The sequence below is a fragment of the Sprattus sprattus genome (assembly GCF_963457725.1).
Source record: "Sprattus sprattus genome assembly, chromosome: 7".
In the NCBI taxonomy this organism is placed as follows: Eukaryota; Metazoa; Chordata; class Actinopteri; order Clupeiformes; family Clupeidae; genus Sprattus; species Sprattus sprattus.
The window spans coordinates 26426958-26542576 of NC_137926.1; the positions used below are offsets into that span (position 1 = coordinate 26426958).

General features: G+C 45.0%; 2 protein-coding genes across 2 annotated transcripts in view; both read right to left on the reverse strand.

Moving 5' to 3' along the window:
• Positions 1–2340, reverse strand: part of syt12 (synaptotagmin XII) — a gene marked incomplete at both ends in the record, with an annotated part of 6138 nt that extends 3798 nt beyond the window's left edge. The window contains 3 exons of the mRNA XM_080841705.1: positions 941–1336; positions 1581–1774; positions 2295–2340. Of these exons, the coding sequence (XP_080697831.1) occupies positions 941–1336; positions 1581–1774; positions 2295–2340 (636 nt within the window). The remainder of the gene's footprint in view (positions 1–940; positions 1337–1580; positions 1775–2294) is intronic.
• A 9917-nt stretch (positions 2341–12257) lies between these two features.
• On the reverse strand, positions 12258–115110 carry peak1 (pseudopodium-enriched atypical kinase 1). The gene is made up of 7 exons (XM_080842348.1): positions 114995–115110; positions 89524–89563; positions 67404–67501; positions 33035–36483; positions 26781–27001; positions 17801–18606; positions 12258–15024 (listed from the first exon to the last, which is right to left on the reverse strand). The coding sequence occupies exons 4-7, from the start codon at positions 36346–36348 to the stop codon at positions 13669–13671; spliced, it is 5697 nt and encodes a 1898-aa protein (XP_080698474.1). The 5' UTR covers positions 36349–36483; positions 67404–67501; positions 89524–89563; positions 114995–115110; the 3' UTR covers positions 12258–13668.
• Between the last annotated feature and the right edge of the window lie 509 nt (positions 115111–115619).

The window sequence follows — 115619 nt, forward strand, 5'->3', positions numbered from 1 at the left end:
ACTGTCACAGTCATAAACGCGCTTGAACAAAGATAGATCCATACCACTGCAATCTAAATGCCATCTTAATGGAAGCTTTTGTACTTCTGGTTATAAGCTCGATTTACTCTAATTTACTGAATGATATATTGCTAGACCATGCCCTACCTCTCATATGCATGAAACACTGATTCATTTCTGTCTGGCTTAATTTCTAACCGTTCTTCCACCCTTTCATACAACATTGGACAAGGCTCTGCTCTGAGTCGTTGCCAATCAATTGCAACAGGGCACTGGAAGTGTATAATTACACTGAGTGAGGTTCGGGGGTGATGTGTGCGACTTCTAAAGTGAACAGACTGGATGGCGCGTGAAGGCGGGTGGAACAGCTCCTTCCCCTGTGGACTGTGCTGAGCTTTGGGGGTGGTGTGTGGGAGTGTGTGTGTGTGTGTGTGGGGGGCGGAGAGAGGAGGGGGTAGCTGATCTCAGCAGTTTCCCCTGCCTCCCTAGCATCCCCCGTCTTGAGGGAGAGAGAAAAGGCCTTTCCAGTAGCCCCTGCACCATTATTATACTGCTTGTACAACATTGATACAGCCCCACTTCCTGGTCATTATCATGAAGTGTGTGACAGGCGGCCTGTCTGATGTGGCATTGTGTTGAATAATGCAGTGTGGAACTGCACAGTGGGATGCAGAGAGAGAGAGAGAGAGAGAGAGAAAGAGGGAGAGAGAGAGAGAGAGAAAGAGAGAGAGTGAGAGAGAGAGAGAGAGAGAGAGGGGCCATAAATAAGGAGGCAAAGAGAGAGCATGAGGCACGCAGAGAGAATAAAATCAGTACGAAATAATGACAGAGATGATGAAAGGGAGAGGGGAAGAACTAGACCCAAGCCGAAAGAAAAGAACTGAGAAGAATCTCAAAGCTTTTTTTCCCCCCTGCGGATGGGTTGGTTGTTTCTCCTCACCTTGGAAACGCCCACGTTCAGCTCCTCGGGCAGCAGCGTGATGCGGATGAAGCAGCCGGGGAAGTTCTCCTCCTCCTTCTCCATCAGGTCCTTGCCCTGATGCAGGTAGATGTTGAGGGCGCCGGTACGCCCGTTGAACTCCAGCGTCACCTCCAGCTGGCCCACGGTGTAGTCGTGGCCGAAGTTGTTGCCGATGGAGGAGACGGAGCAGAGCGAGTCGGTGGAGATGGAGCGGTGCAGCTGCGCCGGGTCGAGGTCGCCGCGGCCCATCAACTCCAGCGTGCCCAGGTCCCGCAGGCCGTCTCGAAAGCCGTCCGGCGTGTCCCCCAGCTGCAGGCTGGGCTTGCGGCTCATTGACAGCGACGCAGATTCCCTCCTGTTGTTGGCCGCTGCCCTCTGCAAACACAACGCCGGTGCCATGCAGCAATGGCAGAAAAAAGGCAAGCACATAAACCCATACCCATACCCATACCCATACCCGCACACAAACACACACACCCACCCACACACACACACACACACACACACACACACACACACACACAGACAGACATAAACACACACACACACACACGCGCATAAGGTGCAACTTCCTTTTCATATACAAATTGGTTTGATTTCTGTTGAGATGCACTCTTACCTTTTGCCGGACCTCGGGGACGGACGTTCCATATTTCTCCTGCAGGAAGCGATAGTCAAAGTTGGGGTAGGGCGATGGGGCAGGAAAGGTGCCGGACTTCCACATCTTCCACAGGTTGAGAGCCACCACCCCCAGTAACACCAGGAAACCGGTCACATAGATGCCCACCTCCCAGCCAGGAGGGTTACGGACCACTGTAAACAAAGAGGGCCGAACAAGAGCTGGCATTAACACTCTGGAGACTAAAGCCTGTTTTAGGTAGTCTGACATGCCTTGATATTTCCCCTCACTAAAAACATTGAAGCAAAAGTGGCATGTATGATTATATTCTGAAAAACCTCAGCAATAATAACATGAGAGTAAAAGGAATGTAGTACATTTATTTTATTTAAATCAAATCTAACCATACCCTTACAAAAAACTCAATATTCCACACAGGGAATAACAGACTTGTGTGTATTTTACTGAGAACATTTCATAAATAATGCAACACATTTGCTTGTAGAGGAAGACTTGTCATCTCATCCCTCCCATCTTTGTAACATCACAGCAAGTAATAATAGAGGACTCAAATGTCATCCCACCACATTTGTTTAGTCAGTAATTATGGGAGACTGCACATAATCACTGGAAAAGGGGCTTACTGCCTTGTTAAAGCACTAAGGAATAATGTGAGGGTGCCTGGCATACAGGACAGAAGCTCTCATCACTTACCGCTTACATGGTAGTCAGATATGTCCCGGCCCTGGGCTGAGGACATGGTGCAGCCGCCTGCCTGGGAACAGAAAAGAGACATGAGATGTCACCCTAATGTTGACCTCTCACAGATGGAAATAGAGCTCTCACATTCTACCTCACGTTTAATTATCACATATCCATCTAGTTCCCCAGCAACGCATTCTTCATGCATTCTCTGTGGAATGGAAAGAAATGGCAGGTTTCCTCACCGTCTCCATGAGTCTAAATACTTACCCGTATTATATAAATGTAGGGCAAAATGCTTTTAATGTTTAATTGTTCCCTACCATGAAAAACTACAAAGAAATGTTCCAGCTGGAGAAAACAGAGGGAAATGGAACCAACACAGCCAGCCTGCGCCGGGGAAGACTTGGCAGAAGCTTTCATAACATGCTGCTTCTAAATCTGTGATGTCTCCTTCTGACTAAGAGCAGACGGATAAGCGAGAGAGAGAGAGAGAGAGAGAGAGAGGGAGAGAGGGAGAGAGGGAGAGAGGGAGAGAGTATTGAGTATGAGTCATACCCCCACCCAGTCCCCCCGCTGCTGAAGCTCCCCGCATCTTCACTGTGGTGCAGGCGCTCCAGGAGAAAACAGCAGAATTACACTAATGATATGGAGGAGGCTGGGAGAGAAACAACAACACAGTCTGTGCCGAGGAAGCGCTTGAGTAAATGCGAGGTGACCAGATTAAATCGGCTGGTGCAGTGTGGAAGGTGCATGTGACAGCAGTCGAGTGGTCATTAGTAAAGCCCTGGTGCCAAGGAGACAAGCTTACACTTGACAGCACACACCTCAAAGGAAGCTCCCGCCCCCATCCACCCACACAAACACATACCCACCTTTCCCGTGTTTCTTCTTTCCTCTCTCCCACCACACACTTTTGTCAGACAATCCCTTGATGAGGCCAAAAATACAACACCAGGAGAGAGAGCAGCCATCTTCAACCCCTGTCGCAGCCAGACCCCTCTCTCTCCTACGTCCTCTCAAAACCTCTCTTTTCTCATTGTATTTAGCAATTGTTAATGATAACCCAGAAACCCACTGCACCATGCCACTTGTTCCAGAGGGAGTTGTTTATGTGCTTGCTGTTCAAATGGCTCACAGCATATTTTAATATGGCTCGGTCAAGGGCTTTGCAAAATAATGATATTTCCAACTCTTGGCTGAGTCTGTGTTGCTGATGATCTTTGTGAGAATTCAGTTGGCTGAGGAAGATGAAAGATATTGCAGCGAAGCCTCAGAAAGCAGCGCTTCCGACTGTCCGGTAAACAGTTAAAAAGGTATTGTTAGCATGCTCTGCGATTGCTTGGCTGTGCCACTCGCTAATGATTGGCTGATACTGCAGATATTTTAGGGCACTGAGCCGTTGCATCTATAAACAACTCTTCATTATTGCATTTGACTGGAAGTGCTCTCGCCCAACCAAAGAACCCCTACACATTTAGTTATCGCTTACATCTGGATACATTCATTATAAAGTCCAGTGAGTCATTTTTATTGGGTAATTAATAGGCCATGAATAAAATAATTTAAAAATCAATCTGTCACGATGAGCCATAGAATGTGTTTTGCCTCAGCCCACATGGAGAGAAGGCACAGGCATTGAGCGCTGTCCTTAGCTGTAACAGTTATGCCATGCAAACAGAGGCTAAGTGGACCCGGCAGAGAGGTGACACCCAAGCCAAGGCAGAGGCTGCGGGGCACGCAGGAGACAGAGTGGAGAGGACAGACCTCAGCCAGTGCACACAGTGTTGGTGGAGGAGACAGACCTCAGCCAGTGCACACAGTGTTGGTGGAGGAGACAGATCTCAGCCAGTGCACACAGTGTTGGTGGAGGAGACAGATCTCAGCCAGTGCACACAGTGTTGGTGGAGGAGACAGATCTCAGCCAGTGCATACAGTGTTGGTGGAGGAGACAGATCTCAGCCAGTGCACACAGTGTTGGTGGAGGCTGGCTGTGTGCATCAGCCTGGTGAGGGGAGCGAGCCACAGTTCAACCACTGATACAACAGCTGTTCAACGGCAACAGAACGATCTCCGATTCCTCAAAGCTGATGTGGCACCATTGGAGAGGTAATATGGCTGTGGTGTATTGAGAAAGAGAGAGAGAGAGAGAGAGAGAGAGAGAGAGAGAGAGAGAGAGCGAGAGAGAGAGAAAGAGATATACTGACAGACTGAGAAACAGAGAAGGGGAGAAAGGTAGGAAAGAGAATTCAACAAGAGAAGGTAGAGGGAGGGAGAGACAGCAGGGGATCAGAAGAAATGGGAATGGCCCAGCCTCTGCCGAGAAAAAATGAAAATGTGTACTTGGCTTTATTGGTCGCTCATGCTAAAGCATCAGTGATCAATAATAATGGGCATTGCACCGCTGCGAGAGGGAAGAGAAAGCGGGAGTGCGAGGGCCAAGTGTGCACTGTCAGCTTCTCCCTGCGAAGGAGCACTGCTCAGCAAGCACTAATAAATCAACTTTGCTTTTAATCTTGAGCAATGAGTCATAATAAAATTAACTGCATCGTCGCCACACAGCGGTCCTCCGTGAAGCGCAAAGGACCGGCGGTGGCACCCTGCCGGGGGTCCATCTGTGCCAGCCGTGGCCGGTGCCAGCCGTGGCCGGTGCCAGCCCTGTTCTGACAGCTCCTTCCTGTTGGTGCTTAACTAAAGCTTGAGCGCTTTGCAGCCGCAACACCGTGGCAAGCAGGTGAGAGAGAGAGAGGAGAGCCAGATGGAGGAGAGAGGGGAGTGGAGGCACTCAGAGCACAGCCTGAGTGAGTTACAGAGGCAGGATGGAATCTTTAAGCTCGGGCCTCCCACTCCATTCTGAATCACCGGGCTGATCAATCACACAGGAAAACAACATCATCTCATCCCCAACATGGCCTCTGTTTTTTCCCCCACCTCTTTTTTCACACGGTTGCTACTTGCTATGGAACTGAAAATCAGCCTCTGGATTTGTTCTGCTGCTGATTTATCTCACTATGATTTCATAGTCGTTCAATCCATGTAAGTGCACTGTTGCCTAGGGGGATGTAACTGAGGACACCTAGTCCTGTGGCTTTCTTAGACAGAAGTACCCAGTCTTGGTGCTTGGCTCTGAGGTAGTGTGTGTGGACATGAAATGAATGGACTGAAGGGAGTATTCCTGCAGGCCAAACCAAACGACTGGCTGGAAAGGACTTTGAGACAGCTACTGTCGGGCTGGTAGCATAGTAGTGAATAGGGGAGCAGCCATATAGAAAACCAAGGAAGCTTAGTCTCTGTATTACCCTGTCCAACAGTACACTCACAGCTGACAAGACACATCTGATATGTTGCTGAATTGACTAAAGATACACATGGTTGAGATGCTGAGAAGCCCTTGGGATTAATGTTGAAACTGGAGCATCAGATTTAAACTGATATAAATATGCATCATAATCTGTTTGGTAGTTTGTAAGTAGGGAAGACAGGGAAATTCGTGATAATTATATTGGACAATGTTCTCTCCAGTGATGTGAGAAATATCCTGTGTAGCCTACATCTATGAGGTTGATAGTAATCTGACAGTGCACATCATTTTAACACCTAGTATAAGGTAAACAACAAAAAACATTTGTATGTATAGGTGTACCTCAGTCTTGACCGATGATTAAAAACTGTGGAGGTGTGTATCACAGGAGCCAACAAATATCAAGTGGTTGTCATGGCGAAGGATATTTCACTGGACATATGGTGCTATTAGAGTTTCTCTCCCCATGTCGTTTAGACAGGGTGCAACTTCTCATTTGATGAGTTAGTTACTCTGAGGGTGGTGCTTAAAAGATCGTGTTGCACGAAGCTAATTATTAAATCTAAACTGAAAAATCCAAGTCTAGGTTACAAGTGAATCTAACTTTGGCCTATTTGAAGCCTACTTTGGAAATACAACCAAAAATAAAAGAGAGTAATGAGTTGATTAATACAATGGCCCATTCTGATATGTATCTACTGCATCCATTAACTTCAACAGTTATTACTTCAAGCTCATTCTAAGAACCAGCTTCATTGCTATAGTGCTGCTCAATTTATCAGTCGATTGTTAGTGATGCGATGGGTGTAAGCACATGATATTCCATAATACAGAAAACATATATTAAAACATCTACGAAGGAATAATGCTCTATGCATAATAAATTAATCTAATTAAAGGCGAAATCATCCCAATCCACCGTATCGCCAAATACAAACACGGTGCAGGTACTGAAGGCTATACTGCCTGAATAACACGACAAACAGAGAACACTTCATAGGTCCCTAGGGTTCCTTCACTGGGGGGGGAAACACTCCATTGTTGAGAGAGAAACAGGCTGGTTAGTGGTCACTCAAAACAGGTTACTCTTACCTAAAAGGAGTTTTCTTTTGGTGCAGTGAGAAAGGGGGAAAACTCCACCAGTCTCCCGTCTTCAGATCACTCGCCGCTCTCCATGAAACAGCACAGCCACTTCTGTACGCGGGAATGATGGGCTACGCGTCCTGTGAATTCCTCTGTCAAAGAACAAAATCAATAGGGAATGCCTGTGCAGTGATCAGTTCATTTGTTGTTTCGTGCACCAGGCGTCTCAAATGTGTGTACAACCTGCTACATCCATTTGCGCTGCATGCGATGCGAAGTCCTGTTGAGACCGCTGCTAAGAGCATCTCTCTTGGAGCGCTCCTCCCGACTGCAGAAGTCCCACCCCTGCAATGCAACTTCTTGCAGTTGACCAGAATACGCCGGAGCGCTCAATACAAGGGCTTTCCTTATACCTTGTTCTCCTTATGCAATGGAAACATTATTTTCACATTTGTTGCGTGCAACTTGGCTCCTCCCTGTGAATGTCCTACAAAGAGTAAGCGGTGGTCAAAGGTTCTTAACCATAATTGCCTGTTAGCCAGGACTGTTCTCAGAATATTGCAAGTCTGGTCAGGTTTTTATGGGTATTCCAATTATTCTGGCTTTGCCAAACGCGTCTATTGGCGAATTTGTAAAATCGCTGTTTTGATGCGTTTGTTTTGTTATAACATGAATTGTGTGTGCGTTTACCTTATGCTTACCATTCGACTCAGTGGCGCCGCCACCTGTACGCAAAATATGCACAATGTGTAGTCTACCCTAGCAGTGGCACAGGGAAGGCTAGCAGTTCTGTTTTGATTAGTTTGTTGATGGCAAAAGAGAACTTGAAGCAGAACTGGCGAAAGCGAAATGTTATAATGTGAACGTTAAAATTAAGTACAAATGTTAACATTTTTTTTAAAAAGAACTCAATGTAGATTAATTTAAACTTTTTAGCGCAAAAAAAAACTTAAACTTAAAAAAAACTAAAACGTCATGGAGCCTTACTTTATTTAAAGTAACACAGTGCAACAATTATACTTCAGGATTAGGTTAGGATAAGCAGTTTCACCTTAAAATAACAGCTTGAAAAAAATTGGGGCGCTACAATAACTTTTAATATGGAGAATCGCCTCCATACTCTATGGTGGCAAAACCTTCTTCAGTGTGGTGTGCCTACCGTGGACGAGAAGGGTGTCATCTCCAAAGATAGCGTTTCATTTAAACATCCTTTAAGTCTCAGTTTTAACGTTCACTGATAGAAATCCACCCTGAGGTATCAGAGAAACAGATGTAGATGTTAAATTGTAACGTTTTATATTTCTAACCAGGTTCAATTAATAGAGCAATCAATACCTGTATCTTGATTACCATCAGTCTTCCCATACCAGAAAGTATGCACTGTTCAGAAAGTATTAATTCAGAATGTAATGTACATGACATTTAGGATCGTGCACATGCATTAAATGTAATATTTACTGTAAAGGATAGTCTTAGTGTGGGAGCAATGAAAGATGAACAAAGTGTCTAAGGATGAAATATTGTGTGTCACTAGCTGTCATAACTGATTGCTCCCGTAACACATTTTCGAGACATTATGGCCAAATGGAAAAACGTTCACGTTCTCAACCTTCTGAAATATTGATCTCTTACCAGGGCATTGCACAACATTGTTATGCAGCCATGCAGGAACTCTCATGGTTTGGTTGGAATTATGAAACCAGTTATTTCACTGGATGATGTGTCCCCCATACCTATATATGGGATATATGTATTAAGCTTGCTATTAAAAATAGTTATCATGATGACCGAAATAATTGTCTTCACCATATACATTTTCTTAAACTTGTGTTATTTATGTTATTTTATTTTGTGGTTCTACTTTGACTAGCTTGGCATATGCAGTGGCAATAGCACTAAAGGTAAAATAAATCACACAGTGGTACAGCTAAGTCAGTTTTTCTCAGAATTTACCAAATGGACTTGGACAAGAATAAATGGGCAAAATATACTCTTAATAATTAGGATGAAGTACATATCCTTTGCTTTTTGGACACAGAAGTGCTTCCTGCAATTACACAATTAAAGCAGCCTCACTTGGCAAAATTCTGCTATTAAGTCAGCAGCATTGCTCTTGACGGCTGTCAGCATCCAAATACACTAATTTACAGTCTGTCGTCAGCTCTCAACACTGTCCAACACACCAATATATTCTGTAAATGCAGTCGGAATTTAGGCCTTACCATTTGGAGCCTCCATTTCCCTGAAATCACCAGAACAGAGTGTTCTCTCTGTTGAGGGGCTGCTACACCTACTGAAACACAATGTCTCCCCCTTGTGGTGGACCCTCTGAAAAGACTATGCACAGCCACTGCTCTCCTTAGAAGAGCCTGTCTTTGTTGTGGAGGTGCTTGGGTTGTGCTGACATTTCCAAGAGTGCATTGTGTTCAGTTGACCTCAGCATGAAACTTGTGTTTTTGCATGTTCAACGTGTTCTTCTCAAACAAGCTATATTTCAGCACTTTCATCATGATCCAGGGTATTTAGTGAAAGGTCTAATTCAGAACTTTTCATGCCCGGCTGTGATGTAGTGGTGATAACGTACAAATGGGTCAAGTGGGTATTTTATTATTCAGTTATATTCAGTCATTTTAATATTCAACAAAGCTGCTTAGTTCAGTATGTATGCAAACATTATGTTTGTTAAAGGGAAGGGGGAGTGCAAACCAATGCTGCTTAAGTTTTGTTGAGAAAATATCAAATATCAAAAATACTTTTTAAATTGTGTACTGTGAAATCACTGGATAACAGTAATTTATTCTGTCCTACATTAGATAGAATAGTTGGATGGTAATTCTGAAAAAAATAGGGAAGGAAATCAGAGGGATTTAAACAAGAGATGCCAGACAAAGTCACAGAGTGTATAAAAACATAAATTCACTGTTTATTTAATGTTGGTTAACTTGATCGACAATGTTTGACCATGAGCCACGAGATATACACATATAGAAAGCCATGGAAGCTCCTTTGTATGTTCAGTGGCAATTCAAATATACTGATAAAACAGATATACCCACTGTTGGCAGCACTACGCATAAATCTTCAAATGTGTAGATGGACTTTATATAACTAAGGAAATTCCTCCCTGTTGCTCATTAAGTGGTTCAGCACACTGACAGTTAGAACCAGGAACAGAAAAATTAAAAACACAAAGCCAAAACAGCACCTTTTTAAAGGAACACGAAGGACCTCTTCCCCAAATGTGCACAATACACTTGTGGCCATTTTGTTTTACACTGTGGTCATTATTCAGCACCGCTGGCTGGGAGATGTAAAGCTTTTTTTGGAGAGGGAGAACACTACCATGCCGGTGTATATACACACAACAACGTGCGGTGGACTCTCACTGACTAGATTAAATTAGAGAACATTTTCTATGGCATTTACTAGAATAGATTTCAAATAGAGTTGATCATTCTCTCTCTGACACAAGGACAGCCTCCAGTGCAGTCCATGTGTATTCCTCAGTATATAAAATACGGTCCGCAGCACCCCGGACTGTGCGGCCAGAGCCCCTCAGAGAAAAAAACCCGGCTGTTTCGAGGATCCCACCTTCACAGTAGAACTGCATCTGAGCACTGTGTGTGTGTGAAAGAGACAGTGTGTGTGTGTGTGTGAGAGAGAGTGTGTGTGTGAGTGAGTGTGAGTGTGTTCGGGGGTGAGGATGTAATGTAGATGACATGAGAAATGGAGCTGCAGCAATCATAAAGGTAGTAATATGTATGTGCCCTTCTGTTTTTCCAAATGCTTGGTTTTCCTTTGCAGATGAATGTGGCGCTGTAAGTGGAAAGCAGTCAAGCAGATGTTAAATGGGACCATTTAGAAGAGCAGTACTACTCTATGGAGCTTATCAACAAAACCACAGAACTGAGCTATGCAGGAGTGTATATATTATTTTTATAAAATCCCAAATTACTATTAACAAAACTTAAATTTTTCATACAATGTTTTAGTTATCTGGAAACGTCCTTTTGCTCTACTCATAGAAGAAGCACGTTTCAGCAAAAATGGTACATCATTTAGATTAAATAAAAAATAGACTTCAAGGGGCAATAAAAGACTTCATTGTAAATGTATTTCTGTAAGTGTCTGCAAGGAAACTAAAACGATCCTGAATACCCGATGAAAATGCTGCAATCACATACGGGCAAAATCCTCTCTGTTTTACTGCCATTGATTCCTGGCTGCCATTACTGCGGATGAGACAGAGGGCCTTTCCCTAGGTTGGCTCATCAATCTGAGACACACACCGCAGATGCAGCATGTGTGTGTGTGTGTTTGGTGTGTGTGTGGGTGGGTGGGTGGTGCAGGACTGCAGTCTGACAGGCTGTTTACCACTGGTCTCTTGACCACATGACCGATCTCTGTGGTTATGCTTGTAAGATGCAGGGTTGGGGGGTGGGTGGTGGTGGCTAGGGAGTTGGCTAAAATGGAGCGGGTTGGTTTAAGGCAATGGTCACTCTCGATCTGTATTGATCTGGAGCTCTCTGAGTGTAGTGGTTCTGTACACACCGGTTAAAAAAGAGGAGGCTGGGCAGCTGCTCGAGTGAGGGAGGGATCCTTTCGGCTAAAAGGGCCGCCGGTCACTCCACCGCAATCGCCCGGACACACTTACATTCCATGTGCTGCTGGACTGACATTACAAAATACAGGGTCCAACTCCTTTCACTTTTCACCCTCAGACTGACACGCTTTTTCAAAACACTCATTCCCTCACTCCATCTAGGAGCGTGACAGTTTTCTACTGAATGTGCAAACTTGAATCACTCGTTATCATGATAAAAGAAAAAAAAAAACAGACAATATAGAAATAAAAGAGAAAACGTGTGCAGTCCCTGATAGAAACATCCAAAGCCCTTTCCACTTCAACACGCACACAAACACATACACACACTGCAATATATCTTATCCTGGCTTTGGAGCACACTTGACATATTACGTATGGTTCACATGAGAAAAATGAACTGTAGCAAGATGTTCTCATTGTTACTTATGTGCCAAACTGAAAAAAAACAAGAGTTATAACTTACTGTTGCATATTATGATATAAAGTACATAAAATATGTTTAAACACCGTCAGTTCCATATGTCATTTTAACAACAATTGCACAGGTATCTTTAGGTAGAGGGCCTTTTGTCCACCCAAAGCCTTGTGTAAAAAGACATCCTAGAGTTGTTCTGACCCTGGCTTTACATGAAACCCAAACCTTTGTCTTCACTCTGACTCACTTGCATCACATAGAGGTGCTGTCCTCTCCTTATCAAAAAGATCAGCTCATTTCTGACTTGAACCATGGCTGACTGACTCGGGCCCAAACAGGTGCATTGCAAAACAGAGGCATTTCATCTTCTGATTCAAATTTGTTGTGCAGTGTCGACTGTGTAAGGGCACTTGGATCTAAACAAAAAAATAAAATACTTTCAGCAACCTTGTTTCCACACCAAGCAATAACTGGATGCCATGCTTGAATGAGAAAGAGAGACTGCATCCTGTAAATCTTTGGCTAGCCTACCCAGCCCCCACACCCCCCTGTCATTGACTATTTTGCATTACATTCCCCAGTGCTAGAAAAATAGGAGATTCTGATTGGTAGCTTTGGGATAAACAGCCCTACACATCCATTTTCCACGAAACGCCATCCGCACTGACAGCAGCTAATGTTCAGCTCAAGCTTCCTTGTTATCACTCAGTGTGTGTATATGTGTATACTGTATGTGTGTGTGTGTGTGTGCGCTCATTTGTTCGCCTGTTAAAGATGAGAACAGGGTAGGCTGATCTGCGTTAAGTGCTGAAGAAGAGGACATGAGGACAGGGTCTGTGCAACCATGGCCCCTCTCTTCTCTGCTCTCCTCTCCCTTTCCCCCCTTCATCTATTAATATTCTTGCCATGCAGCCTGCCTGTGGAAGACCAAAGCCCCAGGCTTAGGACAGCTGGTCCAGTGGGCAGCCTGTGAAACATCCTCTGTGGACCAAGAGGACACGGGGCTGGGTCAGAGGGACGGTCCTGTCAGTCAGAACCGCTTGGCCCGATCCTTGGCGCCGTTTCCTTGGCACACACTGGTCCTCAGCACTGACTCCCTGACAATGACGTGTGGGACTTTCCCCCCCAAAGGTGAAACTCGGATCTAATCAACATGCTGTGAAAAACTCGGGCTCTGTCAACTGTGCTGTTGGGTGGACAGTGGGCAGCCTCCTGTGCCGAGGCCTGATTAGTAAAGCTGTACTGAGCGACGGGTGGTTTGACTGCAGCCAAAGTGAAGTAACTACTGATACCAGACCAGTGAATTCACGCGTACCTGCTATGCCAGCCACTTCTGCTTTCCTAAAGACATTCAATGCCTTTTCTCTTACCCTCTCTCTCTTTCTGGACTTGATGGTATGTTTTTCCCCCCAGTTGCTTGCTCTGACTGAGGTTGTTATGAACAAACACACTGGTACATATCCAGAAGCAGCAACATCACTCACAAAACACAGAGTATGGACTAGAGTTATATCAAAAAATACATGGATTATTAAGCTATGATATGAAATTATTATTTTTTTCCCTCTCTTGCAGCACTTCTGTCAAAGAAGTGCTTGTGTCTGCTGATAAAGTTCTGATATGCTTTGCTGTGTTTTTGATCAGTTTGTTTCTCTCCCATCAAACTGGTAATCAAACCCTCTCAAAGCCACAGAACCAGGTCTGACTGGATACCAAAAAAAAAAAACACTACAAAAAACAAGAAAACAAATTGCAAAACACTGCCATAACACGTGTAGTTAAAATGCATGTGGTTCGAGTACAGCGCACAGTAACAATCAGCTTAAGTCACAAACAAAGCTGATGGACTTCAGTTCTCCAGCAGCAGAGTCTGGTTCTAGCTGTGTGAGACAGAGGAGACCAGCTGGTCAGCCATGCCCTCTCTGGGAGGGTGTTGCCATGGTGACAAGCGGAAGCGGCAGGCGGTCCTGAGGGCCCAGGCTCAGACGTGGAGTGCCTGCAGGGCCTGCTGCTGATGCTGCAGGATGCGGATGACCCGTCCGAGCGAGTCCGGCGTGGAGAAGGCCAGGTACTGGCAGCAGAGCCAGTCCTCCAGGCTCACGCCACACACCGTGTCCAGCGAGCGCTCGGCGAACTTGATCATCATCAGCGTCCGCTTGAGGTCCAGCCAGTTCTGCAGCGTAGCCTGCCTGTGGCTGAGGCCAGGGCTGGCGCTGAGTGCCTGGAAGAGGTCCTCGCGCGGCCCCCACAGCAGGCACTGCAGGCAGGCGCGCGCCTCCGCCATCTGGATGCGCTCGGACGGGTTGGCGTTGAGCAACAGGCCGGCCAGCTGCTGCAGGCCCTGCGAGTAGAGCGAGCGGACGGGCAGCGGCGGCAGGTCGGCCGGCGTGTACTCGCGCTCCTTCAGCTCGGGCGACTCCTCGAACGGGTTGGCCTGGTGGAGCATCTCGTAGATGAGGATGCCCGTCTGGAACTCGTCGCACTTACGGTACTGCGTGGCCGTGACGATCTCGGGCGCCAGGCGCGAGTGGTCGCGGAGGGCGTCCATCGCGGCCTGCTGTGCCTGCTGTGCCAGCACCGCGCCCTTCTGCTTGGCCTGGGCGAAGTTGCTGATGATGAGGCGCGCGGGGCAGGCGTTGGTCAGTGCGCCCGCTCCGCCGCCCGCTGCAAAGGCGTTGTTGTTGTTGTTGGGCTCGCTGGGCACGTCCAGGTTCCAGGGGTTGCCCGGCTGGCAGTGCACCAGCAGCAGGTTCTCCAGGCGCAGGTCGCAGTGCGTGACGTGGAAGGGCTTCATGTGCTCCAGGCCGGAGCACAGCTGCAGCAGCAGCAGGCACACCTGCCGCTCGTACAGGTCAGAGCTGTGGGCGTGCCGCTCCTGGCCTTCACGCACAAAGTCGGCCACCGTCTGGAAGGGCACCTCGCGCGTGATGACCACCACGCGGCTTCTAAGTGTCCCAGAAGCCCCGGCGGCGCTGCTGCCCTCGCCCTCCTGCCCGTTCTGCGTCGGCACCTCAGACGCCACGGCCAAATTCTTGATTTTTCCGCTCGTGTTTCCTCCCTTCTTTTCCGCGGTCTCTCTCCTCTTCTCCCTCTCTGGACCCTTCTCCTCTTTGTCTGCATCCTTCTCTTGCGTCTCCTCCTCCTCCTCCTCTTCTCTCTCCTCTTTTTCTTCCTCATCCTCTTCCTCTTCCTCCTCCCAGGGCAGCAGGCGAGCGGGCACATCGGCAACAAAATGGCCGCAGTCCTGCTGGATGTTGAAGTGCAGTGGCAGGCTCTGCCTCACAGCCAGGCTGTGGAAGAACTGCTGCTGGGTCTCCTTCACTTTGCTCCGGCAGATCTAACGGAAAGAGATGCAGAGGTAGAACGCTCAGTATTCACTCTCACAGAAGTAACAGCACTCATGGGAATGTATCCATCTTTAAGCTCGTACTTTACTTTCACTAAATTCACTCAGTCATGAACCAATAATACTGTGGGAGTGCTGGGAGAATCCCTGTGAAGGTAATGCTTGATATGCCTGATGCTTCTCTCTTCAAAACACTTTCATTATCGTGTAAGATTAGAGGCAGTACAGATGGCACTTAAACATGGGAATATGCTGCGGTCTTTGCATAATCAACAGTGCAGCCACTGCATCAGTCACAGGTGATTTGAAAGATGGCAGCCTGTAAATCTGCTAATGGTTTCAGATGCTCATGCAACTAGATGGTGTAAATGAGATCTTGGGTGTGTTAGAGTAGACGGTTATATGAGACACTAGTTTTAGAGGTCCATCTCACAAACCATCAGGGAAAGAAAAGAAAAAAAAAAACATTTCACTTCTTAACATATCTCAATGCAGAGCATGGAAATTCAACATTGTCCAACCATGTCCACACACACACACACACACACACTCATCAATGTAACAATGTCCATTTACACACACACACACAGGCTCTGGTAGCAAGGGGCCAGAGAGACCTCCGTGATGAGGGATGTCCTCCAGTGAGACAGTAATGACAGGGGAATAATGCTTTCTCATCTCTCTCTCTCTCATTCTGTCAGATGATGCAGTGCACATTAGCGTTCTTGCTATTGATCTCACAAATAATGCCGAGTAGATGGTGGATGGTGTGGGGCCGGGGGAGCAGTGTCTCCCACAGCAGCAGGCAGCAGGCAGGCAGGGCCCCTGCAGGATTGACTGGCTCCGGCCTGGCAGGGCTCTAACTCAGGCTGACAGGCTTCCCAGCCGCCCCCACTGCAGCGCCGGCACACAGCCCAGCGCTCGCCTTTCATTCTCTCCCCCAGCGCTCCTGATCAAAGTGCTCCGGCAGCCACCTCACCTCCGGGCCTCTCCCCCTCGCTCTCTCAGCTCCTCTTCCTCCATCCCCACACTAAAAGACCAAAGGGAATCTTTCCCCGCCCCAATCACGCCACTTTCAACCTGACAGGGAGAAATTGGGGCAGGGCCTGCTAAAGGAGGATAGCACTCATGTCACTAAGAACCTGCTAACATTCTCATCACAAAACATGCTAACGGACATACAGGCTCTGCTGCACCCTGCAGCCTGACCTTTGAACTTCACACTGATGTCTACCTGACATAACATGGCCTTAGTAACTAGTAAACTAACTACATAAAAGGTATGCAATAACCTTGCAAACACCACCAACAGCCCAGCTGACACTGATAGAAGCTTTCCAACACACTAACTAGTGTCTTTTGACAGTATAGCTGCCAATGTCATGCTTGTGAAAGCTTTTCTTCTATTTTTGCAGGGTGTATCAGCACTTACTTACACAGAACTTAATAGGGCATATCCTGGATGGCTAGTGGGGAAGGCACAGGTGTTTATCTGTCCTTCACATGACCATATGCTATCAAATTAATTTGAGGATGGTACCAAAACTAGTTGCCTGTAAAACCATATCTCAAAAAGTAAAATTGTTGCATAGTGTTACTTTAACAGCTGTCCTGCTCTCCGCATCGTTTATCACATTTAACAATAATCTTCTAAAACACGTGATTATCTAATTATAAATGCCTCTCCTCATCATGACGTCATGGTGATGAAGATCGAGATAATAGGACGAGGGCTTCATTAGAGGGTAAGAAGTGGTCGGAGGCTGGCAGAGCCACCCAGCGCCCACGCCAGCGCATCTGCTCCAGTGTGTTCTGCCCGCTGCAAGGCCTCTAATGCAGAAACAGCCAGTCTAAGCCTGAGTCTAGTAATGAAGTGTAATAACACAGAGTGGAAGGAGTGGTGGAGTAGCAGCGGTAGGAGGAATGTGCAACAGCGAGAACTCTGACACCTTGTGAAAAGAAGAAGCGCCCTGTCACTTCCATGAAGAGTCGATAAAGAAATGTCACACGATTTTAGAACAGAGGAGAGAAGCAGAGACGTCTCTCCTCTAATTAGCGCTGTGTGAGAAGTGAGAGAGAGCGAGAGAGAGAGAGAGAGAGAGAGGAGTTGTTTATTTATCATAGAGAACTGGGTATAAAAAAACAAACAACTCTCTTGAGTTTAATAGAGCAGTCTTCTGACAAGTGACATTGCAGAGGTTTTTCACCATAAATAATGCAACCTCCATTTCTATTGCTCTGTCAATCATTCGTGTGCGTGCTTCTGTTCGACCCCCCCTCCCACCCCCCTAACACTAGAGCCATACTAATGAAGCTCTTGGAGCTGTCAATCAACACCAACGAGCAAACACTTAACTATGCTAAGGCCTCCTGCTGAGAATCATTAGCAGTTGGACGTGGAACAGCGGCCTCAGCGAGGACAAAGGCCTATCTAACGGCTGGATGAAGAGCTACGACCCATTTGGCTCTCTGTGTCTTTGACTTTACACCCCACCCTTCTGCAGTGAGACTTGGCATCGCGATCTGAAGACACACTACTTGCAAAGCTGGTGACCTAGAAAATATTTCACTTCTTGTTTTTTTTTCGAGCTCCGTAGTGCAGAGAGGTGTGAGAGTGATGAAAGGCAAAGCTTTTTTGGTGCGTCCCCTTAGACCTACAGTGGAAGCTTGCAGAGCCGTAACGAAATAGACTGAGATGGGGAGAGTGGGAGAGAAAGAGAAGTAGAGGCGGAGAAGGAATAAAACTGAGAGGATGTGTGGCGCTCACCTTGATCGCGTAGTTGACTAGTGGGTCTTTCGCGTAGGAGGCCGTGTAGTAGACGGCATCTCCGGCCTCGCAACAGGGCTTGCCTGTGGTCAGCCTGAAGTGGGACCAGCTGTCCGTGCCGAACCGCACATGGTCCTTCTGGCCAGCCATGAAGCGGTCCTCGCACTTGCCGGCCAGCTTGCGTAGCGTGTCCGTGTGCAGGCCGCGGATGCGACCCACCACCTCCTCCCAGCTGTCCATGCCCTTATAGAGGGCCTGCCTCTGGGGCTTTGCCCCGCTGGCTGCCCCTACGCTAGCGGCGCCCATCCTGCCCGTGGTGCGGGCCCGGCCCGCCAGGGACTCAGCGCTGCGGTAGCCCCGCCTCTCACGGCCCGCCGTGGCGCTGTTGGCCGCGGTGGTGGTCAGGCAGGACAGGCTGTTGGCGGGTCGGCCCTTGCCCACGGCAGGCCTCTCCAGTGAGTCACCCGACTCGTGGTCCAGCATGCCGCGCGCCTCGGAGCTGAGCGAGGAGCTCTGGCTGGCCGTCTCCCAGGTGGAGTCCAGGTCGTAGAGCGGGTTGGCCACGCTCAGGTTTGTGCCCCCGGGTTTGGCCTCGCGTCGTGGCCGCAGGGGCGTCACGTCCTTGCTCTGGAGGGTGGAGGAATCCATCGGCGAGGGGCGGTAGGCGGTGCCCTTCTTGGGAAGGGGAGGCGGTGTGTCCTTGACTTCTGATTCAAGGGCATCCGGGTCGACTGAAGCAAGGGTGTCGTCCGAGGCCTTGGCGTTTCTTGGTTGCTTCAGAGGGATCATGTTGGCTCTGGACTGACCTGTAGGACCAAAGAAAACACAAGATCACTCACACATCAAAATCACAGGGAAACAACACAAAAGCTCCCTCTGCAAAAAGCAGGCTCAGACAGCCCCTGCAGTGACTATGTCCGGTCTCTGGACAGATGAACTGGACAAATCTGAGGGTGATGTCCCCTTAGGAGTCAGGACCAGCAGAGGGACAGCTGGAGAGAGGGCTGTCCAACAGCCTGCGTGAGGGTGAGATAAAAACTCAAATCTAATTTCTGGCCATCACCAGTGAGGCTTAAAGAGGCAAGCGAAGGGTGATTTTATCTGACAGCTTTAGTTAATACTGCCCTAACTTTGACGACCAAGCTCAAAATCCCAGAGCTTTGTACCATGTTAGATAGAAAGATACAGAGAGGAGTCAAGAGGGAATCAAAAACAGAAAGAATAGAAGCAGTTTCCAAGTAATGAACTTCTGTGAACCTTCACAGGACAGCTTGTGCATTAGCAATGTGGGCTAAAATAATGTAAAAAAAAAAAAAACATTTCAATTTATATGCACAGATTTTCCAAGTTGCTCGGTGTCTTCTTCTAAAAGGTCCTTAAAATGAGCTGAAACTAGATATCAAAGGGGCACCTAAATAAGCTTGCGGAGAAGAATCCTGTTTCACGACCTGATAGCACTTAACATCGTCCCCTTAAGCCGCCTTCAGCCCTCTGAAGAAAGCGTAATCTCTACCCTTCTCCAGATGGGCTCCTGCCACTAAGACTCTTAGGATGCCAATGTTATTTTTCATCATGAAATCGACAGAGCTAAGTGATGCCAGATGAGGTTATTTTAGTGTCGAGGACTGTTTACCAATGAACATGTATTGGTTTAACTTTCATTCTCTCGGTTTGGTTTCCTACAACCTGTTGACGTAGGGCCACCTTAGCCGGCCTTTTTCATAATGTGGAGTGAGAGCTTTATCAAGACCTCCCCGGTCCCTCTTCATTTCTGAACATGGATTACTAATTAAAATCCACAAGGCTTCTATATGTATTTTTGCTTACATCAGGTTATGACATGTACAGTATATTTATTTTTGTTATGTTTCCATGCTAATAAATACTGCTTTGACTTAGACCAAAAGACTGCTTATTTGATCTGATTAAAAGAAAAGACATTCTGTGCTTTGATCAACATGCTTGCAAACACACCCAACTAGGTATCCATTTACTATGGAAACATTAATGGTCTCTTGTCTTAGACATAAGAAAAGACCCACATACAGTCACAGACAGACATAAGCAAGTGAACTGAAACCCTCCCCGAAAAACGAAAGCACACACTCAGACATTCACGGAAAAATGGAACTCACACACAGAAGCAAAATCATGTGCACCAAAATAAAAAACATACCGACCATATTTCTGTTTGCGCACAAATTATGGATACCCCTACAATTTTTTAAATGTCAATGTATGAGGACAAATAATAATTAACACGTGTAAATATGCCCTGCTTAACAATCCCATTAATTATTGATTGGTTACAGGCTAGGCTACACGTAGTCAGAAACCCATCGTGAGTAGAATACTGCATCTGGCTTCATTAAAACACAATGAGCCATGACATGGCAAAAACAGCAATGTTGAGGCGATGCACAAATGCACATTTTTTATAAGTAATCTATTGTTTTTTCTTAGTTTTTGTTTGAAGTCTATCTTCCATACAAACAGTTCTTCTTTGTGCACGCAACTGTTCAGGTGTGGGACGACCTGAGCCCAGTTTCTCTGACTGACTCACACAGACTTCCCTTTCCTGGCACATTGTCATGTTTACTTGGAAGGTGACACAGGATACCAGCTTCTTGGGTGAGTCTACCCCAGCCTGTGTATACACACCATACACACACACACTCAAACACACACACACACACACACACAGAGCTCTGATGACTGATGAATGTGTCACACATTTACACTTTCTCAGAGTCCCAATGTTGTCTCTGGGAACCTTCAGATGCTTGACATTGCTGTCTTATTCAAACCCACCCTTAACACACCAGGACAGTCTGATTGATGTTGCACTAGGCTAAAGAGTTAAGCCTCCCTTCTTGGGAGCACACACTGTACCCAAAGAGTCTACTTCAAAAGCCAACTCAGCTCAGATCAGGATAACCCCGGGTCAAAACGATGTCCCATTTTTGACAAAGGGTTGTCATAAATCCCAAACAAGGCTAGGGTTGGCCTGGGGCTCAGAAATAAATGTGGAGTTCCAACTGCTCTCTCCCACACACAATGTTTCTATGTTTCCATGCCTGTCCAAAACAGACAGACCAAAAATGCAAGTGAGAACACCGCCGAGAACACCGTCAAGGTGAAATAACAATATGAAAACAATATGAGGATGACTGTCTTAACTATCGCTTCCTGTTGATGACGTCCTTGTCCTTGCCCCCCCACCTCTTTCTATATATGTGTGTGTGTGTGTGTGTGTGTGTGTGTGTGTGTGTGTGTGTGTGTGTGTGTGTGTGTTTGCGCCCTGATCTGTTGGCAGTAATCTCATTGGATCTTCAATGCCATGCCTGTGCCAACTAAAGGGCCAGTGAGGGACAGCATAAGGTCAGAGTCACATGGGACAATCTCTTGGCCAAATCCCTTCAAACTCCCTTAGATGCCCGGCTAACATCCACAAGCTTGCTAAACTCCTCTCTCAACACAAAAGGTAACACAAACACAATCTCATCCACTCAGTACTGAGAAGGCAATATCTAATGAAGACAGCCCTCTCCTTTGCATAAACTTCTTTCTTTAATATGGCTGTTTAGGACTACCAATTACAAAACCATGTCATCCACTCGATGGCTTAAGAAATTACTGGTTCTAGCACTACAATGCTCCTTGTGCGACTTTCAAAGTAGGGCATACAGTATATATATATTATATATAAATGATACCTACATGACAAAGCATGACAGATCACTATTCCTTTGATCCTTCCTGATTCCCACAGGTATAGATTAGCAGCAGGAAAGTCAGCTTTGCACTCACCTCTCCTCCGAGCTCACTGCTCTCCTATCAAAGCTAACCAAGCACAGGATTAACATATGGCAAGCCCGGGAGCACACTCCACTGACCTGAGTACAGCACTTTCCACTGCTGACACGGACAGAGCAGAGGAGAACAAGCAAGACCAATTTACAGACAATGTGAGAGAGGAAGAGCGAGAGGGAAAGAAAGAGAGGGCGAGAGAGAAAGAAAGAGTGGAAGAGCAAGAGAAAGAAAGAGAGGACGAGAGGGACGGAGAGAAGACCCCCTACCTCGTTTGTTCTGTGCCTCCCACTATGGGGTATAAAGTTCAGAAAAGTGACAGCGGCAGTGGCGGCAGCATCAGCAACATCCTTTCTGCTCAGTGTGCTCAGTGCGCTGTGTTAAGATTTCCTGCTGCGCCACTCGCCAACAGGCAGGAGAGCCCTGTTCTGCCTCCGCACTCTCACAGAGAGAGAGAGAGAGAGAGAGAGAGAGAGAGAGAGATAGCCAGCCTGGCTCCCTCCTCCCCTCTGCCACTCCACAGAGAGGAGGGGTGCTAGTGTGTGTGTGTGTGTGTGTGTGTGTGTGTGTGTGGGTGTGGGTGACAGCAGCAGAGCGACAGATAAAGAAATCAATACAGTTCCTTTTTCACTATTATGAAGGAAAATGTTCTTTAACAGCACCAAACAATAAAATATTTATCAGTGCATTCAGTTTTCCAGAGTATCTGCAGTAGTGAGTTTGAGTCAGGCAAAAGTAGTGTTGACCCTTCACAGCAGCAGGCCGGCAAGGAGAACTTAGAGGCCGTTTACATGGAGCCTAGTTTATCAATCTGATACGCATAGCTAATACAGATAGCCCTATCATTTACACGAGCACTCTCTATCCGCACTCTCTTGCCGCAACAATCCAAATCGGGGGTAGAAAGTGAGTAGATTTGAATCGGTACGGGGGCTGGTGTTCGTCTGTACGGCTTCACGCAACCTGATGACGTCATTTCCCCACGTGATCAATTTGCGATCTCCAACCACTATATATATCCCTTGTTCTCCCTCAAAATCTCACTCGTGGTGGGCCTCGAATTCACTCTCATTAACCCAGCCTAGTGATTTTTGATTAGCCTCCTATCTTGATCTAATTCTTCTTATTCAGACGTAACATAACTTTCATGACCACAAATATAAATTGGCCAGCGATTTAATTGCTTTTTTATTCATAAATGTATGTAAAATGGCCGGAGCAAAGGCTCATGGGAAATGGGATGACAGACATGTCATGTTGTACTGTTCCAAACTCTTTATTATCAATAGAAAATATAATTCATTTTCGCATATCCTTTAGTCTGACCACTGATTTTATTAACCACCATAATGTAATGTTGCTAATTGGAGCTTGAATGTCTTGTGTAATGTGTTTATCCGTTTGCTGCTTCCTTTACCTTGTGCTTTTGAGTCTCTTCTTCTAGGTTTTTCAAGTTTTTTCAGTTGTGTAAATAAAGCGCTAAAGCGCCACCCACAGGCGTGGGGTATGTACTACAGCCCGTTCAACACAATCTGGTGGCTCCGTTTTTACGCAAATCTCTCGTTACCAGGCTCCGTCTTTACGAAATTAAAAGATTGGATAGGTGTGAAAAATGAACCAGATTACGGGAATCTAGACTCCGTGTAAAGGGGGCCTTAGACAGCCCCTGTGTGAAGATGCACATGCAGTCATCAGTTTGTCTGTTAATTAGAATGTTATTCAAACAGTTATTTCATTAACCTCCAGAAATTACAGACTAGCTATTTTGCACACTAGGAATCAGACACAGACACACACACACACGAGCAACAAGATCAAAGTGCCACACACTGCTCACACAGCAGGACACACACACACACACACACACATACACACACACACACAGACACACACACACTGGCTGCTCAGAAAAGTCCCACGAGGGGGCTAACACATGTCATTAGGGAGCAATGAGAAAACTCCTTTTCCAGAAGCTTCCTAGGGCATGCATGATACATCAGAGCCCTGTCATTGCCAGTCAGCCTACCCAGGCTCTGGCTGGAACATTAGTCACTCGAAAACCCAACTTCCTCCGCACATAGCTGAGGCAACGGCAAGCAGCTTGAATGCAGAGCCGAACAGAGAGAGGTCAGACGGAGAACAATGCATAATGACCGCGATCATACGGGTCAGAAGACACAGCAAGGGAAAGAAAGAAAGAAAGAGAGAGAGAGAGAAAGAGATAGAGAGAGAGAGAGAGAGAGAGAGAGAGAGAGAGAGAGAGAATGCAAGAGGGGAAAATGATGATGAGGGTGGTGTTGGGACAAGCTCCAGCTAGGTCTACAGATTATATTGCATATGCTGTAGGCTAATGTATGGCCGCTCCTCCATCATAAGCTCATTAGCAGAGAGATGTGAATTTTGAGGTTATAGGTAATAATGGCACATTTCTACCACATCATTGACCATTCTTACTTACAAAAGCCATTTTAAAACAACGATCTTCTGCATTCAATGACACAATGATGTGCAACAGGCAAAGATCAACAGACATCTGTATGCAAAACTAAGTAGTTGTCAAGAGAATGACAGCATATAGTATTTCATATGGTATGCAGATATGGTATGGCATACGGTATAAGTGGCAAGGGCAAAGTAAACAAACAAGATAAAAAGGCATCACTAAGCAGACGCTAACTGCATGAGAAATGCTGCACGCAAGAGAGATACACTTTTCCCTGAAATAGTATATCTCAACTTTCCAAGTTAATGAATTCACTTCCTTGCTAATCATTCTTCACCACAATTATCTGTCTAACTGTCTTGGGAGGGGAAAGCTGCCAAAAGAGGTCGCTGGTCGATAACTAGCATACTAAAGTCAAAGATTAAAGATTTACAGCTCCTGATTTCCATTTCATTGTAAAGAGTATTCTGAGTTTCACTATGATCTGGAAACTTGGGACATCATTAGAGAGCTATGGTGAGGACGGCCAACTAGGTTAGAGGCAGACAAATTTGTCCTAAAAAACAGGGACCTACACACTCAATCACAAAACAAGCAGGGATGGGACACATATTGTAATTGCAAAGTACAAATGCAATCTTTAGATCACTCGCAAACCTAACAGTTCTGTTGACCTAACAATTCTGTTTGCCAGTTGCTGTTCTTCATTCAGTCTGAAACCTGTACCTGTGGATCTGGGGTCTGAGATGATATGACTGGCATAGTTACAGTAAAAAAGACTTCCAAGTCTTTAGTTACGTACCTTAGCATGGGCAATATGACCTGGTTCCCATGGACATAAAAAAAAATTGAATTCATTCGTTTTCAAAGAATTTACAAGAATGTAAATGATATAGAGTAATGACATGACCTAAACAGGTTTAATCCCATAGTACAGTGGCATACTGGTTTCTCTGAGACACCAGATGTAAACCAGGGAGATGAAACGAGATGAAGCGTAACAATTGAGGGCTTGAGTCCAGGATTGAACGTCCATGAGGGAGATGTCTGTAAGCTTTTGTGTGTATCTTAAAGCCGTTGTTTTGAGTAGTGGTCATCTCGTTGTTAGATCATTAGTGGTTGTTGCTTGCTTAGTTGTGCTTTTGACTTGGTAGGTACTTCAGTGACATGGGGTTTGTTTTGAGAGCATCCTAATTAGGTAGCCATCAGGCAGTCTATGCACAGCAATGGGTTGATCTTTGAGTGGCTTTCTACTTGTTACTTGGTCATTTTGGCTTGTGGAGCTGTGATGAAATAGTATTGAGACAGTAACTTGTGGTGTGTGACCTTTTGTGCTGCACTACATTTGTTGGGTCACTTGTTGGTTGCTGCTTAGGTTTAGTCGGCCACATTTGTGTGTAGTGCATGACTACATTGTGACCCATTTTTGTGAATGGTGGTTGCAGTCCACTTTTGGTCGGGCCACTTGTTTGTTTTAATTGTAGCTAATCAGTTGTTCCCAATTTGTTTATGTGATGTGGTCATTCAGAAATCAGTGAATGTCTGTGTAGTAGGTGCTGTCTCCCACTCCACCTTGCATCCATCACAGTACCTTGGGCATGGGGCTGAAGACCACATGGTGTCCATTTTGTGTTGTATTAATGGCAGTTCACTTTTCCTGGGTCTTTGTGTTGCTGTTGCTATGGCAGCAGCTTTGTAGTTTTGTAGTATTGTGACCCTTTTGGTTAGTGGCTGTTGCACCCCACTTTGTGTTTGTCACCTCACCTGTGTTGCTGTTTTTTGTAATGGATAAATGCACTTTGTTTGGTTTTTGTGTGTGTGTGTGTGTGTGTGTGTGCTGGGGGGGGTGGGGGGGGGGGGGGGGGGTGTGTGTTGGGGGGGGTGGTCTTGCTGCCTCTCAGCTTGAGGTCTTGTGTTGCTGTTGTGTCTTGATATTGTGTCTTGGGTTGTTGTGTATATGTTTATATTAATAAATCCCATTGATTTGGTGGTTTTAAAGGTGTAACACCGTCCCCTTCTGCCCTTTCTACCTTGCTTCCCGGTCGGCTCCAAACACATGGGCCTCCCCTTATAAGCCAAGGTTCTGCTGAAGGTTTCTTTCTGTTGACAGGGAGTTTTTCCTTGCCCTTGTCGCCATTGTGTTTGCTTCAGGGGGATTCAGGCTCTGGGCTCTGCAAAGCGCCTTAAGACGATATGATTGATTTGGAACTATATAAATAAAATTGAATGGAAGTGAATTAAATATATCAGCTTGCAGGCTTTAAGAGCTTAAAGGCTCCAATGGTTTCAAAATCTACCTAAAGTCTACACCTGTTAGGAATGGAATGACTGGAAACAATCCCCAATGCAATGTGGCCAGACCCTATTCACAAAGTGAGTTTGGGTCTGGTTACTATACCAGGCTAATAGTAGCCCACCCGTGACAGCTTCTACAGGATGAACAGAAACACTCAAGTTTTGATGAGAATTCACTGGAGTCTTACTTGCCACACCTCTGTCATGATGAGAACAAAAGAAAGAGATCCACATCGTACCACTTCCTCTACAGAGACTGGGGAATAAACTCATCTAAGAAACTCAACCCGACAAAAACAAAACAGCAAGCCTTAGTTCTCTCCTCCGTCCTTTCCTTTGTGACTAAATGCTTCATGTTATTTGGAGATACTGCCAGCCTATTGTGCCAAACTGAGCCAAGCGTCCCAAGCGTTCCCCAGCGTGTGGTGTTACCTAGGTTGCTGTAGGTGGCGCTACAGGAGCTGGAAGCCGGTGAGTATGAGTGGCTGCCCTCCTCTTCCTGCTCCCCTAGACTGGCACTGCCCTCGCTGGCTGATGTAGGGATGGGCCTGGCACCCGAGGCTCCAGCCTCCGCCACAGACGACAACTCCAGCTTGGCCGGCAGGGAGGCAGCAGTGGGCATCTCGCTCTCGGCTGACTCCATCTGCGCTTGGCTGTAAGGAGGAGTAGGGAGAGAGAGAGAGAGAGAGAGAGAGAGACAGAGAGAGAGAGAGAGAGACAGACAGAAATGCAGAGAGAAGGGAAATGAGTAAAGACAATCAACACTTGGCAACATAAGCCATCATCTGTGAGACAAGGGACTATATTTGCTCCAAGTAGCACTTTCTGGGCCCACTCTATAAAACAGCTAAATAAGACCAGTATAATAACCACACGTACTTTTGCATCCTCAAAACACTATTTAAAAGAAGATTTCAACAAAGCAGTATGTCATTTTACTGCCTATCTTTAGCAGGCACAAGAGTACATTTAGCCATTGGCTAAGTTTTTGTAAGTGCTCATAAGTTGTCTCATGGTGAGCAATTCAGAGGTTTAGATTGGAAGAGCAGATGCGGAGAATCAAGGGGAAGCAAGCTGATTATGAGTGTGAGGAGGAATTAACGCGTCTTACTCTGCTGGCTATGAAGTGACTGTGTGAAGATGTGCCAGACACCAAAGTGCTATTAGCACCTGTTTCATCACACGCCTGTCTGAAAGTGTGTCAGTGTGTGTGTGTGTGTGTGTGTGTGTGTGTGTGTGTGTGTGTGTGTGTGTGTGTGCGTGCGTGCGTGTGAAAACATGGGTATACTGGATGAAAACCAAACTCTGAACCATTTGTGTGTGATTTATTTCATTCATTTTACAGAACAAATGTGCCAGAAATAAAGGATAAAATACTCCAAACAGACATCCGAGACAACAAATTCATATCACCTTTGCATTTACTGAGTATTTCATCAAAGCATAACAGGAGACTCCCCTACTGTGCTGCTGCAGCTCTGAGGCGGCATACGAAATGGTCTCTGTCCTTGACTGATGGATAATGAATGACACCTGGACCTGAAGCTCTGTATTGTCTTCAGATAGACTGCCGCGCTTTGTTCATAATGCAAACCCACTGGTTCACTCAATGATTTACACATGAATCAAAAAGGTTCTCACTGCCTATGTTCTGCGACTAGTATTTATGGAGGGATTAAATAATGCATAGAGAACACAGACAGATACTTCTACGAGAGAATCACATTACTGCACAACTGCAGCTAGAGAATTCCACCTGTCCAAACTATCAATCCATCAATCACTGTAGCCAGAGGGGGACATAATCTCCTGCAATTATAATGACTTAAATGGCTGATGTATACAGGTATGACATGGTAGAAGCCAATGTTCCTGTTTAAAGGCTATGAACAGCTCAACAGGTCAGCCTTTTCACACGACCCAAAATTACATATACGTAGTGGGAGAAGACGGCCTGGTTTGGCCGCATTCTTACTCAACCTTACCAGCACCGATGCTTGAGAGAGAATGTGTAATGACAGGTGCTAGAGTGAGAGAATGGCCTCTGGGATATAAAATAAGGCCACCTAACATGGGTTAACTAATTCTTCTCTCAACAGCAGACTTTTGACACTGAATATTAACTGGATAGCTGCTCAGAAGATGGTTAGTCAGGTTTTGACAAAATGACTAAGAATGAATTAAAATGAATGAGAAGATTGATCCTTATAACAGTTTACCTACCTATCTACCTGTATATCTGTATTCAACAGTTTGACACGCAGTTAGCTGTGTGTCAAACTGTTCAAAATGAAAATCAATCATGTTACGTCTAAACTACTGCAGCAGAGGAAGGTGTTTTCTGAAAGGTCGTTGGACACTCCTGACAAAGAAACCAATTGTATTAGATTTGTGAAGGGGCATCCACTTCTGATTGACACAAATACACTACAATGGCCCACAGCAGACAACATGTTCGGTGTCTAGACTTCGGTGGGGAGTGAGAGGGAGGAAGTGGGGTTTTGAAGAATGAAACACCCTCAGCTAGTGAGAAAGACAGAGCCACAGAGAGGAAGCGAGTGAGAAATCATGTTAAGCATAATACCCTAGTTGGGGGAGGCAACAACAGTAGCTACATTAAAAATTGTTAGCCAAAACTTAAAGTGGCCTTCAGTAGACCTCATGAGAAACCAAAATGCGTTGGTGATCACAAAGCTTCACATAAACAGCCACACAGAGAAAAACATCTCCACATACCTCATGACTTTCTAATTATAGTACTCCACCAGACCAACAGACTGCATTGTTAAGATGGTTCCACTGGTGATTTGTAACATACAACTTAAAATCGGTTGGTCTTGCAGGAAGCTTGAGGAAGTTGGAAAATATGGGGGGCGGCGGGGGGGCATTCCATCTATTTGATCTATCTGGCTCTGTTTCCATGCAGAGAAAACAAACCAAACTCTGAAATTCAAGTTCTTGTTATGATCACACTGGTGCATATTAAACCAATGATCTCAACTGCACAACTTCAAAAGATGAAAACTCCCAGACGAAAGTGGATGAAAAACCAACAGGCTACTGAAAGCCCTGTAAGCTCCAAACACCTCCCCAACAAATACCTCAGAGCCCACTGCGAGCACAACACGAGAGCATTCGATGTTAGGACTTGTTCAAGCAGTCTGAACGTGCCTTCTACTTCTTGCACTGTTACTGCGCTGTATGCATACCCAATCGTATGTGTCCACAAACAATACAGCACACATGTGCGCACACACACACACACACACACACACACACACACACACACACACACACACACACACACACACACACACACACACACACACACACACACACACACCCACACACACACACACACACACACACACACACAGAGAGGCACTCCTTGCTAAGTCAACAAAAAAGGACAGTTTAAAGGTGTACTGCCGAGCTTACCCTTTGTACTGGCTTACACAGTTCCCCATGAGAGCAATCTTTGGAGTAGCAGGTCTCGAATGGCAGACTTACAGCAGGCGCATTCTTGGAGGGTGAGGAATCCCTGGCTGCCTCAATGAGTGGGAGCTTTCCCTTTTGTGTTTGACTGGCTCTCTACGAGTTCCTTTTTACACTCTCCAGCATTCACCTGTCTGAGGTGCATGCGGCGTGGATGACACGGAGCACGCCCATAACCAATCACTTGGCTCAGTCACAAACTAAAAGCGGATTAACCCCTTCTCCACCAATGAAATCATGAAACCTTCCTGTCAACCCCTGGCTAACGGTCTGCCCATGGCACAGTTTCTGCTGGGCTACTGGAAATGCGAGTCGGACGATGAACTAAACGCCTCTGGCAACTGAAAGTAAAGGGGGCAGGACATTTGGGGCTTTCCAAACACTATTCATTTAATGAGTATGATTTTGTCACTGCATTCGGGATCAAAGGTTGTATGGTGAGCAGACTATAGCACTCCCTTACCACAGAGCACACAGGAAGTGCTTGCAACACCACAGGAAGTGGCTTCTGTAGGTGGGGGAGATTGCAAGGCTGTCTATCCATCTACAAATGCAGGTCACAGTAAAGCATGTCAACAGACCAAAGATCCTGTTGGCATGACTTGCTGGTTTTGTAATTTATGATTTGGTTGAGTGAAACAACTTGACTGGGCTGACGCCGTGTGAATCATAGCCTTGTGCTCTCAAAAAACGTACAGTTAAAGAGAGACTACATAAACTCACAATAGAGTATAGAAAAAAAAAGTAAGATCAAGCTATATATAATTTCAAGCTGAAGTTCAGACTGTGTAAAAGCATGTACTTGTGCATCTATGTTTCTGGGACATTGATTTTATAGTCCCTCATTTATCCAAACATACACCGTATCATATGAGGTTTTCATTGTTCCATTACATATGATAAAGATCATAAGGATAACTAAACAGAGGAATAATAATGATAAGCGTTTGCAAGTACAATTTAATTTACTGAAGTCTCTATCACAATACTGTACTTGTGTGTCTTCAGACAAACACCATGCCCACTAGCCTAATTCACTCCTACATCTAAGGCCAACACATAGTGGGCTCATAAACACACAATAAGCAGAACAATCAGAAGGTTGAGTATTAGGCATCAGGGCATCTTTGATAATCTAAAGCCAAGTTTACACAGAGCCTAGATTTACTGAATCGGTTTCATTTTTCACACAAATCGAATCTTTTAATTGCGTAAGACCGGAGCCTGGTAACCAGAGACCAGAGAAGGCGAACCCATCCGATTGAGAACAGCCAGTAGACAAGCTACAATTAGCAACGTTTAGCCTAACCGCATAGCCTTCATCCCAGTTCCCATGAGGTTTTGCTCTGACCATTCTACATTAATTTATGAACAAAAAAGCAAATTAAATCGCTGGCCAATTTATATTTGTGTCATTAAAGTTATGTAACGTCTGAATAAAAATAATTAAATCAAGATAGGAGGCTAAACAAAAATCAGTAGGCTGGATTAATGAGAGTGAGTTCGAGACACACCATGAGAGAGATGTAGAGAGACAACAAGTGTTATAAATATTGTTTAGAGATCGCGATGCGATCACGTGGGACAATGACGTCATCAGGTTGCGTGAATCAGTGCACACGAACACCAGCCCCCGTACCGATTCAAATCCCCTCACTTTCTACCCCCGATTCGAATTGTTGCAGATACCGTGTGCGGATAGAGAGTGTTCGTCTAAATGATAGGGCTATCTGTATTAGTTTCAGCTCGGACGCAGACAAACTCGACTCCGTGTAAACTAGGCTTAACACCACACATGAAGCAGTATCCTCCTCCTCCTCCAAAACGTGATAAAAGGAACCAAGTCAAACTATGTTTGAAATGCAAAGCAGGAAAACACATGCATTCCATTCATATACTGAATGTGTTTTGGAGGCCTTCAGTGATTTCTCTACTGTTTCTGTAATTACCAACGCTAAGCGGGGTGTAATGAACTAAGAGGCCAATAGCACCTGGCAGTAATTAAGGGCAGTGTTAATAAGAGGGAGCAGGTACCTCAAGGCATAGGGACTTGCACAGCTCACACAAAGGCACAGTTCAGCCAGTCTGGAGCTCCTGCTGCCTCTCAGCTCATAAATAAGACCTAGCATCCCTAGCAAGGCTTCAGTGTCCGTAATCACCAACAGGATACTTTGACACAGACAAATATGAGGTCCTGTGAGCGCCAGTCAGCTCAACCTCTCGAAACCCTTGCAGGGCTGTGACAAGGCAGCGGGCTGATCATTACCAGTGACCCTTGCTGACATCCGCCATCTTGATTTATGGGTCTTATTAAGTGACAGGCAGGGACATGCGATTAGCCTGGCTGCTCACTGAAGTATGGCCCCTCTGACAGGGTCTAGTTGATAGGAGAAGCATGAAGTAGACATAAAAAAGAGCTCAGCTGAGGAGTCTGAGGAGCCCAAAGCCTTTTATGCCTAAAGTCCAGTTTTTTTTTTTAAATAAGAATATTGCTTATTATGTAATTATTTGTAGTAGTATGTTATTATTTTTTTCAGACGTTATGATTGCATCTTGTTTACAGTTTGCAAGAGCAGTCAACAAGCCTTCAGTTTCAGAGCAGCACTTGCTAGAGAAAAAAACCTCATCTTAGTGATGGGCCTTAAGGCTTGAAGGTTTGGTAGATGGTGCAGGCACATCCTTGTTAGCTTTTTATAAAGAGCTGTATTCATTCCACTCCGTTGTTTGAAGTTCTCAAAATGAGAAATCATTTGTGATTCATTTGTAATGATAGTTCATTTTTTAGCAGTTCACCGAGGTGTAGATCACATTTGGATAATTAATCAGCTGCACACTGTCCTTAAGAAACCTGAGTTGTTACATTTTCCTGATTAACTACATTACTCCTGCTGGAGCACATCTAATTAGCTGAAAATGATGGATGACTGCACTAACAATTAATTAGATAAAGCTAGGGGCAAATATTGAAATGGTTGCTGTATGTTATTGAACAGAATAAAAGCACAGCACATTATATTTCCTGATCTTGGATTCCTCCTTCAATTAAATATGAAGGCAGTTCTGCAGAGTAATGACAGTATATTACACGTACTTAAAAGGTTACCTCAGAGAGCAGTGAGGATCAGAGAAGAATGAAAAGGAGAGCAATGGAATTTTAGAGCCTATGAAAAAAGTTCAGAGAGACTAATTACCTCATAACTTTGCTGATAAGGAGACTTGCTCTGCTTTTTGGTGCTGGCTGTCCTGGGGACAAGGGCCTTATGGCAGGGACCTCTCCTGAAGACAACACGGGCTCCCTGCACTCTTCAACACGCAATTCGCCCTCCCCATCACCGGTGGAACTGCTGTCTGGTTTGTATGTAAATATAATCGTGGGTTTCTGGCTGGGGTCATCTGTCTTGGCTTCTGCAAACCAGTGATGGCGTTGAGTGGGCGGCGGAGGTAGCATGGTGATTACAGTTCCGTCGAGGCCCACCAGCTTGCCTTTCTCCTTCTCCCGCTCCATTTTCTCTTTCTGCTCATCTTCGTCCTTCCGCCGGCGGAAGAAGCTCTTAAAGGATATCCAGCGCTTAGGTTTGGCACTCTCAGATGATGGACGTCTTCCCTCCCCACCCCCTGGACTTATCTCTCCATCACTGGGCCGAGCGGACCCTGCAGAGGGCTTAGTCCAGTTGCTGAAGTGCCTCTGGAGAAGGTTGGTGGCATGGTATGGAGAGGAAGTGGACCTAGGAGGAGGGAAGGGGGGGTTTGATTCTGCCTTAGGACTAGTGGGGGCCACAGTGGCAGATGCACTCTGGGACTTTGGCAACTGTTTAGCTGTAGTGTCCTTTCTAGGTTTGGACAGACATCCATCAGTGGAGGAGAAAAGGGACTTGGGTCTGCTGAGTGTCTCCCTAGTGGCATCAGGTGGGAGGGCATAGAGTTCCTCAGCACTGCAAGCTTTGCTCTGAGCAGACGGGGACTCCGGAGGCGACTGAGGTGGCTGGATGGAGGCCACTAGCTGGGACAGCACAGTGCTAGCTTTCTCCCGGTGCCCTGTGCCGGACGAGGACATAGTGTCAGTGTTGCTGTCTTTACTAGCCTCCCCACTGGGCTTTCGACTACGCCCTGGGGTGGCACAGACGGGGCTGCTTGCTGACAGACTACCAGGCAGAGGAGAGGATGCAGTAGTGGGAGGAACAGGGGATACAGGAGTGGTAGCTGGTGTGATATTAAGGTCAGTAGTGGTTCTGCAGTTCATGTTTTGGGATGTTCCAAAGCCACCTACTACATCCTCTGCAGTAAGTTTGTCTACTGCTGATTTATTTCTGGGAGTCCTCTCATCAGGGGAGGTCTGGACACTCTCAGATGAACCAATTTCCTCATAGGTGTGACTGGTGACCCTACCTCCAGCACCAGATTTGGGCTGAGGCAGCTCACCGCTGAGACCCAGGAAGCTCTTGTACACAGCCAAGTTGTCATAAGCACTGGGGTTGATAACAATGGGAACCTTTACAGCATTTTTTGAGCTGCGGGCGTAAGCAGGCTCATCACGAATGATGATTGGGAAGGGGGGCATTCCTGCATTGTTGTAACTGTTGAATTTGATCTCTGACAGATTTGGGGACTTCACAGGCACCGTGCGGGATGAAGATAGGCCTGCAATGGGGGAGGTGGGTGCAGATTTGTGGTTGCAGTGTCTAGGGGGTACAGAGGGCCCAGGGGTTCCACCAGAGACCAGCTCAACCCTGGGGATCTTCTGTCGTGGACTGGTGCTGGAAGTCCACACCTCCTGGTACCGGATATTTCCAGGCTTTTTGCGAGAAGTGCTGAGAGGAGCAGAGGAGTTTGCTGTCGATGGAGAAACCGGGGTTGTTGGGGAGTCTGGTGTCACTGGAGACAGTGGTGATGCTGGGGACATTGGGGAACCTGCTGACATCGACATACTAATTGGAGAGCCAGGGTAAGGTGGTGGGCTCAAGGGAGTTGATGGTCCCTTGGGTTTGGGAGTGCTTTCTGGGGCATAGCTTTCTGTGCTTGCCATAGACGCGGATACATCTACCACAGTGTAAGGCTTACAAATGGGAGGCTTTTCAAGGTTCACCACTCGGTAAGGTTTGGCTTGTTCCTCACTGGGACTAAAGCTAATCGTAATGGGCTGGCCAGGGAGAGCCTGAGGAAGAGCACCTCCTTCCCGTTGGATTGCTTCCTGGTCCTCCAGTCGAATGGCAAGAACAGCTTTGTGGGTTTCATTGGCTTTTGGTGAACTCAAGGCTCTGTGCTGAGGTTGTCTTTCTGCTGGACCTGCTCGAGTTAGGGCCTCCCGAGGGGCTGGTGAGTGCAGGCCATTGCGAACACCAAAAGGGACACTGCTAGTGCTGGACGAGGTGCGTGAATCATCTGGCATAGAGGAAGAAGATTCTGGGGAGGTGGTGGATTCTGAGTTTGACAAGAACCCACTGCCTTGCAAGTCATTTTGTCCATATGGGAGGAGGCCAGGCCCGCCATTAGAGTCCATAGAGGGATAACCATTGAGGATTTCATCATAACTGTCATCATAGTCCACTGCACAAATGCGCTGCAGTGAGCGATTCCGGAGTGGCACAGTGTTCCATTTCTTTCCTGCAGCAAAGGGCACTGGAGACAAAGTTGCAGCACGAAAGTTTGCGAATCGCGGTTGACCCCTCATTCGAATCTCCATGGCTAGGAGCTCCTCATCACTTTCATCCCAGCTCTCGTGTTCATCATCACCATCATCCTCATCCTCATCATCATCCTCCCCTTCGCTCGAGAACTCAGGATAGCAAAAGCGTCCGCCTTCAGTGCTTATGACCTCGGCACTGTCACTGAGAGATACCCGTTTGGCTTGGCTACTGGTGCTTCCCATGGCCAAGCACCCAGCAGCTGGCAGTCCCCTCTCCAGAGAGCGCTGGTATGAGCTGCTGATCCTGTCTAGGAAGTTGTCTCTTGAACTGGGGCTAGGCCCAGAACCCAGGCCAGCAATCTCCTTAAGCATATCTGTGAGTCCATTGTTGTTGTGATTGCCAAAGGGAGTTCTTGGGCTGCACGGACCGTAGCCTTCAATTTCATCGCCGCCATTTTCCCCCTCATTGTTGTTTGGTCCACCAGGCCTTTGGTGATTTAGTCCATTATGATTCCACACAGTGAATGCTGAGGTTTTGCCACTCCCTGGGCCATCAGCAGATCGCTGGTTTCCCTCCGGGTCCAGGCCTGTAGGGGAGCAGGGGAGCATCATGGTGGGCTTCACTGCAATTGTGGGTTTCTTGGCAACAGGTGGCCGGAACTGACCAGAGCGTGTTGTACTACCGCTCCGCTGGGAGCTGCTGGCAAGGTTGGCGTTGGGCCTACTTCCAGTTGGAGGGTGGCTCTGCTGAGTCTGGGCTCGTACAGGGGTACCCTTCCTGGGAGCACCCTCACTGAGGCGGTGCAGACTCTTGGGTTTGAAGCAGTTCTTGCACTCACCCGGTTTCCACACGTGCTCTGTGAAGGTGTTGCAGGCGGACATGGTTCTTGTCCTGGTGTGGCGCCACAGGCTCAGTGGACTGGAAAGCCCTCCATGGGCACAGAGGGGGGAGAATGGACTCTTCTATAACACTGCTGCAGACACAGGGCAAATCTCCAAGCTGTGAGAATTCTTGACCTAACAAAACAAAACATAACAAAAAGATTAACTTTTAACTAATCTCTTTGCAAAGCTTAGTAATCACTTAATGGTCACAGTATTAAATGTCTAACAAAGGTAATAAATATATCAGCAAAACACAATCTCTGCTGTTTACTTCTGAGACATCTTTGCCAATACAATATTTGCGACACATCTTCAAGTCACAGAGAAAAAGGTCTGAAGACCTCTGAAGTGTCCATAACAATGTATCTGTGACTGAAGCATCCTTTCATTGCAAATACAACAAAAACACTGCAGTAGCTGCTGCTTTCCATGGGGTGGCGCAGTGTTACTGAGCTGGGCTGATTGTGGAAAGGTTGGGGCTGCTCTCCACTGGGTGGCAGAAGGCAGCCTCATCATGAGCATGTGTGAGAGTGGAGGGCCGGGGGGTCACAAACACACAGGATCAGCCAGATATTCTCAGCTCTATTTTTGGACTGCAACTCGGTTCAGTTGCAGGTAGTAATGAGAAGGACACGAAACAGTGAGTGCCGAGGCCTTTACAGAAAACATGGAAAACTGAACATATTTACTATTAAATGTGTACACATAAGGAGAAAATGAGAATTGAAGTTTGAAGATTAGATCTCATCAGAGGACTAATGGACTCTTCACACATCTAATAACAGAGATGTAGACCGAACATAACTCATGTGTAGCAAATGAGGCAAGACAACTTAAGAATCTACAGTACATTAGGTCCAGTTGTACTGCTGAAGAACAAATTACTTGGCATGCCAACTGTCAGAAAACTATTGACTCATCTTAACACATAGCATTATGGGTACTACTCAGTTGATATTTCAGGCATGCCCCTTCTGACAGCACATCCTGTTTATGACCGAGTGAACAGTATGATCCTCTTTCCTGGCACCGCCAGGTCCCGCTTCCCACTGCCTCATGGTATAAGAACCCACATCCCACAAGATGTCTTTTATAAACTCTGTCTTCCAGTCAGCTTGCTGAAGTCAGCTGTCCCTATCTCCCTGTGGTTTCAATTATATGCTGGTAATATGTGTTTAAATACAACTATTTAAAACACAGCAATACAGAGAAAGCTATCATTTAGAAAATAGTCTAGCTCTTCTGCCTGATTCGTGATGATAGTGACGAGGCACAGTACTCCTGAAGCTTCAAAAGCCTGAAGCAGTCAGCCGCCACATTCAAATTGCCTGGTTTGATCCTGTGTTTACTGAAAAAAAAGAAAAGTGGAACATTTCCAGTCCATTTCCGCCTCACCTCAGTTGACCAGTCCACCCACTCACAGAGCCTAAACCTTTTATGCACAACTGGGAGCAAACTTGCATGTACAATTTGAATTTGAAACGGCAAGCCACTGAGGACTGCAATTATAATGAGGGTTTTATTTAATTGCATTTATAATGCCACAGTGGAATGCAAAACAGTGTTTTGACCCAAGGCACTTTTTTTTTTCGTTTTGATGATGAAAAGGCCTTTGTCCAAATTAGGAAAGATATAAAGAGACAATTCCATATCATGACAGATGCAATTATAAGTAGGAGAGCATATTTCTGAAGTTGTTTGACTAAGAGGTATTAAGCTAGGGAGATGTTTGCTCAGGATAAAACCACAGCTGTTAACTCCTTAACTGACACAGCACTGTACACAACACTCTTACAGGGACTCAATCCTTACAACACTGAGGAGACAGAGGGACTGGACGCCTGCCTTGGCTTCGGATAAGAAAGCCCTCAGTCACCTGCTGTCTCACTCCGTCACAAGCCTCGAGCCATTGCGTACCTCGGCTCTATGGAATGGTGAAGCACCTCTGACAAGCAGCCTTTCAGGGAGCAGAGTCCTGTTAATGTCCTGTCTTTGCCTACTGTCAGTTGAAGCACAATGAAGAGAACAATGCTTTTGCAAAGAAGGGACTCAAATCGGCTGTGCATTTTCTGTCATATCTTGTGCAAGGACAAAATGCTTGCATGCACAAAGTGGAATGACTTTTGAAGGGAAAAAACTAGTTGATCATTTCTTATCAAAAGCCTCTCACAACTCTACATAGATATGAACTCACTAGTTATTCATTCTTTGCATGCGTCTCGTCAGGCTGAAACAGCTATCCATGCCATCTGTATAATATCCCATACCCTTTCTGAAGAGGGAGGTTTTTATCTTTTCATCAGTCTACCCAGGAAAATCATGTATATTTTTGTTCAAAGCGCAAATCACCCAGAAGTAATACATGTTAACAGAAGTCAACTGACATTCTGTCATAATAACACAACTCTTAACTGCCCATGTTTCAGGGCAAGGGAGGAGACCAGCCACTGCCCCAACCTGGTGGGGTGAGTAATTGTACGCCTTATGACGTGAATAACACAAGGGTGGGCGTGACTGACAGGGCCATGGAGGTCAGATCCTGTACCAGGCATATTACCGTGGTAACACCTTGTACTGCAGCTGACTGACACAATGAGGCAGGAACACCCAGGCGGAGGGGTTATTCACAGCGACCCGAGCTGAGAAAGATTTATTCCGCTAAAATGTTTTTTCTGGCCCTAAGGGTAGACAATAAGGAGTGACTCAGACATTTAAAAACAAATAAATCAAAACAGAAAAAAAGATCACCACTAAACCATGACTCTTGACAATCACTGGCCTACATTTCACACTCAGAGCTTTGTAAGATTTGAGAATAGCCTGTAGGTAATTGCCCTATTTCAACTATTTAACCTGTCATATAATGTGCTTTCTATTAGAGTAACTGCTCCATGTCCTGTGGAAAATGACCTTTCCCTCTGCATCAAAGAGGAAATTGCACACATTGTAGGCAGGCATTAGTATTACAGTGACATTTCAACTTCTAAAAACAGAACCATGTAAAGGATTTAATATTAGGACCTTAACGGCATAAACAACATGGCTAGCCTGTACTTCCATCAGGCTCTCAGTCAGACTCTCGCTGTCTGACAGCGAGGAAATGAAGACAATGCTTGTTGGGGCCTCCAAGTCAGTTCATCTCTAAACTGAGAGGACCAGCCGGAGACTCATCATTCAATGTTCCAAACAAAAGCAAATTCCGCCCATTCTCCAGCCACACAATCGTGCTATTTTATAACCTGCCGTGAACTGATGACAACTCCCAAGTCCTGTGGCCTACTTTGAGTCTGCTCAACCAGAACACGCTGTCTCTCAATCATCTGTCCTCGGCTACTTATTTATTTATTTGCATGAGGCCACAGATGCGGAAGTCTCACTGCTTACATCGATGAGCATTTCGTTTTGTAAATGACCAGGGAAAAACACAGACCTGGCCTCAATTGGGAGAAAAACAATGGTTAAAAAACAATGATGTTTTCTTTTTTCAATAAATGGAAAACATCATTCTTCCCAGTTCATCCAGAGGTGAACAGACACCCCATCCCAGATGAACATACGGGCAACATCAGAAGGAATTCTTTGATATTAACTTATCCTCTTGTGCTTTAGTCATTATTTGGATTTAGTTGTTTTGGGATTTAAAATCTAATTACCATTAAACAATAAACTGATATTTCAATGTCACATTAACATGCTTTCTTCCTTTTGTTTGTTTTCAGTATTTATTTTGTGTCTTTGCTTGTTATAGTTGTTTTAAAAGACAAACACTAATACAAAAGGAAAACACAAAAAAAGACGGGGGGAATGATGCAAGACGGAGGCTAAGAGAAATGATGTTTGTGTGTGTGTGTGTGTGAGTTTGTGTGTGTGTGTGTCCTGTAGCTATCCTCAGGTGTTCAGCATGAGCAGGTATTGATCACTGGCACTGATTGGATCTAGGCACAGCTCCAGGTCTCCATCCTTCCCAGATTCAGATAAGGGAATTTTAGTACCGAGAAATTGGAGGAGAGAGGTGTGAATGGAACGTTGGACACTTCATTACATCCTAACATCCTCTTACAGCCTCCCCATAACTTAAAATAATCACGAGGGGTTGTTAATGTCACCATAAAGTTTTATTTGACAATCCTATTTAGCAAGATATACTGTCATTGTATCAGGTAATTAATGCAGTGTGACAAGGCAACAGTGTGGTACAGAACTATGAGCCAGGGTTTTTCCTGGGTCAAAATGGCTCTTCGGTGCTCCCCCCCAAAAATTGCGCGCTACGCGCGCACAGTCTGTGTTACCTATCAGCAGAAATCACTGTTTTTTTTTATCATTTTGCTTCCACTTTAAATTAAAATAGATAGGCTAATATATTGACAATAGTCCAAGCCCCATGGTGCTATCATGTATGGTTCAAAGATTCAAGATCAAGGTTTACCTCGTATATGCAAACTACTGAAATCTATATCAATAGAATCTAGAACTAACCAGTGGTCAGAAATGGAACACGCGAATTATGAAAGTCAAGTTTATCTATTATTACTATTCATGTTTATTATACAAACCTACGTATACCATTATTTTCACCGATGGACGCTGCGTTGGAAATCAATAATCAAACTTTTGACAGTATTTTGAGTGGAAATTTAATGTGCATTTGTACAGGTGTATTCGTGTACGTCGGGCTGGCCCTCGCAGTGGAACGACAGTTTTCAACCGCACCGGTTTATCAATAATAATATTAATATTATTATATTCGAGATGCAACACAAACGAGTTGAGCTTTCATTGATAAACCAATGCTGTTGTCTGCCTTCCCGAGGCCCCACGTTCTACTGGTACTCGTTTAAACGCGTAGACAAATCAAGTAATAGCCTACACCTGTGTAAGTTCTCAACATAGCAGATATTTTAATAAATTGAAAGCCATGAATATTGAAACGGCGGACTGATGAAGTCAGGATGCATCCGCAGGTTGAGTAATTAAGTGATTGGCTCTGTCCATTCGCGCACCTCACAGTTGCGTATAGATCAGACTTATCAACTTGATTACTATTGATCAAAACAGAACGAGAGTTCGGCTGTAGCCTACTTGAAACATACTATTCAGAACATATTCGCTGACGTGCATTGCATACGTGATGAATTGCTCACAAATCTGCTTAAAACTAGTGAAGGTGTTTTAGAATAATATTTATGCCATATACAATAAGTGACTTTATGTAAACACCACTTATTAATGTTAGCTGCCTAATTATTTAGCGCAATGCTAATATTTAATATTAGGACCTTAACGGCATAAACAACATGGGTAATTCGATTTTTAACCAAGGTAGCCTATTGAGCCTGTTGACCTGTTTACAAATCTGGTTAAAAAGATTTACAAATCTGTTGACCTGTTTACAAATCTGGTTAAAAAGATAAAGGTGAGCTGTTATTTATAGATACTAAATATTTCCCAGGCATCTAATGGCTTACAGCTACCTGTAAAGCATCTAAACGTACAGAGTACGGTAGGTTGACTGCTAAATCGGCAGTCATCAGTCTTTGGATAGCTCTCATAAATCAGTTATTACAGTGCATGAAATGCCCTGTATTGTTATTCCTAGGCTTCTTCTTCTTCTTCTTATTCTTGTTACCTTTTTCTGCGATTAATTCAGCCCGAACCGCTTAACGTAGAAACTTCATTCAAACTTTGTCGCGTAGGTCTTGTAAAGGACACTTATGCTATGTATTTTTCACTTTTCTAAACTTTATACTTTTTAAGATATTAAATAAAAACGAATCTAAATGTTCCCATTGACTTACATTGGGCCATTATGACATCATAATAGGGTCTTTAAACTGGCTTGCACCTGTGCTTCACTGACAGCTGCGCCAAATCAAAGGAACCTCTTCTCTGTCCCTCTCAATTTAACTGTAACTAGGAACATTAAGACACCTTCCATTCTCTACTTTTTTTTCTCTCCATCTCTCCATCTTTCTCTCTATCCCTCTCAGTCTACTTTCTCTCACACTCAATCTCTCTTCACTCCATTTTTATCTCCTTTTTTCAATATTTTCACTCTTTTTCTCTTCCTCTCTTCTTTCCTTCTTCCACTCTTCTTTCCTTCTTCCACTCTTCTTTCCTTCTTTCACTTTTCTTTCCTTCTTTCACTCTTCTTTCTTCTTTCCTTCTTTCACTCTTCTTTCCTTTCTTCTTTCCTTCTTCAACTATTATTTCCTTCTTTCACTCTTCTTTCCTTTCTTCACTCTTCTTTCTTTTCTTCTTCCACTCTTCTTTCCTTTCTTCACTCTTCTTTCTTTTCTTCTTTCCTTCTTTCACTCTTCTTTCCTTCATCCTCTCTTCTCTCCTTTCTTCACTCTTCTTTCCTTTCTTCTTTCCTTCTTCCACTCTTCTTTCTTTTCTTCTTCCTTTCCTAACTTTTGCATTCCATGCACTGGTATTTCCTTCAGGAAATGCATTTTCTAGTTGTATATATGGCATCAATATTAGTCTTACCATCACACATAGGATATATAGGTTCACGCACACACTGCTTAAATAAAACTTAAAGCCTACTATCAAAGTATTGTTTTTTTTTAAGATAATGTAGGCAACTGCTTGCTAGCTGCTTTAAATCAAAATCAAATTAAAGTGACTAACGTCTGGCAAACTTGGAGAAGCCTCTGTTCAATGATTGGCTGAGGGGGTAGGAGGCGGGATCTGCTGCTGCTGCTGCTGCTGCTGCTTGAATTCAACGTGAGCGCTAAAACACCATTAAACTGAATTGGATGACAGTTTTTTTTTTAATCGCAGACTTTTTTTTTTTGCCTTTTGCGCCTACATTTTCTCTATGCAGGAAAAACCCTGTGAGCAGTCGCTACAGTCCTGGGGCCGTATTCACAAAGAATCTTAGGGCTAAAAGTAGCCCATAAGTGGCGAATTTAGGAGAAACTCCTAAAAATAATGGGCGTGTCAGTCTTAAATGTAGGACTCCTAATTTTTTTTACTAAGAGCAATTCACAAAATATTTTATCCCTAAAAGTAGCAAGTCTAGGACAGCTTAAAACTCCTCATGAGGACTCCTAAATCACTAAGACCTATTCACAAAAAATCGTAAGATGGCTGCAGCCGACTTGGAATTGATAAAAGACATTGCTTAAACCGTGAAGGTATTAATATTGTCGTAGAATTAGCGCGGGATGCAATGACGCCTTTAAACAACGATGTGTCCCGAAGTGAAATGTTTGGAAACATAAAGATAGCCTATTTGGCTTTGCTGAAAACGCAAATGACGACACTGGAAATCATCAGTCAGCCGTTTAATTCATCAAACTATCAACGCACTGTAGACCCCACATCATCCAACAGTTTATCCAGTTGCTTTTGGACAATCGCCAAATTACACAATATCAAAGTAAATTCCATGGCGATCGCAGGAATGTCCAGTGACAGGACACACATTACAATAATTCGTCCACCGTGGCCTGGATGTACCGATGACTCGTGCATTTCAACGGAGAGCGGTCGCAGGTTTTTGAGAATTTACCAGCTGGATGCCGCTGGGGTGACAGTGGCTATTGGTCCTGGGACCAGTAGGCTTTCGCCTAGGCTACGGTTCACGCTCGTTTCGCTTTGATCAATTAAGATTGGAGGGCTTGAAGGGCCGTATGTGCTAATATTTGAAGTGGTCAAGGGCTGGAAATATAATAGCCTAACAGTTTGCTGGGTGCTTTAATTATTACTGCCTTGATTACATGCAATTGCCATATTATATATTGATCGCTTTCTATGTATCTTATCGTGCAAAGTGTCATTCCCGTTGGATGCACAAACTTGTCATCATGCGTGTGCATTCTGCTAACTGCACTGTCCATAACTATTTAATATGACTTAATTTGAAGCCTAGGTTATTCTCTTATTTTCAGTTGATATAGTGGGATTGTTAGAGGGACGTCACAAATGAGTTTTTAATGAGAGAGCCTGTCAACAACCAATCACCGTCCTCACCCCTTCTAAACTCGTGCATGAGAATCGTCGTCATCCATAGCAACGGAGTTTTTATCTTAAGCTTAGGAGTTGGTATTATCCTTAGTATGAGTAGGTCTCAGAGCCGTTGTGAATCACTTTTAAGAAATTACTCCTACGTAAAAGGTTTTAGCGCGAGTTAGGAGCACTCCTAGTGGTAAGATAAAAGGCTTTGTGAATACGGCCCCTGATGTTTTCTGTCGGAGTAAGACTGATTCTTGAAATGTTGATAGACCTGATAGACCAAGACATTCCTATGGAACTAATCTGCACAAGATGCAACTGTAAAAAGACCCTTTATCCTTCAAATGTCATCTCTGACAACACGATTACAATCAGGCAGCGCTTGCCAGGATAAACAGCACAGTCAAGAGCCAATTCGGTTGATTGCAGCCCTGCTAATTAAAACTGATACAAGATTTATCCGGTGCTCCATATATAAATACATCACTATCAGAGAGGCAGATATGTTTGCATGCTCTGACAGAATCACAGTAAAAGACTGAAAAAAATCTTCTATAACTACCATAAACTCTGGAACAAGAATGAAGGGGAATGTTTCAAGAAACAAAAACAGCCTCTCCAAAGTCGAGCAACCTAGCCAGAGCCTTGCATATTCTATAAACCAGGAGAATGGGACACACGGCTAGCAGTGAAAGATCCTGCTGTCGGGCCTGTTGTATCTAGACATCCTGAGGTGGGGCTAACGTCTTTCTCATTCCAAATTACGTTTCTAAAGGAGGCGATGAATCCCAGGAGTGAAAGGCAGAGGCAGAGCTAAAGAGCTGTGAATGAGGTGGGATTAAGCGCCTCTGAGGAGCCACGCTGAGTCACTGCCATCCATCACAGGGGCACTGAGAAACGCAGCCATCCCTCACTCGGCTGGCTCGGAGCAAATGTTTACCTTTCGCCTAAGGCTAATGAATGGCCCAGGGCATGCGTCATTAATAGACCGTGGAGAAGAATTATAGAGTCTGTTGATAGACATAACTCAAATGCTTTTTTTTAGCAGGGCTTGATATGCTAAATACACATGTATTTAATCTACAGAGCTAGTTAACAGTATGCTGCGTAAGAGCGTGGTGACAATCAAAGAGGACCTGGGAAAGGACATGCTTCGCTGCTCTGGGTTCATAAACACGCAGCACAAAACATCTTGGGACAAAGACTATCCTGGAGGTCTGACCTGGGTATTGTGTAAGCATGAGTGATATTAGCCGGGGTCCTGGCGGGTACGTTATCAGCCGCCACAGCCGGAAGCCCAGTCACTGAGAGGGCACTGTGCAGGGAAGGAAGGGGGCCTCGTCGGTGACTGGGGTGGCCCGGGCTCTCACACACACGGCTAGCAGCCTCTGAAAGGGCACATCCAGGTGACGAATGCGCCCCTGAGCACTGGCTGCTCATCACTCGCTCTGACTCTCCGGGGGAACTGACAGGCACAGCCAGGGCTGGAGTCACGCGTGAGCAATACAAATGACTGCTGCCGGATTCTGCTGTCTCACACTGCTAGCCCTGTCCTCACACACACACTCTCACTCACACACACTCTCACTTGCATACACACACACGCTCACACACACACACACAGACACAGACACACCTTAGCAGACACTATAAATAAATGGTGAATAAAGACCAAATACTGTGTTAACAGGGCCAACACAGGCTTTGGTGTTGGGCTGGCATAGGACGAAAATGGTTTATTCAGTGTTTCTTCTGGCAGGCTGACAGATGTTTAATGTTGATCTGGAGCATCACCACAGTAATTTCAGTTGGATGGTTGAGAACCAAAACATCTCAAGAATCTGGTTGAAACGTTAGAACCCTGCAAGTATGCCTCTTGACATTTCTCTGTATCTGCAGTGAGTGAATGCCTATGTGAGTGGCAGTAGTCACTGTATTTGAGGGCATATCAAAACACAGACTTTACGTCTGAGATGATTGCACGGGGACTGATTACATGTGCACAGGCATCAGTTCAAACACTCCACATGTGAGAGTAGGCAATGTGCCTTTATATACCCACTTTGAGTGTATGATTTAATGTGAGGTGAAACCCTGATTTATGGGCAGTCCCTGAGGAGAGACGTTGGAATGCTGTGGTAAGGTGTTGACTCCAGCCAGCCACAGTGACACAGTGTGTGAGAGAGAGAGAGTGTGTGTGTGTGGGAGTGGGTTTGTGTGCGGAGGTCTGTGTAAGCACCACACCATCTCAAATGATGTTCGGGTGTACACTAAACCCACTTCTAAAACTAACACCTTCTTCAGTCAGGGCATACACACATTTTTCAACACAACAACAAAAAAAGGACATGGGGAAGAAGCCTTACCCTTATCCTCAACCTCATTTAAATGAATATTAATTTAGGGGCCCTTGGGAGGCAACCCACACTTTACAATTAGAATGAGGAATACTAAAATGGATAGCTATGGATAGCTATATGCTGTATTAGCTTGGTGAAATTAAACCAATTTTCTGTCTCTCTCTCTCTCTCTCTCTCTCTCTCTCTCTCTCTCACACACACACACACACACACACACACACACACACACACACACACACACACACACACACACACACACACACACACACACACACACACACACACACACACACACGCACATATCCATCCATCCATTTCAAACTCTTGTCCTTCTTTGTCTGTTCAAATGAAGTGCTTCATAGGCTGAGTTTAGCAAACATATATAAATTACACGGGCAATTCAGTGTCTGGCTACTCTGAATGCGCTCAAGCAGTGAAGCAATATCTATGGAAAGCCAAAAATGACATAATTAAAAATAAATACATATGTAAAAATGTGAGTCATAAATAAATAAAATGACTAAAAATGCACCAAAGAAAAGCATTAGAAAAAATATATCATGCAGTTATGTGAATGGAAATGGAAAATGAGTCCTTTTTATTTACTGTTACATTTATTTACGCTTACATTTATTCCCAAATACATTTCTTCCTCCTTTCATTTTTCTATTTATTTACACATTTTTTACCGTACTATTTCCCGTACCGTATTTATTTCTTCTCGCGCCTTTTTACATTTCTTTCTCCTACATTTACATTTCTGGCTGCATTTATTTCTGGCTGCATTTATTTCCGTATTCATTCTTGTCTCAGTATGCAAATGAGGTGGGCTATCATTGGCCAGCGCACCGTCTCTCTCATTGGTCGAGCTGCTTACCCCACTCTCCCCTAGCTCTGTATTCTTATAACCAAAGCTATGCAAGCTAACCAGCTAACTCACGTTAGTCACCTTCACACACACATATCACCTTCACACACACTGATCATACCCAAGCTGTCAACCTTAACGTATGAGGTTTATCGTTTTGCTTGCCATGGTTCAGTTTGTTTAGCTAACGGAAGCTAAGCAGTGCACAGTTAGTTTAGCTAACGGAAGCTAACCAAGTTAAACAGTGCACCGTTAGTTTAGCTAACAGAAGCTAAGCAAGTTAACCACAACCAGTGCACATCAGCAGTTGAGATCCTTGTCCGCTCTCGTCAGCTCGGTTACAACCGAGGACGTGATAGCTTTTGCAGAGCTTTGTCAACACAATATTCCCCCTTATGACAAGTGAGAAAAAAATCGCTGGATTTGTCACCCAAACCCATGAAATCAGGCCACACATAACGTGAGGATTGTAATAACTCTAATGCAATGTGTGCAGCTCTTTAACTTTCTCAAAAAGTTGATAGATAGTCTCTTTATTGATCCCTCGTGGAAATGAACTGTCGTGCATCTACAATGAAAGAACTATACACCAAAGCTATAAAATGAGACGTTTACGTCCCCTATTTTGTTGCTACATCCCACTGCACAACAGGTAGCGGGCATCTTCGTTTGAGTATGGCGTATTGTAGCGAGCGAGCGAGCAGGGTAAGAAATCTGGAGTCAAGGTCTCAGCCACATAGACATCCTATTACGCTCAGCCATCTCTGCGAAGCCTCGAAGCTCCCTCGCCACCATACTCCAAGTGATCGGTGGATTCATTAAAAAAAAATTGTGATTCAAATAGCATCAAAATAGCTTTCAATCTCTTCCGATCTCTCCATACAGCTTCTCAGTTCTCACCAATACTTAGGCCAGAGGCCTAGCGAGACCAATGAGCGACACGGTGCGCTGGCCAATGATAGCCCACCTCATTTGCATACTGAGACAAGAATGAATACGGAAATAAATGCAGCCAGAAATAAATGCAGCCAGAAATGTAAATGTAGGAGAAAGAAATGTAAAAAGGCGCGAGAAGAAATAAATACGGTACGGGAAATAGTACGGTAAAAAATGTGTAAATAAATAGAAAAATAAAAGGAGGAAGAAATGTATTTGGGAATAAATGTAAGCGTAAATAAATGTAACAGTAAATAAAAAGGACTCATTTTCCATTTCCATTCACATAACTGCATGATATATTTTTTCTAATGCTTTTATTTGGTGCATTTTAAGTCATTTTATTTATTTATGACTCACATTTTTACATATGTATTTATTTTTAATTATGTCATTTTTGGCTTTCCATAAATATCCACCTGGCCCTGGTGTTAATTAATGAAGGCTCTGTGTTTGTGTGAGTCTGTGCACTTTAGGACACCTGCAAGCCCTTCATACCTAGCCAACACAGTCGCAGAGCAGAGCAGAGCCTGAGCAGGACAACTACACAGCCATCGCTTCATTCTGCCGACCAATGGCCTGAGCAGGAACAAGCCCTATACAGAGGACAGTGTATAATTATAAAACCACACTGGTAAGTAGGGAGTGAGAGGATAATTGCAGCGAGTTGGTGTTAATATTCTGCTATTATTGTCAAGATCAATCCCATAAATGCAAGAGAATGTAATTAGGCTTAGCATGTAAAATGTAGAACATGTGATACACATTCAATTTAATCATCTACATTTGCATAATGCAATACATTTGAAACATCGGTGCTAGGTACTGAAACCAAAAAAGTACAGCTCACATCTAGTTTTAAACAGCCATTCTGGCACTCAGACCTAGGCAGTAATGGTTTGTGGTTGGCGCATGCAGATTCTTCCTGAGAGAAGAATTTTTTATTTATCACCAAGATAAATTAAAGACAATCCACTTGCAGAAAAGGCCACTTTCGTTGTGTTCCCCCTGCCAAACTAGGGCCTGACTGAGTTATTATACTCTTTTTATTTTGTCTGATTTATCACGTAGGTCTTTGAAGGCTCCTCCGGTGTCACTGAGAGCCAAGTGACGACTGTTGCGGCTAGAGGATTAAAGGAGTTTTCCTTCCACTGGGGATCCCTAGTAATGGATGGGGCGCTGGTTGTTTTTATTCCCGTCTGATCTGAAGTGTCTATGCTTTCATTTGTGATGGCTTCGTTCCACTTCTAAGGGCTGGATTAATAGCTGGGTGAGCTGAAAACATTGCCCAGTGTTGACTTTGCTTTTTCTGACAGGTGGTTTGGACAATTCTTCCTAAGTAGCCTTGTTCAAAGAAACCCTTATTTGTGTCACAGACTAGTCAAGAGTAACAGTGCCATGGGCTTTATGGTAGATTCAAGCTTCTGATTTATACTGAGTTCCTATGTTACTATGTTTAAGTATGTGATACGCCAGCTTACCCCCAGCATAATCATGTGAACTGTTCGGAGATAAAGGTACAAAGAGAAAAAGAGAAAGTAAAGGAGGTAGAGAGAAAAGGGTGAGAAAAAACACTAGTAGAAACCAGACTTATATGTACAGGGAGCTCCTAAAACTGAAAACAGTCCCAGATGAACAAGTCTGCAAGAACTAGTTAGACATAACATAGCAATGTTTACATTACAAATCATACACAGGCTTAACATGTGTGAGCCTGGCCGCTATCTCAACAACAACAAATAACAAAGCAACCTTTTGCAAGTTCAAGTTTTAAATATGCTGAAGCAAAAGGGCACGTTTGTCCTAAAACACCTTGTTGGAATCATGCAGGAGTTGACTGCGCTGGCAGGAGTCAAGCAGTATCTGTACATACACCTCCATTCTATACCAAAGGCAGACAAATGAAGTAAGGGGAGATGGTGGGTTGAGAGCGAGCGTCAAAACAAGTCTTGCAGCTAATGAGAAGAACTGAGTAACAAGAAAAGAACACTTAAGTCAGAAATGAAGTGTGAGTGATTGATATGAGAAGGCGTAGCAAAGTAATGGCATCTCCTCCTGAACTTCCGCTTACAAAATCATTTTACGAGTTCAAGCTCCGTATCAGCAAGATATGCAAGCAGAAGGGTGGCATGGTGTTGGTTGAAAGACAAAGAAGAAAAAAGAAGAGGAATCAATGGCTATTGGCTACAAAAATTGTGTTTTGAGAAGGATCATACTTATTATTTAGCAAAAAAAAATCAAGGGAGCGTGAATCAAAGACACAAAAACTATTAGCAAAGTTAAATCAGGACAAACGACAGCAAAAAACAAGGTTAAACGTTGGTATGGCCTTTCCCAGGAAATTGACGATGAGGGACTTAATGTCTTCAGAGTGATGCTGACATTGTCTGTTATCTGCTGAAAAGGTCATTTAGCCAACAATTTAAATGGAATGTGTTGTTGCCAACAACTAACAAAGCCAAACTTCACAATTTACAGTCCATGGAAGCTATGACCTATAGTTTCACAGACTAAATAACTAAATACAATTCCTACCTATCTATCTAAAGTAACTTGACATATTATGACTGCTCGACGCAGTCGTAGACAATTAGATCATTTTGGAAGTAGTTACTTGCACGAAAAAAAGGGGTGAGGTAGGGGTAATCAGTTGGTTGCCGCACTAAGATTTACCACTCCAACGAGGCGACCATTCTTTTGACCCTCTCCACTGATTAACACCATGTTCCCTAATGCTACAGAATGGGAATGAACCATATGGAAAGAAATCTACGGAAAATGTGTCTTTGGCAACAGTAGATACACACTGAAAAATCATTCTGGACCGATAATATTGAAACTATTGGTACATAACGTCATTCCATAGCAATAGTGCACTAACTATAGTTCTGTTCTGTAACCATAATCGTGCCTTACTAAATGCTCCTCAATTCCAAAATTAACGATAGAACGCAAAGAAGCCACCACAAAGCCTGCAAACCTTTGTTTGTCTCAAGCTAGGACAAACGTTGCAGTGTGTGTAGTTTCATTCCAGAATGGCTTTCACCCCGTGTATCCTTTAAGCATAAACTGTACCTGTACTCCTGGTCATTAATGAGCTGAAAGACCAAGCTTGGCTGAAAAGCTAACTAGCAATGGATGCAGGCAAACAGCAAGCTAGACAACATGGTTAAAGTTGTGGTGTGTTTCTCAAGGCACAAACTAGCATTGAGAGACAAAGAGCTGCGTTTGAGAGCGTTCACCAAAGCAAGTGCTACAAATTATGAGGAATGAGAATTGAGTTTAAATGAAGCATGGGTGACGGATATGAGAGGGGCGTGGTAAACTCCTTACATCTTCTTCCAAACTTCTGTTTAGAAGTTTAATGAAACGGTAATGGCAGCTCTGTTGACCTTCATACTAAATCCGACAGCATTTCCCTGACAGTGAACCAGTTAATCCTGTCTGAATGAAAACCTTGCTTGTGATAAAAGCCTGGAAGTCTTTTTTTCATAAACTTCAAATCCTCCTCACACCCACCACAGGAAAGAGAGAGAGAGAGCAGAGTCCATGACAAAACAGAGGGAAAAACAAAATTGAAGACCTGATCACGTCCTCACTGGGGTGCAACACCCGGTGCCAGCGCTTCATGATGGAGTCTCATGCAGACTGAATGGGCTGCCTATGAAAGTTTTAAGATGTGATTTGCTGATGGTTTAGAGCTGGGAGGTGGCGTGATTAGAGAGCACTACCAGACTGCAGAATGGGGATATGTGATAAAAAGTGTCTGCGTGCGCACAACGGAGTGTGTCTATGTGTGTGTCAACCCATTTGCCGTCAGGTATGCCGTCACTGTGATGTGGCAGCAAAGATAACCTGCTGCTATCTTCCACAAAATGGGTCCTCACAGTGGCTATAAATGTGGCCCTCAGGGTGCCTTTTTCATCCAGCAATGACATTCAGACATCCCACGGTAAACCATCTTAGAACTTTTATAACAGTCAGCACTTTCTCCATCAAGACCATGTTTTCCTTGCACCGTTAGGATGGGATGTGAGGGAGTGTTTGAAATTGAGTTCAAATATGAATATTATACAGTCTGAAAGTATAAGGTCATGTCTTTGAATATAAATTGACTGGCAAAGCTTTCAAAAACAGATTCACAAGAAAGATGAAGGTTCCACTGAAGACAGGAATATGTTTTACATAACTAGGTAGACGAAGCCCTAAGACTAGCAATATACAACCGCCCTGGTAATTAGCTTCATGATCTTTGGCAATGTCCTGTCCCTGTCAAGGTTTTATGTGATTGAAACCACTACAGTGAGGTATGCAGACCTGAGAAGTGTGGCTGCATGGGAAAAAAGTGTTAACCGATATGCACACTGAATTGTGACTGACAGATGGGCTGTGGATGGATCTGCAATGAAGCAAGCTTGCGCACCACAAGCCAGGCATGACAGCACCAAATCTGCATGATACACTGCCAAGTTCCAATTGAATAAAGAGACCGCGGGCATGCGTCAGTTGTTGCAAACTTCTTGCAGTTCACTCTCAATCCTCTACCCTGCTGAATAAACACAGAACACCAAATGGATTACACAGAGTTTCTGTCCACTTTTTAAAAGAGAAACAGCGACGGCTGTGAGACCGGGGCCATTTAACTTAACTTTGAACTGGCTGGAAGCCCATATTCTTTTACTCTGTAACATAAGCCCAGGCTGGCAGAGTGAGGACAAAGCCAGGGCAATGGTTGAATTACGGCGTCTACAATATCCTTTGTGCGCGTGTCCGTGGCCCCGCTCCCAGCACTCTAACTCGTTTATAGGAGACTTAGCCTCAGGTTGAGGCCCCAGCTCGCTGGTACTAAAACAGCCCATTAGAATTCAGCTGTGGCCAGAGCACTGACTCCCTGGCCGTTCTCCGAGCTAATCCATGGAAGAGAAAAGGCTCTGGGTTGGGTGGGAATACTGATTGAGATGTCAAAAATCTTTTCTCTCACCCTAGTTGTCCTCTGTGTCCCAGACAATGTTTTCGACCGTGCACCTCACAGCGGAGATCTCAAGGGGGGTGCAGAGGGGAAGGAAACGACAGCTGTATAGATTTTTGACGGCAAAATCAAAACCCATGGAAATATGTTTTTCTTGAAACGCGGGGACAACTTATTCAAATCGATAGGTTCAGTAGTGGGGTGAAGCACGCAACAGTGCATGTCATCCAAATAGATCTATTCACCATATTTTCATACTTATGCAGTGAATTGGAATGTATGACTGCCTCGATTTCTGCACCGTTCAACTACTCTGACTCACTCCTGCCAGAGTAAATAAGCACCATCCTAATACCTTCTCATGCTGGGAAGACAGAAACACCGCCTGGCAGCTACCGCAGACATCAAAAGAAGCAAATGACACTTCCTGAATCTTTCACATAAACGCTTGTGTCAAATACGGCATGGAGACATAGTATAAAGGACACCCTTTGCGAAAAAGGAAATGATGGGGGCCAGCCTCTTCCCACTCAGCACAAACGTCACCTTTTAATTATACATTTCAATTAGCATCTCCGTGACTGTGAGTGAGGATGGCCAAATTAAACTACTGCTGTGTGCAGGTTCCTGTCGGCGCCTGGGTTCCCTGGGGCCGCTCTGGCTGTAATTGCGGGGGTGGATGAGGCTCTGGCAGCCCTTGGAGCATTTGACTCTCCACAGGTCTGTGAGGAAGCAGAGGCACGGAATACACCAGAGACAAGGCCACCGGGCCATGCTTGTATTCCTCTAGACTAAACGTGGAGCTAAAGGAAACTGTGGCACTGTGTTGTCGCCAACGGCGCAAACCAGTGTGAGACATCTGGCACCTGATCTGCTAAGGAAGAAGGGTAGGAAGTCTGCAGCTCTTTCCACACAGCATGGGCTATGCGATTTCTTTGAGCTGATTTTTTAAAACATTGTTTTTTAAAGTTTATCATCTTCCCTTAATTAAATCTTAAAGTTGTCAGATATTTTCCCAAGCTATGAAATGTCTATGGTTACCAGTAAACTAAAAGGCAACTTGTACAAGAGTAGGATAATGGTGTTTGATGCTTTATGTTGCATCTTGGATGCACAAAGCGCCTGAAACTCTGGTTGTGCTCGTTTTAAAGCAGTGCAAAATCAATACACTGCTCTACTTTAGTGTAAACCAGTGTTCAGCTCTTTCGATTTCACAGACACAAACAAACTCTTTTGTATTCTGAAAGACAGCCAAGGGGAATGTGAGGGCTTGTCTATCACTGGTGTCCTCCGATGAACCATCGCTGTCCTCTTCTGAGGCATAATGTCGAATCAACTCTTGCAAGAATATCCTCAAATGATATACAGCAAGTGTCAACATTCAGTGATCCAGTGAAATATATTTTCATCACCACAACAGACTACAATTTATTGTGTCTCAGAAGAGCCTTAATAAATTACACAAATAAATCATAATAATAAATAACACAAACACTAATCCCGACCAGCGCAAGAACATTCCGTGGTGGTTTATGTCTATGCCATCAGAATTAAATATCAAAATTGATCTGTAATGAAGGCAGTATATTCCCATCATATAACAATTTAGCACAATCAGTAGACAGGCAGACAGCCTCTATCAACACATAAAATGGCCCTTGGGTGCCACTGGCTGGAGTCAGTTTAACTCTGCAGACAGCTACTGCCGCCATCAATGCTCCAATTAGCCTGCTTAAAGGTAGCACACTGGTGATATGTGGTTTGGGGGCCATAACATATCGTGGATGGTCTTCTACAGACACACCTTAATAAAAGATTGAAAGTCGAGACAGTGCTTTAAAGCTCTGGGACTACGCCGAGAGATATCCACTGTTGCACTGCTGCAGGATCAGGGGGAGACTAAGCTTGAGCTTGTGGGATTCCTCCTCTTAAAACCCTTTGGGGCTGACAACAGAAGAGCTTGTATAGTGTCAGTTCACTGACGCAAGAGCATAGGTGATATCAAAGAAGCTATTTGGAAAGCACAGTTAGGGCCCTATCTTGCCGATCAGAAACGCAAGTAGGACGGCGCCAAGCGCAAGTAGGTGTGTGGGCGGCTCTATGGCGCAGTTGCTATTTTAACGGCGGAAAAAACACACTTGCGTCCAGCGCAAGTGTCAAAAGGGTTGGTCCAAAGGAGGTTACTCAGCCATAGGTGTGGTTTGGGCGTAATATGCAATAAACCAATCCGAGCGTCATTTCACATTCCCTTTAAGAGCGAGGAGCGCATAGTCCATAGCGGCTTGTTATTTTGATGGCGAAATTACCTGGTGGAAGACCGGAAAAGTTCACAGCCGAGCAGACCGACGTGAGATTTACACCAATTTTTTGGCAAGCCATATATAATTACAAGGAAAATAAAGTATTTACCACTTGAGGAAATCATTGTGATATCCATATCCAAGATATTTTAAAAATAGGCATACATCTAGCGTAGCCTACACATTGACCCAAATGATTCAGGTTAATTGAAGCTGCGTGACATTTGATTTATTGTATGGCTTTGTAAAAAGCCGGGAGATAGATATATATGGGGATGCGAGAAACCCTCCAAAAGTAAGCCAAGTCAAGCAAGCATGTCAAGATATTGCCGTGATTATTTCTGCAACGGGGCACCCGAAAACGTTGCCGAAAACGCTATAATGACGTCCGGAGACGTGGAGAGCTGGAAGGTAACACACGTTCTCGTGCCTTCACGGGAGGTGGATCTGCCTCGACCCAGGATCTGACGGCAGCAGAGGACATCGCCACGTCTACCCTCACGCCTGAGAGCCTGCAGGGATTTGGGGGCATGGAAATCGGCACCCAAGCCAGTGCACCAGCTGTCCAAACCCAAGGTACATAAATAAAGTCCACATACACAAAGATGAGTTTACAAGATGTATAATAATACTGGCATTAAATAAATGCAACAAAGCCATACAATAAATCAAATGTCACGCAGCTTCAATTAACCTGAATCATTTGGGTCAATTGTGTACGCTAGATGTATGCCTAGTTTTAAAATGTCTTGGATACGGATATCACAATGATTTCCTCATGTGGTAAATACTTTATTTTCCTTGTAATTATATATGGCTTGCCAAACAATTGGTGTACATCTCTCGTGAAGACGACAGAAGTAAAGTGTAGCCTATAGGTCCTATACTGTGCGGGCAAGCACATGCGCCCTTAAAATAGCGTTCTGAATACGCGTTACAGACTTTAGACATTGCGCCTCACATTAGACCAGCTTTTTTTTGGTCAATGGCGCACGGCGCACGGCGTTGTTTTGAAACTGCAAAATACCACTTGCGCCAGAGAAACGCCTTCTCTGTTCCGCCCCCGCCCATGTCGACGCAAGTTCATTTCGAAGCGCGCCTCTGGAGGGAAAATCGCGCTGTGCGCCGGGTGCAAGATAGGAATTATACATGCGTCGGTGACAATGTCAATTGCGCTGGGTGCAAGATAGGGCCCTTAGTGTTCTGCACTCAAATCTGGCAGTATGGCTTCTAGCATTCTGGGAACGAGAGCAGAGTTGAAACACCCCACTCGCCTGCTTGCTCCATCTGCATGCTTGCCCCATCTGCATGCTTGCCTTCATGCGCCACAATACTGAAAATGACCTCAGATCAGCGATGAGGGGAATCCTTAGATTAATCCAGCCCCGGCCTGTCAGAAACCAGCAGAATTATAGTGTCACCTTCAGTTCTCAGTGATCCCCACTGTCTCTGATACAGTGTGGCAGCGTAATGCGTCTGCCAGGTCCAGGCGAGGGAAGACCATCCTCTACACTGATCAGTGTTCAGAGCAAAGGAACGTGCACTGCTTCTAACGCAGACCGTCACCAAGGAAGAGATGTCACACAGCAATTCAAAGAGAAAAAAAACTGATGTAGCTGAAATAGTTTTCCTTGATGGGAATAAGGTTTTTTTTGTAAACACTGATACTTCTAGTGATGTTTGTGACTGAGGCCATTGTTTTTGTCTGACTCTCTCAGACGTGGTTGTTATGATGAACTGCTCCCGGCAGACTTTCAGTGACTTCGGGGGGTGGGGGTTGTCGGAAGGAGGCGGTGGAGAGATGGAGAGCAGATCTGCATTCTTGGAGGTCTGAGGCATTTTGTCTTGTGGGCAGATATTTCAGTTGTGACTGCTAAAATCATCTTTAGCCAGAGAAATAACATTCCATTGCTGTGTGTACTCTTGCGCAAGGTCTGCGAGCAAGCATGGGAAAGGCCTCGCATTGCCTCCCTTGGGGGAACGAAAGGGGGGTGAGAAAAATTTGGAGAGGGAGCAAATGACAGAAATCTGCCCCCAAGGCAAACCCCAGCCAGTGAGAGAACGCAGACAGGCATACAGAAAATACACTCACTCGCACACACACGCACACACACACACACACACACACACACACACACACACACACACACACACACACACACACACACACACACTCACACACACACACACACACATAATGTCAGTGGTACAGTAATTAGAAAAAGGGAAACGGGTGCGGGTGCGTGTGCACGCACACACAAACACACACACAAACAGAGAAAAACAGTATATGAGGAAGAATAAGCAATCTTATACATAAACAGGGGCCAGTACCTTTCATTTATAGTAGGGAAAGAAAAAAGGAAATGCTGAACTGAGTCAGTAAGCCAAAGGCCCTCTTGCACTCATATTCACCATGACGGCCTCGGCCACTTTTCTTGAAAAGCTGAATATTTGCTATGGCAACTGACAGGAATGAAAGAAAAATCATTCACAGGAAGGCAGAGCAGGGGCATATTGGGCCTTGGGGGTTATTTTGTTTGCCTTCATAAAAATCCAAATAGCACCAGACAGAGGCGCAGCAGGAGCTGAGGTGTGGAGGGGGCCCTCAGGCAGAGGCTTTTCAGCTGACAGCCAAGCCCTGCCTATGGCCCGCCGGCCCCAGTCCACTCTTTCCCAGCCTCTTAGCCACCCGAGCTGGCCTAATCACTTAATGGAGGCCACAAGTGAGGGAGAGTCTGGCAACCCGCAACCTCCAGCTCACCTTCACACCACCACACATCTTACATGCTTCGTGCTGCTCAAGACATGTTGCTTGCAAGCACACCCACTCTACACACTCAAGACATTCAAAATTCACTTTTTCTTTCTCTCGTGTAAACACACATGCACGACCACGCACATACAGCTCTTCCCCATGGGCGAAATTAGTGGTGAGTTTTTAATACCTGTGGCAGAGCAGGTAAATCAGAGCCTGCCTCAGCATGGATGTGGCCTGTAGGGCTCTCTAAGGCTCCCTCTCAGATGTCTCCATGTGTTCAGCCCACGCTGCCTGGGGTCTGTTTGGGCCCTGCTCCCACGCTGAAATCAACTTATCCCGTTCCGCTGTCCTGCCACACTGGGTTAGAGAGCTGTGAGCAGAGGCCGACGCCGCACGCAAACATTCCTCTCCAAAGCCAATGTGGGGAGAGGTGTTGAGCTGTGGGGAATAAATAGGGCTAAAAACAGCCTCCCGGTGCCAAAGTAAATTCTTTACCAGAGAAACTGTTCAAAACACCCAGAGGGTAAAAGAAATCTGATGGAACAACTCTTACTGAACAAGGTCGTCTCCTCAGGTCTGATTAGGAGCAAACGCGTTTTACTCCCTGACCTTGTAAGTAAAAGCGTCGTATTTCCTCCCTATAACTTGTGACATTTAAATGTCAGCATCTTACCCTGATTGGAATGACGACAGAGGGTAAGACATGGAGGCTTGGGGGCTGGGACTAGCGGCTTCATTAAAACACCTAAGCATGTCTGCACGTTTCCACAGTCCCCACTTTAACTGCCGCTGGCTTTGTGCTGCTGGAGCTGAAACTGGAGCGGATATTGCATGTTGCGCTGCGAGCGTAATGACTAGATGAGGACTGGTCTGGCGGTGGAGGCAGCTGTGTGGTGAATGCACACACTCCGTTTCATCTCCGTGGGCTGCTCGTGGGCCGGCAACAAAGGGGAGCAGGGGGTTAGGGGGGATGTTCACGACATCCGCGCTTAGCTTATTTACAGGCAGAATCCACATGGCGCTTGACTCGTGACACGGAGGGGGTGGTAATGAGTGTGTGGGCACATGTTTCTACGTGTCTGATGTGCTTGTAGGCAGTGGGGTCGACTGATCTGTCTTGATGTATTGTGATATGTGCGTTCCCATGTATTGTTATGTAATGGTGTACGAGCATTTGTCTGGTTTAGCATATGTTCAGTGTGTAATTCTCTGGGAGGCCTGTTGGTCAAGAGGCCTGAAAACAACGTACACCGTACCTATATTCAAATCAAAGCTTAAGACATTCCTCTTTAGTGCATCCTATAGCCAAAAGTAATTGCGTCAACAAACCCATCACCTGCGGCGCTAGCCAAAAGTGTATTCTGTTTGCCGAGTGGATGCATGTACGGCCCCGGCATAACAGCTTATACTTCAATGTAACAAACAATACAGCCTCTCGGTTTGTCCACACCATCATCTCACCGTCTCAAACATTGCAGAGTGGATGCATGTACGGCCCCGGCATAAATAAATAAAACTTAAGAAAAACAATAGTGTGCTTGCAAGCACACTAATAACAAATGCCAGCATTACTAAATATATCTTCTCCCTTTCTCTCTCTCTCTCCTTCCATATCATATTGCTTTTGCTAGGGCTGTAACGATATTGGATCGAACCGAGAAATCGCGACACTCTGGGCCACGAACCTGCATCGCGATGCGAGGAGGCAGAACCGCGACATGCCCTCAGCGGTCACGTGATACAAAAAGTTTGGTTCGTTAGTAAGCCTACACATTTGAATAGGCCATTTGAATTGTTGGCGCGTGGTTGCCGGATTGTTTGACGCTGGAGGACTGCTCTGCACGGAGAATAGAAGTGTGTGCGTTAATTGCTCCGTAGCTGTCTCTCCCACTCCCTCTCCGGAGTTTTGGTTGCGGGTGGTCTAACGCTCCCTCAGAAGAAAGACGTACACTGCGTCGTGTTTTGACCACTGGTTTCCCGTACTTAAATCGTTTTGAGTTAATAGGCTGTGAGAGAGCCACCAGTACTTTATGTTACTTTCTTTGGATCTTTCTGTATTTTGTTTGTATGAATGTGTGTGTGTGCTTTCGTTACTTAACGGCCATCTTGTGATGTACGGGGTTACTGTGTAACCCTAATGTTCAGTTTGTAGTGGTTCCCAAGTGTGCGCATTGTGTGGAAGTGCATACCATAATACGTGGTGTAGTAGTGTGGCGGCTATTCACTAATGTGTGTAGTGTTCTGAAACATTGTAACACGTTTGATTGCTCTGGTTCGTGTGCGTGAGTTGGGTTATTCCAGATCTTATAGCTCTTTTTGGTGGGTGTGTTACTGTTGCCAGTAGCCTGTATATCGCGGGTAATCGTGGGTAACTATGATGGCAGTGTATGAGGGTGTGCGTGTGTGAGAACTGTTTTTGTCATGTCATTAAATACCAGTGACCAGATATTTATTAAACTACAGAAATAAAACGTTTTATTTTGCTAAACTCTTGCCTCCTCGATATTCATTCATTTGATTAGCCTGGGCTCTGTTCATAAAATACGTGGCAGTTAGGGTCTGTCACATTTGGCCATACACTGCCATCATAGTTTAAGTTATTTAAGTTATTTGGTTATTTATGTGTTGTTTCCCTCATATTTTTAGGCTATTTTCAAGCCTACTTTTTCAGAAGTTTGTTGAATGTTTTTCAACAGCATTGCTTTGAGTAATAAAAACCTCAATATTTAGTTATAAATTGTTTCTTCATTTTTTTTATAGCTCATACGTATTCTAATGTGAAAAAAAAAAAATAATAATAATAATATCGTGGGGTGTATCGAACCGTGGGTCAAGAATCGTGATACGAATCGAATCGTGAGGTAGGTGTATCGTTACAGCCCTAGCTTTTGCCTATAATAACACTGATAAAATAGCCATATTGCCTACTGTTAAATCTACTACCCAAATGCATCTCCATATCTGTTTCTGAAATTGATGTCTACTAACATAAATGTTCTCTCTCCCCTATAGCATGTTCCAATCGCTGATGGAAGTGGAACTATTGCTCCTCACCCCCACCACTCCGCATCTACGCACATGGACAGCTGAACTCTACCGACTCACTTTCTTCCTTCTCTCCCTTTTCTTTCCCTACTAATCAAGACTATCTCCGCTATGGGACGCTGCCGTAGTCTCTCCACCTGGTCTACCTGGAGAGACCCTCGGCCAATCGCTCCCACCGCCACTGCATTGCCGTACACCTACTCTACCCAATACCCAATGCTAGCATTGATATACAATATACATTATTGCCACCACTGAAATGTTTCTTTGTCCCTACATCCCTCAGCATCACACCCTGTAACAGTAACCCTATTGGCACAGTAATCTGGTCTTGTCTGTATCATGTATTTACCACCAGATGTCTGTTTACATATTATGTCTAGTGACCAAATGCTGGCTGTGTATAACCCCTGTTGCTTCCTCTCCCCTTCTGCCACAAGACCCTTCCCCTTCCCCCTTTCCCCCCGTCCCACCTTCCTGTCTCCACCCGGCCGACCTCAAGCAGATGGGTCCCCCCTTATGTGCCGTGGTTCTGCTTAATGTTTCTTCCTGCCCAACAGGGAGTTTTTCCTTGCCCCTGTTGCCGTTGTGCATGCACTAAGGGGGTTTAGGCTCTGGGCTCTGTTAAGCGCCTAGAGGCAATTGTATTGTTATGGCGCTCTACAAATAAAATTGAATTGAATTGAATTGAATTGAAAAGGGCTGTAATGCTGCCAGTGTTTAGGTGGGCTGGATGCTGCTGGCTTGAGCAAGCTGGATGAGGTGTTCAGCCAGTCCTTCAGGGGAATGTCATCTTTGTAAAGCATCGCCAAGGAGCCAAACTGCACTTACCACAGACCATATCTGGAGAATGCAGCTCATGGTCGTCTGAACCGCACAGAGAGAGAGAGAGAGAGAGAGAGAGAGACATGTGCCACTGTTCACCAGGCCAACCTTCCATGCCATACTCAGCCTGACCAAAGCAGACGTGCTGTACCCAAACAAACTACAGCAAGTCTAAACACAAGCGACCTTGCCTGTACAACAAAGTCACAACATGCCTAACACAATCAAACTGTGACTGATTGCACTTTGACCAAAAAAGGACCCTGACCCTGGCACACAGACAGTCCCTGCATTCAAGGCTGCATCATATCTGACATTATGGCATAAACTCCATCTACTCCCTTCCATCGCTATGGCTGCAGTCAATAAGAAACAGAGAGCCTTTTTGTGTGGGCCAAGTTAAGTGCAACAGGAAATTCCATTAGCTTTGTATAAGCTAGCCTTTTTTACTCACTGAGGAGGAACCAATTTGCTATCTCCATAAAATGGTATGCTAAAACAACGCTGCAAGGTCTTTCATGCGGGCAGCTGGATTACTGTTATATTATGAGTTGAGAGAGAGAGACACACTCTTAGAGGAACGTGAGTTCGGCTGAAACCCACACCCCCGAGCTTGAGCTGCCTCAATTCATCCTTGAGAGTCTTCATCTGTTACTTTTGTAATGATACAGCTCAAGGGATCTCAGAGTTCTTTCCTTACGCTCTTGGAGAGGATAAGGGAACATGTTTTTGGCATTAAAGCAGAGATGGGTATGAATATAAGAAAGACTGCACTCACTGCGCCAATGCTGAGTGCGATTGCAAGCCCCATATTAAATGCCATCTGTATGGGCATTTGTGCAATACACTGTATTTGTTTGTGTGTGTGTGTGTGTGTGGATGTGAAATAGAAAGAGAATTGTGTGCACTGGGTATTTGTGTATACTACACAAGTGTATAAAGCTACTGCAAAGTACCTTGTTTTGAGCTTGTGGGTGAGTAAATGTATGGAGAGAGAGAGAGAGATAAACAGAATGAGAGAAAGACACATTCAATCTTTGAGGGCATGGTATTGTATATGTGTATATATGTGTGTATTGTGTGTACTGTATGTGTATGTGTGTATTTGTGTGTGCGTGTGTGAGGGAACGTGTGTGTATTTGCCTGCCTCCGTGTGTTTGTGGCCGTGTGAGTGTATAAGTGTGCTTGTAGCCTCTCTCCACTCCTGACGCAGGGCGCATGGCCGCGTGGCCGGGGGTTAGAGGGAAAGTGAACAGGGTTTATTTCAGTAATTACTCAGCCACGGGTCGCCGGCTGGCTCAACTGTACCCAGCTTCAGCTCTGCCTGCTCTCCCCACTTTCTCTGCCTCACTGATACCGGTGCTCCTGCTCCCGTGGCTGCCTCTACGTAACCCTTAAGAGTGGCTCCATTAGCTCACTCCACACACAGCTAATAACCGTGCAAGGAAATTTGGGGCCTAATGGTTTCCTGCCTAAAAGCTCCATCTCAAAATGTGGTAATCGTTCACATAGTCGGAGTAGAGGTCTGCTGCGGGTGTTCAGAGAGGCTGAGAGAGTAGGATACAGCTTTATGCTAGAGGGTAGAAATGGCCAGAGGGAGTTCTAGAGCCACGTCAACCTAGCCAGTATCATTTTCATAACCCTGATCCAACTGCATCACAGTGCAATTTTATTATAATCATATAATTGCCTCCACATAATGTGCCTCAAGCATTACTTCAGGATTAGCATCATGAAAGGGAATTATGGCAGGTGCTGTCTCCCTGCAAGTCAATCCGTTTGATAACTTGTTATAATAATGCGTTATGTTGTTGCTGCCAGAGATACACCAGTCATTATTGAAGACCTATTTGGATCTGAAATGTATTTCCAAGATTCTGCAGTGGTGGTTGCTGAACAGGGGATATTAGGGCAACCAGTCACGGCCAATCACCTCATTGACAGTTAGTGCCAGTCAGGTTGCTGAATAGTTTACACACTGCAGCTCTGTGCATTTTGAAAAGCAATGATCTAAACTGTGTTCTACTTGGCTCTGTCCTTATTGGTGTGTTGCAATGTTGGCATTAAACCCAAGAAAAAACTAAGATGTGAGGGCCTACAATTAGAAGGATTGATAGGAACAAAATCAGCACTATATGGAATTAGTTACAGAGTAGCCAACACTGGGTGGACACGGGAGGTAAGTAAGGAATAAAAAATGTGCGAAAGGCTCTTTCATGAAAAGACCTACATGAGTTTCACTTTTATTTCACCGAAACGTCAATGGCTGTGCCTGCTGTTATTCTCCTACCAGAAGTAATGGCCACTGTTTAGATGGCACAGTGTAATTGAAATCATTGATTTCAACCCCTGCAGAATGAGAGTGCAACAGTGCATGAAGTATGAATGACAAGCAACAAATGGACAAGTTGTGACTCAGAGAGAAAATGTGCGAGCACAATGAGGCACGTAAAAGAAGAAAATAAAAAAAATGAAGAAGAAGAGGGCTTAGTGCCACAAAACCAACACAGATGGGCCCTTTTCTCTTTATGCCTAAGCTGAAGCCACTGATTAGGGTTTCGAGGTGCGCTCTGAGGAGAGTGGCCTATAGGAGCAGGGTCATGGTAGTGTGACTGTGTGTGTGGGTATAGTGTGTATGCATGTCTGTGTGTGTGTGTGTGTGTGTGTGTGTGTGTATGTGTGTGTGTGTGTGTTTGTGTGTGTGTGTGTGTAGGTGTGTGTGTGTGTGTGTGTATGTGTTTGTGTATACACTATACATACATCCATGCATGCATACATATATATATTTATCTGTGTGTGTGTGTTAATGAACAGTGAACCCACCCACGCTGAATTTTTCCACTTTGACTGGAGAGCAGATCAGCTAATGAGTGGATGATAAAGGAGGAAGCCTTGCACACTCTACTGTACTGCACACAGAGATAAAGTAGAATGGGTTTAATATAATGGATACATTCTGCTCTATTCTCTCCTGCCAACCAACATGATTAAAAGAGAACCAACATCTGAAACCGACACAGACACAGACGCAGACACACACACACACACACACACACACACACACACACTCGTGCATCCCTCTTCACACATGTTCTCTGCGCAAACAATTTAGCACGTCCTATGGTTATGTACCTCAGGAGCTCGAATAAAGCCACAGTTCTACCGGCCCTCTACCAGTTTCAGCCTCTTTCAGCCTCCTGCCATGTGTCCTGTGTCCCCTACCTACTCATACCCCCAGCTCATAGCACACACGTTCCCTAAGGCATACAGGAGAAGGCATCCACTCTCCACTTAAGCATATGCATTTATACACACATAGGACACTGAAACAAACTGAGACACTACACTCACTAGATCTTTGGAATGATACATGCCATTGACCTTGGCTAAAGGAGGGTAGACAGACAAAATGTTGCAATGTACTGTGTGCAGGGCTAAAAAAGGAAAGAGGAAGAAGAATGAAAGAGGGGGAGAGAGAGAGAAAGGAAAAGAAGAGCGAGAGAGAGGGGGGGGGTGTTAAGAGCACAAGCCTGTTGATTTTCAGCTCTGTTTGTCCATGTACTGTAGGCGCTGCCAAAGGCCATCCTTCACTCCCTGCCTGGCTGTGCTGTTTGTGTTGGAGCTGTGTGTGCTGGCTCGCGGCTGCCGTCACCATCCACAGTAACAGGCCGCTGTTGGAGAGGGGTATTTGTGGGCAGAGGGGATCGCTGTCTTCAGGAACACACACACACACACACACACACACACACACACACACACACACACACACACACACACACACACACACACACACACATACACACTCGCGTACACACAACACACACACAGGCAGTCACCCGCGCATGCATTCTTGGCACCGCCAGCCAGCATCTGTGACAAAAGAAACAGACGTTGGGGTTTGTGTTGCGTACACACGCGACAGTGTGTTTGCCAGGCCCGGCGCTGCCTACAGATAGTTGCTGTTTACACTGGTGGAGCGTGGGCATATGGTTCAAACCTCCGGTGACGGATGACTGAAGAAATGCACTGAGACAGTCAGTGACTTTTATGTCGTCTTCTTCATCTTCTTTTTCTTTGACACAATCTCAAACGTCGAAAAGTTCCGCACCAGCAAAACTTTTTTGTGTCTGTGGATAAATCTCGTTCTCGCAAGGTACCCAGGAGCAAGAGACAAAATAAATGAAACACTTGAACTACAAAGACAAGTCTGCGATGTTAGTGGTGGTAGAGACCTCAGCCACATTTGGTGGTGATGCTTCATACTTCAAACAAACCCCTTACTCTGGATTCTGCTTGGTGGATGGCTGGGGTTTAACAGGAACATCAATTAAAGCCTCAATTAAAGCCTGAGTTCGTTTGTTTTGGATGTGCAACCTCCATCAGAGGGCTCAATTTCTTTTTTTTTCTCTTCCACAGAATCCTCCCAAGATGAAGACGGCATTGGAGGCAGAGACTGATTACCACGTCAAATCAAAAGAGGGAAATCCGATACAACAATGCTCACGCTGTGCACTGAGCTGCCATGGGAGAAAAAACGTTCAGCTAGAATGAACTTCTGAAATGGGATGGGATTGCGCTACTGGCAGTTATGACTGTGTGTTTGTGGGTGTGTGTGTGTGTGTGTGTGTGTGTGTGTGTGTGTGTGTGTGTGTGTGTGTGTGTGTGTGTGTGTGTGGTCTTTGTTAGCACTGAGTATCAAACACACGGCTGTTTTAAAAATAAAATGAAAATTCACTAGCTTTCTCAAAGCACCCTCCTCTAACTGGATCCACACTTCTTTCATAGCTCAGCCTTTTGAACCCAGAGTGACATGTGCATTCTTCTAATAGGTCTTCTCTGGAGGGGGGTGGCATGTTTAACAGTTCTCAATGCCACAGAGTGCAATTCACAGGGCGGTCTCTGGATAGTGCCTAATGCCTTGTACCGGTGCTCATTATCACATTACGCTGCATGCTGTATGCCTTAAGACGCATTATGGCACACAGGGAGATGGGAAAGGAAAGGAAAGGAAAGGAGGTCCACCTACAGCGCTGAGGATCAGACGACAGCCATGGACTCCCCGCGGCTCGCGGCGCCTCGTGCAGCAGGCCGGCTTAGGCTTCACTCGCTCTCGTCAGCAGGGACCTGAAACCACAAGGGGAGGGAGGTAAAGAGAGAGGGAGTGAGTCAGAGGCAGAGGAAACAGGGGGAGGAGTACCGCCTTAGTTATTATCAAAGTTCTCAACGACCTTGTGTCATGATGCAGAATACTGAGAGAGTGTTAGCCTTCAAACAAGTCTATGCAGAGAAAACTCAACACGCTGTGTGATAGATGGACAGGTGGAGCAGGAGAGGCTGAGACCCTGCCTTGGGGATAAGGTCCTAATGAGACACTCCATCACTGTTTTGGAGGTGTTTATCTAACCCTGCACCTCTAACCAGGCCAGCGAAGACCAATACTTTGTTAACAGGACAAACAGAGCTGCATGATTATGTAGAAAATGAACGAATAAGAAGGAGAGAGAGAGAGAGAGAGCGAGGGAGAAGGAAAGGGGAGGGAGAGAGAGGGGGAACTTTTCAGAGCCTCCAGCCCTAACAGCAACCACACTGAATCTAAATCCTGCTGAGCCTGAGCCTTACGAAATTGAGTCGCCTTTTCCCCCATAACATGATTTTCCGCCAATTGGTGCTTAAACAAAGCCGCCTCTTCTCTACACCACGTATGTAGAGAATTATTTCCCCCCGGTGTGCTCTAGTAGAAAGGAACGAGGCATTCCTCCGAGTGCACATCCCTGTGTGAGGAAACGGGTCTTGCTGAGATCCTCCGCACTTAAATGTGTTACAGCAGGCACACAAAGCAACTCGGACTGGATAAAGATTCCAGGCGTAAATCTCCCACTTGTTGGCATTCTGTACACACACACGCAGCAAATCTGGAACCCTAGCGAGTCTTTAAAACCCCTGTTTATTCCAGAATAAAGAAAACAAATCACACAAAAGCAAAAAAAAAAAAACTTGCAGGGATAAATTTGTATTAGCTAATTAGTGGGGGGGATTAGAGGGGACCTTGCCATATCGGCTCACGGCCCCATTCACGTTTCACAGCACGCCCTGCCTCTCTCTCCATCTCTCTCTTTCGCACTCTCTCTCTCTCTCTCTCTCTCCGACACTGTCTCTCTACAACTCTTCCTTCTTCCCAGCCCTTCCACTCCTATCGATCGGACCCCAGCTTTGAAAACTTGCCAATCACAATGCATGGCCTGGGGATTTACTTTGATCAGCTTCGACAGGTGGTCACATGCACATCTCTCATGTCCTACCAGTTAGCACTCATGTTGTGTTTCAAGTCAGTGAGCCCGGGTGAAGCCAGTGGTCCATGTCCGCTGTGAAGATGACAGAGATTGTCTGTGACACCAACCCCGTCCTGAGCGAATGTGCTAAATGGGTTATCATCGGTGTGCCATGGTGTGATCAGATAGAAGACATAATGTTAGGCTTGCGGATGGATGAAAACAGACGCTTGCGCCGGCTCGTTACACTCGATCTGTCGCTCTTTCTCGTGTGCGACCCAACACTACTAGAGGGGAAGGGCACTCGGGATTGCTTTGGGGAACGATCATAAAGACGAGTGCGATGATTTACCTGTAAAATGCGCCTTCTCGTTTACCATACTTAAAGGATTTCCGAGGTAACAAAAGGGTGACCACATCTGGGCTTTGCATTCAAAAGGTATGCAGTCTCTAAAATAACCTGTGCGTGCAAACATAATCTAAAACAAAAATAAATGTCCATAAATAAGAGGAAAGGAGCGATGATGGCAGTTTAAATCCTTGTTTCATGCTTACGAGGGCCACATTAAGCAGGTCAGCTCTATGCAGGCCCACGTCACCCAGCCTGCGTCTGTTACTGGGCTGATTTATGGAGGCGGACAGCTGAGGGGGCCTCCCTGGTGCTGAGCCCAGACCTGAGAGGGGGATTCTGGGGCTCCATATGGAGAGGCCTCCTATGACACGACCACTGCTCACAGGGGGGAGTCTGCGGGGGGTGGTAGCTTTAGCACCAAAGCCAGAGGGGCAGAGGCCAAGCAGCGGCTAAAGCCTCGGTAGCCTAAACCTGGAAGCAAATCTCCAGTTGGGTATGGAGATCACTCCTCAGAAACCCTCTCCTCCAATAGACCACGACTAGTACAGTACCATTTGTTGTCCTTTCCTAAATTGCACTTCCTCTCCCTTCCTCCTCCTTTTTCTACCTCAACTTATCCTTCCTCTAATGCTATCTCCCCTAACTAATACTTAACTCGCACTTACAGTAGTTACATTCCTGCACTTTTTTTGTATTCTTATGTAAAGAAGTATTTATTGTTATACTAGGTTTCTATTGCTCGTAGCTTGATTGTTCTATCCTTTGTACACCGCTTTGGATAAAAGCGTCTGCTAAATGTAAATGTGCTGCAAACAGTTTCACATCAGGACTTGCAAAGCCATCTCCCAAGCACATTGTTTAGTAAAGGGTGTAGAACAGAATGTCATCACACTTATATTGCCAGGAAACAGGGCCTATGTTTAGAAAAGTGTTTTAAAGAAGTGCAATAGCATTAGGGTTCCGTATAAACATCTGCCTTACTTGGGTCCGTCTGATTGTTTTGCCATATTGATTTGATCTTGAACATTTGGCAGGTCTAAACTTGGCACACAAACAGCCTGTAAAACATTTGTTTCATGCACAGATACATCCAGAAGCCCCAGAGACAGTTCAGGCCGCAGTCCTTCCAAACGCATATCCCTCCAAAGGCCTGGCCGGGTTGGCATTTGGCAGCCACAGCACCTAGCCTGGTAGAGCACGGGCACCAGGCCTTCTCCAAATAAGACAAACAACTCATACTGGCACCTCACACTGTGCAGGACCACTTTTAGGCGTACAACCTGTGCAGGACTTCCACAAAATGTTCTGGATCACCACTGACTACAAACTGAACTTCAAAAAACAAATTAATGTATGCAGGTTTCTGCTATCTGGATTGTGACTGCACTGACATTTTTTGTCTGCTGGATGCAGTTCCCTTATCTTAAAATGCCTTTGGGAATACATTGCTAACAATTGTGTTGCACTGTGCTCTATATCAAATTACCTGAGTAGGGGGGTGGAGGGGTGGGGTGAAATAGCAGTTTACGAAATGTATCTGCACTAAAGATACGGGCACATATTAACAGAGAATTTAGTATCCTATAAACAGTCAAAGAAGAGTCAACATTTTACGCAAATACTCCAGCCCATGTTGTAAGCTGGATTCCTGTATCTGTGCAAGCAATGGGGCTTCTTCAAAAATATCTCAGTGCAAGAATTGCCATGAAATCAATTAAACACACAACAAGTTTCACACTCTGCACATCATTACAGGCAATCAACAGGCATAAAGAAACCCACATACTCTTTGTTTCAATTTACGGAGCACTGCCTCACTACCTCCCACACAGGGTTCTAGAGTATCCTCAAAAGTCTGGCTCAGATTTAGCACCTCACGAAACTCACACTTGATCAACAGAAATCATTAAGGAGCAATCAACAGCGACAGCAGCATGGTGCAAGATGTTTTCTAATCTTTCCATCAACTTTCAGCAACCTCCTTGGAGGTTAAACAGAGTAGGACAGAGAGGGGTATGCAGCAGTCTGAGGTGTTAAGTGTGCTATGCAGATGCCGGCAGACTGTCTTTCTCTAAGCTGACAAGCTCGCCCGCAGTAGGAGGGCCTCCTATTCTCAGCCATTCTAATTGATCTAATAGAAAGCGGGGGGAGGGAACCAGGCGTCGTGGGCGAGATGAAATGTCACTGAGCACGCTCGACCCAATCCATCACACACACGCACCGGGAGAAGGCCAAATGACCGCATTAAATATGCAGACCCGGAGAATTAGAGTTGGGCTATCTGGCTGGTGACCTCAGCGATGCGGCGAGGCTGTGTCACCGGCTGGGCTTCAGCACATGGACCACGGTGCGCTTCGGGGATGGTCCCCGAAAAAAGAGTTACCGGGATGTTCCATTGCTAAGGCTCTTCCTTTCCGCGGTCTCCATAACAACGGGATTGTTGAATGGAAACGAGTGGCGGGCAGCACTGTAGTCCATGTGATGGGGAGAATGACAGGCTGTGGGATCTTTTATGCTAATTGTAGGAAAAAGTCTGTATGTAAAAAAAACAGCATGTGCAGAGGATAAGCTAAACTGTTCCAGAAGAGGGAAAGAGAGACACAAAACAGGTGGATAGGCGAGGCGGATGTAAATGCCATCATGGGTTGACCTGATAATCATTTCATCCTTCTACTGGACAGCCAGGCAACACAATCCGCCGGCATTCACAATTATAATAAGTGCATCTGACATGCATTGTTTAAAGCTTTGATTCAGAGGATAATGAAACTCCGGAACCTAACCGAGTACATCACTGTAGAACAAAAGCCTTGCTGTTTGTTATGGAATACAGAAGAGAAACTCATCATTCGGTGATTCAGAACTGGGGCAAGGGGCACATCACAGGATGGCAATTCTCTGCATCAAATTGAACCCAGGGGAAGTGGAGAGACATCTCAATGTGAGATTAGCGGATGGATTTGGGAAAGCCTTCAGTGCTACTGTCATGCAATAAATCCCTAATAATTACACACTTTCCCCCATGTGTCATGCACATGTGAAGAGGGACTCTCTCCCAGCATCATCTGCAGAAACTATTCAGCGCGGTGGCAGGCCCAATCAAACCACCTACAGTTGCGACCATCACAGAGACAAGTGATGGTTGTAAGTGATGGGCCTCCAGAACCAAAGACAAGAGCAGAAAAATGATCACGATTCCTCCCACCTCCTACGTCGCTCCATTGTGATTCTGTGACACTGAGAGTTGGGCACAGTGATGAGTTTGAGTGTATGTGTGTGAGCTACCGATTGTGTGGAGGAGCTTCTAAGCACTTGTTCTAGGTCACCCGGGTTCCTTTCTTCCCCCCCACTGTGGCCGGGCGCTCGGAGGCAGAGCCGCAGGCGGGCTGCGGCGTGGGAAGGACTTCACAGCACATTTGCCCCTTGTGTGAGTATGAGTGGCATTTGGTGTTTGTGCTGCTCACACACAGCACAGAAGAACCGAACAGAGAACTCTCCTCTCCTTTCTCCCTAACCTGTCATTTCACATTCTGTCCTCTTTGTTCTTTTCTTCTCTTCTCCTCCTGATAGGTTGTAGCACTGCTTCTTGACAATGAAGGGTTGTAGACCCGGAAACGAATCATCCAAACAAGCTGAACTTTGGAGCATAACTGTGTGATGTTTAACAAAAGGAAAAGACAATAAGCTAAGCTAGTTAAGGAAGAAGAGAACGTCTCAGGTAATTCTAGGCGACTGGATCTGTTAATGTGTTCTTGTTTGAGCTTTCTGTGGCACAAGCCAAAAGGAGGGGAACGATGCAGACACTGTGCAAGTAATGAGGCTGGAACTTCCACCTAGGCCGACTAAACACACATTACCAGGTCTCACATTGGTCTCACATTGCACATCATCACAAGCACTCATGCATTCAATAAGCGAACACACTTCACTTAATAGCAGAAGTAAACCAAGTCATTGGTGTTACCACATGGGAATTTACTGTACTTAGCTCAAGTTCAAACAATTAAGCAAGAGAATGAAAACTCCAGGTGACAGGAGGAACCTAAAAGGAGCTTTGTTGAACAAAGGAGAATCACTTTCTGATTCCATAAAGCTCCCTGCAATCAAACCCCTATCAAAGCACAGCAATGAACAAACCTGGCTGTCAGATGGTATTGCTGATGCAAGACAATGCATCTTACGTCAGTGATGACAAAAAAAAACAATAAAGATCAGAGGATGTTTGGTGAGTTGCGTTGCATCATCCTTGAGTCAGCCTCATGCCGTGACCTCCGCCTGTGGGCACTTCACCAGGCATCCGGGCACAGAGGGACGCTGTCAGCTCGGGTGACAGGAGCGGCGCGAGCGGAGACGAGCGGTCCTTGGTCCTGATGTGACAGCCTGCTTGTGCGGGGGAGCCACTGGGCAGACCTCAGCTGGTGCAGGAGGAGAGCTAGCATGACCTCCAGAATTGAGCACAGCAGCCTGGCAGTCACAGCAACGCCACTATATTTACCCAGGCGAGCACAGGAAGCAGTACGGGGCTGCATCAACAATGCATGCAACAACAGCAACTTGTGTTTGTTTGGAGCTGGGGCGTCTAAGCAAAAAAGCAGAAAGCATTGGGACGTTGCTAATGAAGCAGCGAGAGAAGCGAGGCCTCACCTCAGAGTCTCTTCATTCGATCACTCTTCCTAATTCTCCAATCAATGGCCATTAGTTGAGGAGTACGGCTCATGAGGCATTTCATTATTTATGTACCTGTCGTTGCTTGTCCCGATTACAAATTACAGCAAATTATGATTTTACAGTGAAGCCTATAGCGCCTGTTTTGCAAGGAGAACTTGCAATCAACAAGGGAAAATCTGTATGCAGGAGGCAATGAATTAATAATCATTATTGCAGTTACTGAAAAAAACGTCATTAGCAATGTGACCTATATACATTGCAAAACTCTGCCACTGCAAAAGCCCCACTCTTGATCAACAGAAGGGACGTGTATGAAAGATTCTATATCACTTGAGAAAGAGGTAAAATAGTCGTAATAATACAGCAGATAATGACAGACAGTATTTCTACTACGGGGTAAAACCCCGGTGCGTGGGGTTAACTTGTGTTTTTATCTCTTAGGCTGGATCGTGGCCATGGCCTAAGCGGACTTTTGTAGTGGAATACAAGGCAACACAAAAAAAACAGAGTCATTTAAAACAGATAGGTAGCGTTAGCTTAGGTTGCTAAGCAACAGAAATTACTTTGCTTGTGTTTGTAAAGAAAAACTATCTACGGATAAATCAAATCTTAGTATAAGAAAAATAATCAAGGAAATTTACAACATTTTCATGAGATGTTTAAATGTAATTTTAAATTAATGTATGTGAACTCGTGCAACTGCTATTCAGAGGTTTCTAGTGTTGATGTTTTCTGTTTGTGAATGTCCCCGATATGACCACTTCTAATGGAAACAGAACTCGAGGCTATTCACCCGTGCTTAAGCCCAAGGTAAAGCCTTCGCCTGGCCCCGGTCAGCGGAAAAAGGCCATCAAACAATTAAACGCAATTGTCCGTTAAGTGTGTGGGCAGTTGGAGTGGAAGTAGTGTTTGTGCCACCTAAACACTTAAGTTGAAGTGATCCTCAGAAAACCTGCTGGTAAGGTAACCATGGCAGATATTGATTTTTATCATGCCACCAGCCTAGCCGTTTGAAGGAACTGTACAACTCACAATGCCACATTATATTCTGTATTTCAGTAAAAAGTTTCATTAAGATGTAAGGTCACCAATCTATTCCTATTGGCAACTACAGAAAAGAAAAAAAGAGAAAAGAGGAAAAGAGGAAATAATGAAGAGAAAGAGAGCAGCAAAGAAAGAAAGTAAGAAGGACACAAGAAGAAAAAAGGTAAATCAAACGAGGGGAAATGATTAGGCTGTGGACAGACCGCTGATGGGGCACCAGGGCTGGCAGAGGTGTGAGGGTAGGGCTGAGTGGAGGACGTGGAGGTAATAAAGCCCAGCTGGCTAAGTGAGGGGTGCTCCTCATCAAGGTCAGGTGCAGAGACTTAGGCAAAATGGCGGGTCTGGACTGACAAGCTGTTCTAATAGTCTGCCTCAGAGGGGGACCATGGCGCAGCTCCCGTTCTTCTTCAAAGGCTTCCAGAGCATGCCAAAATAGACCAGCAAATTAATCACTTTCCACTTTCCGATAAGAATGGCAGAACAAGAAAATGTGAAAAAGAAGAAAAAAAACCATCCCAGAGCTATATACTTTCCTGCTCTTCCTAAAAATCACACAACAGTACAATTCCCAGAGAAAATCCTTCCATTATACTGTGAACATGAACATGTGATTGGTTGTGCCCGACAATCTTCATAAAAACTTGAAGGAGATCCAAACAAAGCTGTCTTTAGGAAAGAAAAAAGGAAGAGAAAAAAGATAAGGAACTGCTTCTATTTCAGGAGTACAGCTTTCCTGGAAAATGTAGAGTACAGCTACACGCTTTGAATAGAGAGCCTCACAACAGCTGAAAGAAACAGAGAAACAATTGTGTTTGGGGTAGAACATGATCCATTGGATAAAGAAAATCCTTCTTGCTCTTCTGAATGAGACCCAGGTGAGGTGTTCAGTAGGTATTCACACACAGACAGCATCAGTGTTCTACTAAGATACTAAGAGCTACTAAGATAACCACAGTCTCCACAAATCCCTCCTGAACGTAAACAGCCACCTTGTTAACATGCAAGGCAGCATGTAAAAAGAAGCCACACATCCTGCCTAATTACAGGGCACCCCCTGAGCCAGGAGTCCACACAGACACACTAGTTCATGCACAGGGTTTAACACACACACACACACACACACACACACACACACACACACACACACACACACACACACACGTTCATGCACATGGTCTAAGACAACACACGCACGCGCACGCGCACACACACACACACACACACACACACACACACACACACACACACACTCACACACATAAACACACACACACACACACACACACACACACACACACACACTCAAGCTGACATCTCAGATATCTGTATGAGCTTGCCTGTGGCTGTCAGGTTAAAGCTGCTTCCCCAAATGAGCCTCAGCAACAGTTGCCTCACGCAGCGACAGCAGCAAAGAGAGGGAGCACGTAGAGAGGAGGAGAGAAGACAGACTAACTAAAGGAAAGAGCTGGAAAAAAAAGAAAGGAAGAATTGCTGCTGAGCCACAGCGCCAGCCGAGAGGGAGGAGAGCCATGTGAAGAATGAAATCAGAGCAGCAGGCAAGGGGAGGCAGGGGGTGTGAGCAACAGAGTGAAAGAGAGAGGGAGAGAGAGAAATAGAGAGAGAAAGAGAGAGAAATAGAGAGACTTGGAGAGACTAGAGATCGTGGCAGAGGATAGGAGTAAGAAGGACACTGAGACAGCAGAGAGAGAGATGTAAAGAGAGAAAGAGCGAGTGAGGGAATAGCACAGAGGCAGGGAGATAAGGTGGAAGACAACACTGGGCTCGGGCAGGGGATTTCTCCCTCATTCCCGGAGTGAATCTGTCCCTGCCACTATCTGTCACTCCATCCGCGTCCCGTGGCATTAATAATTCAGGCACGGCTAAAAGTTCCATTATGATGAGCGACTCACACACAAGGAAGAGAAAGTAACACAAACACTCTGGGGAGGAGAACTCGCACTCTGAGAAATGATGTGTGTGAGTGTGTGTGTGTGAGGAGAGAGAGAGATAGAGACAGACAGACAGACAGACAAAGACAGAGAGGCAGACAGGCATGGAGAGCAAAAGACAGGGAGATGAGGAGTGTGACTGGAAGACACTAGTGAATACCCAGAGCATCGCATCAGCTTCCCGATGCCTGTTAATGAATCTCTTCTGGGTCGGAGAGGAACAGCTGCCTGCTGACCAGCGAGCCGGAGCTCAGCCTCCCCACGCCAATTGCTTTCACTAAACTGACCCCACTGACTGAGTCACCCACACTACACTACACTGCACTGCACTACACTACACTACACTACACTACACTACACTACACTACACTACACTACACTACACTACACTACACTACTGCACACCACTCAGACACTACCTCTATGCTCAGGGAGAGGACAAACAGTGCCTTAAAGGAATATGCCAGAATAATTTGTTTTGTTTTGTTATCTCAACCTACCACACTGGTGGCTGTCAATTCACATACTCATTTCTCACTGTTCTACTGGTTGAAAAGCAACTTTGAAATGCTCCACTCATAATTCCAATGCATGAAAGTCATCAAATGTTCTCAAATGTTCTGCTTATAATCCTTTATGGTTCTATCTACTGTATAACCATACCATTGCTATCACCCAAAGCATGTGAACAACAGCTTTAGATATTTTTCTATTTTTCTATGTATGTAGAAGCTTTCATTGTTTTCATGTTTCACAAAAGCTGGCTGTAGAGCTTTCTGCATTACATAAATTGTGCTGAAATGACCAAAACAACTGCTAACAAAACAACAAATAGAGGAGCACTAATCATTTAAATAGCTAGGCTAATCAGTAAATACCTATCGACATTTCCGTATCTGCCTTTTGTAAGAATTTCTCATGATGTCTAATGACTGTGGATGGCATCGAACCACTTGAAGCAAAAAATAAATCTATGCAAGTGCTGACATAGGCAGACGATATAGATTGATGTTGTTCCGAGCTTGTATAACAGTTCTGAGCTATAGCGGTTCTGTAGTTGAACATTATTACGGGATTTCCTGATCCTGTCAGTCATCCAATTACAGTAACATTTCATCCAAATATTAGAGAATTTCATCAAAACAGTCTCAACATTCAAGCCTCGTGTTCACGGCCGTATTACAAGAGATCCACCATCTTTATAACATACTCATTACAACAAAATCCACCATCTTATCATGTCAGGGAAGTCAGCACCTCGGTACGGTAGAGGTCTTCCAGAGGGCTCCATTTTGATACAGAATATACAAAATCTCCCACAAAGGGAGCCATGTGTGGCAGCAAGAAATTGTGTCATCTGTTGTGTTTTTACGCTTATCACTAGTAATAGTCTATTTTTATAACCCAGAGATAGATTGCAGTGAATCAGTGTTTTGTGTGTGTTGTGTGGGAGGGAGGGTGCACACATGTCTGCACATCAACAGATTACCAGTGTTTCATTCGGGTTAATCTCGTCACCTTCATCATCTGTCGTGAACAGATCCCTGATCGTCTCTCACATTAACCGAACCCTCTATTTTCCCTCTACAGAGGAGGGAACTATCAACAGTTTTCTCCATTTCAAACTGGCTTCACACGAGAGGGAAAAAAACCTGTACCCTGTAGTGTTTACAGAGAACAATAGCACTGCAATAATATGCATCATTCACAATTGCATGGTTTGTTTTGTTTAGCTAGTTTATTGCCTGCATTCATAGAGTTGACCTGCAGTCGGTACGGTGCGGTGTGGGGGTGGCGACTGAGTGGACTAATGGAGCTTAGTGCCTCTGGGACCACACCGTGTCCAGTGACACATGATCCATTCGTGGTCCCAATGGAGGAGACGTATGCCCAGGAGAAGCCAAAAAGGAAAGCTACTGGAGAGCACAAGCTCGAGGCCTATGCATGTCCTTGTTAGGCAGAATAATTGGAAACTGCCTCCATCGACTTAAACACCAACGATCATGAAAAAAAAATGATCTTCTTACAAGGTTCATTGCAAATTCATAATGCATGTATCAGGCATAAATTGCAGATGAGTACCCTGTGTTGTGGGTCACCGATGAACACACACACACAGACACCAGGATGCCGTATCTCTGGAGGAATAGAGAGGAGCTGTAGGATGAAGGGTGTGTATGTGTATAGGAGGAGTAGAGGAAAACAGCGTTTTACTGGGTTTGGGCACCAACACGCCCTTGCAAGCAGCCAGGGCTCGTGCCCCCGTCACCACAGCAGACTCGCAGACCCTTGGGACACATTAAAATACCACCAAAGCTTTTGTTGTTTCTGCCTGCTTTGTAGGCTGCCATTAGAACCGAGACCTCCCAGACAGTTCTGCAGTAATGAACTCCCAGAGCACACCATTGTGCTGGACAGAATAAAGCCAATTGGAGACAGAAGAGGGGGGAAAAAAACAGCAGCCATTACTGGATGGCAAATTAAAACATTTGTGGGTGTTGGATGGAGTGTGGTGGTGCATGGAAATCATATGGAAAATGAATGATGCATTCATTAACGGTCTCTCCCTACTGGTGAACAGTCACTTGTAATGAATTAAGTCTAACCATGGACAATTTTTTTTTATAATAAACGAATAAACGTGCCTCTTATCAGAGTGGCAAGTTGAGAGCTTGTCCCCAGTGGGCTAGGGATGTCAGAAGGGCTAAAGCACATATTTCTTGATGACGTGTAAGAATGTGACTGTGACTTGTGACTGTCAGTTTGAGAGGTCCATTCCAGAAAGCCCACCATAGGTCAAAGGATGGCTCTTATTTCGAAGTGTTGTGGAACTAAATCCAGGCCTAGCCAGCAAAATGAGAACATCTGAGGCATGTAACAATTCCTGACCACCTCACTGTAATGCGCGCTATTGGGAGTTACCAGACCGTCTTGAACTTTGCTCTACCCGAAATATGTGCAGTCGTTTTACAGCCTTAGGCTTACAGCAACATGGCAGGATTATTCTTTGTCTGTTCTAAAGGGTGACTTTTAAAACCCTGTGAAATAACTCTGGACCCCTGGAATAACATGTAGAGGAAGCTTCATATTTGTAACACATTTCTTGCTTATTTCAGTCTTGGATATGAAAATTACATTTCTCATTTCAGAAGCACTTCATCCTCCGACCTTCATGTGCCAGGGGGCAAACCATTTTTAAATGTCTTTCAGGCAACCATCCTTCCATCCTCTCTTGCAAGACCTCCACGAGGGTCTCCTGAGCCTCCTTACCCTCTTGTTAAGAGCATATCCAACATGCTTGCATCATGACATCACCAGCACCAGGGCATTCCTCTCAAGTGTCCTAATCTCTGCGGTTCAGAATGGCTGGGATTCCAAAAAGCGTGGACCCCAGCATCCAGTTTCATCATAGAAATGTCAGTCATGACAGCTGAGGGCCTCTTTGCCACGCTGCAAGCGCTGGGGGGGACTGTGCTCTTGACCGGGCTGGCTCTGACTCATGCAGACAGGGGAGCTGGGCACGGCTGGCCTGCCAGAGGAGCCTGGGCCGGGGCGATAGCAGCTTCGGCCCTCGATGCTGATTTAACTTTGTCCCCTCTGCACCCCCACCCTTCTCGCCCAGCAATTTCTGCATCAAAGAGCTTGCCTCACTCTGCACACATTTGGTGGGAGAAAGCCAAACAGGGTGCTGGCGATTCGATAAGGCTGCGACACGCAGGGCTTCTATTGGGCTGAAACAGAGCAAACATCGACTGCTGAAGAATCTACAAGAACCCCTAGGGGAAATCTAGTCTGCTGCCTCCATATCTCTCTCTCTCTCTCTCTCTCTCTCTCTCTCTCTCTCTCTCTCTCTCCTCCCCCCCCCCCCCCGTCTCTCTTTTCAGCTTTGGCAGTGGTCTAAGAGGAGCTGAGGCATGAGTTTGAGAAGCTGACCCAGCAGGGCCACAGATAAGGAGCAGCATTCCAGGGAGATGGCTTCTGTCCGACAGCATGTACAGAAACAGGGGAGATAAGAGCCGCCTCAAGACGAAGAGAGGCCCAGAAATCTTCCAAATGCACACTTGTCCCCCTGCCTGTCCAGAACATGTCCAGGGACAATTTATTTCTATACAGTGACTTTTTGCCCAAATAAGAACCTCATTTTGTGATTTCCAGAGAGCTCCACATCTGAGGAGTCGTGCCGTTCTCAGTGGAACTCCAGGATTTTGCCAAGCATTAAGAAGAAGGAGAGGAAGAAGAAAATCAATCCAGCCTCGGAGCGCTTGGGTTTTTTCCCCTCATGGAACAGTCTGGAAGGTCTGAGAGCCTCGTGGAAGGGATGAGCGCTCCTTCACGTGGCTGGCTGCTCCTCTCTCTAATCAGCCTGTGGCACAGTGTGTGACAGCCTGCCTCAGCCTCTGGAGCACGGCTTTATTAATATCTGCATCAAACCATTTGACACGGCTGCTCACCACATTGGGGACAACAGCTGGCTGGCACCGATAGTGCCAGAGCAGCACACTATCACTCCCGGGGCCCCTGCAAAGCCAGAGACGGGACGCACGACCATACTCCACGTGTCGGAGTGAATTCAGGATACAACGCATACTTCCACAGCGGGAACTTGCTCTAAAAGCTTTGAACTCCGTGGAGCAAATTACCATGCATTTGCTGGTGGTGCTTAAACAGGGAGACTTGTATGCCTGGTTCAGATATGAACCCAGAGGAATGCATGACTGCGATATACAATTAGTCCAAGTGCAGATTACAATGAAAAGGGAGTTGGCGGAGAGAGAGAGAGAGAGTGATTTAAGAGGTGCTTGTGATGGCCGCTACATGATTAATCTCACAGTACTGCAGAGACATGGCGTACAGCAGGTCAATTACAAGGAGTTTATGGAAGTTACTAGTTTTGGAATGCGTGCCTTGCTTCACCACAGACAGGATGAGAACAGAGAGATATGAAAAAGGAGACAGAGGAGGAAAGGGGGGGGGGGCGTGATGAGGGAGGTAGACAAAGAAAGGGAAAGATAAAAGAAAGGAACGAGAAATTGACCTTTTCTCTGCTGCCACGGCAAACAGTGGCTGAGAGTGGGGCTGGTGGAGGTTAAGGGAGATGAGAGTAATTGAAAAATCATGTTTCTTATGTTTGCAAGGCCAAGTACAAAGACCCATCAGGGATAGGTCTAGGGTTTTTACAAAACTCTATCTGACTGAGTCAGACTTAAGCCATTCAGGTTCTTTGAAAGCACAGGTGGAGGAGACAGCATCTATTGTCAAAAAAACTAAAATCAATTTTCACAGCCGAGAGCAGAAATGAAAACACAAACATAAATCTAGACGCTGCATAGAAAACAGTAATGGTAGAGTAGTGGTGGGGCCTAGTATTCCACCTGTGTCACTCCCCTTCGCCTAACTCCATCTTTAATTGATCTGCCTAACAGAAGAGAAGATTTACAAGTTTCCTTTGCTAGCTAGCTAATTAGCAATGCAATTAGCTAGCAATGTCATGTTTCACATTCACACTGGAGCCATGACAGAAGATTACTGATAATGTTACTTGGTCGTCAGTGGATAGATTAACAGTTCCACTTAACCTCTTTTCTACCATTCCCACACAACACCATTACAGATTAATAAATGACTTGAGAGAATGGGATCGACACTTATTACAAATGTGAGCTATGTATTAATATGTAAAGTACTACTGCAAACAGGCTTTTCTATCATGGACATAACTTGGGAGTCCACTAGTCAACTAATCTCCCATCGGTCTTCTAATTAATAGAAACATTTGATATATTAATTGTATTCCACTTCAGTCCCCCTCTTTGTTAAAACATTCTGGTATTGCTGAAGCTGCTCCCATATCTTCAAGTCTTGTCTCTGAACAAACGGAAAATTTGCCAGCTCTCTCTACCATTGTTCTCATCTCACTTCGTTCTTGCTGCGCCACATGTCAGCAACTCAGTCAGAGTTTGTAAAAGATCACACATATCTCTAGTGCAACGTCAGTGCTGAAGAAAGACCTCCTATTAGCCAGATCAAACAGCTGTAAATATAAAAGCATTGATAAAATGCTGGTATTGGACTGTTTTCAAAACCCTAGTACCATGGTACTTTTCAGTATCAGTATACCATGCAAGCCTACAATGCATAGAAGTTTCGATGGACCAAACAACACGATTTTCAACAAGTGAGAGGTGAAACCGAAAGAAGATATTCTGGAGGGCCTCTTGTACACTGGAAAAACACAAGCTTGCACAGACACGTGGCAAGATGTTATGTATGCACTTGGCTCTTAGGGACACTGAGGAATTCTTTCTCCAGTCACTGTCAAGATTCCCACTGTTCAATGGAACTCTGTTCCTAGGCCCCGTCATAACAAGCCACATGAGAAATTCCACAGAAGTTTGACACGATTGCGAAGGTTTGACCTAGAGGTCTGCTACAACATAGGGGCATGCAACATTTCTAAATCCCTCGTAGCTATTCAGGTAGGCATTCTTCAGATTGTGGTTGCCCAAAAGTAATTAGACTAGAACAAATAAAAACAGAATTTTTTTTATGAAGAAAAGAAGATATATTCAAGAAAGCGACAAAAACAATTGTCCCCAATAGACTATCTATAAATGCTCAGATTAAAAACAAACCATCTACTGATCTATCTATGTTACTCTGAAACACTTTATGATCACAGGTTAGGGGTTGGGTTTGGTTAAGTAGAAAGACTGAATTTTAATTTCAACAAACCATGTGGATGGTCTCTGTTAACAAACTATCCAATTTCAGTGTTTCCAAACATTTATATTTACAACCTTAATAATGATCATTATGCATCTTACTAAAGTTTGCCCTTTAGAGGCCCCTGTTGGCGATTTGGGTGCCCTTAACAGAATTGCTAAGCATGCATTGCGCAGGCGGATAAAGCAGGGAATTTTACTTCACTTAGTGGATCATTTCCTGCCTCGGACAGGGTGTTGTTCCATTTTGGTAGCCTGATGGGAAAACTTGATTTGCCTCAGACTTCGGGCTAACGATTTTGCTTGCTCTGCAACAGCCTCTTCATCGGAAGCAATGGTTGCATTGCAGGCTGTCTTTGTGAGTCGGAAAACATAAACAATGGCCAGATTCTATAGGGAGTTCAATTAGCCTAAAAGGACGCTGACGGTTCTCGTCAATCAAGTCATTAATCAGCACTAGCCCATGTGTTGCAAGGTAAAGGGCAGGTCTCTTAACAGATGGTGCTGTGCCGATCTGCAGCTGTGAGCACATGGCACACCACTTGCAAATGCAGTAAAAACACACCTTGAAATTCATCCTGAACCCTGGGCAACAGGGTGTGAACGAACAAAAGGGAGCATCATTATCAGCGTTACAGATGATAATGTCAGATGGCACAGAAAATGTACCATCTGACAATCAGTCACACTAAAAAAGGCCATATAAATTCATATGAACTGTGCACATATTGACACAGAAAAAATCTGAGCACTTGTTGAACTCTCAAAAGTACTGTCAATGAAGCTACTCATACAGCATGTACCAGACAGTGAATCATTGTTAAGGGTGTGGAGCTCAAAAATACCTCAAATGTTTAAAATGCACCAGAGAAATGAGGTCAACATTACAGCAGGTCGTTCAAATGAACTGTGGAGAGTTAGCTGCTAGCATCAGTTATTGCCACGATTGACAGGACAACACTTGTATGCTGGACCTCTTCTCTGTACTAGAATGACACCATGGCTTTATCTGATGAGTAACACACATGTTCATATAAACACACAGTTAAAGAATGGCAGGTCCTTCAATGAAACAGATTAGCCTACTTGCTCCTCGGGTTAGGTGTGGCTGAGCGCATTAGCCACCAACAAAGTAAACTGTGTGTACTATAAAGTAAACACTTACGTTATCTTTACTACAGCATTAGTGCTGGGGAAGTGTTAGTTTTAGCAGGACTGGTGACTACGCCAGCTCATTCACATAAAGGACTGCCCCTGAGTGAGGTGTGAAGAACGGGGGGATAGAGTGGCAGGGAAAATCACCACACAGAGAACCACATGATGTCAGAAAATATGTAATCATTCCTTTACAGCAGGAGAGCACAAAATAATATGTTGCACACTGTAAGGGCCGTGACATTTCGAAAAGTTTTAGCTCTGCTGCGTCTGATTAGGGAAAATGACAAAGGATGTCTTGTTTTTCCCAAACTGACTACAGTGAGACAGAGCAAGCTTGTTTGGAAATGGATTTAGACACGGCATATAAAATGCCACAACACCGCAGTTCGGTTATGAACACTTAATATTTTACAGTGTGTCAGTGATTATGGGTGCCTCTCACATCTTCAATCCAGCCCTGTTGGGTTTAATGAAAGGGCAGTTGTCGGGCTCAATTACATGTCTAGTCATACGCCATAGAAACTTCACACTTCCATTATTACACAATGTGGAATTTCCAAGGCCAATCTCTTCTCTTAAAATCCCAAATGGCCTTTTCAAGAGCGGTAACTGACCCAAAAAGCCTCCAGAGTCATAAAGCATATCTTCTGATTGAACTCACAGAACCTAAAATAAATGTTTGACCGAAAAAGGCACTTTGTTTTTTAGCTCAGTAGAGGTACAATATACAGGAACACATTGCAGCTAATGTGAGGAAGTTGCATCCTCTTAAAATCAGCTATGGAAATAGCTTCACAGAGAGGAAATTCTGTTTCACTGTAATACCCAAATGTTGAAATGTTTGCCATCTTCTTATTTTTACAACAGTAGTGCTGTCACTTTGAGAGACCATGCAGCAACCGAGTATCATCAAAGTGACATCATCTGGCAAAATGTTCTAAGCCCAAAATGAATTAAATCTGCCTTACAGTTTAACATGTCACCAGTGAAGGCCTATGGAAATAGAGGGTCAACAAGCTTTAGCCCTGCATTACTATCCAGAAGGAGAGGGATCTATTTCACTCAAATATTCAAACATCACTGCATCCTACTACAGGCATCCAAGATGCATGGTGATCGGTTCAGGAGTGCACTCACGTGGACCAGCAACTTAGGATGAATATTTCACATCCTCATCCATTAAAAAGTAATGTCTGCAGATTTGCCTAATTTATCACATTTACTTTGTGGCTTTTCAGACAGCGCTTCTCTAGCTTAGAATGTTTAATCGAGGAGAAAAATAGAAAATGAGCAGATCTGAATGTGAAGGGCATTAAGTACACACTGACGGTGCTGGTCAGTGCACATGAAGCGTATGCATCATGAGTAATGTGGTGAACCCTCTTTACACAAATACAGAGGAGATCGATGTCACCTAAATGTTCATTTTAAACACAAAAACAAGCAGAAAAGTGAATGTTGTGCTAAGATTGTTCTGCAGAGCCATATTAACATAAAAACATGTGAGTCTGTAGTCGAAGCAAAGTAACTCAGTGGTTTGTTTTCACCCACATTCTGCTAATAAAACAACTAGAAAAGGCCACAAGAAACCCAACATCGGTACAAGTGCATTTATGGAAGCCTCTACGAGCTGAACTGTTATGTGAAGGTGATTATTCTCCAGCTGAATTGGGTCAGACAGCAAACTCAAAGCAAGTTATCTGCACAATCTGCACTCTGACAGCACTCTTTTTTTGCCGCCTGTCTTGTTCTCGTGACACCTCCACTTGGCTCCAGAGCTTTGGAGGTAACACTTCCACGGAACAACAACACTGAGCTAAAAAATGTCCAATTAATTTTACAACACCTTACAGTGAAACTCATTCTCTCTCACACATACACATACATGCATATAAACACACACAGACACACACACACACACACACACACACACACACACATTAATAAGAGAAAGAGGCTTCATGCTTCACCAAACAACTGTTTTATGAGGCTGAGTGTGTTTGTGTTCATGCCCATATGTGAATGTCATTATCCAAACTGCCTTGCAGGGTCAAAGTTCACACAGTGCTCTGGAGGTCACCTAAGGCACAGAAGCTTTTTAAATCAAGGCCATCACACAAATGGAAAAATCTAGCCCTAAAGGCTCTACTTGTATTTGGCCCATCTTTTCCAATGGTGCCATGTAAACGGCATTCGAGTGTTCTATTATTATTATAGCCCATTTTCTACTATCTTTACAAAGAAACAGCATTTTTATATTTCACTGTTGTAAAATGATTCATGAAAAAGCAGCTTGATTCCTGCCTGCAGTCAAACTAAGCATGAACATTCGTTTGATCTCTATGAAGCCATTTCTTTGAGCTTTTGTGTTGCAGTAGACCAATACGTCATCATATCGATTTCAGTAGTACTTCAGATCAAGAACACAATGGTATCCCATTCCAACAAAGAGGAGTTGCTTTTCAAGACCACACCATCACTACTGCTATCGTACCACCTCTCATGGTTTAACATGTGAGAATTGGGTTGGAGACTATAGACAATTAACAAGCTACCATACAGACAGAAATATTTTGTGAAACCAAGACACAACTAACTGCTAGTGTGCTATCCCACAGGCCTACTTTAGTATTTTTCATTTTTACAGAAGTAGCAAAAAATGGAGGTGAGCAATAGATTCTGTGGAAAGACTGCCCGGAGCAACGGATCTCCGTGCCTGCTTTTGAAATTCAGCAGAAAGCTTATCTGCTTTTTGCCATTTCTGTCTTGATTATCAGAGCTGAAAATGCGCATGTTTGAAAAGGTGACAATTACAACCCAACACAAACTGGAGAAACATCAACTCCCCATCTTACCTTCTCTTTTCTTCCACTCTTTCCTTTCACTGGTTTCCCTCACTCTCTCTCCCTTCCCCGGCCTCCACCCCCAACACCCCCCCTAACCCTCCTCGCCCCTTACTCGTTCTTGCACTGCCTGCATCAAAGTGTGGTATCTGTCACCCGAAGACGCAGGCCTTGTTTTATCATCCACATTTTCAGCCTTGGTCTTTGTGTAGCATGAAGAACAGCATAGCTTCAATGCTGTCAGTCTGTGAATCCCACTGATATTCAATAACTGCACCATCCTTGGTCTAGCTGAGGTGTACGTGTGTGCATGTGTGTGTGTGTGTGTGTGTGTGTGTGTGTGTGTGTGTGTGTGTGTGTGTGTGTGTGTGTGTGTGTGTGTATGTGTGTGTCTGTCTGTCTTTGTGCAAACCCATGAGGACAGGTGAATAAAGAAAATCCTAAGTGCGGCATTAGCATAACGGCTGGGCTAATGAGCCGCCATCCGACAAGCACAATTAGAAAGGATCAAAACAAAAGGAAGAAAGCAGTACTCTCACAATGCCCGACTGCTACGCCTTTATACATCATTACCAGTTGAGCATGTATATCAACCCCAGGCTCCACTCCATCGACACACACATTATAATGCCATTATGTTTTGAAGAAGAGTGCCCTAACACAATGTACAAATGAGTCAATCAAAGCATTATTATCAGCTAAAACAAGGCATATTTCATCAGAATGCATTCATCACAGTGCAATAGCCATACTTTAAAGTTAATGCCTCCTGCGTATCTGTAATGTAGGGCCATATTCGATCTTTAAAAAGTGGTTCAACAGTTGAATTTGGCACCAACTGCTTTCATCCTGACATGTGCTGCCCGTGGAAAAATGACTCCACTACTCTGGGAGTCCCACCTCACTGAGTCACTGAGAGAAGTCCAGGCTAATAGAGCGAGTGAGAATGACAGAGCAAGTGAAACTTGAGCTCGCGTCCATCGCTGCTCACTTTTCCGGGAACAGCCAGCCTTGGGACGGACTAATGGTCTCACAGGAGCCCCTCTCAGACAGAGCACATTAGGGGGCTCATGAAGGCCTGCCTCCAATGTAGGAGCAAGGCAGCCAGGAGACTTCATAGAGAGAGACGTAGAGCAATGGTTGCATTCTCTGTAATAATATTCACTTACACCAACCACTGACAGCTCTGTAGATGCATATAATGGCCTGATGCCCATCGGAGGACTCAGTACTAGAAAAGCTACTTGAGATAGACATGGTGGTCTAAAACGAAAACAAATGTAATGTTGTGTACAGTGCATGCAAAAACGATTTTTCTACTAACACCAGGGCCCACCAAGAAGAGAGAGAACCAAAAGTTCTCACTCTGTGTCAAGTCAGACAGAAACATTTCTCAAAATGCCTCTAGTGGGAGGAGTATTGGCTTGGTTAGCATCCGTGGATATGAGTTCACAGTTGGCATTGGCCATTCCTAATGGCAATAGTTTTTCTATCCTAATAAAACAATTGGAGACAGACGAGTTGCAGAGGAGTGCACCTGCATACCAAGTGTCCGTTGCACAGGGGATCGTGCTGAATTGGACCACTGAGTCATCAACGGGGAGCCAAGCGGCATCAGTATGAATCAATATCCCCCCATGGCTTAGCATAAGAATGAGGTGATGGGAGGAGGAAACGCCCTCCCTCTGGGTGTTTGCAGACCACTGCCAAATGTCTATTTCAAGCGATGCCGCAACAGAAATTAGCCCACTGGACTACAATTTCAACTGTTCTGATCAAATCTATCCAGTGGCTTGCCGCTGACACAGTGCAAAAAAAGGGAGTCATTATTTGAGGGACGTGTGTTGAGCAGAAATGTGCAATGGTGAAACTTTCCTTCCATTGCTATTCAAAAGAGAGTTCCCTTTAGGTGGATGGATGCATTTAATTACATTTTTTCCTCAGCATGGTTCTCTCACTACCAGCTGGGCACGCTACTTACTAAGGCTATTAAAACTGTGTAAGGATGAGTGTCGGTGAGGATGGTTTTGGGATTAAAATACAATTTTTTGCAGTTCAATCCCAAAGCAGTGTGAAGACAGAGTTATGCAACTTCTACCATAAATCAACACGGAGAAAATAACGAGGCAGACTTTACTTACCAATAGAGAAACAACAGGATGCAGGGTCAGCCCGAAATACCTGGAAATAAGAATACAAAGCACCATAAGAAAATAGAGTGTGGTTTTCAGTGTTTTTTTTCTAAAGGTTGAGCTTCCTCTTATTATTTTCATTTTTGACAGGGCAGGGCCTCTTTTACAGACGCACACACTGGATTAACAATTAAGCTTAACAGTTTTCTGGGAGAACCATGTAAACTATTTGAAGTGTTTTTTTTTTCATTGGAATGAGCTGGATGAGAAACAGAACTGGAGCATGAACACATACTGCATTACTTTGAAACAGAGTAGACTCATTATGCTAAAACCATCATATTAAACACCATTCAGGATTATTTACCCTGTCCATGAAGGACATCCATCGGGAAGCATTTCAAGTTTCAGCAAGCTAAAACGTTTCACGGCATTATTAACTCTCTATTTTGTATCCCTGACAAAACACAAAACATGCAGCAACAAAAATCTACCATGCTATTAAACGTGACTGGACAGATTGCTTTGTTGTAGCATTTGTATTTCTTACTCTAGACGAATTGAATTGAATTGAATTGAATTGAATTGAATTGAATTGAATTGAATTGAATTGAATTGAATTGAATTGAATTTAATATAATTGAATAGTGGAGTGGATATTTGCATATTATTCTTCACCTCACCTGTGCAGTTTGTTTAACTTACACTCTCAACATACCAAACATGGTTCATCGTCCCCAATATACAAGAACTCGACCTCATTACAAGCGTTTGAGAGAATGCCAAATTGCCAATGAATCTAAATTTATTTTCAGCTACTTGTATTCTTTTAACACGAGGTTGTTCCAAACATGGGCTGACAATAACCCACGACGGGAGGAGGCCTCAGCGTGTAGGGAATCGCCCCTTGCAGGAAATGAAGCGTACTGCTCTGCAATTTTTCGCTCGTCAAATTCCCTTGTGCTGGGACAGCATGGAGCCCAGGAGAGGAACACCATTGTCTTTGGTAATGACATTTTGCCAATCTTGTCACATTCTTCCATTATTGGGATGCACCATCTGTTTCCTCTCAGTCTCGGAGGGGCAGTGCGCGAGCATCTGCCCACTACATTCGGACGTCCTTTTTTGGGGGGGGCAGAGGAAAGGCTTAGCTTTCGGCAGAGACAGAGACAGAGGATAGATGCATTGCTATGGCAGAGACAGTCCTCACAAACTTGAGGGTTGAATCTCATCACTCCTGCACTTACGGAGTTCCAGTGATGAGCAGTGATGAGATATTCTCACTCGTTTGGAGTGTCTTCTTCACTGTGTGTGGGCACCAAAGGCACCGCTTCAGTGGAGAGGCCGCAGGCTTGAGTCTGCTTCTGAATACAAAGTGAGCAGGTTTCCGGGGGGGACCCAGGAAACTTCTGCCCCATGCTAGACTCAATCTGAGCCAGGAAACATGCACTAATAATTCTAAAGAAATGCACCACAAAATAGCCACTTCTCATATAAATGAAGAGAAAGGGAGGTAACCTTAATCTCGTTTATCACTCACATCATGTCTGTGTGAACCATGTCTGTGCATTTTAGTGTGTGTGTGTGTGTGTGTGTGTGTGTGTGTGTGTGTGTATGTGTGTATGTGTGTGTGTTACTTGGAGTGTGCAAAGAAATACACAACTATTTGCAGAATACATCTCAACCCACCACAGCAGTTTGGCAAAATCTTCAATTGTTCTCATCTTCAGACTAATTCCTTTTGAATGACTAGCGAGAACACAATCACATCAGCTCCCTGTGTGAATGCAAAGTGAGGAATCCTCTAAGCGCCTGGAGCTGTCTCTAGAGTTCAGGTGTTTGGGATTACAGAGCGAGGAAGTGGTACTGGCACGTGAGAGTTACATAACGACCTGCGCCTCTTCACAATACACTCCTCTGGCATTCCTTTTGAGATCCTGCTCATTCTGTCTTCCTCCCTTCCCTTTCTTCCTCCCCCCTTCCTCTCTTCCTCCCCTTCTCCCCCCTCCTCTCTTCCTCTACTCCCCATCCCCCCACCCCCCTCATCTGCGGAGCAGAGGCGGAGATTGCAGAATCAAGTTATTAGCATGCAAGCATGGCTGGAAGGTGGAACCATGTCGACTGATGGGGTGAGGCAGGTAGCCTACTTTGCACTGCGAAGGAGCAGGGAATGTTCCGCTTTATTAATGCAGCTCAGCCATTTCCTCCATTACTGGTCATCTGAGCTGCATGAGGATTATGAGATGAAAGGGCTAGCTGGACAATAATTGATTCCAGGCAATTGAATAGTATTGAAAATTGAAAAAAAGGTTTTGTGCTTGTGTGTGTGTGTGTGTGTGTGGGGGGGGGGACGACAAATGGCACTCGTATATCAATGGTGAGGAATTAATTTACATGCCAGCAAAGTCACAGTCCAGTGGTAAAACCTGATTCGACATAGCCCAGTAAAGTAAAGGTAGCCACACCAATGGCATATGAACAGTGATAAGAGGAAAAGGCACATACATTTTTCCTCTTCACAGTCCCTTAATCCACTAGTGCTAATCTAATCATGAAACAGTAATAGACGCGAACAGGATTCTCTACCGTACTCAACTTCATGCTAGTGATAAAAATGTGCTTATCCTGAAATACTTTATGGTTTGGTCAGTTTGATTCACAGGTAGTTTCTCCTCTTCTAGAGAAAGTACTTTTCAATCAGTTGACATCACTAAAGAAAAGTCCTGTACTGTACACCGGCATCTTGATAAAGAGATGCTACCAAATCTGCCCTGGATGAGGTTCTGAGGCTCACCAAATGTGTTGCTAGGTAACCCCCTTACACTGCCTTGTGTACATGGGAAGATATGCAGCTGGGGGGGTGCAGCGATGTAAAAAACAACAGAAACTAAAGAAATTAACTTGTTTTACCTGAGGGTTTGCAAACCATGAAAAAGTATTTCAAACAAAGTGCTTTCCATAAAGGCAGTGGAGCACAGATCACCATTCATATTCCTTATGGTCTATGTGGAGGCATCTAGCTGGTAAAAAATCAAACGGGTACATTTGAATTTCAAAAGTCTCCTGGAAAGTCTCATCGATTTCCCCTTGTGTTTCTAGAAAAACAGAGTGCTGGCAGTGAAAGGCCATATAGGTTATTTATACGATATGCATACGCATTAGTTTTATGATACATGAAAGGATAGCCACCATATTCCAGTTTCATGTTTGAAGTCTGATGAATGTAACATTGGCAGAATGAGGGTAGGCATTTTAAGCTCTGGTCCTCAGTATACGGTATGTTTGTTGTTGGGGTGGTGAGCAGGGAAGAGGGTAGGGGGGAGACACAGCTGCAATAACAGGAGCTGGGACTGGGCTGTGTTCGATGGGGCAAGCAGGCCAGTATTGAGTATGTGTGGTGTGGTGTCGGGTGGGGTGGCAATGTCACGAACACACACGGGCACATCAAAGTCAGGGATGAGGGGATTAAGCTGGAAGCCACGCGCCTCCTGACAAAAGGCGCACTGGAACAAGGGACTCTGCCCCTCACCTAGTGAAAAGAACACTAGCAGGCAGGGAAAATATTTTCACAGTTGATAGGCTAAATAAGATTGTGACTCAGGGATTAGACTTTGCTAGGTCTGTGTGCCTCATAGGGGATGGGTTTGGAGCCACGTTTCCAGGAAACTGCACGCTGTCCATTCTAGGAAGCATCATCTGTAAAATAGGAGATTCCCCACTCAGGTTCATTGCATCCTCCTCTACGGTCTCACCTCCACCCTCCCACATTCCTGGTTCCTTCACACCCCAGTCAACAATTGCAAGCACTGAGCATTAAGGCATAAGTGCTCAGGCTTGTCGATAAGTTCCTGAAGACACAAATGTAGTCATAATGGCGCACGGATGAAACTGAAAGGATGATAAATGGCCGGGAGAGTTACATCAGAGTTCCTCCCAGGCCTCGCAAATCATTCCCGGCTCCGGACGACATCGATCATGCAACAGTGGGCATGGAAGTAAACATCAACATGAAGACAGAGCAGCAGCAGTCTGTTTCATGCTCTTCAAATCGCTAACCAGGCACTTGACTCATTCATGTCCATGCTAGCAGTTAGACAGAGGGTCTGTGCCCTGACTTGTGAGTGGGAGAAAATATGAGCCATTAAAGTCAACAGAGCAGCGTCTGAATGTAAAATGAACACATATGGCATGAATCACATAGATTTCAGAGGCCTTCTCCTTTCAGAGTGATTTTCCTGACCTGAAAACAAAATCATAAACTCATAACTCAGTTAATAAGAGCTTTGTGAGATGAGATTTATGTGCTTGGAGAAAAGGACCTGACGAAGCAGGGCAATGTCGTTCCATCTGGTAGTGGGAATCAAGCATGCAACCAGGACCGAGTTTGCGCAGAGACCCCCAGCCAACCCTCAGCCTGTATCAAGCATGGCGCCGTAAGAATGAGAGCCATCTGAATTTAGATCATTGCCCTGGCAGTGATAGATTTGGCACCGATGATGTTGTGAAACCGAGAGAGAGAAAGATGAGCAGATATATAGAGAGCTCTCCTGGGACAAAGTGACAAGATATTCCCTTACTGTCGCCAACCAAAAAGGGGTATATTATGGAGGGAGTGCTTCAGGAGAGAGAATTATGTGCTGTTCTTTCGCAATTTGCAACATACGAAATATTGCTCCCTAATTTTTCCTCCCTCTGTTGATCCCTCAGGGCACAATTTAGAGGAGCTACCAGCATAAGAGCCAAGATTTGAGGAGACAGCAGGTGACCACACAAGGCAGACCATCAGACAGACAGACAGACAGACAGACAGACGGAGCTCCAGTCTGGGTGAGGGAGGGAGTAAAGGAGACGCAGTGCCTTCAGTGCCAGACAATCTCCTCACAGCCAGAGGGCTCTCAGCAGAACCCGATGACCCTCCACTCCCAGCCATGAAATCCCTTTCCCTCGGTCCAGCTTCAAAGAGGGGGGGAGTGCACAACAGAAACTCAAGCCTGTTTGAAAAGGAGGCACGCCACTGCTGATGGCTCCTAAAACAATAGCCTGGCAGACAAAGGGCCGCAGATCAAGTTGAAAGTGAACAGGCCATGACCAACTAAATCAAAAACATGTTGAGATGTGGGTGAGGAAACTCAATGCTCCCTGAGATTCAAAGACTTCATCCCTATCATGCTCTGCTCTCGAACAATCCTGCAAATGTCGAAAAGCAAACTAAAAGTGCGAAAATATTTAGACTAGCATTTAAAAGCTGTTCTCATTTTCATTTGTTTGTTATCCAATTTGAAGCATGTGGTATGGAAATAAATCAGACCAAACTTTCTCATGAAACATGGATATCTATCACTTCAAGTGAATTAAGGTTTTGGGTTCCTCAAGAATGATGAGAGTATTTTCTTACACACTGTGCCAAGTGAATGACTAATTAATCTAATCAGCGTGTCATTAGACCCTGCTACGGAAAAGAAAAGGGCCTTATTAAATTAACATACACTTTATTTGGAAATGCCCTGAGTGGAATTTGGAGAGCAGATATTGCAATAACAAGGTTGAATTTGAGAAAGAAACCTTTTACTCAGACAGCTGTAAGGCACTGGCCCTGGTCCTAATGGATTGAAATGTATAGCTGCTCCACTGCATATACACTCACCACTGAAAACATGTGCACCTACGGGCCTCTTCTCGAAACACGGTGTGCAACGGCAGTTTTTTATAACTTGTTGAACTACAACCTACAGCACAGATGTGTGGAAATGTGGACTTATATACAGCAGTGTGGACTACAGCTTAATGTGATGGACAGCCCGTAAAGCTGTGCCACAGGAGGAAAGTCTAGTTTTTTCCGGCCTCGAGCCATCCACGCTCCATGAAATTGATAGCCTTCTATAAGACAGGAAATGTGATAAAACAAACAGCACAGCGGATACATTCTGCATCCTTCTTGCTGAATAAAACGGCTTGTTTTTACCATAAAAGCATATCATACTTTCCAACTGTTTCCTCTGTGATGTCATGGTGGAGACTGTCTGATGATGTATGGTCGTGGCCGAGCGGCATGTGAAAAGTCAGGAAAGGCACGTCTCGTCACTCTCCACCTCTTCCTGTGGGACGGGGGAGGACTGACGCAGTGGCAGCAGGACAGATGACCTGTTCTCATGCTATTGCACATTCTTTCCATATCTAAGCCCAAACAGGCAAGTGATAACTATAGCCCCATATAGGCTCCCGTCAGTATGGAATTTGGGGGGGCGACTGCCTTCCACCCGTTCCCATTCATGGAACGCTGCTCCGCTGGAGCTGACGTGGGAGAAGGGCCCGACGCTGGACAGGTCATGTTGTCCCAGCCGTTCTTCACCAAGCATCAGTCTCCCCCCTCAACTCCTGCCATCCACAAGTAGAACAGAGTACTCGCTATGACTACACTTTCATGGTGCTCTCTATTACTAGGCTCTGTTATCACTGCAGAACAGAGCATAGTCAGCACAGCACCCATTTCTCTGGAAGCATATTTTCAAAAACTCACTGGAATACTGATGATATAGCAACACTGTAAAATATGTCAAATTCAATTCACTCAACCGTACCCTTTCCAAGAGTGGCTTTCCGACAGAGTAAAACCAGGGGCTGGTGATTTTGGTGGCAAGCAGCTGAGAGATCAGTGCAGTGTAGAGGCTGGGCCAGGGAGTCGACGCTGGAGACGTGAGGGGGTGGGGCCGCTGAACCTGAGCAGGTGCAGGAGCTCCTGTCAGTCACCGGGGGCCACTCACTGACTAATGGCCAGAGAATACGCAGCACACAATCACCGAGCCACATCTGATATTGATATTTCAGGGTCCTGGTGTTGTGCAGCCTTAAATTATGCCACACGGCAGTCACCATTAGTCATTCTCTGGCGCTGATGAGAAATCAAGCAGCTGCTCTTTGCAAGGCCTCTCAGGAAAGCAAGAGCAAGCAGAGGGGTGGGTGGATGGGGCACTGAAGCATATCTGCACCACCTCAGCTCACTATTGATTGGCAGCTACTTTCTCTGAAAAGACATCTATGTCATCCCGGACATGGAGATTGCTGAAGTCTGTCTTTTTACGAACACACAACTCCTAAGAGACCACAGAAAGTGCATTTAGTATGGGGGTTATTGATTCTTTCTTATCAGTGGAATCCTTCTGGGGGTACAGCTGTGGCAGACTTAACCACAGTCATCTGAAGTGAAGTGTAGAGGTCATTCAAAGTGACTCTGAGTGGTTGGGCAGCAGGCAATCAGCATTTTGATTTGGACATTGGGATTAAAGATGTTTCTTAAGCCTTGACTTGCAAATGCCATGTTCACTTCAAAACTAACTAACCTCGGGAGTCGCTCTGAGTTCAGTGAGGAAGGCTGAAGCAAATCCTCCGAATCAAGTGTTGTTGCTTTGAATGGTAACTGAGGAGGGAACACATAACTGTGTAAGATTGACATGAAAACATGGCCTGACTAGGACGCAGAACCCATGCACTGACCTATAAAATGTAACTATAGCAAACACTTTGTAATCCAATGGAATTTAGTGACAGCCATCTAGAGTTGAGGGAAAAGTATTGGACACAGTGATGTATCCCAGGAAACTAAAATATGAATTCCACTATGGGCAGCAACAGAGAAGTCTATCTTCCTTAAACCAGACTCAAAACTCATGCCATTCAGCTGAACATTTTGACAGATGTTGCACATTTTCTAGCCAAACTGCATTGTCAGACATTATCACATCCCTGTAGTTCATTATAGCTGGCTTCAATTCAGTTGTACAGCCCATCTAGAATAAAAAGGCAGTTACTTGGAATGGCTTTGTTGGATCTGCAGACCACACTCAGCATTCACCTCAGCCAATCAGAATTTTGGAGCAATTATGTCACAAACAAAATGTCCCCAGCAGCACCACAACACCCTGATGCTTGGAATTGGGACAGGACATCCAGAGAAACTGTGTGATTGTGAGAGGCATCCAGCTTGACAGAGGCCAGCCGCATTCAAGGCAATTTCAATTAGTCTGAAGGTACTCAAACTCGGTCCGAGACAAATGCAGGATTCTGTTCTAGTGCTAATGCAATCATGCTGATCTAATGAGAGGGACAGGCGTAGAAACCAAAGCACAAGGAAGGTTAGATCAGTATAATCTCTGTCAGCACTATAATGGTGCAGTTTCTGAGCCTTTAAGCCTCTCGTCACGTTCCAGTCGCAGATGAAGCCTGAAGAATCACAGATTTTTGTTTTTACATAAACAGGCATAAATTCAATAAAGAATGTCAACAAAGAAAATACTGTTAGGAAAAGAAGAAGCAAAATGGGCTGATAACTTTCATTAAATTAAACAAGATAATATTCACTGAATGCAATGCAAATCCCTGACTGTACCACTCACAACAGCATGTTATTCATGATCAGAAAATATTTCTCCATTGACAGGGGACTCCTAGCTGCTTCCTCACATGAACTAGAAAGGCATGTCTGGGCAAGTATTTGACCACTTATTTCCTATCGTGGGAGGCCACGGGTAAGCCCTCCTCATTTCCGCTGGATCAAAGTCCTCCCAGTCAAGTTTGGCTGGTCTGTTTTTGAACATTACATGTATTTATTTGTTTCCTAAAAGGGTTCCCAGGGTGCTGAGAGTTCCCACATGTTATTCCCAGCGTCTCAGTAATACAGAAAGGAAAAGATTGGAAGAGCAGAACTCTATTCCCACACATCCTTAAGACCAACGCCCACTGGTGGCAACGTTCGCGGGCATGTCAAGGAATGCCCCTAATGATCTGAAACATCCATTAACAGTGTTACTGTCAAAACGGCATTATTAAGTGATCGTTTAAGACGTAAAATGACAAAGAGACAGCGTTTCAGTGTAATTTGGGAGTACGCTCGAGAAGAGTTGTGCTTTCATTTGGGTGGAGTGACATTCTTGCCTCGGTAATAATGTCCACTTGCACTGCATGCAGCATCACGCTCTACGGGTTGGATGACAGTTTCTTTAGTGTATCACCTGCTGGCTGGCTGATTCAGATGGATGTATGGCCCGGCTCGCCAACACCCCAGGGTCAGAGGAGTCTCTACAGGGAGCCGTCATGAGGGGAAGGGGCAGGTACACTGGAGGCCCTGTGGCCGGCCTGTGGGTTCTGGAGAGTGTTGGCACCCGCTGCCAGATTCCTGCTCAGGCCAAGCCTTGGCCCAAGACCTGCTTGCTCAGTGCAGAGCGAGAAGGAGTAGGAAGCTGGCCTCCAGAGAGCCGGCTGCTCAAACATGTTAAACAAACAGAACCACAACCTGTGTGGTCGGAGGCTTGATGGCGCACGCCTCACACTCAAACTGTAGAAGGTCCGATACATTTCCAGCTTGATTTTTACAGATCTCACTTATCTGTGCTGTTACTTTTGCCTCGGCCTGATAAAAAAGGTTCGCCACTAAACCTATGACAACTCAACCACACATCCTTATCCTCTTAGATAACCAAAAAAGAACCACTTCACTTAAGACCACTTCACTTCAGAACACGTCATTACACCACATTTCGATCGCCTTTTCTAACGAACCCACGAAAATGGGTCCACCACACATGGAAGTCCAGAGGCAGGAAGGATATTCTCAACGAGCGATTAGTGAGAAGTTAAAGTGTACTGAGACTGCCATCCACAATGCAGTCGTAAAATGTCAGAATACAGTGGTCTGGGCGTCCACGAGTGACACTTTTTTACCCATTTTCATGTGTTTTTAGAAAAGGCGAAACTCAACAAAATGTGGCATAATGACATGGTAACTGCATGATGGCCAACTGAAAAGGGACTACAATAGGCTGAGGTAAAGCAATCAATTTCCGTTCTGATGCAATCACTGCGTTCAGAAGAAAGTTTGTTTTTGTCTGTTTTATTCAAGAGTGGTTGTCAACTATTGCCCAGAACTGTCTCATAAACATCATGAGTGAGAGTGAGACTGTTCCCATCACGGTGAGGTCAACTGGGCTTTCCACATCAACAAATCTGGTGAATTCTTTATTTCCTTTCTTTCATTAAAACTGATGACTCACCAGCAAAGAGGCTAAACGCTGCCATGACCTCAATTTGTCTCCTCAAACAGGCGTGGCATCCTGATTTCACCCCCATCTGAGCAGTTTGCAGGAGAGAGAGAGACACAATGCTATATAAGGCTTTGTGCACTATGGCTGTAGCACTTTACTGTAAGTGCAGTGTGCCTTGCCCCCGTAAGGTGCGGGGGAGCGGCCTCGGCCGCAGACTTGTTTACACAGCATCTTCTCCTGATTTTCCTTTTTAAGAGGTCCTGCTCCCAAGCACGTCTCAGCCACTGTAGTCCCATCTCAAACACTAATATTTACAGGGCCATTGCGGTCTGAGACAGGAAGTGAGCTGAGGTCTGTGCTGAGGGCGCAGTGGCCTTTCGAGGCTCCACCCACACCATGGGGTCACGTCCAGGGCGGAGAGGCTGCACCCCTCAGGCCAGGATGTCCTGCTCACCAGGTGGTGCCGGCAGGAGAGCAGTGAAGGCAGCAATGCAGCTCAGTTGGACATTCTATTTGTAGTACGAGTGCGTGTGTGTGTGAGTGTGTGTGTGCAAGCTCAAGAGACCATGTGCAGAGACAGCCATAAATCTCTCCTTTTGCTAAACAGTTACTCTCTCTCGCTCTTGCTCTCACTCTCCCTCTCTCTCTCTTCCTCCACTCTCTCATGCCTTCTCTTTCCCTGCTTTAGCTTACTTTTGCTAGTCACAGATTCCTCTTGCTCCCCTTCCCCTCAACATTCATCATACTTCTTGCTTCTCATTCGGAGCTCTCTTCAGGCTCCCTCGTTCAATGGAGCAGCGATACAAGGGCACACAGGAAATCTGAGACGCAGGAGAACCAAAAAAACAAAACGAAAACTCTCAGGACCTGCTGATTAGTCAACCGTTAAGAGGGAAAGACAAATAAACGTCAGGCCTTCTCTCCCCCGGGTATCTTTTACTTTTCCCTTTTCCAAATTACTGCTTCCTCTGTGCCTAATTCACTAGGCCTTTCTTTAGTGTGTGGGAAGAGAAAATAACGTCCATATGTACGTCCACTAGTGTCAAACAAGTGTGGGTGTTGTGTTGCCAACCATGTCAAATAGAAAACAGACATCAAGGAGTGATATGCTGTGAGACCCCATTGCAAGCCTCACAGCATACAATATTTTCATTTTTTAGGTATTCAGGTATGAAAGCTAGATATGTGCTTGTGTAGAATGCTTTGATCATATTCTTAATATGGAAAGAGTCTGCCCCACTGGGCTTGAAATAGCCCCCAGATCAACACGAGCAGAGATGTAGCCTACCCATGTAATTATCACAAGCCTAGATCAAACGCATCCTCAGCTCTGGAAACTCAGGTTAGTGTGGGTAGGTTGAGGAAACATGATTCTGACAGTTGTGAGCACACCGCTATCTATTCCGTGCGGCATCCCACTCCTCTCCCCAGACACACTCAGGCTTTGATTGATCTCCCACAGGAGCACACCTCTGAAAATGTCTTATTTAACCGGTGTCCACAGCGGGGGGATCACACGTGATTGAATAGCCTAAATACATATTTCTGTCCTTAACAACAATCCAAATGATCAACAAATAAAACAGACTAACACGACTTTCATATTTGGTGCAGAGGCACCTCATTATTCGTGTGTTTTGCTCTTTGTGTCTACACCCAGGTATACTGTCAGACTTGAAATGTGTTCATTCATACAGTTTTCAGGGAGGCATGAACCCTTCTCATCCGAAGGGGCGGAAATCCTGCAATCGACCCATCCAGGGTAAAATATGAATAGTCCCCCCCAGAATATATCACTGTAAACAGTGTCATTTCAATAATATTAATACAGCGTGGCAAAGACAAAATAAAGGCTTTTGTGCTAACAAGACAATAATCACAATGTGGATCGTAGGGTAGTGAGAGAAGCGCAGAGATGGATCATAAGTGTTGTTGGTAGCTGACTTCCAGTAAGTAGGGTACTTTCAAAAGGATAACATGTTTGGTCAGCTAGCTAGCGGTTAGCTGACGTTTATGTAATCTTTTACTGCTCAGATTGTGAGCTTGGTCAAATTATTTTAAAAGAAAGGCATATTCTTTGAGATTCTTCATCGCCCAAGATCTTTTCTGCCTGGCTTCAGGAAACACTCCTTGTTACATAGTTAACATTACAGGCAGTGGGGAGTGTCTCCCAATGCTTGAAAAGTTTGCATTATTAATAATGTTATGGTAAAAATTATTCTTCTCTGAAGGAAATGCCGCCTGGACTACATTTTTTTGTTCTCCCATTCATATATTTCCTCACTGGCAGCAGATGCTACTTTTTTGTCCTAACCCCCTCAGAAATATCTCTTGAGAAAAGCTTTGTTTCAAAGTCCCTCCAAAAAATGATTTGAGATTTCTGCCCAAGCTCATCGTCTTTTCTCTGAACGACCCAAGTCATCCCCTTGATGTCTAGCTAAGAGGTTGACTGGGCACACTTGTGTGCCATACACTGAAACTGAATGGCACCAGCTATGAGAACACACACACACATATACACACACACACACATAACGGAAGTCATTCTCTGTGCACAAACATTCCATTTCCTCAAACAAGGGTCTTATGCCCTCAGTGCCCTTGCAAAAGGCTCCTAAAATGTGATCGGGGAGATTCTGCTGTTGTGCAGTTCAGACATGTCCTTGGGCCAAGCTCAATCCCCATGGTTCCACGTAGGCAGCCGCCTGCCATTCTCTCCTTGACCTTTATTAACTTTCAAAACTTGTTCGAGCAAAACTCCCCATTTAAGTATGTGACCACAGACCCATAGGTTCACAGAAGGCAACACAATGGGCTTTATCAAATGGTATTTACAAAGTAATCATTAATGATTTCACAATGCAGTTTTAACTAAGGAAAAACACTGGAGAAGCCAAGGTCAAGAGCATTCAGACAAAAATGACCTGGTAAGAAGCCAAAGGCTCAACCCAGCGACAAGCAGGCCCAAACTCTGGCCAATCAAAACAGACCTCCTAATTCCGTTTCCATAACAGAGTGTGGAGCGACCAGTCGTCGTGGCGATTAGAGTGATTAACTGAGCCCGGAGCCACGTTTGATTGGGAATCAGCGGTGTGATAAAGAGAACCAGAGGGAGCGCAGGACAGGAGGAGTGCTGAGGATGTGACACGCAGCCAAGCGCGCATTCATCATGATGTCACCATTTTTCTGTCCAAGCCAGGGCGAAGCAAAAAAAAAAAACAGCTCAGCCCAATCCAAGCACTGAGAGCTTACATCACATTCAAACGAGATCACCAACTATATTTAACACATGAAGGTCCCACCGGGCTCACAGTGGAGTCCAGACTGCCCTGGACACCCCCACACCCCCACACCCACCCTCCACTCTGCTCTGCTCTGCCCTGGACATGTGCAGCTAGTACACAGTGGAGAGTAATGGGTACAGACTGCTCAAGGGACAAAAGGCATCTCTAAACTGTCGCGGTGAGGGCAGTCAGCCATGGAAATCTACTGTGGACAGGGCGCAGTGTTTATGGCTGGCAGTAATTACAGTTTGGTGGAGTCCCTAGCTCGAAATTGAGCAGTACAATACACACCACTGGTTTAGCTGGCAGCCCAGAAGAACCATTAAATCTGTCGGCAGTTCAAAAGAAGGAGATAAAGCGCTGGATGTAAACTTCATGGGAGAGGACCTCCCAAACCCTGCCGCTATCCAGCGCTTAGGAAAGCTTCAGTGTGACAGCCATGGTGCAGGATAATTGCATGTCTGAGGCTCCTACCAATGGTATACTGCCGGTTTGATGGAGTGCAAATGTAGGTTATTACCTTATTATGCGTATGACTTATCCTGAGCTCCTGGGACCAAGCCCCTAAGACATTTATGTGTACAACAACTAATCATGACTTCCTGGGCAGAACAGTCCCTGTATACATTAACAGACTATTGCTGGCCAAGGTTTTCAAGGCTGAGTCATTACAAAATCCACAATCCATACTCATGAAATGAATGCAGTTACTAATTAAAATATATTCAATGCAACTCTCCTCATTTGCTATTACTCTAAATAAACTGAAGTTTCATCACCTCAAACCATGGATTCCAAGTCTATTAATAGGAACTTACTTGAAACAAGTTAATTAATACCCATCAATCAACCGGCAAGTTGCCTTAGAGGAAATGTCCCCCTAGAGTAAAAACACATTTTACCACATTTTGTCATCTCACTTCAGCAAAAATACTGCTGTAAAATGCTGTGAAAAAGTCCTCAAGCTATATAGGTGTTTTATACTAGTATACTGTACAGTGCATATTACTAACAAGCATAACATTTTGAGTTTGTGCCTTCATCAACACACACACACACACACACACACACACACACACACACACACACACACACACACACACACACACACACACACACACACACACACACACACACACACACACACAGACCCACAAAGGCTGTAATCAGCAAAACAAAGACTGGCTTCTCCTGGGCCGACTGTTTTGGCAAGCCCATCCCAGTGACATCACCGTGCTTATTTTCCCAGCATGGCACCATGTTCTGATTCCGTTCCCATACGGCGCTCGAGCATATGGCGGGGCCGAAGAAGGGGCGCTGTCACGTTTCAGGTGAACGAGATGCAAACGGCAGGTTGGGCTGCCGCGCCAGACCGGCTCCTGTACCAACCGGCTCCAGCCGCTAGCGATGTCCGTACACATACCAGAGCCCCGGCGCCCAACATGAGGGCCTGAGGGGAAACAGAGCCTCCATCTGACCTGTCAGCAGGAGGTGTGGGCCAGCCAGATTTTGTTGTCAGAGGCTGAGCTTTTTTGCAGGGCAAACAAGGAAATCTGAGCCCCAGCTTGGGCCGTCTGGCCTTCTTATGAGTCTGGCTTTCGAGTGAGAGACAGGGACCTCAAAAGGGTGAAGAGGATCAAAAAACAGCAACTTTCTGAGCATCTTCTCATGTTAAGGCTTGCCGTCTTGTTCAGTCAGCATGTCTGATATAATTAGGTTCTCACCTTATTGCAATACCTGAAATACTGGTTGGCATTACTGCTGCTGTCTGGGGCACATTAAAAAGCCGCTGATTCCTGCTTCAATAGATGCTTAGCATCTGAAAGGGCTTTGGGATGCACAGGAGAGGGCCAGGCAGAGAGGCAGCGGTCACACTAAGGATGACTGCCTAGCCTGATGAAAGCGAGACTATCTCTGTGGTGAAGGGGCCATGGCTCACCTCATCAGAGAGAGGAAGTGCAGGGCGTCTTGAGTGTGTTGATTTGAGCAGCAGAGAGAGAGAGAGAGAGAGAGAGAGAGAGAGCTTTCATCAGCCGACTGTGGAGACGGCCAGAGGTTGAATCGGCGACTCCTATCGGAGTGCCAGGCATGTCGCTAAAGCAGCACTCATTACCTGCGCGGTGGCGAGATGGACAGCGAAGCAACACTTGGAGGGCAGACTTCAAATAAGCCTATAATTGCACTGTTTGCAACAAATTCAACTGCTTGTGTCTGTCTCATCTCTCATCTCTCTCTCGCTCTCGCTCTCTCTCCCTCTCTATCTGTGTGTGTGTGTGTGTGTGTGTGTGTGTGTGTGTGTGTGTGTGTGTGTGTGTTTCTCCAAATAGAGCCAAACACTCCCGGAGAAAATGTAAGTCATTAAAAGTTGCGATGATCACTGGGCATGGATAATAAGGGGCGTGACGGTGATTAAGATTTCCTGTTGATTTTTATCACACTGCGTGTTTGACAAATGAGCGAAGTGCTTTCAAAGCAAACATTACAATGGAGCAGAGTAATAAAATAAAGCAACCCGATCCTCTGGGCTCTCAAAGGCTGGGCTGGGGCCGTGTGAGTGGGGAGCAGCGTCAGTGTTGGGGTGGGGGAGGTTTGGGGAGGCATCTGTGGATTACACATGAGCAGTGAAAGACCAGTGGCCTTGCCAGCAGAGTACACTCTACTCATATGGCCCATATGGCCGATATGGCCCGAACTTTGTTTGATCACTCTGTGCAACAGGGAGGATGGGTGGTTAAGGAGAAAACTCCCATCAAGCTTTGCTTGCTTTGGAGGGGGATCACAGTCTGCAGCCTATGTCTGTCCATATGTGTGTGAGTAAGTGGATACTGTATGGTCTGTGTGGAGTCAGTCTACAAACAAGAGATGAACAGAACACGTGTGTACACACACACACACACACACACACACACAAACACACACAATCAAAGGGGTGGGGGGTTGGCAACTACTCGCGTCACTTGCCACCAGCAAGTTCATGCTGTTCCACTCACCTCAGGCCCCCTCCCCTTCCCTCCCCTCCCCAGCCCTGCTCCCTCCTGTTCTCCTCTGTAATCTCCCTGCCAACCGTGGCAGCATGCCAGCAGTTCTGCTCGACCCCAGACGTCCAACCATCAACACTCTACCCCGCCCCTCCTCTACACTTAAGCATTCCTTGCCCCCCCTGTATATGGACTTCCGCCACGGTTGCCACTATACCACCAGTGATTTCACGCCATTCTCAGACAGCCGTGTCACAACCATCTCAGCATAACATCCCCACAGACAGATACAACAACCCTGGAGTGCCCGATATAGCTGTGAAAGGGGTCCTACTAAAGATGTGTGTGTTTTTTTTTTTGTGTGTGTGTGTGTGTGTGTGTGTGTGTGTGTGTGTGTGTGTTCAAGGCCTTAATGTGTTTTTGTGGCCCCTCTCCTTGCATAATGAACAGAGAGCACTAACACAAGCAGTGGCTGCTGGAACACTGGTGTGACATGCACTAATGCTGCTGATGATTCATAGCGTGAAGACACGGGACAAGATCAGCGCTTGTGTTTAACACCACTGCTGCATGTGGTGAATAACAATAGAGTGTCTGTCTTTTTCACACGCATGTGGTCACGGATGAAGTTTGACTCTGCAGTTGCATGTTCCAACTCAAAAACAAGGTTATTGGAATTGCTGTAATTGCTTGAGTCCTCTTGGCATGGCTGATGCATGTCTACCACACTTTCATAGAAGAGGCATTTGTGTAATCATAGGGATATTAATACAAATCTTCAGATGCCCAGCTGCCCTCTTGGCTTTGGACAACTCCTGAGTCATGCTGAGTGCATGCACATTGAATGAAGACAATAACTTTAAAAAAAACAAGTGACACACAACAGCACGCCATCAGCTGACAATTTTCCCCACTGTGGTTCTTTTTGTCCAGCAAACCCATCTAATCACTCAACTTTTGTACTGGGTAACCACTGAGTGAATTATCCATGGAAACCTCACAAACACTGCAACACTGCATGGCAAAACAGCGTGACAAAAATGAGCCTCACTCAAGCCTTTCATATTACCTGTAACCAAAGCAGAGGTCGAGATCAGTTTGCAATAATGAACTCAGCCATGCTTAGTGGGCATCAGCACACAGCTAATATGGCGTTCCATTAAGAATTAACAGAATTCAGGCCCTCCATTCAGGTAATTACACCAAATGACTCCATTCATCTTTAATCTGATCCACCCCACTCTGGTATAATATAGTCAGGGATGTCCCAGCCTGTGGCATTAACTTATCTTGCAGAAAATGTTAACAATTGAAAGCTGTCCAAATGCCTACTTGTAGAAAGGGCAGACCAATGGAAGCAAAGCCAGATAAGCAGCGTTAAACAGAATTTTAAAGTTCACTCGGATCAAAACAACGCCTCCCCTTGAGACTGCTGCCGGGCATCCGGAATGAATGCATGTATTGTACAGTATGTGGTCTAGGCCGACTTCATGAATATCACATTACCCATATGATAGCAAAAATGCTCACATTTGAAGTATGCAGTTTGATAATTCTGGCCAACACGTGGAATGTCTTAAGGCACTCCCTCTCACTTTCTACCTCTCCTTCTCAGTCTAGTCTTCATTCTGCCTGTCTCCAGCATAAGAGCAAATAAGGAAGTCTGACAGATTCTGGTTTTGGTTCTGGCAGTGGTTCACTTCATTTTCGTGACATTTCAAGATTCAATTTCAGCTCATGCATGACCCACCCGTTCTTCCTTTCATTCAGATTGAGGGAGGTGCTATAAATATGCCAAATACCTTAGACTGCCATGGGAAATCAGCCGTGATCTCTTTGGACGTCAAGAAAAGCAGCACAATCATTTGAAGCACGAAAACAAAAGCAGGAGGAGGCGGGGGGGGGGGGGGGGGGGGGGGGGGGGGGGGGTCTTTGAATCCTGCTTCTTTTTGACAGGCAAGAAAAGCACTGTGACCTAATTAACTAAGGAACTAAGATATTATTCAGAAACCCCTGATGATGGGCTAAGCTGGCACCTCTTCCACCTCTATAATACACAAACATAAAAGCCCTGAAGCTTGAACTGTCAATAAATCTACAATGTAATTTCATAGCGGGGATATGGGGCGGAATAGTAATGTGGGTGAAAACAAACATTCCTGCGAAACTATGGAGAGCCAAACTAAATTGAAGACCACATATAACCTTGCAGCCCAACTAGTAAACAGCTTGTGAGTTGCCCCCCCCCCCCCCCCCCCCCCCCCCCGACTAAATCTAGTGGAATTCACTCCTCTCTAGCACACCATTGTAGGTCTCATCTTAGTGACTCTGGAAGAGCTGCCAAGAGATAGACGAAAACATGAGCGCAGGAGAGAGAGAGGGAGAGAGAAAAGACTGTGTTTGGGCAAATTGATGGGTTTGGTTTTTCACAGCATTTCACAGGGCTTGTTTTCTTTCTCCGGCTCTCAAGAATTTTGAGCAACAACACAAAGCACAAGCCCCGGTGAGTGGGTGCTTAAGATCTGGTGCAAGATAGCATTCAGGCATGTCATGGAATCAGCTCTCCTGCCATGGCAATGCATTCAAACTCCACACCGAGCCCTACAGTGGGCATGCCACAGCTCACACTCGCCTTCGTCAACAAGGCAAACAGTAAAGTATGGATAAGTGGGGGTGGGGCTTATCTGCCTACCACCGCAAGTGTGCCTCTAATTTTAGCAGCCGTCCCAGTATGAGTACACAAACATGGATACAGTGTTCCCTCTCTATGCAATTAACCACCAGGAAAACGACCAGCTTGACTCTCGGGGGGAGTTCGGAGGTAATGCGACAGCTGGCCTGTGCAGAACAATGTCATTACATGTCATTATGACACACTGATTCAACCTGGAAACTGGCAGGCTGGAAGTTCCAGTTCCTTTATGATCTGACCCTAAGTATACACGATTTTCCGAAAGACAGCCCCTTCAACCTGTGACTGTGCACGGTAGATTAGCCCACTGATAATACAGGCCTCAGCACAGCACCAACACAGAGTTGTGTTTGCTTTGAGTACAGCTTTGACTGTTTACTAGAAGAGGAAGCAGTGAGAACTTTACAGATCATCTTCATCAGGTTATTATATTTTTCTGGATGACTATTAAGGAAAGGTTCCTGTGTCTGCATGTCAGGGGTGGGAATTTCCGCAGCGGTGACGGTACATATCTATCACGATATTTGGGCCACAATACAATACTACTGTGATTCTTTACATCGTATATTACAGCAAGTCTTCCGATACGATTCAGCAATAAACAGCGATTTATTCCTCCCATATATCACGTTTTGTATACTGGGAGTCTCTGTAGCCTTCTCGGCACTGTCCATTCTTTCTGACTTGCTTACCACTGTGACGCAAAAGAACAAGGTCTAGTGTTATCTTGAGGAGTTCAGAAACGATATTATCAGAGTAGACGTATGTACCAAAATAATATTCAAATCATAATAAATATCATGATACTTGCCAACGCTGTATCGCTGTATTTGTTGGTCAAAAATAGGCTCAGGAGAGTCGCACTGGCAGGGAGAAGAGGTCTGGAGTTGACATTCAGATCTTGAGCATAAAACCATTCAGTGAACGGAGCTCAGGAGAAAAACACTGTGACATCATGGAATAACATCTCTGGCCAGTTGAGGTGATCACCAACCAAACTCTAAAGCAGCCATTTGCTATCAGAAACATATGGGTTGAGGTAAAAACATTTCTGGCTAAAATCTCATTATATTCTGAAAGTCAGGTACCTGCAGAAGATCTGATTTACTCTTGACTATGAGAAAAACACTTTTTGTCATGAATAACCAGGGCAATATCCTTGAGGGAATTGTAAAGGACGCTGAGGAATTTGAGAGATCATGCCAGGAGGAAGACGAAGAAAAAAAAGAAAAGAAAAAAAAGGACAGAGGGGATTTTTTCCCTGCCCGGAATGTTTCCTGGATAAGATGTGAAGTGGGAATAAGGAATGAGAGGTTAGGCTTACCTGCTACAGTCATCACAACTATGATACACAAAAGCTAAGCAGCAGCTTCACCTGAGCCAAACAGGCAATACACGCAAGCCAAGGCTTCCAAGACTTGAGGACTCTTGCAGAGGGTTCTGCCTCCCCCTTGCCCTACCTACTACAAATCTGAACGTCAGCAGTGCTGGATCATGGGGGTATATTTAAACCTGTCCGAGTGATATAGGAGATTCTCTGAGTGGCACGGAGCGAAAGGTGTGCACTGCTTCAATGGACCCCCTGAGGCGGAGGGCTCTGCGGGGCTATGACAGCAGACGCCCCAAAGTCCAAGCTCGCGGTCTCAAAGCCTTTTTCTAGCGCTGCCAGACCTGTCACTCTTGTCTCACGCAATGAAAATAACATTGTCATCACCACCTTTACTGTCCACGCACCCGGCAGCCAAAACAAGAGCCATCCACAGACACCCATGTGGAGTGCCTGGGCACTTTTAATTCGGTCTCTGGTTTCTAGGTTGAGCAACGTATGGGAGTCAGGAGGATCACAGCTGTGTACTTTTCAAATGCAGTGCAAAAAAAACAAAAACAAAAAACAAAACAAAAACAACAAGCACCTCCCTCTCCAGTTCCCAGATAGGCCATAACGCTGTAGGCATTTCTTACATTGGCATCATCCCGAGATTTTGTTTCTTTCACATCCATTTCTACTGTGGAACTCAGCAGAATAAACATGCATATATAATCATGTTCCGCTGTGTTTAGATGAAGCAAATACCCATTATGTCAGTTTGAAAATGGTAGCTAGAGGTTTCTTGCTGTTTGACTATGTGTCTAATTACTAGAGACGAGGCCAAACTCTGGAGTGGTTTCTCCATTCTCCTGTCTCATCAGCCTGTTAAGCAGCAGGAATGGAGAAAAAAAATTCTTTGGAATGTAGAGTTTGCTGGGGCAGATACTCAATCCAATCGTCAAAAAAGAGATCTCATTTCACATTCGCCTAGAGCAGTGGTTCTCAACTGGTGGATAGCGAACCAAAAGTGGGTTGTGGAGTCATTCTGAAAAGGGTCGCAGAGTTTGTGTTGCTTCTGAACTTCAATGACATTTGTAGGAAATATATGAACAGTAGTTTTTGTTTAGTAATGGAAACAGCTGAGTCTCTGCAGTTCTCATGCCTCAAAGGGAAAAGGGAGCTCTAAGAGAGAGACAGAGAAAGTTCTGCGTGAGCGGCATAGAGATGCATAGCTTACAGTATGAGGGTCCGAAGAGTCGGCTGGAGTAGTGCTGTAATATGACCAGAGAGTTTCGACCTACTAGCTGTCTACGGAGATGCCACTGGTAGGCTAGTTAAATCTCTGTGTTAGAATTCATAATTCTGTTAGAAAAAGTAAAACATTTAGCTAATTACTACAGGCCTTCTGCTGGGTAATGTATTTTATGTCATTATTGGTAAACATGTGACTCAGACTATGCAGTTTTGTATGTGGGAAAGAAATCAACATGTTTGCTTGTATATTGAGCTAATTTGATGACGTGAAGTTTTAATCATTAAATAGGGCAAGAAGTAAAGCAAATACTCTCCAGATAACTTGAAAAAATGTATCTGATGCCAGACTCTATCTGATGCCAGACCCTTCTTTTATCCCTGCATTCATAACACAATAGCATATGTTTATGTTTATATTTATATGGTAATTTGTTGGATTTAATTCTATCAAATGTGGGTCACAATATAATGCCCATAGGAAATTGTGGGTCCCAAAGCCAGACCAGTTGAGAGCCAACAGCTTAGAGTGATCCAACTATTTTAAAGAAATATTTGAGTTATCTTAATAAAAACACATCATAAGGCAAGGTCCTTTTTTTCAGCCAAAACACAGGGACTAATCTTGGACATAACGCATACAGTACAGATATAGCCCCAGATATAGATACATTCTTGGCTAATATTGTAACAATGAGGGCAAGCCCATAAAACAGAGGGATTTTAGAGGAGGGGTGAGAACATCTCTTACTACCCAGTAACATGATTGTTGAAATCATTCAGATGTCCTGAAACGCTTAGACTTTAAACGGTGCAAATTATGCCTAATCAAAAGGACCAATCTGAACATTCAATGAATATTACATAATATGTCAAACATTGCACATGGAAGAAGCTGGTCTAGTTCACATGCAAACATTTGATCACTGGCTTTAGATAGAGGACAAGATTTGCACCACTGCTTCATAGTGTTAGTGTTTGTGCATCTGTAGTTTATGGTTTCAGGGATAGGCAGTTTACCATGGCAACCAGGATATTCAGACTCCACCTCCCTTTAACCTAGTCTTTAAAGCTATGACCTCTGCCCTTACTAACATCAAATAAATGGGTTCACGTAAAGGCATCCATGTGGTCTGGCTAAAGTGCAGGTCACTGGGTTTATGGAGAGGCTCAGGTTCTAGAATCGCATGCATTACTACAATGGCAGGTGTTTTAGACACAAGGCTATAAGTCCATCTTATCTGATCCATTGAAATTATTCAAGATTTGACTGTGACTGTGCACTAATAGCAGAATGCATCAGCTAGTATAAAGTATACAAATAAAGTAGTATCATTAATTACTATCATTACTACAATGTCATAACAGATGTTAGAGATATTTAGGGGGTCTGATGTGTGGTGTGAGAGCCAGATGCTCCAGGTCTTCTCTTAGGAGTAATTGGAGCTGCCACTGCATCTGCTGATCTCATGTTCCACACGAGATGATGAGTGCGTGGAACATCTCTGCACGAGGGTGGCCTGTAGGCTACACCTCCATCAACCCCTTCTCCTCACCGCAGGCCTTTAAGTGCCAAGCTCCCACCATCCAGCCTCTAGCTCTTCAGCGGCTTGTGGAGCCACATTAACACTTCAAACATGAGGAGGGCAAATCTGGGGGTTGTCCCTCCACCGCTGGCGAAATTCACTGTGACAATCAATGTCAGGCTGTAATACAGCTTTTCAGGAGTGGTGGTATGCTAAGGGAAGGACTAGTACAATATTCCACTTCAAAGACCTCAGTTCTACTTCATGCAAATGATTGTGGCAGAAAGGACATTTATTCTAGGAGGCTTGCATTATAAATAAGCCTTAGACAGTTTGGTGCCACTAATTCATTATGACACATTTTTGTGGGTTTCGCTTTATTGCCATTGGGCATTATTTAATTTCAACTATCAATTTAGGTACAAGCAAGGTAAAAAGCATGATTTGTTTTTGTAAACAAGAACGGCTGGTTGTACCCAAGGACCTCCAACCTTTAAATCCAGACCTGTGAATGGACTCCAATATGCAGATACCCATTTCCTATAAGAATATTCATAGAATCTGGATTTCTTGGGTGAAGCTAAAATGGCATATATGCTTTTGTCTTTTGTCTATTGACTTTAATGGGAACACTTTCGCAAACTTTTAGGACAAGTCACTGTCCTCGCTGCTCGAAAACTCACTAAAACACTTAACACTTGACCAATATGTCCTGCTTCATCCAAACCCTTATTAAGGTATTGCTTAAAGAAAATGTCCTTTTCATTATTTCAGCTTCTAGTTTAAAGAGAAACCATTTTATGTTTTTTGTTTTTTTTCTATGTGACTTCGACTCTGTCCTCTGCCTCTCCTGCCACTGGCCTGCCCCTGTAGCCTGCCCCCTCCAGGCCTCTGGGTCACACCTGTTCTCCAGTTCTGACTGAGGGGAAGGGAAGAGTTCAAAGAGCAGGGTGTCACATAACATTTCCTCAACAAGATCACGGAGGGCTCCGAGCAATTCAACAAAGAGGAGAACATATATGTGTCAGACAATAAACAAACAAATGACGAGGTTCTGGTGTAGCTCTCGTGTTTCAGACCTTCTGACAAGAGTTCTCTGGTTTTGGGGTACATGTGTCACAAAGTTTTTTGTGTTTGTTTGTTAAGGACAGAATGTGGAGATAACCGACAACTAGACCTACCACTGACCACACTTATAAAAAGGAGGTTATAAGCAGCAGAATCCTACCACAGGAAGGGCCAGAATAATGGATTTTCCCCAGAGGCAGAACAGCAAAATCATGCCAAATTCTTTCGAACTGAAGATTGATGGCACACTGTGAGGGTCCACATTCAGATTTGTGATGTGCAGATATTTAACAGACTAAATCTACTACTCTGTAATGCTGCAGAATAAACGGAAGTGTGTGCGGCAATAAAGCTACTCATTCCTGATGGTTTGCTCAAACTATTTGTGAGATCACATAGCACTTGCTTGATCAGTGTCTGAATACCCTGTAGTGGAGAAATGGTTGAAGGAAGTGGAAGTCGGACTGGAAGTCAGGATTCAGTTGAGCAATATTTATTCAGTAACAACACCCAGTGGCACGTGCGGAAAACCGTACACGCTACAACATATCTAGCCTACATGCTTTGAAAAAAATGTTTAACACAGGATTGATACATTGTATCGAAATTGTATGCTGGTTACTTTTGACATGACGCGTCTGTTTTACTCCTCAACCAAATCATTTTTCTCTCATCCCCGTTCAATACTTGGCTCAGTTCAGGCAGCTAAGTGATGTGCACACAGTCACACATACATATCACGGCCCTGTCATAGAGTATTGACGTAGAAGTAGGCTACAGATGATGCATGACACAATTGTATTGTCCGACAGTATGCTACAAAATAAAACTACGTGCATTAATCATCGTGGACCTCATTTTAACATTCTTTTGTTGATTGACGTCACACCATAAAACAGGGCGAACGAAACTTGATTAGACAGTGTCAATTCAGAAGCAGTCCAAATCTGTGTAACGGACTATCACATTCTTATCTAGGTAACAGGCTAATTCAAATGTCTTGTCGGACGTCTTGTGTATTTGCTATAGCCTTACTTTACAGTATTGAATACCCACGAATGTTATAATTCTGCTATTAAATGCTATCGCGTTGTTGCAGGTAAACTTTTAGCTAGCTAAGTGACTTCGGTGTGCACCAAAGAAGAACTGCTACGAAACGAAATATCTTTACTAGCAACAACAGTCAGATAATATAAACAAAGCAAAAATGCTCGTGATACAAGGACACAAAAATAGAATACACCCTCGGTTTAGTGTAACGGCTACATTTAAACTTTCCTCTGAATTAAAGATATACGCCTGTCTTCAGACTGGGAGAACTGGAACTTTTTTCCTTACCGTTATCGGTTTTGTGCTCCGTCACATTCCTTTAAACTCTTGACACCATCTTAATCCGATCACGATGAGCTGTCCTGCAATGGAAATGTCGAATCCGCGGAATATTTTAATGGTTGGTAAAAGTAATCACGCGTCGCTGGTCTCGCACACTTTAGCTCTCAGCCGCAGCATTTCCAGCCATTCGCGTGGACGCGCGCATACGTAGCTAAGGGCGGTCTCTAGTCTCAAGTGCTGGTAAGCAGTTCACGTAAGAATGTCGGACACGCGCATCGTTCATATGAGATACAAGTTCAGAGGTCCAGATCCACTAAGCGCAGTAATGTCTTAAGCATTCTTTACTCTTTTAACTTTATGGCATAACCCTTACCATCTTTGTTCTGAGATGTGTTGTGGTCATGATTATTAATATAAGGTCAGAGTTATTTAAAGGCATTTTTTTAAAAGACACTCAGCTTTCTATTCATGTCACTTCTTCAAAATGAAAGAGATTTGGTTGACAAATTATGGGTTTATTTGTTTGGGAAATGGAGGTTATGCATCACAACTCGCAATGAAGCCTATAATTTGCTCGTCATACATACTTGTTGAATGGGATGGGTAAACATCGTAAGGCAAGCTTCGGAGT

What these genes read in the sequence shown, in the direction of transcription:
- peak1 (XM_080842348.1), bottom strand. Translation starts at nt 36,348, where the DNA reads ATGTCCGCCTGCAACACCTTCACAGAGCACGTGTGGAAACCGGGTGAG. An exon ending in CGCCACCTACAGCAACCTAG is followed by an intron (nt 18,607 to 26,780) that starts GTAACACCACAC and finishes TTGGTCCTACAG; the next exon opens with GTCAGTCCAGAGCCAACATG. An exon ending in TAGTCAACTACGCGATCAAG is followed by an intron (nt 15,025 to 17,800) that starts GTGAGCGCCACA and finishes TCTTTCCGTTAG; the next exon opens with ATCTGCCGGAGCAAAGTGAA.